Here is a 144179-nt window from a genome sequence, read left to right as displayed (position 1 = left end):
TGTTAATATACTGGCATAGATTGAAAATTGGTTAACAGACAGGAAACAGAGAGTAGGAATAAATGGGTCTTTTTTAGGGTGGCAGGCAGTGACTCGTGGTGTACCGCAGGGATCGGTGCTTGGGCCCCAGCTATTCACAATATATATCAATGATTTGGATGAGGGAACCAAATGTAATATTTCCAAGTTTGCTGATGCACAAAAGTAGGTGGGATCGTGAGTTGTGAGGAGGATGCAAAGTGGCTTCAAGGCGATTTAGACAAGTTGAGCGAGTGGGCAGATACATGGCAGATGCAGTATAAAGTGGATAAATGTGAAGTTATCCACTTCAGAAGGAAAAACAGAAAGGCAGAGTATTATTCAAATGGTGATAGATTGGGAAATGTTGATGTACAAAGGGATCTGGGTGTTCTTGTACACCAGTCACTGAAAACAAACATGCAGGTACAGCAAGCAGTTAGGAAGGCAAATGGTATGTTGGCCTTCATTGCAAGAGGATTTGAGTACAGGAGCAAGGATGTCTTACTGCAGTTATACAGGGCCTTGGTGAGACCACACCTGGAGTATTGTGTGCAGTTTTGGTCTCCTTACCTAAGAAAGGATATACTTACCATAGAGGGAGTGCAGTGAAGGTTCACCAGACTGATTCCTGGGATGGCAGGACTGTTGTATGAAGAGAGATTGGGTCGACTCGGCCTGTATTCACTCGAGTTTAGAAGGATGAGAGGGGATCTCATTGAAATATATAAAATTCTGACAGTGCTAGACAGACTGGATGCAGGGAGGATGTTTCCCCAGGCTGGGGGGTCCAGAACGAGGGGTCACAGTCTCAGGATACAGGTTAGGACATTTGGGAGAAGAAATTTCTTCACTGAGAGGGCGGTGAACCTGTGGAATTCTCTACCACAGGAGGCTGTGGAGGCCAAGTCACTGAATATATTTAAGGAGCTAGATAGACTTCTAGACAAAATAGGCATCAAGGGGTATGGGGAGAGAGCGGGAATATGGTATTGGGATAGAGGATCAGCCATGATCATATTGAATGGCGGAGCAGGCTCGAAGGGCCGAATGGCCTACTTCTGCTCCTATTTTTTATGTTTCTATTTGTGAGCCATGCTTGAAGCGCCATGGAGGCTAGCTTTCCTTCCATCATGGACATTCCCGCACTTACCCGCGACACTATCTCAGAGATGCCCTCACGTCCCTGTGACACTGTCTCAGAGATTCCCTCCCATACCTGTGCCACCATTTCACTCATGCAGGAGTTGGACTCCTCCATCCTCTGCGCGATTGTGGAGAGTGCGCTTGGTACCTGTTCCTGCACCTCGCAAACGTGCTGCTGCCCCTCGATCATTCTCCTTTTAAAGGTTCGCCCCCAGGGTTCTGCATCTGTGTCCAGCTGAGGAGTGCCTGGAGAAGAGTGCTCCCACCGACGCGGACTCTCCACAGCTGTCCCTTGCCACCAGTGCCTGCTCGTGCTCATGTGTGTGGTGACTCACCACGTGCGACCCCAACTAACTGCGGACTAGGACCCACCGAGGTGTGAGTATCTGCGCTTGTGGATGGCTCCCTCAGATGTGACGGTACACCCTCAGAGGCCGGCAGGTCCTCTGAGGAATCGCCGTCTGCCGTCACAGCGGTCGCTGAAGGCCCGGTAAGAGAACAGAAGGCAATATTGAGCATGATCAAAGATGTGTCATGTTGCGATGAGCGTACTGAGGTGCTGAAGATGGCAAGGCATGTTAACATCAATTCATATTTTGTGTGATGAATGTTGAAGTTCTATCACCAGACGTTTGACGGACAGGCACTCCAGGGTACGCTCAGCTCCAGCGCCTCCTGTTTCGCGTCTGTGAGGACAATAATCTGTAGCTGTCCCCCTCTGGTCCTCACCCTCTCCCGTGCATTCTGGGCTCTCTTCTCCTATAAGGGGGGAAAGTACAGACGTGTGAGTGAGTGATGGTGATGTGGATGTGGCCAACCGATGAATGCATTGGTTTGGGTGTGGCTGACCGTGAAAGAGATGCATCAGAGGGTGAGTATGAGACAGAGCCATGATAATGAATGAGGATTGGGTTGAGTGGTAGTGGTGGGTCGAGTAATGGGGAGATGAGGAAGTGCTGAGGAAGTGCAGGTAAGTTGAGGATGAGCCTTAAGTGGGAGTGGGGAGTGATGTGATAGAGTAATGTTGGCAGTGCAGAATGAATTGGGGGGTGGGGGCGGTGATGTGGAAGACGGAATGTAGGAGAATGAGTAAGTGTACTCACTTTGGCTGATCTAGTTAGGTCAGTGAAGCACTTCCTGCACTGGCAAAATGTGCGGGAAATGTTGCTGCTGCTGGTGACCTCCTCTGCCACCTCGAGCCACGCCTTCTTGGTGGCAGAGGCAGGCCACTTCCTCCCGTCCGCCGAGTAGAGGACATCCCTCCTCCTCCTCACCCCATCCAGTAGCACCTAGAGTGAGGCTTCACTAAATCTTGGAGAAGCCTTTCCCCTGTGCTGCTCCATTGTGCTCTGTGGGTGTTTGCTCCAGGAGCAGCCATTGGAGGACTGCCCCTTTAAATAGAGCTCCTCCAGCTGCGCAGCTTTCAGACGGCAAACCCGGAAGCTACGTTAAGTAGCTCCAATTGACTTGTGATCGCGTGGGAAAGGGACAGATTTTATTGGGCGGGTTACCCACTCGCCCAATCGCCCCCGCTGCCATCCCGCCTCCCCGCTAATATCGGGCCAAAGTTTCTGCAAAGGGATATAGATAGGTTAAGCCAGTGGGCAAAAATTTGGCAGATGGAGTACAATGTGGGAAAATGTGAAGTCATCCACTTTGGGAGGAAGAATAAAAAAGCAAAATATTGTATAAATGGAGAAAGACTACAGAATGCTGCGGTACAGAGGGATTTGGGTGTCCTTGTACATAGGAACATAGGAACAGGAGTAGGCCATTCAGCCCCTCGTGCCTGCTCCGCCATTTGATAAGATCATGGCTGATCTGTGATCTAACTCCATATACCTGCCTTTGGCCCATATCCCTTAATACCTTTGGTTGCCAAAAAGCTATCTATCTCAGATTTAAATTTAGCAATTGAGCTAGTATCAATTGCCGTTTGCGGAAGAGAGTTCCAAACTTCTACAACCCTTTGTGTGTAGAAATGTTTTCTAATCTCACTCTTGAAAGGTCTGGCTCTAATTTTTAGACTGTGCCCCCTACTCCTAAAATCCCCAAACAGCGGAAATAGTTTCTCTCTCTCCACCCTATCTGTTCCCCTTAATATCTTATAAACTTCGATCAGATCACCCCTTAACCTTCGAAACTCTCGAGAATACAACCCCAATTTGTGTGATCTCTCCTCGTAACTTAACCCTTGAAGTCCGGGTATCATTCTCGTAAACCTAGGCTGCACTCCCTCCAAGGCCAATATGTCCTTCCGAAGTTGCGGTGCCCAGAACTGCTCACAGTACTCCAGGTGCGGTCTAACCAGGGTTTTGTATAGCTGCAGCATAACTTCTGCCCCCTTGTACTCTGGTCCTCTAGATATAAAGGCCAGCATTCCATTTGCCTTATTGATTATTTTCTGCACCTGTTCATGACACTTCAATGATCTATGTACTTGAACCCCTAAGTCCCTTTGGACATCCACTGTTTTTAACTTTTTACCATTTAGAAAGTACCCTGTTCTATCCTTTTTTGATCCAAAGTGGATGACCTCAGATTTGTCTACATTGAATTCCATTTGCCACAGTTTTGCCCATTCACCTAATCTATCAATATCACTTTGTAATTTTATGTTTTCATCTGCACTGCTTACAATGCCACCAATCTTTGTGTCATCAGCAAACTTAGATATGAGACTTCCAAGCCTTCATCTAAGTCGTTAATAAATATTGTGAATAATTGAGGCACCAAGACAGATCCCTGTGGGACTCCACTAGTCACATCCTGCCAATGTGAGTACCTTCCCATTATCCCTACTCTCTGTCGCCTTTCGCTCAGCCAACTTCCTAACCAAGTCCGTACTTTTCTCTCGATTCCATGGGCTTCTATCTTAGCTAACAGTCTCTTATGTGGGACCTTATCAAATGCCTTCTGGAAGTCCATATAAATAACATCCATTGACATTCCCCTGTCCACTACTTTAGTTACCTCTTCAAAAAATTCAATCAGATTTGTCAGGCACGACCTACCAAACGCAAAAGGTTACCATACAGGTGCAGCAGGTTATCCGGAAGGCACATAAAATATTGGCCTTTATTTCTAGGGGGATGGAGTACAAAAGCGGGGAAGTCTTGCCACAACTGTACAGGGTACTGGTGAGACCACATCTGGAGTACTGCGTGCAGTTCTGGTCCCCTTATTTAAGGAAGGACATACTTGCATTGGAGGCGGTTCAGAGAAGGTTCATGGGGTTGATTCCGGGTATGGAAGTGTTTTCTTATGAGGAAAGATTGAGCAGGTTGGGCCTATACTCACTGGAGTTTAGAAGAATGAGAGGTGATCTTATTGAAACATAGAAGATTCTGAGGGGACTCGATAGGGTAGATGCTGAGAGGATGTTTCCCCCCATAGGGAAATCTAGAACTAGGGGGCATAGTCTCAGAATAAGGGGTCGCCCATTTAGGATGGAGATGAGGAGAAATTTCTTCTCTCAGAGGGTTGAGAACCTTTGGATTCTTTGCCCCAAAGAGCGGTGGAGGCCGAGTCATTGAATACATTCAAGGCTGAGTTAGACAAATTTTTGATCAGCAAAGGAGTCAAAGGATATGGGGAACAGGCGGGAAAGTGGAGTTGAGGCCAGAATCAGATCAGCCATGATCTCATTGAATGATGGAGCAGGCTCGAAGGGCCAAATGGCCTCCTCCTGCTCCTATCTCTTATGTTTGTATGTTCTTATGTTCTTAACGAGGTACGAAGAGCTTTACTAAATTGCCCGAAATACATTGTAAGCTCCACCTTTTCTAATTGACTCCTATGGTGATGGAAAATGGTTATCGTTCATTCCTCCGTATAGACAGTTGCCCAGCATAACCGTATAAGCGGAACAAGTAGTGGGGCCTGTCCTGCTAAATACTAAATGACTATGTCCAACTGGTATATCTTGCATGCTGTCTTGCTGTGTATCCTCAGAACTTGCGTATATAGAGCGCTTTTCATGACCTCAGGACATCCCATAGTGCTTTGTAGACATTTAAGTAGTTTTGAAGTGTAGGAAATGCATCAGCCAATTTGCACACAGCTAGGTCCCACAAACAGCAATGAGATAATGACCAGATAATCTACTTTAGTGATGATGGTTGAGGAATAAATATTCATCACGACACTGGGGTCAACTCCCCTGCAATTCTTCGAATAGTGCCGTGGGATCTTGTACATCCATCTGAGAGGGCAGACGGGGCCTTGGCTTTTAACGTCTCATCCGAAAGACGGCACCTCTGACAGTGCAGCATTCGCTCAGTGCTGCACTGAAGCGACGGCCTAGATTAGGACTTAAATCTCTGTAGTAGGGCTTGAACCTTCTGACTCAGAGACAAGAGTGTTACCACTGAGCTAAGGCTGACACCTAAAGGAAGGAAGTAGCACAGGTAGTGAGTGGCAACTCCTTAACCGTCAGGACACCTCTCCAAAGCAGGACAAGGTTTAATGACCCCACAAAGCCAGCAAATGTGTTCTGGCTACAAGCTGCTGGTAACGTACATTTTGTACATTTCAGGCAGTAAACCTACATTTACCCTAAAAATGCATTCATAATTCTGAGGATATTACCCTGTGTACTAAATGAACTCTAGTGACACCTGCAATGGAAGACTTCAATTGAATGAATGCGGCTTCCTGCAAAATATGCGTGCCCAGTGAAGCCTCACTATTTCTGTGGGAATTCCAGAAGGGATGTAGCTGCCAAAGTCTGTGACTGACAATAAAAAGACTCCTTTAGTCATGCAGGAAAAGACTGCTCACAGTTCCCAGAAAGGACAATGCAGGGGGTGAGGGGCGGAGGTGGGGGTGGAGGGAAATCAAATCCTGGGAACCCGCTGTGGGGAATGGAGATGTGGTAGGTCCTGCAGCCCACAGATGGTTTCTCTGCCCAAGCGCTGATGGTCAAAGAACAGCGGGCCATCTGCCTCAGACTAGCTATGGGGGCCCTGGGTTCTGCAATCATTTGTATTTTATGGCATGCTCTGCCCAGTTTTGGCCAAATTTGGCCTTGGGGTCCTATAACGGATCTTAAGCCCTTGATTAGCATATTCAATGGAAGTGAAAATCAGATGGTTTCTATGACGTGCCCTCATAAGAACATAAGAAACAGGAGCAGGTGTAGGCCATGCGGCCCCTCGAGCCTGCTCCGCCATTCAATAAGTTCATGGCTGATCTTCAACCTCAACTCCATTATCCCACCCTATCCCCATATCCCTCGATTCCCTTGGTGTCCAAAAATCTATCAATCTCAGTTTTAATTATACTCAATGACTGAGCATTGACAGCGCTCTGGGGTAGAGAATTCCAAATGCTAGTTTTATGTTTGGGTGGCAAGTTGAAAATCTACCTGAATCTGTTTGAGTGATTTTGGTTGAGGGATGAATGTTGGCCGGAGGACCTGCTCTTCCTCGAATGCTGCCACGGGATTATTTATCTCACCTGAGAGGGCAGATGGGGCCTCAGTTTAACGTCTCATCCAAAAGACCTCCGACAGTGCAGCACTCCCTCAGTACTGCACTAAAGTGTCAGCCTAGATGATATGCTCAAGTATCTGGAGTGGGGCTTGAACCTTATGACTGAGAGGTGAGAGATAAAACAAACTTCAATCTTACTGTGCTGCTGTTGACATTGGCAAAGATTTTGTCCCATTAGCACCAACTCAGAAATGGACTTAAAGGTACATAAGCACCTTAAAAATGGAGAATAAAAACAGAAAATTCTGGAAATACTCAGCAAGACAGGTAGCATCTGTGGAGAAAGAAACAGAATTAACATTTCAGGTCGATGACCTTTCGTCAGAACTGGAAGAAGTTGAAGATTAAACAGTTTTTAAGCAAGTACAGAGCTAGGGAAAGGGAGGGGGGAAGGAAAGGGGGGAAGGAAAGAACAAAAGGGAAGGTCTCTGATAAGTTGGAGGGCAAGAGTGATTAAATGACAAAAGGGATGATGGTGCAAGGCAAGGAGGGTGGTAAAGGGACAAGAAACAAAAGATGGGTCTAGAGGAGCTGTAAATCATAGAAATCATAGAATCATAGAAAGGTTACAGCGCGGAAGGAGGCCATTCGGCCCATCAAGCGGATTGCTCTATGCAAGAGCAATCCGCTTCCCCACCCTTTCCCCATAGCCCTGCAGATGTTTTCCTTTCAAGTACTTATCCAGTTCCCTTTTGAAAGCCATGATTGAATCTGCCTCCACCACCCCCTCAGGCAGTGCATTCCAGATCCTAACCACTCGCTGTGTAAAAAAGCTTTTCCTCATGTCACCTTTGGTTCTTTTGCCAATCACCTTAAATCTATGTTCTCTGGTTCTTGACCCTTCCGCCAATGGGAACAGTTTCTGTCTAGACCCTTCATGATTTTGAATACCTTTATCAAATCTCCTCGCAACCTTCTCTGTTCCAAGGAGAACAACCCCAGCTTCTCCAGTCTATCCATGTAACTAAAATCCCTCATCCCTGGAATCATTCTAATAAATCTCTTCTGCACCCTCTCTAAGGCCTTCACATCTTTCCTAAAGTGCGGTGCCCAAAACTGGACACAATACTCCAGTTGTGGCTGAACCAGTGTTTTATAAAGGTTCAACATAACTTCCTTACTTTTGTACTCCATACCTCTATTTATAAAGCCCAGGATCCCGTATGCTTTTTTAACCACTTTCTCAACCTGCCCTGCCACCTTCAATGATTTGTGCACATATACTCCCAGATCTCTCTGTTCCTGCACCCCTTTTAGAGTTTATATTGCCTCTCCTCGTTCTTCCTACCGAAATGTGTCACTTCGCATTTTTCTGCATTAAATTTCAACTGCCAGGCGTCCGCCCATGCCACCAGCCTGTCTATATCCTCTTGAAGTCTATCACTATCTTCCTCACTGTTCACTACCCTTCCAAGTTTTGCGTCATCTGCAAATTTTGAAACTGTGCCCTTGCTGTTTGTGGTCTACATTAATGACTTGGATATGAATGTAAAAGGTATGATCAGTAAGTTCGCTGATGATACAAAAATTGGTAGGGTGGTAAATAGCGAGGAGGATAGCCTCAGTCTGCAGGACGATATAGATGGGTTGGTCAGATGGGCGGAACAGTGGCAAATGGAATTTAACCCGGAAAAGTGCGAGGTGATGCACTTTGGAGGGACTAACAAGGCAAGGGAATACACAATGAATGGGAGGACCCTAGGCAAGACAGAGGGTCAGAGGGATCTTGGTGTGCAAGTTCACAGATCCCTGAAGGCGGCGGAACAGGTAGATAAGGTGGTAAAGAAGGCATATGGGATACTTGCCTTTATTAGCCGAGGCATAGAATATAAGAGCAAGGAGGTTATGATGGAGCTGTATAAAACACTGGTTAGGCCACAGCTGGAGTACTGTGTGCAGTTCTGGTCGCCACACTACAGGAAGGATGTGATCGCTTTGGAGAGGGTGCAGAGGAGATTCACCAGGATGTTACCAGGGCTGGAGCGCTTCAGCTATGAAGAGAGACTGGGAAGATTGGGTTTGTTTTCCTTGGAGCAGAGGAGGCTGAGGGGGGACATGATTGAGGTGTACAAAATTATGAGGGGCACAGATAGGATGGATACTAAGGAGCTTTTTCCCTTCGTTGAGGGTTCTATAACAAGGGGACATAGATTCAAGGTAAAAGGTGGGAGGTTTAGAGGGGATTTGAGAAAGAACTTTTTCACCCAGAGGGTGGTTGGAGTCTGGAACTCACTGCCTGAAAGGGTTGTGGAGGCAGGAACCCTCACAACATTCAAGAAGCATTTGGATGAGCACTTGAAATGCCATAGCATACAAGGCTACGGACCAAATGCTGGAATATGGGATTAGAGTAGACAGGGCTGATGGCCGGCGCGGACACGATGGGCCGAAGGGCCTCTATCCGTGCTGTATAACTCTATGACTCTATGTACACCCGAGTCCAAGTCATTAATATATATCAAGCACCGACCCCTGGGGAACACCACTGTACACCTCCCTCCAGTCCGAAAAACAACCGTTCACCACTACTCTCTGTATCCATGTTGCTACTGCCCCCTTTATTCCACGGGCCGCAATCTTGATGATAAGCCTACCATGCGGCACTTTATCAAACCCCTTTTGAAAGTCCATATACACCACATCAACTGCATTGCCCTCATCTATCCTCTCTGCTAACGCATCAAAAAACTCTATCAGGTTACTTAAACACGATTTGCCTTTCACAAATCCACCCTGGCTTTCCCTAATCAATCCACCCAAGTGACTGTTAATTCTGTCCCGGATTATCGTTTCTAAAAGTTTCCCCACCGCTGAGGTTAAACTGACTGGCCTATAGTTGCTGGGTTTATCCTTACACCCTTTTTTGAACAAGGGTGTAACATTTGCAATTCTCCAGTCCTCTGGCACCATTCCCGTATGTACGGACGTTTGGAAGATTATGGCCAGTACCTCTGCAATTTCCACCTTTACTTCCCTGAGCAACCTCAGATGCATCCCATCCGGACTGGGTAACTTATCTACTTTAAGTACAGTTAGCTTTTCAAGTACCTCTTCTTTATCAATTTTTAGCCCATCCAGTTTCTCAACCATATCTTCCTTTACTGAGACTCTGGCAGCATCTTCTTCCTTGGTAAAGGCAGATGCAAAGTACTCATTTAGTACCTCAGCCATCCCCTTTGCCTCTATAAGTAAATCTCCTTTATGGTCCCTAATCGGCCCCACCCTTCCTCTTACTACCCGTTTACATGCCTGTAGAAGACTTTTAGATTCCCTTTTATGTTGGCCGCCAGTCTGTTCTCATACTCTCTCTTTGCCTCTCTTATTTCCTTTCTCACTTCCCCTCTGAACTTTCTATATTCTGTCTGGTTCTCACTTGTGTTATCAACCTGATATCTGTCATATGCCCCTTTTTTCCGTTTCATCTTACTCACCATCTCTTTTGTCATCCGGGAGCTCTGGCTTTTGTTGCCCTACCTTCCTGCCTCGTGGGAATGTGCCTGGACTGTATTGCAAATTTATTTACAATTGGCAACATCAGAACCATTACCAGCACCTGCTGTCTGAAAAAATGGGAGCAGTGGTTATGATCTGAAGTTATTGAAATCAATGTTGAGTCCGGAAGGTTGTAAAGTGCCTAATCGAAAGATGAGGTGCTGCTCCTCAAGCTTCCGTTGAGTTTCTATCCCTGGTTCTGTTTTAAAACTGTTTAATCTTCAACTTCTTCTAGTTTTGACAAAAGATCATCGGCCTGAAACGTTAACTCTGTTTCTTCCTCCACAGATGCTGCCTGATTTGCTGAGTATTTCCAGCATTTTCTGTTTTTATTTCAGATTTCCAGCATCCGCAGTATTTTGCTTTTAAAAATGGAAAAATTACAATCACTTAATGATGTCAAACCCATGCAGTTAATAGGCTTAATTGGCTTTACAACAGATTCGTCAACCCATTTCTGAAGCTGCAAATGGGCCTTGGTAACTTGTAACCTCCACTCCCAACGGGCGAACACGTCGCCATATGGAACTCGCAATTTCCAGGTGTCATTCCACTGTCGGAAAATTTCTCTATGTGTGAAATTTCACTCCCAGAGTGCAGTTACCTTTGAGGCTGAGTTCTTAAATTGAATGAGTCATGTGGAGACATCTGTACTTAATTTTATATTGGCCTGACCCATATTTTACACTTGGCTTGTGCTGGTGATGGAACAAAGCATGGAAAGATTCCTGGTCAATGGAATTGAACTATGATTCTCAACAAGTTAAAGTTTTTTCAGATTTTTCTATTACATTAACAGGGGCCGGGAAATCCCTGTTATAAACTGGATAGCCAGGTGGTGAAGGATAGAATACTAGAGCCTAGTCTTCAGTTGCTTCAAGCCTTTATTCACAGAGATCCACATTACCACCCCCACACCCTAGATCAGATCTCTTATAAACATTCCTTCCAGGTGAAACAGCAGTTTGCTTTCAATTTAGTACACTGTATTCGCTGCACACAATGCAGTCTCCTCTACACTGGGGAGACCAAACGCAAACTGGGTGATTGCTTTGCTGAACACCTCCGCTCTGTCTGCAAGCATGACCCTGACCTGCCGGTCACTTGCCATTTTAATTCTCCGTCCCACTCCCACTCTGACCTCTCCGTCCTCATCCTCTTACACTGTTCCAATGAAGCTCAATGTAAACTTAAATCGCTTTACAACCTTCTGGACTCAATATTGATTTCAATAACTTAAGATCATAACCACTGCTCCCATTTTTTTTTCGGACAGCAAGTGCTGGTAATGGTTCTGCTGCTGCCATTTACAGCTACTTCTGACCAATCTTTTGTTTCTTAACCTGTCCTAGTACCACCTTCCTTGCCTTGCACCATCATCCCTTTTGTCATTTAATCTCTCTTGCCCTCTACCCTATCACAGATTTTCCCTTTTGTTTTGTTCTTTCCTCCCCTCCCCTCCCCTCCCCTCCCCTCCCCTGGCTCTGTACTTGCTTAAAAACTTTAACTCTTTTAACATCTTCCAGTTCTGACGAAAGGTCTTCGACCTGAACCATTGACTCTGTTTCTTTCTCCACAGATACTGCCTGACGTGCTGAGCTTCTCCAGCATTTTATGTTTTTATTTCAGCTCTCTTATAAATGGATACAAGAGAGTTCCCAATTGATACGCACCACCTGAATACAATTAACACTAATTGATATAAATTACATGGATACAATTAACAATCCCTTGGAGCTGCTTCCACTCCACCAGCACTACTTTGTCAGAAGTACGACGGAAACCTCATTTTTCTGCTTAAACGGTATTTCCATCCCACTTCCGACAAAGTAACGCCGGCAGACCGGGAGCAGCAGCTCCGAGGAATTGCCTGGCCTGGGAGTTCTCAGTGGTGGAAGGACATATTGGCCTTGGAGGGAGTGCAGCGTAAGTTTACGAGAATGATACCCGGACTTCAAGGGTTAAGTTACGAGGAGCGATTACACAAATTTTGGTTGTATTCTCTGGAGTTTCGAAGGTTAAGGGGTGATCTGATCGAAGTTTATAAGATATTAAGGGGAACAGATAGGGTGGAGAGAGAGAAACTATTTCCGCTGGTTGGAGAGTCTAGGAGTAGGGAGCACAGTCTAAAAATTAGAGTCAGACCTTTCAGGAGTGAGATTAGAAAACATTTCTACACACAAAGGGTGGTAGAAGTTTGGAACTCTCTTCCGCAAATGGCAACTGATACTAGCTCAATTGCTAAATTTAAATGTGAGATAGATAGCTTTTTGGCAACCAAAGGTATTAAGGGATATGGGCCAAAGGCAGTTATCTGGAGTTTGATCACAGATCAGCCATGATCTTATCAAATGGCGGAGCAGGCACGAGGGGCTGAATGGCCTACTCCTGTTCCTATGTTCCTGTGGTGTGCATCTTCCTTAAGCTTCCTTTTTTTTAGTAAGTAGAGATTATTTTCCATACAATTCAAGCACACACAATAGCACAATCTATAGTTGTAAACAATTTTACAACACCAAGTTATAGTCCAACGATTTTTATTTGAAATCTACAAGCTTTCGGAGGCTTCCTCCTTCCTCAGGTAATCCTCAATTACCTGAGGAAGGAGGAAGCCTCCGAAAGCTTGTAGATTTCAAATAAAAATCGTTGGACTATAACTTGGTGTTGTAAAATTGTTTACAATTGTCAACCCCAGTCCATCACCGGCATCTCCACATCATGGCTACAATCTATAGTGTTATTGGTTTTAGAAAAGTTCACTGCCCAGTGTAGACCTGTGGTGTGCAGTGTCCTAAGTTTGAACTCAGGTAGGAAGTGAGTCAGCTGATATCAGCCAAGGCTCAGCAAAAATCACTCCAGAATCCCAAGCCTAGAGAGGGGGAAAAGTGACAACTGCTGCTGGCTATTCAGCTATCTCTGCAGAAAGTATGTGAATGTTTGTTAAGGGTGGGATTGGAATCACGTTTATTGTGCACCATGGCGAAGTAGACTACTGACACTCATTGTTCATCCTCATGCATGAATAACAATCGATTGGGTACCACGGGAGATTGTAAAATAATGCAGGTTCCATCTGTTGCAACCCTGGACCTTGGGAAAAGCCAACAACCCGATAGAACCTGATGGCCAATAGAACAGGATCTATGCCAAACTGGATGAATTCCCCCAGCTCTGTGGAAAAGTGCATCAGACACATAAATTAATGCATGGCCATGCCCACACTGCACCCTAGTTGATATCACAGATTACTCCCCTTCTGTGGTTGCCTGAAATGAACTGATGTCTTAAAAGTTGTGACAGTTGTCACTTTCATTGTCAGAGATGGAACAGTACATGGAGAGCTCCCCTATTGGCTCTTTGCAGTCTTCCAATACACATCTCCTCACTAGCATGTGATATTGCCTGAGTATTTTTTGGTGGGGATAATATCTTGTGGGGTGCATCCTCCTCACTCTCTTTTCCTTAATCCTCACCTGTTCTTCCTCCTCCTCCATGATAATAGCACACGTAGGGAATGCCGCACCTGCTCCTGAGAAGCTCTCACTGTATGGGGGTAGTGGTGGAGTGGGAGGAAGTGCAGGGTGGACAGAAAATCTCCCTGTGGTCTCACACTCCTACAGGCAGTCAGAAGCAAGCCCAAGACTTCAAAGTGAAAAACAAATCACTCCAAAAAGTTGTTGCCAACTGCATTAATCGCTACTCAAACTTTCTGCAATCTTTAGGTTCAAAACTCCCTCATTTCCACCAGTGTCAGTTAATCCTGGTAACAGCTGCGCCTTATAATTCTCATTCTAATTTACCCCTGGTGCATTGTGAGCACAAAACCGGGAGATTAGGGAATTGGTCCCACTGGCCCTCATTGCAACATATTAAAATGAACAGCATGGGGACTGCTCATTTTTACCAGTCTCATCTGAATCTGGCAATAGTTGCACCTTATATTTGCATGCCTAACTCTTTGTATTTTTTGAAAGTTGAGGCTGGGGATCGGGGCAGACGTGAAAGACACACGTAAGTACCTCTGTACACATCCTTACACTGACATCTATGCACACAGAGCCACAGTCTCTAATCTCGCCCAGTCAGAAGAGACTTGGCAGCACACACTTTAATTTTTGCAGGCAGGAGATTTTGATTCCTGAAGGAAGCAATCACCAAAGTCGGTACATTATTGCAGTCAGACTTGGGAACTCAGTTCCACTACAGGGGTAGCTCTCTCAGTGGCTGTACAGGTCACAGAAGCTTGGGGGTTTTAAGGAGTGCACTCCTTTCATGCAAGTTTGGGAGATTTTGGTCACATTTCCCAATGTTTGGTTCACAATTGAATTAAGCAGATAAAATAAAATTGCATAGAATGACATAGAATTTACAGCACAGAAACAGGCCATTTGGCCCAACTGGTCCATGCCGGTGCTTATGCTCCACACAACCCTCCTCCCACCCCTCTTCATCTAACTCTATCAGCAAAACCTTCTATTCCTTTCTGCCTCATCTGTTCATCTAGCTCTCCCTTGAATGTGCCTATGCTATTCACCTCAACTACTCCTTGTGGTAGCGAGTTCCACATTCTAATCACTCTCTGGGTAAAAAAGATATGACGGTAGATAAGCAATGGCAAACATTTAAAGAAATAATTCATAATTCTCAACAATTATATATTCCCTTGAGGAATAAAAACTCCACGGGAAAAGTGATCCAACCGTGGCTAACTAGAGAAGTCAAGGATAATATTAGATTAAAAGAAGAGACTTACAATGTTGCCAAAAAGAGTCGTAAGCCTGAGGATTGGGAGGGTTTTAGAAATCAGCAAAGGATAACCAAGAAATTGATAAAGAAGGAGAAAATTGAATATGAGAGTAAACTAGCAAGAAATATAAAAACAGATTGTAAGAGCATCTACAAGTACGTAAAAAGGAAGAGATTAGCGAAAGTAAACGTTGGTCTCTTAGAGGCAGAGACAGGAGAAATTATAGTGGGGAATAAGGAAATGGCAGATACGGTAAACAAATATTCTGTATCTGTCTTCACAGTAGAAGACACAAAAAACACACTGGAAGTAGTGGGGAACCAAGGATCTAATGAGAGTGAGGAACTTAAAATAATTAAGATTAGTAAAGAAAAAGTACTGGAGAAAATTAATAGGAATAAAAGCCGACAAATCCCCTGGACCTGATGGCCTACATCCTAGGGTTTTACAAGAGGTGGCTGCAGTGATAGTGGATGCATTGATTTTCATCTGCAGAATTTCCTAGATTCTAGAACAGTCCCCATGGATTGGAAGGTAACAAGTGTAACCCCGCTATTCAAGAAAGGAGGGAGAGAGAAAACTGAACTATAGGCCAGTTAGCCTGACATCAGTAGTAAGGAAAATGCTACAATCTATTATTAAGGAATTTGCCTGAGGAAGGAGAAAATCTCCGAAAGCTTGTGAATTTAAAATAAAATTGCTGGACTATAACTTGGTGTTGTAAAATTGTTTACAATTGTCAACCCCAGTCCATCACCGGCATCTCCACATCATTATTATTAAGGACGCAGTAACAGGGCACTTAGAAAATCATAATATGATTAGGCAGAGTCAACATGGTTTTATGAAAGGGAAATCATGTTTCGCAAATCTATTAGAGTTTTTTGAGGGTGTAACTAGCAGGGTAGATAGGAGGAACCAATGGATGTAGTATATTTGGATTTTCAAAAGGCATTCGATAAGGTACCACACAAGAGTTTGTTACACAAGATTAGGGCTCTTGGGATTGGGAGTAATATATTAGCATGGATTGAGGATTGGTTAACGGACAGAAAATAGAGGGTAGGAATAAACGGGTCATTTTTGGGTTGGTAGGTTGTAACTAGTGGGGTGCTGCAAGGATCAGTGCTTGGATCTCAGCTATTTACAATATGTATCAATGACTTAGATGAGGGGACTGAGTGTAATATATCCAAGTTTGCTGACGATACAGAGCTAGGTGGGAATGTAAACTGTGAGGAGGTCGCAAAGAGGGTGGAAAGGAATACAGATAGGTTAAGTGAGTGGGTGAGAAGGTGGAGTGTAATGTGGCGAAATATGAAATTATCCACTTTGGTAGAACATAAGAACATAAGAACATAAGAAATTGGAGCAGGAGTAGGCCAATCGGCCCCTCGAGCCTGCTCCGCCATTCAATAAGATCATGGCTGATCTGATCCCAACCACAAATCTAAAGAACACAAGAAGTCGGAGCAGGACCCGGCCACATAGCCCCTGGGCCCTCTCCGCCACCCACAGGGCATTGACCGATCCGAACTCAGCTTCATGTCCAATTTCCTGCCCGCTCCCCATAACCCCTAATTCCCTTTACTTCTAGGAAACTGTCTATTTCTGTTTTAAATTTATCTAATGATGTAGCTTCCACAGCTTCCTGGGGCAGCAAATTCCACAGACCTACCACCCTCTGAGTGAAGAAGTTTCTCCTCATCTCAGTTTTGAAAGAGCAGCCCCTTATTCTAAGATTATGCCCCCTAGTTCTAGTTTCACCCATCTTTGGGAACATCCTTACTGCATCCACCCGATCAAGACCCTTCACAATCTTATATGTTTCAATAAGATCGCCTCTCATTCTTCTGAACTCCAATGAGTAGAGTCCCAATCTACTCAACCTCTCCTCATATGTCCGCCCCCTCATCCCCGGGATTAACCGAGTGAACCTTCTTTGTACTGCCTCGAGAGCAAGTATGTCTTTTCTTAAGTATGGAGACCAAAACTGTATGCAGTATTCCAGGTGCGGTCTCACCAATACCTTATATAACTGCAGCAATACCTCCTTGTTTTTATATTCTATCCCCCTAGCAATAAAAGCCAACATTCCGTTGGCTTTCTTGATCACCTGCTGCACCTGCATACCAACTTTTTGATTTTCTTGCACTAGGACCCCCAGATCCCTTTGTACTGCAGTACTTTCCAGTCTCTCGCCATTAAGAAAATAACTTGCTCTCTGATTTTTCCTGCCAAAGTGCATAACCTCACATTTTCCAATATTATATTGCATCTGCCAAATCTCCGCCCACTCACCCAGCCTGTCTATATCCCCTTGCAGGTTTTTTATGTCCTCCTCACTCTCTACTTTCCCTCCCATCTTTGTATCATCTGCAAATTTTGATATGTTGCACTCGGTCCCCTCCTCCAAATCGTTAATATAGATTGTAAAGAGTTGGGGACCCAGCACCGACCCCTGTGGAACACCACTGGTTACTGGTTGCCAGTCCGAAAATGAACCATTTATCCCAACTCTCTGCTTCCTGTTTGATAACCAATCCTCCACCCATGCCAGAATATTACCCCCAATCCCGTGATTTTTTATCTTAAGTAATAATCTTTTATGTGGCACCTTGTCGAATGCCTTCTGGAAGTCTAAATACACTACGTCCACTGGTTCCCCTTTATCCACCCTATACGTTATATCCTCGAAGAACTCAAGCAAATTTGTCAGACATGACTTCCCCTTCATAAAGCCATGCTGACTTTGTCCTATTAAATTATGCTTATCTAAATGTTCCGTTACTGTCTCCTTAATAATAGACTCCAAAATTTTACCCACCACAGATGTTAAGCTAACTGGCCTATAATTTCCAGCCTTCTGCCTACTACCCTTTTTAAATAACGGTGTTACATTAGCAGTTTTCCAATCTGCCGGGACCTCTCCTGAGTCCAGGGAATTTTGGAAAACTATCACCAAAGCATCCACAATCCCTACTGCCACTTCCCTCAAGACCCTAGGATGGAAGCCATCAGGTCCAGGGGATTTATCCGCCTTGAGTCCCATTATTTTACTGAGTACCATCTCTTGAGTGAAGAACAGAAAAGCAGAATATTTTTAAAAGGTGAGAGACCAAGAAATGTTGGTGTTCAGAGGGATTTGGGTGTCCTTGTACATGAATCACAGAAAGTTAACATGCAGGTACAGCAAGCAATTCGGAAGGCAACTGGTATGTTAGCCTTTATTGCAAGGGGGTTGAAGTATAAGAGTAAGGAGGTCTTGCTGCAATTATATAGGGCTTTGATGAGACCACACCTAGAGTACTGTGTACAGATTTGGTCTCCTTACCTCAGGAATGATGTACTTGTCTTAGAAGGGGTGCAATGAAGGTTGACTAGATTGATCCCTGGAATGAGTGGGTTGTCCTTTGAGGAGAGATTGAGTAGAATGGGCTGGAGTTTAGAAGAATGAGAGGTGATCTCATTGAAACATATAAAATTCTTAGAGGCTTGACAGGATTGGTGCTGAGCATCTCAAAATAAGAGGTTGGCCATTTAGGTCCGAGAAGAGGAAAAATTTCTTCATTCAGAGGGTTGTAAATCTTTGGAATTCTCTACCCCAGAGGGCTGTGGATGCTCTGTCATTGAGTATATTCAAGACTGAGATTGATGGATATTTGGACACTAAGGGAATCAAGGGATATGGGGATAGGACGGGAAAGTGGAATTGACGTGGAAGATCAGCCATGATCTTGCTGAATGGCGGAGCAGGCAAGTGGGGCCGGATGGCCTACTCCTGCTCCTATTTCTTATGTTCTTAAAGAGGTTCCTCTTGAATTCCCTATTGGATTGATTTATTAGTGACTATCTTATATTTATGGCCCCTAGTTTTGGACTTTCCCACATTGTTTGCCATGGCCAGGCATTTCATCCCGCTTCCCATCGAAAGCAGACATCAGCAGGAAAGAGCCCTTCACCTCTTCCATTTGCCACAAGGGGAGGCCAGCATGACTGTAGTTGTGCTTGTACATTCCCCTACATTCGTGAATCTTAAGGACACCATATCATCAATGTGCAGGTGGTCTGTGACCACAGCAACTGAATCACGTTGACGAATGCCAGTTCACAAAGGCACTCTCCACATTGGAAATTACCTTGGTATAGTGAATTGTGCAGAGTACCTGCATAAGGGCAGAGATAAAATGCGTTGGCGGAACAATGGAAGATGCAATTTGATGCGTCAAAGTACAAAGTACTACACTTTAGATGAAAGGATGGTATATGGGAATACACTGGGGAAGCATTAGGAAATAAAAATGAAAAAAGTAATTTAGAGCTTAAGGTGCACAAATTATTACATAGAATTACATAGAATGTACAGCACAAAAACAGGCCATTCGGCCCAACATGTCCATGCCGATGTTTATCCCATCCTTCTTCATTTCACCCCACGAACATATCCTTCTATTCCTTTCTCCCTCATGTATTTTTCTAGTTTCCCCTTAAATGCATTTATGCTAGCCGCCTCAACTACTCCTTGTGGTAGCAAATTCCACATTCTTACCACCCTCTGGGTAAAGAGGTTACTCCTGAATTTCCTATTGGATTTATTATCTTATATTTATGGCCCCTAGTTCTGGTCTCCCCTCCAAGTGGGAACATCTTCTCTACGTCTACCCTATCAAATCCTTTCATAATCTTAAAGACCTCTATCAGGTCACCTGTCAGTCTTCTCTTTTCTAGAGAAAAGAACTCCCACCTGTTCAATCTTTCCCGGTTGGGATAACTTCTCAGCTCTGGTATCGTCTCAGTAAATATTTTTTGCACCTTCTCCAGTGTCTCTATATCCTTTTTATAATATAGAGACCAGTACTGTTCACAGTACTCCAAGTGTGGTCTAAACCAAGGTTCTATATAAGTTTAACGTAACATTCCTGCCTTTCAATTCTATCCCTCTAGAAATGAAACCCAATGTTTTGTTTGCTATTTTTATGGCTTTATAAACCTGCATCACTACTTTAAGTGATTTGTGTATCTGTACCCACAGATCCCTTTGCTCCTCTACCCCATTTAGACTCTTATTTTCCAACGAGTATGTAGCCTCCTTATTCTTTCTCCCAAAATATGCCACCTCGCACTTATCTATATTGAAATTCATTTGCCAATTACACATCCATTCTACAAATTTATTAATGTTTTCCTGTATTTTGTTGCAGTTCTCCTCGGAATCAACTATACCCCACAATTTGGTGTTGACCGCAAATGTTGAAATTGTACTTCTGAGTCCAAATCGTTTATGTAAATGGTGAACAACTGTAGTCCCAGCACCAATCCTTGTGCAACACCATTTCCCACTTTTTGCCAATCTGAGTAACTGCCTTTTACCTCGACTCTCTGTTTTCTGTTTTGCAGCCAGCTTGCTTTCCATTCTGCTACTTGTCCCCTGACTCCTCATGTTCTGATCTTAGTCATGAATCCACGATGTTATCAACTACCTTATCAAAGGCCTTTTCAAATAGATCACATCTACTACATTACCCTTGTCCACCCTTTCTGTTACTTTTCAAAGAATTCAATAAGATTGGTCAAACATGACCTTCCCTTTTGAAATCTGTGCTGACTACTCTACTATATTTTCAGTTTCTAGATGTATTTCTATTATATCTTTGAGTAAAGATTCCATTATCTTTTCTACCAATAACGTCAAGCTAATTGGTCTACAATTCCCTGGACTGGTACTATCTCCCTTTTTAAATATAGGAATCATATTAGTTGTCTGCCAGCCACCTTCTCGAGGACAATTAGGGATGGGCAATAAATGCTGGCCTCGCCAGCGACGCCCACATCCCGTGAACGAATAAAAAAAAAGTCCTCCTTTTCTAATGAATTTTTATATATATGTAATAGTGCCTTTGCTATCTCTTCTCTAACTACTTTTAATATGCGCGGATGCAATCCATCTGGACCAGGGGTTTTATCCTCTCTAAGTTTGAATAGTTTATCAATTATCTCCCCGCTTTCTATCTTAAATGTCTTTATATCTTTTTTGATCTCTTCTTCTAATGTCATGCCACCATATTAGTCTCCCTGGTAAATACTGAGGTAAAGTAATTATTTAATATTTCTGCCATTTTGCTGTCATTACCTGTGAGTTTATCGTGTGTATCCCCGAGTGGCCCTATCCCTATCCTGATTTTTTTTTTGTTATTTATGTGCCTGTAGAATACTTCACTATTTCTTGTAATATTCCTTGATAATTTAACTTCATAGTTTCTCTTTGCATTCCTAATTGTTTTTTGACTTCTTTCCTAACCTTTTCGTATTCTCTTTTGTCATCCACTCCTTTGTTGTCTATATACTAAGTGTATGCCTTTTTCTTTAGTTTCAATTATGCCCTTATTTCTTTATTCATCCATGGTGTGTCATTATCGGCTAATTTGTTCTTGCTTTTTAGTGGGATATACTTCGCCTGGACTCTATTGGTCACCGTTTTAAATGTTTCCCACTGCTGTTTTTTTCCTTTGTTTGTCAGTAAATTTTTCCAGTTTATTTTCCTTACTTCCATTTCCTTAAAATGAGCTTTTTCCTCAATTTATTATTTTGGTCTTTGTCTTACTTATGTCCTTCTCAATCTTTATCTTAAACCTTATTGGCCCAGAAATTGCTTAGAAAAGAACAGTGAGCTCAACAGCGCTCACCGCTGTTAGTGGCGAAATCGAGGACCAAGTTCTGGCGTTCGCACTTGCGCAGTAAAACGAGGAAATCCGGAACTTGTTCCTCCTGCTTCGCTGGCGATATGACAACTTCAAATTATAGGGATATCACTGGCTGGAAACAGTGGAAACAATGGACCAGCGCCAACTTGCTCATCTGCCCAGCTGGAAAGTAACTAATATCGCCACAAAGCAGGTACACTTAAAAATAGCAAGTCTAAACTAAGTTTTAAAAGCGTGGTAAGTCTTAATGACTGCCAAATATCTAAAAATTAACTTTTAAAAATGTGGAGTCTCGTTACTCCTTATTTTAATCGTTTTTGGTAGAACATTTTAAAAACTTTTTCCTTCTGTCTCTTTTATTTAGTTTTTTTTTATTCACTCATGGGATATGGTCGTCGCTAGCAAGGCTAGCATTTATTGCTCATCCCTAATTAATTCAATTATTTTTACCCTCTCTTTTTTCGCTGTATATAACTAATTTTACAAATGATTTTAGTGTCGTACCTTTTGCTTCCTGGGTTTAACATTACAGCTTGCAGAAGCCATTTGCAGCATGTCAAAAATGCTGCAATCAGATTCGTTGAGGAGAGAGATTGATCCTCTCTCTTCACCCACGGGTCCTAGCTTCGCTGGAAATAATGCTGGGCTCTTCTCCACTTCCTATTAGGAAGTGCACCCAATAAAGTCCACGGTAATTTAGTGGGTTAGTATATGGAGCTGTGAGCACTGTTGGTTCGCCACTCCGAGCAATTTCAGGGCCATTATGTTGTGATCGCTATTGCCTAGATGTTCCTCTACGCTTAGTTCTCTTATCTGTTCTCATTCATTTCGCATTACTAGATCCAGTAGTGCTTCCTCTCTTGTTGGGCTTTTTTCATACTGGGAAAGAAAGGAGACCTGCACACATTATCCCTCAGATAATGAAGCAGTCCGAGCACGCATGCAGCATTTACCTGGACAACATCCAGGCTTGGGCTGATAAGTGGCAAGTAACATTCGTGCCAGACAATTGCCAGGCAATGACCATCTCCAACAAGAGAGAGTCTAACCACCTCCCCTTGACATTCAATGGCATTACCATCGCTGAATCCCCCACCATCAACATCCTGGGGGTCACCATTGACCAGAAACTTAACTGGACCAGCCATATAAATACTGTGGCTACAAGAGCAGGTCAGAGGCTGGGTATTCTGAGGCGAGTGACTCACCTCCTGACTCCCCAAAGCCTTTCCACCATCTACAAGGCACAAGTCAGGAGTGTGATGGAATACTCTCCACTTGCCTGGATGAGTGCAGCTCCAACAACACTCAAGAAGCTCGACACCATCCAGGACAAAGCAGCCCGCTTGATTGGCACCCCATCCACCACCCTAAACATTCACTCCCTTCACCACCGGCGCACTGTGGCTGCAGTGTGTACCATCCACAGGATGTACTGCAGCAACTCGCCAAGCCTTCTTCGACAGCACCTCCAAAACCCGCGACCTCTACCACCTAGAAGGACAAGAGCAGCAGGCACATGGGAACAACACCACCTGCACGTTCCCCTCCAAGTCACACACCATCCCGACTTGGAAATATATCGCTGTTCCTTCATCGTCGCTGGGTCAAAATCCTGGAACTCCCTTCCTAACAGCACTGTGGGAGAACCTTCACCACACGGACTGCAGTGGTTCAAGAAGGTGGCTCACTACCACCTTCTCAAGGGAAATTAGGGATGGGCAATAAATGCTGGCCTTGCCAGCGACCCCCACATCCCATGGACGAATAAAAAAAAATTATAAAAACTCCATTCCCTGTACCCCTTTACCTACCTCCTCTTGCCAGTTTATTTGGGAATAGTTAAAATCTCCCATGATTATTATTCTATGTCCTTTACTCATTTCACATATTTGCTTACATATTTCTTCCTCCACCTCCTTTCCACTATTAGGTGGTCTGTACTATACCCCTATTAGCATGATCGATACCTTCTTGTCTTTTATTTCAATCCATATGGATTCTGTTTCTATCCTTCTGTTAGTTATGTCCCTTTTTTCTACTGCCATTATATTATCTCTAATTAGTACAGCTACTCCGCGCCCCCTTCCTTCCCTATCCTTTCTATTATGTTATAGCCTGCAACATTTAGTTGCCAGTCCTGCTCTTTATGTAGCCATGTTTCAGTTATTTCTACTATACTTGGTTCCTCGCTACGGATTATGGCCTCCAATTCCCCTGTTTTATTTTGGACGCTGTGTACATTGCTTTATAGGCAATTTAATTCATCTTTAATAGCTATTCCTTTTACTTTATTTTTAACGGTCCTATTATATTTCTGTTTTATAATTGTATTTGTTCCTTGACCATTCATGTTATCTTTATTCCTTTACACTCATCGCCTGTTTCTTTTATCTTTAAGCTTTTGTTATTGTTACCGGATCCCTCCCCCATTTTGCTAGTTCAAAGCCTTATCCACCGCCCTATTTATCCTTTCTGCTAGGACTCTGGTCCCATTCCGGTTCAACTGGAGCCCGTCCCAACGGTACAGCTCCTTCCTGTCCCACTGTTGGTGCCAATGTCCCATGAAATGGAACCCCTCCTTCTCACACCACTCTTTCAGCCACACATTCACCTTTCTGATCTGCCTATCCCTATGCCAATTAGCATGCGGCTCGGGTAGTAATCCTGAGATTCCCACCCGTGTGGTCCTGTTTTTTTAAATTTAGTTGCTAGCTTCTGATATTCTCTTAGCAGGACCTCCTCCTTGTTCTTCCTTATGTCATTGGTGCCAACATGGACCACGACAACTAGATCCTCCACCTCCCTTTCCAAGTTGCTCTCCAGTTGCTCAGAGATGTCCTTTACACTTGCACCAGGTAGGCAACACACCCTCCTGGACTCTCAGTCATGACTGCAGAGGACACTATCTATCTCCCGATTATAGAATCCCCTATGACTAAAACCTTTCTATTCTGATCCTCCCCACCACACCCCCCCACCCTTGGACTGCCTCAGACTCCACAGTTAGCATTCTGGGTATCCTCCTTGCAGCCTTCATCCTTATCCTCATAGGTATCAAGTACCTTGTACCTGTTGGATAGGACTAGTGTCTCTGGTCAAAGACTCTGAGCCAGAGACATTTACTGCAGATGTGGCAATCCAGGACAGTCTCACTGTCCACAAACTCCCACATATTACAGTCCCGACATGCAGCCAGTACTGCTATTTCTAGTTTTTATTCATTTATTTATTATCAGTAGTTTATTTCTAGGACTAATAGAATCACTTGAAATCGAGATTACATATAGTTAATGGATTTCAAAATAATTAGTAATTAATTAATAAAAGACTTAAGTTTTTTTTATTTCATGTGTTTTTTTTATTTAAGATTTAAAAATTGATAGATTTGTTTATATCCCTTGGTTTAAATCACATAGCACCTCTTTTCCCCTCTGCACCTAATTCCCACACTCACCAAATTCCCAGTTGAAAGTCCTCACTGTGTTAGCAATTCACTCTCTGTCCTTGTCAACCTCTGTGCTCAAGCTAAAAAGCTAAAAGGCTTTGGGATGTTGGATTTCCTTGCAAGAGGTGTACGATATAAATGCAACAAAACTGTTGCAGTTATGCAGAATGTTAGTTAGATCTTAATTACACTACTGTGTTTAGTTTTGGGAATGTCATCTTAGGGAGGATATGCTAGCCTTCAAGGAAATCCGGGAAAACTTACCAGGATGATACTGGGATGAAAGGACATAATTATGAAGAGAGACTGGGTAAAATTAAGATATAAGGGATCATATGATTGAGGAGTTTTAAATAATGAAGAAAATCAACAACCTCGGGGAAAACTTTCCCTCTTAAGTGACAGATTGGCTCAGTGGTTGCATTCGCCTTTGAAGGTTGTGGATTCAAGCCCCGTTCCAGGAGTTGAGCACATAATGTAGGCTAGCAATTCAATTGAATACTGAAAAGGTGCTACATTTTTGAAGGTGCTGACTTTTGGATGAGATATTAAACGAATACCTTGTCTGAATGTGCAGCTGGATGTAAAATATCTCATGACAAATTTTGAAAGTGGAGCAAGGAGTTCTCATATTGTCCTGGCCAGCATTAATCCTTCAACCGACACTGAAAACAGACCATATCATTGTTTATGGGACTTTGCTGTGCCAAATTGGCTGCTACATTTGCTTACATAACAGCGACTACACTTCAAAAGTAATCCATCGTCTGGGAAGCACTTTGGAATGTCCTGAGGGCATGAAAGGTGCTATATACAAGTATATTCCTTTTTTGAGAAAGGAAATCTAGATCAATGGGGACATAACCAAAACATTAGAACTAAGCCAGTTAAGTGAGCGCAGGAAGAAGTTCTTCACACAGAGTTATCGAGGATGTGCCGTGCTCCAGAAGGCCATAGATGCAGAATCAATTGAGGTGTTTAAAAGGGAGTTAGGTATTTGGGGAGTTAAGGGTATTGCAGGATATGAAGATGGGGCAAAATAATAGGATTAAAGAGATGAAGCTGCCATGGGTGCAAAATGGCACAGCAGGCTTGATGGCCAAACGTCCTACTTCTATTTTCTTAAGAAGCTTCTTGGGACAGTTGGATGCCATGGGGAATGCAATGGGAGGGGGCAAGGGGGGAGGGGAGAGGGTTGTTGGCAGAAACTGGGGAAAGGAAAATTTTCCTCCTCTGGCTGATGGTTGCCGGAGATGAGGACTCTGCTCGACAATGGAAACCAACCAAGCAACGCAGCTGCACAAAAGTCCTCTGGCTACTGATACTTATTCTATTCTGCATTGGCATGGCTGCCACTTGTGGCTTTGTATTATATTTTTACATGACTTTAGATAGGCAGGAAAATCTGAATTGTAATGGGCTTCAGCCAACTGTAGCTGAAGAGGATTTTCTTTGTTTCTGCGCTGAAGGAGTGACCAATGCACAACATTGTCTCGGTGCGTTCACAGTTTCAATGAGAGGATGAGGGAATTCAGTTATGTGGAGAGACTAGAGAAGCTGGGATTGTTGTCCATAGAGCAAAGAAGGTTAAGGGGAGATTTACGAGAGGTGTTCAAAATAATGAGGGGTTTTGATAGAGCAGATAGGGAGAAACTGTTTCCACTGGCAGGAAGGTCAGTAACCAGAGGAAACACAGAAACATAGGGCTCCACTTTAGCACCCGTTATCGGGTGCGTTCCTGGCGGGGGGGCTCCGAAAATCGGGGAATCCCGGAGCGGGTCGGGAGCCCGGCTCCAACCCGCCCACTTCCGGGTTCCCCACAGACGCACCGACGGCGCGCGCAGCCCCCGCATGTGGGACTCCCGCAGGCAATTAAAGCCGGCGGAGTGCCACTTAGCAATATTTATCTAGCTATTTCAGGACATTCATAGAATCATAGAATCATAGAAGTTACAACATGGAAACAGGCCCATCGGCCCAACATGTCCATGTCGCCCAGTTTATACCACTAAGCTAGTCCCAATTGCCTGCACTTGGCCCATATCCCTCGATACCCATCTTCCCCATGTAACTGTCCAAATGCTTTTTAAAAGACAAAATTGTACCCGCCTCTACTACTGCCTCTGGCAGCTCGTTCCAGACACTCACCACCCTTTGAGTGAAAAAATTGCCCCTCTGGATCCTTTTGTATCTCTCCCCTCTCACCTTAAATCTGTGCCCCCTCGTTATAGACTCCCCTACCTTTGGGAAAAGATTTTGACTATCGACCTTATCTATGCCCCTCATTATTTTATAGACTTCTATAAGATCACCCCTTAACCTCCTACTCTCCAGGGAATAAAGTCCCAGTCTGTCTAACCTCTCCCTGTAAGTCAAACCATCAAGTCCCGGTAGCATCCTAGTAAATCTTTTCTGCACTCTTTCTAGTTTAATAATATCCTTTCTATAATAGGGTGACCAGAACTGTACACAGTACTCCAAGTGTGGCCTCACCAATGCCCTGTACAACTTCAACAAGACATCCCAACTCCTGCATTCAATGTTCTGACCAATGAAACCAAGCATGCTGAATGCCTTCTTCACCACCCTATCCACCTGTGACTCCACTTTCAAGGAGCTATGAATCTGTACTCCTAGATCTCTTTGTTCTATAACTCTCCCCAACGCCCTACCATTAACGGAGTAGGTCCTGGCCCGATTCGATCTACCAAAATGCATCACCTCACATTTATCTAAATTAAACTCCATCTGCCATTCATCGGCCCACTGGCCCAATTTATCAAGATCCCGTTGCAATCCTAGATAACCTTCTTCACTGTCCACAATGCCACCAATCTTGGTGTCATCTGCAGACTTACTAACCATGCCTCCTAAATTCTCATCCAAATCATTAATATAAATAACAAATAACAGCGGACCCAGCACCGATCCCTGAGGCACACTGCTGGACACAGGCATCCAGTTTGAAAAACAACCCTCGACAACCACCCTCTGTCTTCTGTCGTCAAGCCAATTTTGTATCCAATTGGCTACCTCACCTTGGATCCCATGAGATTTAACCTTATGTAACAACCTACCATGCGGTACCTTGTCAAATGCTTTGCTGAAGTCCATTAACAGACCTGATTAAGGGAATATGTCAGGAGGGGTGGGATTTTAGAAACAACTGGGACTGTTTCCCATACTGGGGGAACACTCCCAGTTGATTTGGACCTGTTGCAGCTATCAGCCTGTGGCAGCTGCGAAGGTCCATTTGACAGGTGTGGGGGGGAGACCCTCACTCATCGCAGGAGGCCACTCTGTCACTTGGGACAAAGTTTGGCCTCCACCACCCTCCTCCTGACAACCAAATTCACCAACTTGCACACTTACCCCGGGGTCCAGAGACATGTACCTACCTTGCGGACCCCCTCAGATGTACATCTTCCAGATGGGGGCCGCCATAGCTGCAGTCATGACCTCCTCGGAGAGCGAAGAGCATCACCAGCATCGCCGGCCATGCCGTCCACCTCTGACACGTGGAGCTCCACAACAGAGTGCTGTGACACATCCACCTGCACAGCAGGAGGGAGGGCAACTGCAGAGAGAGCTGCGTCGCAGAGGGCACTACCCTCGCCATAGGGTCCACAGACCGAGGCTCAGCTGCCTGGACCTCTCTGAGCAGCAGTGCACACGGAGGCTCAGAGTCACTCGACATGTAGTCGTGGACATCTGCAGCCTCCTTCATGCCGAGCTGCCTCCGGCTGGCCCGAGCACCACTTCTTACCTGTCGCTGTCAAAGTCACCACTGCCCTCAACAACTTCTCCTCCGCATCCTTCCAGGGTGCCACTGGGGACATCGCCGACGTCTCTCAGTCGTCTGCACAAAAGAGCCCTGCAAATACACCTACATCCACTTTGCAGTGACACAATGGGTGGCATCAGGTGTGGGTCTTCATTGTGATCCTCAGGAAAGGGCATTATTGCACAAACCAGACAAGATTCACAAAGACGTGGCAGTAGTGGTGCCAATATAATATGTGATGTGAGTTGGTCAGAAATCAATAGAAGTAAAAACCATGACAAACCCTCAAACACCCTTGTGCATCCCCTTTATGCTCACAACACGTTTGCTTTACGCTTCCTACTGCACATATGTGATGCATTCCCTGTGGCTGCCGCACAGGTAGTGGCAGGTTGAGTGCGGCTGACCGTGAAAGAGATGCATGAGAGGGTGAGTATGAGATAGAGCCATGAGATTGTATGAGGATTGGGTTTAGTGGTAGTGGTGGGATGAGTACTGGCGAGGTGAGTAAGTTCAGGTAAGATGAGGATGAGGTTTGAGTGGGTATGAGGGGTGATGTGCCAGAGTAGTGTTGGCAGTGCAGAAGGAGATGTGGGGTGGGGGTGGTGATGTGGCAGACGGAGTGCAGGGGAATGAGTAAGTGTACTCACTTTGGCTGACCTACTTAGGTCATTGCAGCGCCTCCTGCATTGTATGCAGGTGGGCGATATGTTGGTGCAGGTGACCTCCTCTGCCACCTCGAGCCAGACCTTCCTGGTGGCAGAGGCAGGCCACTTCCTCCCGCCCGCCGGGGGGAAGATCTCTATCCTCCCCCTCCTCCTCAACCCATCTAATGATACCTGGAGTGAGGCATCATTAAACTGGGAGCAGCCTTCCCCCTAGGCTGCTCCATGCTGTATTTTTTCCTATTTGTTGCAGCATCTGTCAGTGGAGGACTGCCCCTTTAAATAGAGCTCCTCCAGCTGACAGACCTTACTGCGCATGCGCAGTCCGCCCGACGCGCAGATCAGCAGCGGGGAACCCGGAAGACCAGGTAAGTGGATCCAATTAGGCTGCGATCGCGCGCGAGGCAGACTGATTTCGCCGGGCCCCCCCTACACGAACCCGCAGCCCTGGCAATATCGAGCCCATAGAAACACAGAAAATAGGAGCAGAAGTAGGCCATTCGGCCCTTCGAGCCTGCTCCGCCATTCAATATGATCATGGCTGATCCTCCATCACAATACCATATTCCTGCTCTCTCCCCATACAAATGAGATCCCCTCTCATTCTTCTGAACTCTAGTAAATACAGGCATAGTCAACCCAATCTCTCCTCATACCGACAGTCTTGCCATCCCAGGAATCAGTCTGGTGAACCTTCTCTGCACTCCCTCTATGGCAAGTATATCCTTCCTTCGGTAAGGAGACCAAAACTGCACACAATACTTCAGGTGTGGTCTCACCAAGGCCCTGTATAACTGCAGTAAGACATCCCTGCTCCTGTACTCAAATCCTCTTGCAATGAAGGCCAACATACCATTTGCCTTTCTAACTGCTTGCTGAACCTGCACGTTTGCTTTCAGTGACTGGTGTACAAGGACACCCAGGTCCCTTTGTACATCAAAGGGAGAGGTTAGACAGACTGGGACTTTTTTCCCTGGAGAGTAGGAGGTTTAGGGGTGATCTTATAGAAGTCTATAAAATAATGAGGGGCATAGATAAGGTCGATAGTCAAAATCTTTTCCCAAAGGTAGGGGAGTCTATAACGAGGGGGCATAGATTTAAGGTGAGAGGGGAGAGATACAAAAGGGTCCAGAGGGGCAATTTTTTCACTCAAAGGGTGGTGAGTGTCTGGAACGAGCTGCCAGAGGCAGTAGTGGAGGCGGGTACAATTTTGTCTTTTAAAAAGCATTTGGACATTTACATGGGTAAGATGGGTATAGAGGGATATGGGCCAAGTGCAGGCAATTGGGACTAGATTAGTGGTATAAACTGGGCGACATGGACATGTTGGGCCGAAGGGCCTGTTTCCATGTTGTAACTTCTATGATTCTATGATTCTATGATCAACATTTCCCAATCTATCACCATTTAAATAATACTCTGCCTTTCTGTTTTTCCTTCTGAAGTGGAGAACTTCACATTTATCCACGTTATACTGCATTTGCCATGTATTTGCCCACTCACTCAACTTGTCTAAATCGCCTTGAAGCCTCTTTGCATCCTCCTCACAACTCACAATGCCACCTAGTTTTGTGTCGTCAGAAAACTAGGAAATATTATATTTGGTTCCCTCATCCAAATCATTGATATATATTGTGAACAGCTGGGGCCCAAGCACTGATCCCTGCAGTATCCTATTAGTCACCGCCTGCCACCCTAAAAAGACCCATTTATTCCTACTCTCTGTTTCCTGTCTGTTAACCAATTCTCAATCCATCCCAGTATATTCCACCCAATCCCATGTGCTTTAATTTTGCACACTCACCTCTTATATGGGAATTTATCAAAGGCCTTCTGAAAATCCAAATACACCACATCCACTGGTTCTCCCTATTTAAGATAATTGGCAACAAAGCCAGGGGGAGATGAGGAGAAATATTTTTACGCAGCAAGTTGTTATGATCTGGAATGCATTGCCTGAAAAGGAGGTGGAAGCAGATTCAATACTAACTTTAAAAAGGTAACTATACATAAAAAGTAAAGTTTGCAGGGCTATGGGGAAAGAGCAGAGGAGTAGCACTAATTGCATAGCTCTTTCAGAGAGCCAGCACAGGTATGATGTACTGTGTGATTCTATGAATCTATGATTCTATCTAGCCTTTTTATTTTAGGCGCACTGCTTGTACCCAGAAACGAATTAGGTCAAAGTTTGCTTGGTAGATGAGCAATCTTTCTTTGAAATACTGATGTCTGCACAATGAGGGAAATGCCATATCTTTAATGACTAACCCATCAGGTTGAGAGGAAGATAGTTAACATCTCAACATTAACACCTGTGACGGAAAGATTGTTTTGCCATGGACAACATTGCCTTAGCTGCTCCATTTTAGTTCAGTTTCAGTTCCGTCTAATTGACAGCTAGGCTTCAGTAGGCAGGAATTTCAAATAACCCACATACAATCACCACCAGGAAGGACACAAAAGTCTGTTTCACCCAAAAGTCTTGTAGATTATTGGGCTCTTTATGAAATATGTATTAAAGATGATTTTTTAAACATGTTTAGATTGATTTTTTTTTGTTTTTAAGCATTTGTACCTTGCTTCTGTATAAAATCTTACTTGTAAATATTTTTGATTAATTATCTTAGCCTTATGCATTGGTTTGACAATGTAGATTTTGGAGTGAGCAGGAGAATACGGTGGTTTCTGGTGTGTTGTATTGTTATTCAAATGTAACTGTTAGACCTGTAGTAAGCTATGGTGCTTACAGCATGCATAAGGATGCACATTTCAGTTCATAGGATAATTGGCCTGTTTATGGAACCATTCTGTTGCTGTTAACACAAGTTAAACATCTTGGGAGGCAGTCCAAATTATGAGTGGGACCACAGGAACAGGATTAGGCCATTCAGCCCTTCGAGCCTGTTCCACAAATAGGTTTTTCAGGAACTTGCAAAGGGACATAGATAGACTAAGTGAGTGGGCAAAACTATAGTAGATGGAGTTCAATGTGAGGAAGTGTGAGGTTATCCACTTTGGATCTGAGAAAGAAAAATTGGAATATTTTCTTAATGGTGAGAGACTAGGAGCAAAAGGATTTAGGTATCCATGTACATAAAACACTAAAAGCTAATGCACAGGTACAAAAAGTAATCAAAAAAGTTGCTTAAACTTGGCTTGTATTGCCTGGAGTTTAAAAGGTTGAGGAGTGAACTAATCGAGATGTTTAAAATGATAAATGGGATTCGATAGTGTAGATACAGAAAAACTATTTCCACTGGGTGGGAAATCCAGAACAAGAGGGCATAATCTTAAAATTAGAACTAGGCCATTTTGGAGTGAAATCAGGAAGCACTTTTATCACACAAAGGGTAGTGGAAATCTGAAATCATCCCCCCCAAAAGGCTGTTGAGGCTAGGTCAATTGAAATTTTCAAGACTGAGATTGCCAGATTTTTGTTAGGTAATGGTATCAAGGAATATGGAACAAAGGTGGGTAGAGTTGAGGTACAGATCAGCCAATGATTTAATTGAATGGTGGAGCAGGCCCAAGGGGCAGAACGGCTTATTCCTGTTCCTGTGGTAGGACGAGTAGATGGACCGAATGGCTTCCCTCATCTATATCCATTGTGTGATAAAAGTGCTTCCTGATTTCACTCCAAAGTGTCCTAGTTCTAATTATAAGATTATGCCCTCATCTATACTTATCTTTGTGATATGTGATGCTTTCTCTGGTCGGATTTTGAAACTCATTACTTAGGCTGAGTTACATGTCTAATTCTCATAGAAGCAGAAATGAAGTAAACATACTAAATGGCATAGGGAAAGAGCAGGGTAATGGAAGATAGATCCAGTGTGGAGTTAACAGAGGCACAAAGGGCTGATGACCTTCTTCTGTGCTGAAATTGCTGAAGGGGAGATAAATGAAGGGAAATAATAGTGGTCTGAACCAAAGTGCTGTGCTGAAACCTGGTCAGAAGCCAAGCCTGAAACAATGAGTTGCAACATCCAGGAAGAATTTTCACACTACACCAAAGACAGGAAACTCAATTAATCACTTATAATACTTGGTGCACTGTGGTGACACATATATGAAATGTAGATGTGGATGATATTTACATACACTGTGTGTGGCTTAGATTTGTTTCAGTCTCACAGGTTCCACTCTGCTTTGCTGGATAGAAATCCTATCTTTCAATGGATGTATGTACAACTAATTTTTGAATGTTTTTTGCTTTTTGCCAAGATCAAAAAAAAAGGTTGCACTACCAAACAGTCATTTTTGGATGTCTCCACACCCATGGTACTTGAATTTCACTCCCATCAAAAAAAAAAGTGAAAAGAAATTTGTAAGAATTACCACCAGATGCTTGGTGCATGGAAAAGCCATCTATCTGACTGCTAGGGGAAAAAAATGCGTTTCCGATGTTGATGGATATTTGGTTATCTACCGCAGTTATAACTCAATACCTTCAAATCGGGCCAAGAGTAGCGAGCCCGTTCCTACTGAAAACAAAGGGAATTCCTGCCATTCGAAACTCTGTGTACGCCTTCAGGTCCCGCAGAATCTCAACACTCTGTGCCTTCTGCATCAGGCAATTGTTATTTGTCCACCACACAGCACTAGCCTAAAAGCGACCATGATTGAATAACTGGACAAATTCTGGTGCGCTTTACCGATAATTACCAATGTCCCTTCTTTTTGTAGATGAGCTGAATATTTTGATGAATTGGCCATTTCTGTGCAGCAGATGCTGGTTAAGTAATATCAGGCAGCAAGCCACAGAAATGATCAACATCTTCATCACTTATTCATATTGCCAGATCACTGTTCATTGACACTCATTGATTCATTCTGCACCAGTGCCAGATTTTGAGTGGTACCTGGAACGGCACCAGCAACTTCCTGATCCGATGCAGACTAAATACAGCTGACTTGGGTTGTTTCCATGGTTACTGCGACAACTGGCTGTTTTTGTTTGGGAGCCATTATAATGACTTGCCTGATTGATTTTAAGGAAGAAGGATTTATTTGATTTAATATCGATAAAAGTGGCTTCTTTGAGCAAAACCAGTAATCTGATATTTGCAGACCAGGGATCGTCACAGAATCGGTGGTGTTGCCCAGAAGCAGCACTCTTGCCAAAAATTTGGCATTGATAACTAGAAAGTTGATGTGAACCAAAATACTGTTTTGAGTGCAAACTGGAGGATACTGGTTAGTATTGTTCGATGCGTTAGAAAAGTAACCTGCTTGGGATTGTAGTTACTTTGTACGAAGGGTGCCTGTACCAGCTTTGTGTCAGTGGCACATCACTTTGAAGTCCATTGCACTTTGCCATAGAAAAATAATACTTTACAGTGCAAGAGGCCATTCATGCCTTTGTCGGCTCTCTGAAAGAACTATACACTTAGTCCTATTCCCTTACCCTTTCCCCATTCTGTTTCATGATATGACCTAATCCTAAAATTATAACCCTATTTAGAAACTCTGAACCAACTGACAAGCCAATTGACATTTTCAATTTCATAAGGGATTTTACTCAGCAGGTAAAATGGTAAATTTGAATCACTGGCAAGGAACGGATCAACTCTTTGTCTCTTGAGGACTAGCTGATGCAGTGGGTTAGCATACCTCTGACATCTGGGTCTGAATCCAGTCTAGCCTGCTTGGATGGAAGTCTCCTCTCTCTGCCAGCTGTAGGGATTCTATCTGGAGTGAGTTAAGGCTGTCTAAAATCAATTCTTAGGGGCGTCGGCTTACAGTACAAAACTGACAGCAATTTGCAACAAGTTGCCATTAATTGGCAGTCTCACTTGGAGAGATTACAGCTGCTGGAAATGGACAAAAATCATACTGATGCAGTAGTGGTCTGCTCTTGGGGATAATGTGCAGTGTTAAGACACAGTAGAGCGAGCTTTAATCAGCATCTGGCAGTCCTATACCTGACCAGAGAGTACTTGATGCTGAAACTGGGTTCCCAAGATGGAAAAATGCTGCATCCCCACCACTGATATGGATTATCTTGAGTGAAAAAAAATCACAAAACGTGTTGATTTGAAAGCCTCTGTCTCACTGTAAGCACTCTATAATATCCTAGCCATCCTCCTCATGACACATTTAATCCTGAAATTAACCTCTAACTCGCTCTTTTTAGAACATCATTCAATAGCTGGCATGCCTAAAATGTCCTTGCCTTGCTGCATGGAATCATAATTCCCTTGTTGCAATTCTAAATGAAGGATTCTTCCCCTTCATATTTAAGCAAACAATTCCAGAGCTCTTTACTTGATGTATTCCCACCTACCATATTGATCTTATTTAGGTTAACAATTTAAAGCTAAAGCCATCTCCGAAGATGGTGGCAAACTCTTAATATAAACAAAATGGTGCTTGCACGGAACCAGGCAGCATCAGGTCACCAATAAGTGGCTTGGAGGTATCTTCATATTATTTCAATTACTTTGCATGGTTGGAGCTGAGATAGTCAGGGGCTCCATCGCTAAGGCCAGAATAGAATGGGGAGTCCAGATCATGACAGTAGGTAAGTTAGGGTCACTGAGAGCAAATAGGAAGCAGCAAGAGGTCAGGGAAAGTGAAGTCGGTGGCCTTGGACTGGGGTGGCTGGGTCGAGAGTTGTCTTGGGATTGGAGAGGCCACGTCCCTAAACGATCATGGAGTGGAGAGGCTGGATCCAGAATTGGCCTCAAATGGGCTCAAAGTTGGATGTTTTCTTGGTTGGTGTTCTTGCATCACATTGGTCTGTGCTAATCATGTAACTGGTAATACCACATTTGTTTAATTCATCATCGGGGTGTGGACATCGTATGCTACCACATACGTAAAAACAGATCAATCTATATATATATTTTTCAATCTGGAAATAAAAAGGTGGTATCAGTTAAAAAGACCATGAAGTTGTCAGATTATGGTAAAAACGCAGCTGGTTCACTGATGCCCTTTAGGGAAGGAAACCTGCCGTCCTTACCCAATCTGGCCTATACGTGACTCCAGTCCCACACCACTGAAAAGGTGGTGGTGGGCCTTCTAACTGAGTGGCTTGGTAGGCCACTTCAGAAGACAGTTAAAAGTGGTGTGGGACTGGAGTCACGTATAGGCCAGATTGGGTAAGGACGGCAGGTTTCCTTCCCTAAAGGGCATCAGTGAACCAGCTGCGTTTTTACCATAATCTGACAACTTCATGGTCTTTTTAACTGATACCACCTTTTTATTTCCAGATTGAAAAATATATATATAGATTGATCTGTTTTTACGTATGTGGTAGCATACTTAATAGCAATAGATGACAGGCAATCCAAGCAATTGCAGCAACCTGCTACAAAGTCAACAAATTGACTTTACACCAACTTGGCAAACTTGTAATAATATCAGTCTCATGTTTCAGAAACTCTTGATAATCAGCAAAGCTATCGTCATTTCTAAAGCATTCAGTAGGGCGTTGCATATTAAAGCTGGATCCTTTTGGAAATCTGCTGAAGTGTTGATTAGATTTATGATTTTCTCAGTGGACACAAATGTTAGATCAGGAATAATGGATGTTTGTCTTTTTTAGTCTCGGAGTACTTGAGGGAAATGCTTTGGTCCATTCTGTTCTTATCTTCAACAACAATCTGGCTGAGATATTAAAAAAAATCTTTACTTATACCACCACCCTGTGCAGAAGGTCCAAACCCTGTCTGAAGGATGAGCAACAGCTGAATAACTATGGGGAGATATTGGCAGAACTGCACAATGGGCAGGCAAATGCTTTGCTCTGAACAGCATTAAGAAAATCAAATGATAAATTCTTTAATTAGTCATCACTTTTTGTTTATGTCCTAGTTTAGTTTTGCCAAATTTCCTAGTCATTCTGCAGCCCTCGTAACCACCCGGTCAAGTTCACGACCTTCTATGGCGTTGCACATGGTAAGTTGGAGAATATGGCCTCTCTTATCTGTCTCTGTTATCTTTGTGCTGCTGTCTTTCCTCTTCTGCTTGTCTCTCTCTTTCTCCTCTTCGCCTAACTCTTCTTTTTGCCTCGTTCTCTGTCCTCTTCTGCCTCTCTTTATATCATTTTTTCTTTTGGCTCGCAGGTGGTGGGTGGCATGGTGTGGTGGGGAAAAGAGTCGCTGAAGGTTCCTGGCTGCATTTTCTAGTGGGGATTGGTTTGAAAATTTGGCCTTCAGCTCCCAGCAACTCCCTTTCAATACCCTCCCCCATTACCTGCGTATCACCCACCCCCTTACTCCCATCGCATTCCCTTCACCTTCCCACTACCCCTTCCTTTTCTTACTACCCCTCAGTTCTATTGTTCTCCCTACATTACAAAGGTGACTAAACTTCAAAAGTACTTCATTGGCAGTGAAGCACATGAGGCTATGAAAGGTGCTATAAAAATGTAAGTTCTTTCTTTTGTGTATCCCATGGACTCCCTATCGCACCTCCTACCTTTCCCTTTGGACTACCTGCTCAACTCCTATATCCTCAACTCCTTCTCACTCTGCTGTCGCTAACCTCATGCTTAACCCTCCATCCACCCCCACCCCCCTCATTCCCACTTGCTTTCCACAAGGGTGGGTGTGGAGAAGTCAGAAGCCCCTTTACCCTCACCTTCAATCCTTCTTCCCTCTTCCTCATATCAGTTTCTCTCAGAGGCTCCATTTGCTTTTAAAACTGAACTTATTTGTATTATTTAAAAAAAGTCAAATTCGGAGGAGGAATAACAATCTGTCAGTTTGCCTCTATCTGACTCTCTTTCTCCCCCTCTAGAGAATTCTCCTCCTCTACCACCTCGAAGGACAAGGGCAGCAGGCGCATGGGAACAGCACCACCTGCACGTTCACCTCCAAGTCACACACCATCCCGACTTGGACATATATCGCCGTTCCTTCATTGCCGCTGGGTCAAAATCCTGGAACTTCCTACCTAACAGCACTGTGGGAGCACCTTCACCACACAGACTGCAACGGTTCAAGAAGAGGGCTCAATGCCACCCTCTCTAGGGCAACTAGGGAATGGGCAATAAATGCCGGCCTTGCCAGCGACACCCACATCCCGAAGAATGAATTGAAAAAAAATCTCCGAGACAACGTAATGCCACATCCACAGGGCAAGGCCATCTCCATCAGCTGCCTGGAGGCCAGTCAATCGCATTTCTGTCTCCAAGGCAGTAATTATTTACTTGTGAATTTCATCTTTGATGGCTCGTTTATTTTTAGAATGATGTTGAAGAGCCCCTGTGTGATGACAATTGGTCATCCTGATCAGGACCTTTGAAATCCATTCCACTGGAATTGTAATACAAAATCTGTAGATCCACAATGGCTGATGTGCTGCTATATTTGGAACTAGATTTTCCTCCTTTATTAAAACTTGGAAGAAGTGCCCATTTTTCATTGTAATTTGCTGATCCTCTAGCTAAAATCACAGCAACCTGTGATTTTGAAACATGACTCTTATTGAAAATTACATTTCATTAATGGCAATGAAACATTAGACCCCAATCACGACATACCCGCAATAATGAACTCTTACCCCTTCTCAACCCGCTAAGGAGTCACTGAACTGGTTATAGATGTTGGGAAGTTTGTTAATTCCAGCTGTGGTGTGTGCAACTATTGAGGAAAATGTCTCAATGCCAACTGAAAAGAAGCTGGTTTACTGACGAAGCCCCACACATGATAGTGACCTCTGCCATGGAGAAATGGGAACAGATTTTTGGTCGTGTTGGATGGCCTCCAAATATGCAAAGGAGACAAACAGCGTGTTGATATGCGACTGTAAGAGTAAATGGGGTTTCAACTACTCTGAGGACCCGAAAGTAAGGGAGAAGTTGTATGTGTTACAAAGGCCAGGCCTGAATATGAGTGTGTGTGTATCCCCTATCTCCCCCTTCAATGTATGTAGCACCCTCTCCTCCTTTCAGTGTGTATATCTGCTATCTCACCCTTCAGTGTGTGTATCATCCTCGCCTCCTTAGTGTGTGTATCCCCCATCTCACCCTTCAGTGTGTGTATCATCCTCGCCTCCTTAGTGTGGGTATCCCCCATCTCACCCTTCAGTGTGTGTTTCATCCTCGCCTCCTTAGTGTGTGTATCCCCCATCTCACCCTTCAGTGTGTGTATCATCCTCGCCTCCTTAGTGTGTGTATCCCCCATCTCACCCTTCAGTGTGTGTATCATCCTCGCCTCCTTAGTGTGGGTATCCCCCATCTCACCCTTCAGTGTGTGTATCATCCTCGCCTCCTTAGTGTGTGTATCCCCCATCTCACCCTTCAGTGTGTGTATCATCCTCGCCTCCTTAGTGTGGGTATCCCCCATCTCACCTTTCAGTGTGTGTATCATCCTCGCCTCCTTAGTGTGGGTATCCCCCATCTCACCCTTCAGTGTGTGTATCATCCTCGCCTCCTTAGTGTGTGTATCCCCCATCTCACCCTTCAGTGTGTGTATCATCCTCGCCTCCTTAGTGTGTGTATCCCCCATCTCACCCTTCAGTGTGTGTATCATCCTCGCCTCCTTAGTGTGGGTATCCCCCATCTCACCCTTCAGTGTGTGTATCATCCTCGCCTCCTTAGTGTGGGTATCCCCCATCTCACCCTTCAGTGTGTGTATCATCCTCGCCTCCTTAGTGTGGGTATCCCCCATCTCACCCTTCAGTGTGTGTATCATCCTCGCCTCCTTAGTGTGTGTATCCCCCATCTCACCCTTCAGTGTGTGTATCATCCTCGCCTCCTTAGTGTGGGTATCCCCCATCTCACCCTTCAGTGTGTGTATCATCCTCGCCTCCTTAGTGTGGGTATCCCCCATCTCACCCTTCAGTGTGTGTATCATCCTCGCCTCCTTAGTGTGGGTATCCCCCATCTCACCCTTCAGTGTGTGTATCATCCTCGCCTCCTTAGTGTGTGTATCCCCCATCTCACCCTTCAGTGTGTGTATCATCCTCGCCTCCTTAGTGTGGGTATCCCCCATCTCACCCTTCAGTGTGTGTATCATCCTCGCCTCCTTAGTGTGTGTATCCCCCATCTCACCCTTCAGTGTGTGTATCATCCTCGCCTCCTTAGTGTGTGTATCCCCCATCTCACCCTTCAGTGTGTGTATCATCCTCGCCTCCTTAGTGTGGGTATCCCCCATCTCATCCTTCAGTGTGTGTATCATCCTCGCCTCCTTAGTGTGGGTATCCCCCATCTCACCCTTCAGTGTGTGTATCATCCTCGCCTCCTTAGTGTGGGTATCCCCCATCTCACCCTTCAGTGTGTGTATCATCCTCGCCTCCTTAGTGTGTGTATCCCCCATCTCACCCTTCAGTGTGTGTATCATCCTCGCCTCCTTAGTGTGGGTATCCCCCATCTCACCCTTCAGTGTGTGTATCATCCTCGCCTCCTTAGTGTGTGTATCCCCCATCTCACCCTTCAGTGTGTGTATCATCCTCGCCTCCTTAGTGTGGGTATCCCCCATCTCACCCTTCAGTGTGTGTATCATCCTCGCCTCCTTAGTGTGTGTATCCCCCATCTCACCCTTCAGTGTGTGTATCATCCTCGCCTCCTTAGTGTGTGTATCCCCCATCTCACCCTTCAGTGTGTGTATCATCCTCGCCTCCTTAGTGTGGGTATCCCCCATCTCACCCTTCAGTGTGTGTATCATCCTCGCCTCCTTAGTGTGGGTATCCCCCATCTCACCCTTCAGTGTGTGTATCATCCTCGCCTCCTTAGTGTGGGTATCCCCCATCTCACCCTTCAGTGTGTGTATCATCCTCGCCTCCTTAGTGTGGGTATCCCCCATCTCACCCTTCAGTGTGTGTTTCATCCTCGCTTCCTTAGTGTGGGTATCCCCCATCTCACCCTTCAGTGTGTGTATCATCCTCGCCTCCTTAGTGTGTGTATCCCCCATCTCACCCTTCAGTGTGTGTATCATCCTCGCCTCCTTAGTGTGGGTATCCCCCATCTCACCCTTCAGTGTGTGTATCATCCTCGCCTCCTTAGTGTGGGTATCCCCCATCTCACCCTTCAGTGTGTGTATCATCCTCGCCTCCTTAGTGTGGGTTTCCCCCATCTCACCCTTCAGTGTGTGTATCATCCTCGCCTCCTTAGTGTGGGTATCCCCCATCTCACCCTTCAGTGTGTGTATCATCCTCGCCTCCTTAGTGTGGGTATCCCCCATCTCACCCTTCAGTGTGTGTATCATCCTCGCCTCCTTAGTGTGTGTATCCCCCATCTCACCCTTCAGTGTGTGTATCATCCTCGCCTCCTTAGTGTGTGTATCCCCCATCTCACCCTTCAGTGTGTGTATCATCCTCGCCTCCTTAGTGTGGGTATCCCCCATCTCACCCTTCAGTGTGTGTATCATCCTCGCCTCCTTAGTGTGGGTATCCCCCATCTCACCCTTCAGTGTGTGTATCATCCTCGCCTCCTTAGTGTGGGTATCCCCCATCTCACCCTTCAGTGTGTGTATCATCCTCGCCTCCTTAGTGTGGGTATCCCCCATCTCACCCTTCAGTGTGTGTATCATCCTCGCCTCCTTAGTGTGGGTATCCCCCATCTCACCCTTCAGTGTGTGTATCATCCTCGCCTCCTTAGTGTGTGTATCCCCCATCTCACCCTTCAGTGTGTGTATCATCCTCGCCTCCTTAGTGTGGGTATCCCCCATCTCACCCTTCAGTGTGTGTATCATCCTCGCCTCCTTAGTGTGGGTATCCCCCATCTCACCCTTCAGTGTGTGTATCATCCTCGCCTCCTTAGTGTGTGTATCCCCCATCTCACCCTTCAGTGTGTGTATCATCCTCGCCTCCTTAGTGTGGGTATCCCCCATCTCACCCTTCAGTGTGTGTATCATCCTCGCCTCCTTAGTGTGTGTATCCCCCATCTCACCCTTCAGTGTGTGTATCATCCTCGCCTCCTTAGTGTGTGTTTCCCCCATCTCACCCTTCAGTGTGTGTATCATCCTCGCCTCCTTAGTGTGTGTATCCCCCATCTCACCCTTCAGTGTGTGTATCATCCTCGCCTCCTTAGTGTGTGTTTCCCCCATCTCACCCTTCAGTGTGTGTATCATCCTCGCCTCCTTAGTGTGGGTATCCCCCATCTCACCCTTCAGTGTGTGTATCATCCTCGCCTCCTTAGTGTGGGTATCCCCCATCTCACCCTTCAGTGTGTGTATCATCCTCGCCTCCTTAGTGTGTGTATCCCCCATCTCACCCTTCAGTGTGTGTATCATCCTCGCCTCCTTAGTGTGGGTATCCCCCATCTCACCCTTCAGTGTGTGTATCATCCTCGCCTCCTTAGTGTGGGTATCCCCCATCTCACCCTTCAGTGTGTGTATCATCCTCGCCTCCTTAGTGTGGGTATCCCCCATCTCACCCTTCAGTGTGTGTATCATCCTCGCCTCCTTAGTGTGGGTATCCCCCATCTCACCCTTCAGTGTGTGTATCATCCTCGCCTCCTTAGTGTGGGTATCCCCCATCTCACCCTTCAGTGTGTGTATCATCCTCGCCTCCTTAGTGTGTGTTTCCCCCATCTCACCCTTCAGTGTGTGTATCATCCTCGCCTCCTTAGTGTGGGTATCCCCCATCTCACCCTTCAGTGTGTGTATCATCCTCGCCTCCTTAGTGTGGGTATCCCCCATCTCACCCTTCAGTGTGTGTATCATCCTCGCCTCCTTAGTGTGGGTATCCCCCATCTCACCCTTCAGTGTGTGTATCATCCTCGCCTCCTTAGTGTGGGTATCCCCCATCTCACCCTTCAGTGTGTGTATCATCCTCGCCTCCTTAGTGTGTGTTTCCCCCATCTCACCCTTCAGTGTGTGTATCATCCTCGCCTCCTTAGTGTGGGTATCCCCCATCTCACCCTTCAGTGTGTGTATCATCCTCGCCTCCTTAGTGTGGGTATCCCCCATCTCACCCTTCAGTGTGTGTATCATCCTCGCCTCCTTAGTGTGGGTATCCCCCATCTCACCCTTCAGTGTGTGTATCATCCTCGCCTCCTTAGTGTGGGTATCCCCCATCTCACCCTTCAGTGTGTGTATCATCCTCGCCTCCTTAGTGTGGGTATCCCCCATCTCACCCTTCAGTGTGTGTATCATCCTCGCCTCCTTAGTGTTGGTATCCCCCATCTCACCCTTCAGTGTGTGTATCATCCTCGCCTCCTTAGTGTGTGTATCCCCCATCTCACCCTTCAGTGTGTGTATCATCCTCGCCTCCTTAGTGTGTGTTTCCCCCATCTCACCCTTCAGTGTGTGTATCATCCTCGCCTCCTTAGTGTGGGTATCCCCCATCTCACCCTTCAGTGTGTGTATCATCCTCGCCTCCTTAGTGTGGGTATCCCCCATCTCACCCTTCAGTGTGTGTATCATCCTCGCCTCCTTAGTGTGGGTATCCCCCATCTCACCCTTCAGTGTGTGTATCATCCTCGCCTCCTTAGTGTGGGTATCCCCCATCTCACCCTTCAGTGTGTGTATCATCCTCGCCTCCTTAGTGTGTGTATCCCCCATCTCACCCTTCAGTGTGTGTATCATCCTCGCCTCCTTAGTGTGGGTATCCCCCATCTCACCCTTCAGTGTGTGTGTCACTGTCTCCTTCTTTCACTGTGTATCCCATTGCTCCCTTCATGGTGTGTATTCCCCATTTCATCCTTCCAGTGTATGTATCTTTCATGCTCTTAGGCATAAACTACAATCTGATCATCATTTGAAGTCATTTTCTGTGCTAAAAAAATTTGAATGATCTAATAATTTAAATTAAGGAAAGTGGGAATTTGGTACTAAGAAAGTTTGAGTGATTAGATTTGAATTAAGCAACTTTAAATCAAGAACAGACTGTATTCTATTCTATCACTGCATTGGCTGATACTTCAAAATCTGCCCATTCGTTCATAGAATCATAGAAAATTATGGTATAGAAGGAGGCCATTCGGCCCATCGTGTCTGTGTTGGCCGAAAAACATCCGGCCTAATCCCACTTTCCAGCTCTTGGTCTGTAGCCTTGTAGGTTACGGCACTTCAAGTGCATATCCAAGTACTTTTTAAATGAGTTGAGGGTTTCTGCCTCTACCACCCTTTCCGACAGTGAGTTCCAGACCCCCACCACCCTCTGGGTGAAAAAAATTCTCCTCAACTCCCCTCTAATCCTTCTACCACTTACTTTAAATCTATGCCCCCTGGTTATTGACTTCTCTGCTAAGGGAAATAGGTCCTTCCTATCCGCTGTATCTAGGCCCCAAATTATTTTATACACCTTAGTTAAATCATTACAGTCACTGGGCCTAAGATTCTCGTAGGTCCGCTCCACCGGCAGAACAGTGGTGCAGCTGAGCGGACATGCCCAGACCTGTCCCAAAGGGGACGAGCCATTTGATTACGCAGGGCAGGGACATTGTGCTGGTAAGGGTACCGCGGCAGTGCCCACCCGAGCTGCTAGCCAGAATGTGGGTGTGGATGGACAGGAAATTCAGGCAGGGCCCAATGGAAATCTTTTTCAAGTCTTGTGTTCTCAATCGATTAAATGGGCCTCTCATGGAAGTTGATCGATCTCCTTTCCCTAGTAAAGGTTTAGGGCCTTTGTAAAGCAGTATTCATGGTAGCTGTCAGCTGGCAAGAGGACCTTGAAGCCTTATAAGGGCGGAATGGGTATAGTTCCTGGGGTGGCGGGGGAACGTCCCCCGGCATGCCCAGTTGACTCAGGGCAGGCAGGTGGTAAATCTGCCGCTACCCCCCCCACTGGAAAATGGAAAATGGCTCGGCAGAAGAAACCGGGCACTATATTGGTGGAGCCAGTTGCACCCCAAATTCCAACCACACGTCTGCTTCAAACAGTCGAAATTTCGGGGCCGCTGATATTAGGCCTGATCTGGCACAAAATACTTTCCAATCTGGTTTGCAGCTACGGAGCGGTACACGAGTTCATTATTAATGACCTTAACAAGGACTTAACAAGCAAAAATCAGCTTTTCAGCTGTGTCAAGCTCATTGATTTTAGGAAAACAGATCTGCAATTGCTGGAAATTGCTTCTGAAATTACACAGCACTTAATGAGCAACCCCATGTCACGATATATTAAGCATTAACTTTTCTCCAAGTGAGGCTGCAGACCATTCTTTTTTTCTAGGTTAATTCCTCATGTTTCTCTCTGGTCTTATCAAGCCATGCACCAATTGTAGTGGAAAGGGCGATGACTTTTCACAGACCTCGAGTATAGCAGATTAAGGGGTGATCGAATTGAGGTATTTAAGATGATTCAAGGATTTGATAGGCTAGATAGAGAGAGACTATTTATTTCCCTTGGTGGGGGAAGTTCAGGACAAGGGGGTATAACCTTAAAATTAGAGCTAGGCCACTCCGAGGTGATGTCAGGAAGCACTTCTTCACACAAAGGGTAGTGGAAATCTGGAACTCTCTCCTCCAGAAAAGCTGTTGAGGCTGGGGGTCAATTGAAAATTTCAAAACTGAGATTGCTAGATTTTTGTTAGGCAAGGGTATGAAGGGTTACGGAACCAAGGTGGGTAGGTGGAGTTACGCTACAGATCAGCCATGATCTAACTGAATGGTGGAACAGGCTTGAGGGGCTGAATGCTTACTCCTGTTCCTACCACTGCCAATTCATATTTGACTTTCCCAGTGGAAAGTTATCTTTTACACATCTTCTTACAACAATGTGGTGCAGTTAAGTTCAGGAGGCCAGTGGGTGGGTGATTGCACCAATGTCCTGCCACCTTGTGGTGCCACACTACATCACCCCATTGCATTGCCCAGTTATTTTTCTTAGCCAAAACAAGTTGCTGAATTAACGCGTCCCATTACAGAACCACGTTACACCTCCACCGCTCTGAATTTGCGTCACCAAGTGTCAGCTTTTGAACCTGTTTTTGCTGGTTTTGGGACATCCACCAAAGTCTGTCCTCCTTTTGAAATGGAACCAACAATTTAACATTTAGAATTAATTTTGATTGGAAGCAAAGCAAACACTAGAACTCAAACCATAGGAACAAAGGGATGTTCAGGACTGGAAAAAATACATTTTGGCCCAACTGGTTGGCCCTCGAGCCGACACACAAAACAACAACAACACCAACAACTCACATTTATACAGCGCCTTTAACGTAGTAAAATGTCCCCGGGCACTTCGCAGGAGCGTTATCAAACAAAATTTGACACCGAGCCACATAAAAGAGGTGTTAGGACAGGTGTCCAAAAGCTTGGTCAAAGAGGTAGATTTTAAGGAGCATCTTAGAGGAGGAGAGAGAAGTGGCAAGGTTTAGGGAGGGAATTCCAGAGCTTAGGGTCTAGGCAGCTGAAGGCACGGCTGCCAATGGTGGAGCGATTAAAATCAGGGATGCGCAAGAGGCAAGAATTGGAGGAGCACAGAGATCTCGGAGGGTTGTAGGGCTGGAGGAGGTTACAGAGATAGGGAGGGGCAAAGCCATGAATATTTTTTAAATGGTGAGAAACTATTAAATGTTGGTGTTCAGAAAGATTTTGGTGTCCTCGTACAAGAAACACAGAAAGTTAACATGCAGGTAAAGCAAGCAATTAGGAAGACAAATGGCATTATTTCAAGGGGGCTGGAGTACAAGAGTAAGGAAGTCTTGCTACAATTGTACAGGGCTTTGGCGAGGCTACACCTGGAGTACTGTGTACAGTTTTGGTCACCTTATCTAAGGAAGGATATACTTGCCTTAGAGGCGGTGCAATGAAGGTTCACTGGATTGATTCCTGGGAATGAGAGGGTTGTCCTATGAGGAGAGGTTGAGTAGAATGGGCCTATACTCTCTGGAGTTTAGAAGAATGAGTGGTGATCTCATTCAAACAGATAAGATTCTGAGGGGGCTTGACAGGATAAATGGTGAGAGGTTGGTTCCCTTGGCTGGAGAGTCTAGAACTAGGGGTCATAGTCTCAAGATAAGGGGCTGGTCATTTAAGACTGAGATGAGGATAAATTTCTTCACTCATTGGGTTGTGAATCTTTGGAATTCTCTACCCAGAGGGCTGTGGATGCTCAGTCGTTGAGTATATTCAAGGCTGAGATAGATAGATTTTTGGACTGTAAGGGAATCAAAGGATAGGAGGATTGGGAGGGAAAGTGGAGTTGAGGTCAAAGAACAGCCATGATCTTATTGAATGGCGGAGCAGGCTCGAGGGGCCGTATGGCCTACTCCTGCTCCTATTTCTTATGTTTTTATGGAGGGATTTGGAAACAAGGATGAGAATTTTAAAATCGAGGCGTTCCCGGACCGGGAGCCAATGTAGGTCAGCGAGCACAGGGGTGATGGGAGAACGGGACTTGGTGCAAGTTCGGGTACAGGCAGCAGAGTTTGGGATGAGCTCAAGTTTACGGAGGGAGAAAGACGGGAGGCCAGCCAGGAGAGCATTGGAATAGTCGAGTCTAGAGGTAACACTATATATTCCTCAATTGATGCCAAATGCCCTTCCTACTCGGTCATCGAATTATTTATGTCACCAGCTTGCATGGTTTGTGGGCAGTCCATCCACCACCTGCTCAGTGACAGGTAGCTGCAATAAATTTGAACTGTCTCTTGACCTTTCCTCTTTTGATGATCCCAGTTTTGGGTCAGGGGGTGATGGTGGTGATGATTAGGGTGGTGGGGGTGGTAACACATGGACACCAATATCAGGATGGGCCCAAAACCCATTGTTGGCTAAATTTGTGTGTGTGGGGGTGGGGGTGGGGGTTGGTTTGCAAGATCCGGGTAGGCAGTGCCCTCTGGCGGCAGTGACCCCGGAAGTGCTCGGCGCATGGTTACTGCAGAGACGCGGCGGTTGGCGGGGTGGCGGTTGACGGCGGCTCCTCCATGGTTTTAAAAGAGAGATTTTTACATCGCAGTTCATCACTCATTAAAGTTTCATATTGATTTAACAAACTTGACAGTATGGCCGGCCACTTACCTCCTTGTGTCATTGACTGCGGGACGGGGTGAGTCAGTCTCTCTCTCTCTGTGTGTGTGTGTATATATTCTCCATGCGTTTGCACGAAGGCCCCGCTGTCTGTCTGTCTGTCTGTCTGTCACAGCGGCTCCCTTGGTTACGGCCGCCGCCAGCTGTTTGTTGGGGGCGGGGAGTGTCGCGCGCGCTCGCCCGCCCGCCCGCCCGCCCGCCTGCCCGCCTCTGTGCAGAACAGGAACAGCTGTAGCTCCTGCTGCAAGAGTGTGTGTGTGTTTTTTTTTGCTCCCCCAAAAAAAAAACCCTCCAGTGAAACTAAAGCAACTCAGCTGGCTTGCATTTGTGATTCTTAGCCATAAATCACCGTGATATTTTATTGCGGGTTTAATTATAATTTTAAATAATATCTTTTAAATTTGAGTTTATTTTGGGTTATCAAAGTTTTAATGTTAATTTTGACCTTTTATTACATTTAATGTTTTTATTTATATTACGCATTATGGTATTTAACATTGATATTATTGAAATCTTTAAGATTATAAAAGCTGCTATGATATTTTTTTTTTTTTTGCTGCCTTGGTTGTTGTGGTAATGTCCACAAACTAGCCCCAAAGTCCTTATTAACTTGATTTGACATTTTTCAGCAGGTTGTTGGAACTGGATGGTATTTGCAGCTGTTCTATGCAAATTGAACCGCTAGGGTCTACTCCTGTTAACTCAAATGTAGTTTTTTGTGCTAAAATATTTTAATTATCTGGTAATTCAAATTGAATAACTTTGAATTAGCTGTATATGTTTTTTTTTAAAAATGCTAATTGTGAAAATTTGAATATTTACATCAGCAGAAGCTATGACTGAGATCTGATGTCACTTGTAGAAAGATAAATAATTTGCCACTCATGATTTCCTTTTATGTCTTTTATTGAGGGACATTTACATTTTAGCTGTCCTCACCTTTTTATTGTGTACTAGCAATCAAATCTGCCACTTCATCTGAAACAGCATCTGCTTATTTTCTGTCTTCAAGAAAGTGTTATGGTCTTGCAATTACATGTGAATCTGGTATATTTAAAGCTTTGTAGCTGCTAAAATGTATCAACTGTCCTTGATGTATAAGCAAGAAGTAAAGAAGCTTATCTTTTTAAAAAATATTTTCATTGTAATTACCGTTTAGAAGATAGTTGTCAGTGGTGGTTCATTTTAGAAAGCTGCAGTATTTTGTGCGTACTTTATGTTCTGAGAGTAAATTTGTCTCTTATTTTGCTCTCTGGACCATGCACTAGCTGTAGCTGAGAAGGCATGTGGGGGACCTTTGGGTCAATGACCTTGCGTCAGAACCGGCAAAAGGTCTTTGACCTGAAACGTTAACTCTGTTTCTCTCTCCACAGATGCTGCCTGACCCTGCTGAGTGCTTTCAGCATGTTCTGATTTTATTTCTGATTTCCAGCATCTGCAGTATTTTGCTTTCTGCCTGGGTGATCTATGCCCTGGCCTCCGCTGAGGCTAGTCTGAATTGATCCGGGCAGTAGGGTACATGTGAGTGGTCTGGGGTCGATCTTCCTTTTGACCTTTCTCTGCTCAGTGTTGACAGAACAGTGTAATGAAATCAATTACTCAGAAGGCTGGGGTTTCAAACTTGCATCCCAAATTTGGTGTGGTATCTTGCATTGATGCTGATTCACTGTGCTACCTCCTGGTTCTTGGGGCAAAAGGCTAAATCTATACTGAAGAGCAAGAAACAGCATTGTAAGTACACAGATGCCAGATGAAAATATGAATATCTTTATAATGGATAGTATTAGGATAATTTCTTTTTAATATGGACTGATATTTTTTAAAATATAGATCTGGAGTGCACCGCTGAAAGGGTGGTGGAAGCAGAGTCAATAGTAACTTTCAAAAGGGAATGTTATATATACTTGAAAAGGACATATTTGCAGGGCTATGGGAAAAGAGCAGGAGAATGGGAATAATTGGATAGCTCTTTCAAAGAGCAGGCACGATGGCCCGAATGGCCTACTTCTGTGCTCTATGATTCTAAAGTTCAAATTTCTTGTATTTTTATCTTGGGTATTGCAACTTTTATGGGAAAATTTGGATAAGTATTTGAAACAGAGGAAATGATAGGCCTATGGGGAGAGATTGGGGCAGAGGTCTAAGTTTTGGATTGCCCAAGCAAAGTGATGGCAGGCATGATGGGCTGAATGGCCTCTTTCTGTGCTGTAAACATCTATGGCTCTGTGCATTGAAGGAGATTGAGAAAGCAACTTTTTTTAATACTACTGATGGCTAATAATCACTTATTTGATATGGAATTGAGCAAAGTGTTATTAAGAACAGATCTAGCAGCTCAAAACTGGGCATCCAAGAGGTGCTGTGGGCCATCAGCAGTAGCAGAATTGTATTCCACCACAATCTGTAACCTCATGGTGTAGCACATGTGTCTCCCTTCCATCACATCAAGCAACATGACCAATCCAGGTTCAATGAGGAATGTAGAAGAGCATGCCAGGAGCAGCACCAGGTGTATCTGAAAATGAGGTGCCAACCTGGTGAAGCTATAACAGGATGACATGTCTGCTAAACAGCGAAAGCAACATGCTATACAAAGAGCTAAGTGATCCCTCAACCAACGTTCAAGGCTCTGCAGTCCTGCCACATCCAGTCACGGTGGACAATTAAGTAACTATTGGGAGGAGAAGGCTCCATGAACATCCCCATTCTCAAGGATGGTGGAACCCAGCCCATAAGTGCAAAAGACAAGGGTGATTGTTTTGAGCCAGACAAAACAATCTGGCTCAAGACAATCTGTTTTGAGCCAGATTGTTTTGTCTGGCTCAAAACAATCTTCAGCCAGAAGTGCTGAGTGGATGATTCTTTGCAGCCTCCTCCTGAGGTCCCCACCATCAAAGATACCAGTCTTTAGCCAATTTGATTCACTCCACATGATATCAAGAAACAGCTGAGTGAATTGGACACAGCAACGGCTACAAGTCCCGATAACATCCAGGCTGTAGTGCTGAAAAACGGTGTTCCAGAACCAGCCACACCTCAAACCAAGCTGTGTCAGTGCAGCTACAACACTGGCATGTATCTGATAATGTGCAAAATTGCTCAGATATGGCCTGTCCACAAAAAGCAGGACAAATCCAACCTGGCAATGAATGCCCTATTAGCCTACTCTCAATCATCAGCAGTGATGGACAGAGATCTCAATAGTGCTGTCAAGCAGCATTTACTCACCAATAACCTTCTCAACAATGTTCCGTCTAAGTTCTGTCAGGACCACTCAACTGCAGACCTCATTACAGCTTGGTCCAAACATGGACGTGAGTTGAGGTGAGAGTGACTGTCCTTGACATCCAAGGTGCCATGTGACTGAGTGTGGCACCAAGGAGCCATCATAAAACAGAAGTCGATGTGGATCAGGAGGAAAACTCTCCAGTGGTTGGAGTTGCATCTGGCACAAAGGAAGATGGTAGGGGTTGTTGGAGGCCAATCATCTCAGCCCCAGGACATCACTGTAGGGTCCTTAGGGCAGCGTCCAAGGCTCAACTATCTTCAACTGCTTCATCAATGACCTTCCCTCCATTGTAAAGCCAGAAATGGGGCTGTTCGCTGATGATTGCATAACATTCAGTTCCATTTGCAATTTGTCAGATAATGAAGCAAGCCCATGCCCACATGCAGGAAGACTTGGGCAACATCCAGGCCTGGGCTGATGTGTGGCACGAATGTTATTTGCCACTTAAGTGCCAGGCAATGACTATTTTCAATAAGAGCGAGGCTAACCACCTCCCCATGACATTCAATGGCATTACCATCGCCTAATCCCCCACCATCAACATTGATCAGAAACTCAACTGGACCAGCCATGTAAATGCTGTGGCTACTACAGTTCAATGGTTGGTATTCTGCGGCGGGTTGCCCATCTCCTGATTCCTCGAAGCCTCTCTACCACCTACAAGTCAGGATTGTGATGGAATACTCTCCACTTGCCTGGATGGGCGCAGTTGCAACAACACTCAAGAAACTCAACACCATCCAGGGAAAAGCAGACCACATGATGGGCATTCCATCCACCAGCTTAAACATTCACTTCCTCCACCACCAGCGCACTGGTTGCAGTGTGTACTATCTACAGAATGCACTGCAGCAAGTCACCAAGGCTTCTTGGACAGCACCTCCCAAACATGCACCCTCCACCAGGGGCACCATGTGTATGGGAATACCATCACCTCTAAGTTGCTCGCCATCTAGACTTTGACATATATTGCCATTCCTTCATTGTTGCTAGGTCCAAATGTTGGAACTCCCTAACAAACAGCACTGTGGGAATTCCTTATCCACACGGACTGCAGCAGTTCAAGAAGAAGGCCCACCACCACCTTCTCAAGGGCAACTAAGGGATAGGCAATAAATGCCTTGCCAGTGATGCCCATGTCCCGAGAATGAATAATTTAAAAGAAAAATCTTCACCGCAATAATTTGTTCTGTTGCTATTGACCAAAATTGGGGCAAGTAGTAATTTTTCTCAGCTGGTTTCCTCACTGCATGAACAAACTGCAGTGAACTTCAAGGATGCCTGAATGTGGAATAAATGCCCTTGTGGCATTGCTTATCCTCCTGCTGCTATGTATGCATGTAGTGTCATTTTTCATTGGCATGCAAGAAATGAACAATAATAACCCCTGCAGTCACTGAATAATTTAATACCCTGATGTATTTAACTGTGATGTATAGCTGATACATCTTTGTATTTCTCTAATTATGATTTCAATAAAGATTTGCTCAGAAATCAAATTACTTATGATGCCATTCAGGGTCAATGAAATAAAAACTGGTGGTGAAATAATATTGATACAGACTGGATAGCATTTATAGAATCATTGGTTAGTAATACAGAAGGAGGCCATTTGGCCCATCGAGCCCATGCCGGCTCTTTGTAAGTGAAATCCGGTTAGGCCTATTTCACCACCCCCCCCCCCCCACAACCCTGCTCTTTCCCCGTAGCCCTGCAAATTTTTTCCCTTCAACTACTTATCCAATTCCTTTTTGAAAGCCATGATTGAATCTGTTTTCAGGCAGCGCATTCCAGATTGTAAGTACTCGCTGCATTTTAAATTAAAAGTTTTTCCTTATGTCGCCTTTGGTTCTTTTGTCAATCACCTTCAATCTGTGTCCTCTGGTTCTCGACCCTTCTGCCAATGGGAACAGATTTTCTCTTTATTTACTTTATCTAAACTCTTCATGATTTTGAACATGTCTATCAAATCTCCTCTCAATCTTCTCTGCTCTAAGGAGAACAATCCCAGCTTCTCCAGCCTATCCACGTAACTGAAGTCTCTCATCCCTGCAACCATTCTAGGAAATCTCTTCTGCACCCTCTCTAAGGGCTTCACATCTGTCCTAAAGTGCAGTGCCCAGAATTGGACACATTACTCCAGTTGTAGCTGAACCAGTGTTTTTGTAAAGATTCGACATAACTTTCTTGCTTTTGTACTCTATGCCTCTATTTATGAAGCCAAGGATCCTGTATGCTTTTTTTTTTAAACTGCTATCTCAACCTATCCGGTCACCTTCAATGATTTGTGCACATATACCCCCAGGTGTCTCTGTTCCTGCACCCCCTTTTAGAATTGTACCATTTTGTTTATATTGCCTCTCCTTGTTCTTCCTACCAAAATGTATCACTTCGTACTTCTCTGCATTCATCTGCCATATGTCTGCCCATTCCACCGACCTGTCTATGTTCTCTTGAAGTCTATTACTATCCTCCTCACTGTTTACTACACTTCCAAGTTTTGTATCATCTGCAAAGTCATTACTAAATATCAAAAAGTCCTTTTAAGTGAGGGCAAAAAGTAAAAGCTTCCATTTAAAAAAAAAACTGATTTCAATGCAGAATTGGAATCATAGGAATTTTGCTACAGCCACTTGGCCCATTGTGCCTTTGCTTGCTCTCCACCAGCTAACTATTCGAATCCCATTTACATTATTTGGAATTTACAGCACAGAAATAGGCCATTCGGTCCAACAGGCCTACGCCAGTGTTTATGCTCCTCTCGAGCCTCCAACCTATCAACATATCCTTCTATTCCTTTCTCCCTCATGTACCTATCTAGCTTCCCCTTAAATGCATCTATGCTATTCGCCTCGATCACTCCATTTGGTAGCAAGTTCCATATTTTTACCACTCTCTCGGTAAAGAAGTTTCTCCTGAATTCCTTATTGGGTTACATAGTCACTATCTTCTATTTATGGCCCCTAGTTTTGGACTCCCTTCAAATGGAAATATCTTCTCTATGTCTACCTTACTGAACCCCTTCATAATTTTAATGACCTCTATCTGGCCACCTTTTAGTCTTCTTGTTTCTAGAGAAACGAGCCCCAGCCTGTTCAGTCTTTCCTGATAGTTGTACTCTCTCAGTTCTGGTATCATCCTTGAAAATCTTTTTTGCACTTTCTCCAATGCTTCTATATCATTTTTGTTTTATGGAGACCAGAACTGTGCACAGTACTCCAAGTGTGGTCTAACCAAGGTTCTATACGTTTAACATAACTTCTCTGCTTTTGAATTCTATTCCAATAGAAATGAACCCCAGTGCTTTGTTTACATTTTAATGGCATTGTTAACCTGCATTGCTACTTTTATGACTTGTGAATCTGTACCCCATTTAGACTCTTATTTTCCAAGGAATAGGTGGCCTCCTTATTCCTCCTGCCAGTCTGAATAACCACCTTTAACCCCTACACATTTCTCTCCTCTCTTTCCTCTCTCTTGCGCGCGCTCTCGCTCTCTCCTCTGTTTTGTAGCCAGTTTGCTATCCATTCTGCTGCTTGTCCCCTGACTCCACATGCTCTGATGTTAGTAATGAATCTACATTATCGAAGGCCTTTTGAAAGTTAATATATGTTACATCCACTGCATTACCCTTGTCTACTCTTTCTGTTACTTTAAAGAATTCAATAAGGTTGGTCAAGCATGACCATCCGGTTGTAAAATCCATCCTGACTATTTTTATTATGTTTTTCTTTTGCATCTTTGAGTAAAGATTCCAATTCCTTTCCTACCATCTACATTAAGTTGACTGGTCTACGGTTCCCTGGATTTGTTCTATCTCCCCTTTTTAAATATAGGAATAACATTAGCTATCTGCCAGTCCTCTGACACTATTCCCTTTCTATTGATTTTTTATATATAATTAGTGCCTTTGCTATCTCTTAGCTTTTTAGTATGCACGAATGCAATCCATCCAGACCCGGGATTTTGTCCGTAGTTTATCAATTATCTCCTTCCTTTCTATCTTAAATGTTGATATCCTTGATATAATTTCTCTGCTCTTTCCACATACTGCTTAATATGTTTACTTTTCATGTGTTTATCAAATTCCCACTTAAACCGAGTCAATCACAATATTTTGGAGGATTGGTTATCTAACAGGAAGCAGAGAGTTGGGATAAACGGTTCATTCTTGGACTGGCAACCAGTAGCCAGTGGTGTTCCGCAGGGGTCGGTGCTGGGTCCCCAACTCTTTACAATCTATATTAACGATTTGGAGGAGGGGACTGAGTGTAACATATCAAAGTTTGCAGATGATACAAAGATGGGAGGGAAAGTGGAGAGTGAGGAGGACATAAAAAACCTACAGGGGGATATAGACAGGCTGGGTGAGTGGGCGGAGATTTGGCAGATGCAATACAATATTGGAAAATGTGAGGTTATGCACTTTGGCAGGAAAAATCAGAGAGCAAGTTATTATCTTAAAGGCGAGAAACTGGAAAGTACTGCAGTACAAAGGGATCTGGGGGTCCTAGTGCAAGAAGATCAAAAAGTTAGTATGCAGGTGCAGCAGGTGATCAAGAAGGCCAACGGAATGTTGGCTTTTATTGCTCGGGGGATAGAATATAAAAACAAGGAGGTATTGCTGCAGTTATATAAGGTATTGGTGAGACCGCACCTGGAATACTGCATACAGTTTTGGTGTCCATACTTAAGAAAAGACATACTTGCTCTCGAGGCAGTACAAAGAAGGTTCACTCGGTTAATCCCGGGGATGAGGGGGCGGACATATGAGGAGAGGTTGAGTAGATGGGGACTCTACTCATTGGAGTTCAGAAGAATGAGAGGCGATCTTATTGAAACATATAAGATTGTGAAGGGGCTTGATCGGGTGGATGCGGTAAGGATGTTCCCAAGGATGGGTGAAACTAGAATTAGGGGGCATAATCTTAGAATAAGGGGCTGCTCTTTCAAAACTGAGATGAGGAGAAACTTCTTCACTCAGAGGGTAGTAGGTCTGTGCAATTTGCTGCCCCAGGAAGCTGTGGAAGCTACATCATTAAATAAATTTAAAACAGAAATCGACAGTTTCCTAGAAGTAAAGGGAATTAGGGGTTACGGGGAGCGGGCAGGAAATTGGACATGAATTTAGATTTGAGGTTAGGATCAGATCAGCCATGATCTTATTGAATGGCGGAGCAGGCTCGAGGGGCCGATTGGCCTGCTCCTGCTCCTATTTCTTATTTCAGTAGCCACTTTTAACAATGTATACCATATTCTCTAATAACTTTGTAAAAAGAAAGAAAATGTTGAACCTCTCCTTTAATGCTTCTAGTACTGTTCTGCCATTCAATTAGATCATGACTGATCTGTCCCTCAACTATATTTACCCGCTTTTGTTCCCTATCCCTTGATATCCTTGCTTAACAAAAATCTATTGATTTCAACTCTTAAAAAAAATTTCAATTAACCCAGCATCCACAGCCATTTGGGGGAGTGAGTTCCAGATTTCCATTACCCTTTGTGTGAAAAAGTGCTTCCTGATTTCACTCCTGAAAGTCCTGGCTCTAATTTTAAGATTATGCCCCCTTGCTCTGGCTTCCTCCAGCAGAGGAAATAGTTTCTCTTTTATCTATTCTATCGAATTTTTTTGTTATTTTAAACACCTTGATTAGATCACCGCTCAATCTTCTAAACTCAAGGGGATACAAGACAAGTTTATGCAACCTGTCCTCATAATTTAACCATTTAAGCCACGGTATCATTCTGGCGAATGCATGCTGTACCCCTTCCAATATAGTATCGCCTGCAACTATCTTTAATGGGCCCACATTCCCCTCTACCACTTTTTTTCTCTATGAAAACTTTTGCTGTTGGCTTTGATATCCCTTGCAGTTTTTTTTTCACATTTTCTTTTTGCACCTCATCACTTGCTTTGTATCCTTTTATTGCTTTTCATGGCTCTCCCAGTCTACTGGATTTCTACTTTTCCTTGCATTTGTGCAAGTGTTTCTTTTGGCTTTATTGTCTTTTACCTTATTTGTTGACCATGGTTGCTTTACCACATAAGTGAAGCCTTTGCCTTTTAGGGTATGTACTGGTTTTGTATCATACCAACTAATTCTTTGAATTCTCCCCACTGTTTGATTGTAGATTTACATATTAACAGATTAGCTCAGTTTACTGTGGTCAATTGATTTCTTATCCTTTCGAAGTTTGCCTTGGTTTGTGACTCTCCCTCTCAAACCTAATATCAAATTCAGTCATATTATGGTTACTATTTGTAAGATGTTCCCTTACCGTCAGATTGTTAACTAGTTCTGGTTCATTATGCATCACTAAATCTAGTATGGCATGTTCCCTTGTCGGTTGTAATGTTCTAGAAAACTGTCCCAAGTACATTCTAGAAATTGATTGCCATTAATACTTGAGCTGTTCTGCACTCCGGTCTTTGTGTGTTTTTAATTCACTCTGCTTTAATTCAGAACAATATAGCAGCTGAATCAGTGTCATTTCAGAAATAAGATTATGATAGCATGTGGATTGGGCTTTTGAGTCCATCACATAGTAAGTTCCTGATCTGTGTTGAATTCGTTACGTTCTCAAAATGAGGGGCTTTCTAGGATGCTGCTAACAGAACCCCCCCCCCCCCCCCCCCCCGACCCACCGAGAACTGTTCGGTGATGGAGCTATATTTGCAGAAGTCTTGGAGCTGGTCCGGGCTATAGAGGCACTGGGGAAGGTGCAAAAAAGATTTACCAGGATGATACCAGAACTGAGAGGTTATACCTATCAGGAAAGATTGAGCAGGTTGGGGCTGTTTTCTCCAGAAAAGAGAAGACTGAGGGATGACCTGATAGAGGCCTTTAAGATCTTATGAAAGGATTTGATAGGGTAGATGTAGAGAAGATGGGAGACCAGAACTAGGGGCTATAAATATAAGATAAATCCAATAGGGAATTCAGGAGAAACTTCTTTACCCAGAGTGGTTAGAATGTGGAACTTGCTACCACAAGGAGTAGTTGAGATGACTAGCATAGATGTATTTAAGAGGAAGCTAGATAAACACGTGAAGGAGGAAGGAATAGAAGAATAAGCTGGTAGGGTTAGATGAAGGAGGCTTGTGTGGAGCATAAATACCGGCGTGGACCTGTTGGGCTGAATTTTACGTAACTCTATGTAAGTCATGTGTCTGCCCTCTGCTGGGGTGGTGTGTGCTTAGAGGAGACCAGAGAGAAAAGAAAACACATACCTTTTGAACAAAAAAAAAGAAACCATTCCATTCAGTTGGAGAGCTGATACCTTGCCTTAGTTCTGTGACTCAGTGCTGCAGAACATTAATTTATGGCAAAGCTGGCCCTCTGAATTTAATGCATTGATGATTCAAGATGATAACCACTCGATTCTGCAGAGAGATAGTTATCCTTTGCACTAGTAGTAGTTCATACTAAAAAGTAAATCAGAAATGTTAACTTCAATTAATCAATACACACTGTCTCTCCCAGAACTGTGGAATGGAAAATTTGTTCTGGTTGTGAAGAATCAGGTCCTATATGTTTGTGGAATCAATCTTGTTCCTCAATTTATTTGAGAACATTTGCACTGGTTTGCATTCTTGTTACTGCTGCTGGCTGAGAGTCCTATTTTTTTCAAAAAAAAAAGCATTTTTTTTTTGGTTAGCTGATATCTAACATACATAGACACCCGTCACCACGTTTGAGTCTTTTTGTTTCCCTGGTGTGTATTGCACATTGTCTCCCTCGCTAAGCCCAGAGAAAATGTAGATGGAGGTTAGCAAGAGCCTAAGGAGCCCCATTTGTATGTTGGGGTACTGTTAGAATTGAACCAACTTCCTGCTGCTTGTGTGGTTGTACCACTCTACCCAATATCACTGGTGTTCAGAATCCCCAAGCACTAATAATTGCAACACCCCCCCCCCCCACCCCCAAACCACTCCCTGCAAGTCCCTTCAATGTGCCAGATAAACGGGCCATCAGCAGCACCCTGGAGCACTATAAACCTATCTACCTCCAGTAAAGAGATATATTAAAATATGTCCTTTTATCACTGTAGTTTTGAAGTATTTTGCTTTTGTTCTGTATGATTGTGATCGCAGCTCACTGTCCTTTTTCATCCTCCCTGACTTCTGTGCTGCCTTTGGCCCTGTTGACAGTTGCAACCTCTTCGAGCAACTTATCTCCACTGTCCACCTCTGTGATACAGCTTTCATGGTATCACTCCCATCCATCTCATTGTAGTTGTTATGTCCTTTTTCTCTTCCTGGTCACCTCAGGGGGCTCCCTTTTGACTCCCACCTCTTCATCATCATTAATGTGCTTCCACTCGTTGGCACCATCAAGAAGCATGGGGTCAGCTTCCACACAACACTGGGTTCTACCTCTATGCTTTCTCCATTGACCCCCAAGGCCACCTTCAGTTGCCTCTCGACATTAAGATGTAGATGAGTTGTAACTTATTCCAGCTAAATGTTGGCAAAACCAAAGGTATCATCTTTGGCTTCTGTAAATATCTGTGCCTTCTGCCTAAACTTAATTACCTCCGTGACTGTCACCCCAGGCTAAGCCCAGTGGTGCAGAAACTTGGTACACTGTGTAAACCAGAGATCAAATTCCTCCCTTGCATCCGATCCTTTACCAAACCTCAGAGCTTCTCCTTCTGAAATACCACCTACCTCTATCTCTCACTTTCCCCTTCTATCAAAACACTAATCTATGCCGCCTTCATTTTGAGACTCAATTCTTCCAACGCCCTCCACAAGCCACAACTCATCCAGGATGCTTCAGCCACACAAATGTCTGCACGTCATCGCCCTCATTATCGCCATGCTTCCCAGGCTTTTTGTGCCCCAGGATGTTGGCTTTTAAGATCCTTGCCCTTTAAATCCCTCTATGAACTTGTTACACCCTACAGGAGCAATCTCCTTCAGCTGTACAGCCCTTTGAGCACCTTCTGCTTTTCGGATACCAATTTACTCCTCGTTCCCTAATCTGCGCCACAATTGGCAGCCACTTCTACAACCTCTATGCTACTACCTCAATGTCTGCATCTTGTCACCTTCTTCCCTGTTTTCAAAAGCCTCATAAAGACCCCGCCCAATCCTCTTCCCGCTTTCTGTTGCATGTCCAATCTTTTTGTCAACCACCCTGTAAGGCACTGTGAGATGTCTCTCCTTTGCATGAAGAACAGCATAGAAATGTAATTTGAGATAGTTTGCATTCTTTGCAAGATTCTACAACCTTATTTTTAAAGTGGTACTATTTCTGCTATCTGAGACAAAAGCCAGGACCGCAAGATCCTCAAGTTAGTCCAAGTGTAAAATTAACTGTGAGCACTAAAAATTTAATATTTTTTTAATAAATAGCAAACTTGTTATGGTGCAAGGAAATGTTTTTTTAAACTATAAAACCATTTATAGTACTCTTCTGTTGTAATAAAAAAAGACTTGTCCTAACTTACTGTACAAAATCCCAAAGAATTAAGGATCAAGGCAAGGTTTTCAGTTTACAATGACAATTTGCTGAGATGAGTGTTCTGTTAAGTTTTGAACTTCTATCTGCTTTTTGAACACTGTTTCAAAGCCTCGTCTATGACCACTTTTTTCATTTTCACTTTAAAGTAACAATAAATTTGTTTCTTAACTATTTGTGAGTACAAGAAAAAAAAAGATCTAAGTGCAGTTTTCTTTCCCCCCTCAGATATACAAAGCTTGGCTATGCAGGCAACACCGAACCGCAGTTTATCATTCCTTCGTGTAAGTACTATAAATTTCAGTTATTATTTCCAATGCTACCTTTTTAAGACCTGTTTTGCACAATTTTATTCTACTGTTATGAGATGGTATTAGAGTAGTTTTTAATACAGTGGGGAAATGCTAAAATTTATACATTTCACCTGAAATAATATTTGTAGAGCCATTTCAGAGGAGCAGATCCATTATGGGATACCTGATTTGGACTGTTACTGCCAATAGGATTGGTTTCTCTTTGAGGTCTGTTTATAGGTAGTCTGACCCACTATGATCTCTGTTATTTATCTAGCGCCTGCTCAGCTCTCTGTATAATTTCCAGGAACTATCTTCTTTAAACCTAAAAGTAACTTTGCACCAGTTTAAAAAAAAAAGTTTTGGGGGAACTTCTTTACTATGAAATGACAGTACAATGTAAGGTGTCTGTGGCATGTTTCCTCATACGTTGGAATAATAGCGTGCTGTTCCATGGCAATTGGGCCACAAATTTGCTTCCCCTCTTCACCCCCCACCACCCCATGTCCCATAGCGTTGAGTTCGCAATCTCAGCTCCACTAATATGGGAATGGACTGAGAAAATGGTTGGCACTCTTCTCCCAGAAAGGCAGGGAAGTAAAAATCAGACTGCGAGCTATTCCAGTGCGCGCCTCAAGGCCAGCACCTCAGAGCAGTATTGGGCATTGGTAGAGGCAAGGGAGAAAATAGGCTGCCCACTGTTTGCTGTGAAGGGTATGTGCAACCTGGGCAGGAATATATCAGTCATTACCTAGCCATTTTGTGGCATTTTAAAAAAAAATAAGCTAAAACCATATTTTCCATTGCTGCAATGCAACTTCCTGGGGCAGTAGAAAAGAATATCGGGCAGAGTTGAAACGGGCTGCCAATTTGCTATCGCCAGGCTGTCACTACCACCCAAGATGGATTTCACCCCATAGAATTGTACTTCAGGAAGGTTCTGTTTTTTGCCCTTGTGTTCCACATCGAGTTCCTCCTCCCTTTGCCCGCCCCCCCCCCCCCCCCCCCACCAACAGTGGTATATGATTGCCTTCTATTCTCAGTACGTATTGAAATTTGGCCAAATGAAATTCCTCTTCTTTCAATCCCTCCCTCCTAAGTACAGGTTCCTGTTTAAAGGGAGTGTCATGCCTTCACCAATATTCTTCAGTTAAGTGCTGGGAAGGGTGCAACAGTTGTCTGGTGACAACTCTCCCTGGAATAGCCATAATAAATACTATACAATGTACAGTTTGTGATTTAGTCGACGATTTGGACTATATTGGTTTAAAAGGACCATAGTGAAGGTTTTCTATGTCGGGCAGGAAGTTTATCTTTCCAGGAAAAAATTTAGTTATATAAAAGTAATGTGTAATTTCCTGATTTGTAAATATATTAGACTAACTTTCATAGGGAGTTCTTCGCTTTGTTTTATTTTAGTCAGTCCTGCTGTGAAGCTGCTTTTAAAATAAGGTCCACTGATTTATTTATATCTTGGTTTTTAAGACAATTTCTTTAGGCAAAATAGAAGCTTTGACCATTCCAGGGCATCACTGTTGTTACTTACCTGTGAAATAACTAAGCTAATAGAGGTCTTCAAAATTATGAAGGGGTTTGATAGGGTAGACGTAGAGAAGATATTTCTACTCATGGGGGGAATCCAAAACTAGGGGCTATAAATATAAGAAAGTCGCTAATAAATCCAAGAGGGAATTCAGGAGAAACTTCTTTACCCAGAGAGTGGTTAGAATGTGGAACTTACTATCACAAGGAGTAGTTGAGATGAACAGCATAGATGCATTAAACAGGAAGCTAGATAAGTACATGAGGAAGAAAGGAATAGAAGGATTTGCAGATAAGGTTAGATTAAGTAGGGTGGCAGGGGGCTTGTGTGATCTGTGCATAAACACTGGCACAAACCAGTTGGGCCGAATAGCCTGTTTCTGTGCTGTAAATTCTATGTAAAAATGATGAATGCTTTACACAACAGAATTGTACCAAATGATTGCAGTTTTTAAAATTCAATTATTTACTGAGAAAGTAAAATACAGGTAGTGGCTACTTCTTTCAATCTCTGTGGGTTTACTTGCTGCGATATCAAAAAAGTACAAGCTGTGAGTGAATTGACTTGCTTTTGATATGATCACCAAGAGTAAAGGATTGATCACGTAGCTTCTGGTGTTGCCGTAAAAGAACTGTTTCTTTGGCAGCACAGTGGCACGGCATGTTGCAGCAACACCTGAAGAAGTCAAGTCAAGGCACATGAACTTCTGGCAAAGGAGTTTGGAATATGTACTGTCAGCATGCACGATATTCCCCTGGCCAGAGTAAATACACATGATGTCACAATCAAGTGCTGTGTGCTGGAAGAGGTTATTTGAGTGGAGGCTGCCAAGGCAGTGAAGGAGAATAAATTTGGTCCCTGTCAAGTTTGTCAGTTCGAATAAAGGTTAAAAAGACAGTATGATGAAAAAGCAGAATGTGTGACCTACTGGAAATTTTTAGCTCTTAATGACAGGCAAGCAAGGGTGCCTGTGGAAATAATAAAATCTCAATGGAAGCCAAGCATTGTTCTCTGGTCACAAAAACAGAGACAAAGACAAGCTTGGTGAAATTGACTATTATATAAGTCTAGAAAAGAGGAGGTATATAAAACTGAGCTGCTGAAATTAGGGTTTGAGCACTCAAGTGCCAGGATCAAGGGTGGAAATATGAGCTGCGAGAATGAGGACAGCTGCAGAGATTCTGTGGCAAGTTTAGTGTTTAGGTTGTTTGGAGAGGCTTGGAATTGCCAGATGACAAAATGGTGGAAGAGGTGACAGAGCTGGTTTCACAGTGAATAGCAGTGAAGCCAGTGCAGAAGGTGAGATTGGAAATAGCAGTGAAGCCAGTGCAGAAGGTGAGATTGGAAATAGCAGTGAAGCCAGTGCAGAAGGTGAGATTGGAAATAGCAGTGAAGCCAGTGCAGAAGGTGAGATTGGAAATAGCAGTGAAGCCAGTGCAGAAGGTGAGATTGGAAATAGCAGTGAAGCCAGTGCAGAAGGTGAGATTGGAAATAGCAGTGAAGCCAGTGCAGAAGGTGAGATTGGAAATAGCAGTGAAGCCAGTGCAGAAGGTGAGATTGGAAATAGCAGTGAAGCCAGTGCAGAAGGTGAGATTGGAAATAGCAGTGAAGCCAGTGCAGAAGGTGAGATCGGAAATAGCAGTGAAGCCAGTGCAGAAGGTGTGATCGGAAATAGCAGTGAAGCCAGTGCAGAAGGTGAGATTGGAAATAGCAGTGAAGCCAGTGCAGAAGGTGAGATCGGAAATAGCAGTGAAGCTAGTGCAGAAGGTGAGATCGGAAATAGCAGTGAAGCCAGTGCAGAAGGTGAGATTGGAAATAGCAGTGAAGCCAGTGCAGAAGGTGAGATGGGAAATAGCAGTGAAGCCAGTGCAGAAGGTGAGATCGGAAATAGCAGTGAAGCCAGTGCAGAAGGTGAGATTGGAAATAGCAGTGAAGCCAGTGCAGAAGGTGTGATCGGTCCATTGATCTACAGTGCGCTCAGGTACTGTTGATACTATCATACAATGGTACCTACCTGTATCTGATGATTTGTGCTGGGGTTACAGAGAAGCAGCAATGGTTCTAATTCAAAAAGCAAACTATTGCAGATGCTGGAAATCTAAAATAAAAACAGAAAATGCTGGGAACAGTCAGCAGGTCAGGCAGCGTCTGTGGAGAGAGAAACAGAGTTAACATTTCCAGTCGAAGATCTTTTATCAGAACTGAACGTGATTCTAATTAGTTCCGTTTGTAAATGTGACACAATGTTAATGCAAATAAGAAATAGCAGTATTTTTTGACGGTATCGAATAATTTAAATGTGGTTGAGTGGCCACTCCTACCTAGAGGTTTAAACTGCTTTTGCCCATATTTAAAATTTGCCAGCATGTTTAATCTTCCTTCGGAAGGTACACTTTTTTAAGGTGTTGGTGCAGAAGCAAGGGTAAGTTTGTAAAAAATTTGCTCAAGGTGATGTATATTTGAGTTTAAACCTTGTGAAATACTTTGGGCTGATGTGTGTGGCATTTTGTAGTAGACATCATACCTCTGAATGTCTGCAGCCTACAAAACTTGGAAGATAAATGACCACAATCAAGGACACCTATTTTTGACTACAAGAATGACCTTCGTTTTATCTTTGAGCCCTATTTATTTATACTTTCTCTGAAATGTCTTATTTATTTCCAAGTCATTTACATTGCTTTGTGCAATTTAATTTTTCAGGAGATTGTATTTTCTGATTCCTTTTTTTTTTACATAGAATGTACAGTACGGAAATGGACCATTTGACCCAACTGGTCCGTGCTGGTGTTTATGCACCGCACGAGCCTCCTCCCAACCCCTCATCATCTAACCCTATCAGCATAACCTTCTATTCCTTTCTCCCTCGTATGTTTATCTAGCTTCGCCTTAAACAACAATGTCCTTTAGGGAAGGAAACCTGCCGAGTGGATGATCCATCTTGGGCTCCTCCCGACACCCTCACCATCATAGAAGCCAGTCTTCAGCCAATTCGATTCACTCCACGTGATATCAAGAAACGGCTAAGTGCACTGGATACAACAAAGGCTATGGGGCCCGACAACATCCCAGCTGTAGCGCTGAAGATTTGTGCTCCAGAACTAGCTACCCGACAATGTGGAAAATTGCCCAGGAATGTCCTGTCCACAAAAAGCAGGACAAATCCAATCCGGCCAATTACTGCCCCGTCAGTCGACTGTCAATCATCAGCAAAGTGATGGAAGGTGTAGTCAACAGAGCTATCAAGCGGCACTTACTCACTAATAACCTGCTCACTGATGCTCAGTTTGGGTTCCGCCAGGACCACTCGGCTCCAGATCTCATTACAGCCTTGGTCCAAACATGGACAAAAGAGCTGAATTCCAGAGGTGAGAGTGACTGCCCTTGACATCAAGGCAGCATTTGACGGAGTGTGTCATCAAGAAGCCCTAGTAAAATTGAAGTCAATGGGAGTCAGGGAGAAAACTCTCCAGTGGCTGGAGTCATACCTAGCACAAAGGAATATGGTAGTGGTTTTTGGAGGCCAATTATTGCAGCCCCAGGACATTGCTGCAGGAGTTCCTCAGGGCAGTGTCCTAGGCCCAACCATCTTCAGCTTCTTCATCAATGACCTTCCCTCCATCAGGTCGTCAGAAATGGGGATGTTCACTGATGATTGCACAGTGTTCAGTTCCATTCGCAACCCCTCAGATAATGAAGCAGTCCGTGCCCACATGCAGCAAGATCTGGACAACATCCAGGCTTGGGCTGATAAGTGGCAAGTAATATTCATGCCAGACAAGTGCCAGGCAATGACCATCTCCAACAAGAGTCTAATCACCTCCCCTTGACATTCAACGGCAGTACCATTGCCGACCCCCCCCACCATCAACATCCTGGGGGTCACCATTGACTAGAAACTTAACTGGATCGGCCACATAAATACCGTGGCTACAAGAGGAGGTCAGGGGCTGGGTATTCTGCGGCGAGTGACTCACCTCCTGACTCCCCAAAGCCTTTCCACCATCTACAAGGCACAAGCCAGGAGTATGATGGAATACTCTCCACTTGCCTGGATGAGTGCAGCTCCAACAACACTCAAGAAGCTCGACACCATCCAGGGCAAAGCAGCCCGCTTGATTGGCACCCCATCCACCACCCTAAACATTTACTCCCTTCACCACCGGTGCACCCCTGGCTGCAGTGTGTACTATCCACAGGATGCATGGCAGCAACTCACCAAGGCTTCTTAGACAGCACCTCCCAAATCCGCGACCTCTACCACCCAGAAGGACAAGGGCAGCAGGCACATGGGAACAACACCACCTGCACGTTCCCCTCCAAGTCACACACCATCCTGACTTGGAAATATATCGCCGTTCCTTCATCGTCGCTGGGTCAAAATCCTGGAACTCCCTACCTAACAGCACTGTGGGAGAACCTTCACCACACGGACTGAAGCGGTTCAAGTAGGCGGCTCACCACCACCTTCTCCAGAGCAATTAGGGATGGGCAATAAATGCTGGCCTTGTCAGCGACCCCCACATCCCATGAACGAATTTTAAAAAAAAATCTATGGTAATCACCTCAACTGCTCCATGTGGTAGTGAGTTCCACATTCTAGCCACTCTCTGGGTAAAGAAATTTCTCCTGAATTGCCTATTGGATTTATTAGTGACTATCTTATATTTATGGCCCCTAGTTTTGGTTTCCTCCCACAAATTTGCCTGAATTGGAAATTTTCTTAATTGACGGAGCAGTTTTGATTTTTCTCTGGGTGTGTGCCTAAAACATGTTTGAGATATCCTGAGTGAAAATATAGTCCAGGTCATTTCTTAAAGAAATAAATTGTTGCTGTGTGGGTGGTTCTCACAGTAATAGCGTCTCAGTGCTTTGTTTTCAACTCTGCTTTTCAATTTACATCCCTCAGTCACATCATCCAGAGGAATGGGAGCAGCTTTCACGTGTACACTGATGACACTTAGCTCTGCCTCTCTACTTCCCCCATCGACCGCAGGTCTATTACCATTCTTTAAAACTGCCGAGCCAACGTTTAGACTGAGATGAGCCTGTACCTCCTCCAGCATAATTTTGACATTCATCTCCCACAAACACTTTTGCACCTCTTTCCTCCATTCCATCAACCTCCCTGGCTGCCATCTCCAGTTAAGCTAGAGGTGCAGAAACTTGTCATACTGCTTGCCTTAAAGCTCAGCTTTCTCCCCCCATCTGATTCATCGCCAAGATTGCATTCACCTCTAATACGTCAATTGTCTGCATCCTAACCTCTCCAGCTCTGCTGGTGAATCCCTAATTTGTGCCTTTATCACTTTGCAGTGTTCTCCTTGCAACCCACCCCACTTCTACCTTCCATTTAAAAATAAAAGTAATTCACAACGTGGCTTGATTCCCACCCACACTGAGGCCTGCAAACCCATCACCCCAGACCTCAATGAGGTTTACTGGCTTTCCACGCCTCAGAGAATCACTTAAGATTCTCATCCTCATCTTTAGCCCTACCTCTGAATTCTCCTCCAGCTCTATATCCCTATATGAATCCTTTATTCCTCTGATACTGCCTTGCTTCTCTTTCCCCACTCACATTGCTCCATCAGTTGTTGCTCCTTCAGCCGTTATGGTCCTAGCCTCGGGAACTCCCGGCCTCAGCATCTCAGCCTTGAGGTCCTTCTTTTCAACCATGCTGACCCTCTTTTCTTGCTTCCACCAAATCTACTTTCCTTGCTTCCTCCTTTCCCACTACATTGCCCACTGCCCTTCAAAATACCCTGAAACATCTCTCTCTACATAATAATAAATGCCATAGAAAAGAACTTTTAAAATTTACTTTATCTCCTTTTTCTTTGATTTTCTATTCTGTTTCAGTCATTTTATTTCTTTGTTAAATCCTTATGCATTCTTGATTTTTTAAAAAAAAATTTACTCCATTTTACCTTCCGTTTATATGTTTTTCTCCATTACTCTCGTCTCTTCCCTTTTTATTTCTGGTCACATTTGCATTAATTGACGATCGGGTCTCTACTCCATTCCAGTTTACTGTGCTGGTGACTCATGCTGTGTGATGAGTGTTATGTCAGGAAGGTGGCTTTGGTCAGTAGCATTATACCAGGTATCCAAATACTTAAATCAGCCATGTGTGGCTGGAGTTCATGTAAAATTCTATTTTGCTGCAGTGCATATTTTAGTAGGTTAATCTTCTGGTGAAATTCTGGATTTTTTCCCCAATGCTGCAAGTCAAACTGGATCATTTGGTTTTCCATCCATGATATAGGGATGTCCACCAAAATCTAAGTGAGTTGAAAGCGCTTCTGGGACAACTTGCCTTTGTGCTGTCGAGGTGATCACTGCATAAATATAAATACTTATTTATTACTGGCAAAAATACATAAATGCAGGAATCTTAGGACTTTGTGTATTAACAGTTGTGCAGAAACATTTCAAAATGTGTTGTAAATACTTATGTACATGGGGTGTGTAATTAACAGAGTTTTTAATGAGAATTAGATTTGGACAATACACACTAGTTGACAAAATGATTATTACAACTTCTTTAACAACAACTCAGACAAATAGTCATCTGATGTTCAGTGTGTATATGTGTGTGTGTGTGTGTGTGTGTGTGTGTGAATACAATATAGAGCAAGTCTGTCAGCATTTGTAAAGAGGAAATAAAAAAACAGGTTAACATTTCTGGTGTATAGCATTCTTCACTTCTATCTTAATAGGGTCCTTTTTGACTTGCTGTAGGGAAGCTGGGGTAATACAGCCTCTGAATAGTACTCCCTGCCTTCCTTTTGCTAAAGAGCAACAAAAGGAATGAGAGAACCGAGCTGAATCCCAATTTAATAATGCACAGCTGAGCAAGCTGTCAATAGAGGTCCAGAGCACATGGAGTAGAACATTTTTCCGGTGGCCACAGGCAAAGGGGAAGTGGTGACACGAGAGTCATCAAATCACGGAGATGACACAGAGTAGAGTCACTCTGCATTCGAGGACTGACTAATGAGAAAGAACTGGAGAAACTTAGACTTTTCAGCAGACAGGGCAATATAGAGTTACATTAAATCGGCCTCCTCCTGATATCCCCACCGTCTCAGATGCCAGTTTTCAGCCAATTCGATTCACTCCACGTGTTATCAAGAAACGGCTGAGTGCACTGGATACAACAAAGGCTAAGGGCCCCGACAACATCCCGGCTGTAGTGCTGAAGACTTGTGCTCCAGAACTAGCCCCGCCTCTAGCCAAACTGTTTCAGTACAGTTACAACACTGGCACCTACCCGACAATGTGGAAAATTGCCTAGGTATGTCCTGTCCACAAAAAGCAGGACAAATCCAATCCGACCAATTAACGCCCCATTAGTCTACTCTCAATCATCAGCAAAGTGATGGAAAGTGTCGCAACAGTGCTATCAAGCGGCATTTACTCACTAATAACCTGCTCACCGATGCTCAGTTTGAGTTCCGCCAGGACCACTCTGCTCCAGACCTCATTACAGCCTTGGTCCAAACATAGATAAAAGAGCTGAATTCCAGAGGTGAGGTGAGAGTGACTGCCCTTGACATCAAGGCAGCATTTGACGGAGTGTGGCACCAAGGAGCCCTAGTAAAATTGAAATCAATGGGAATGAGGGGGAAAACTCTCCAGTGGCTGGAGTCATACCTAGCACAAAGGAATATGGTAGTGGTTGTTGGAGACCAATCATCTCAGCCCCAGGGCATTGCTGCAGGAGTTCCTCAGCTCAGTGTCCTAGGCCCAACCATCTTCAGCTACTTCATCAATGACCTTCCCTCCATCATAAGGTCAGAAATGGGGATGTTCGCTGATGATTGCAGTGTTCAGTTCTATTCGCAACCCCTCAGATAATGAAGCAGTCCGTGCCCACATGCAGCAAGACCTGAACAACATCCAGGCTTGGGCTCATAAGTGGCAAGTAACATTCGTGCCAGGCAATGACCACCTCCCTTTGACATTCAATGGTATTATCATCACCGAATCTCCCATCAACATCCTGGGGGTCACATTGACCAGAAACTTAACTAGTCCAGCCGCATAAATACTGTGGCTACAAGAACAGTTCAGAGGCTGGGTATTCTGCAGTGAGTGACTCACCTCCTGACTCCCCAAAGCCTTTCCACCATCTACAAGGCACAAGTCAGGAGTGTGATGGAATACTCTCCACTTGCCTGGATGAGTGCAGCTCCAACAACACTCAAGAAGCTCGACACCATGCAGCACAAAGCAGCCCGCTTGATTGGCACCCCATCCACCACCCTAAACATTCACCCCCTTCACCACTGTGGCTGCAGTGTGTACCATCCACAGGATGCATTGCAGCATCTCGCCAAGGCTTCTTCGACAGCACCTCCCAAACCCGCGACCTCTACCACCTAGAAGGAGAAGGTGAGCGGTCACATGGGAACAACACCACCTGCACGTTCCCCTCCAAGTCATGCACCATCCTGACTTGGAAATTTATCGCCATTCCTTCATCGTCGCTGGGTCAAAATCCTGGAACTCCCTACCTAACAGCACTGTGGGAGAACCTTCACCACACGGACTGCAGCGGTTCAAGAAGGCTCACCACCACCTTCTCCAGAGCAATTAGGGATGGGCAATAAATGCTGGCATTGCTAGCGACGCCCACATCCCATGAATGAATAAAAAAAATTGGTTCAGCAAAGATAAATCCTGAACAATAATTCAAATTAAACTGTAGCTGTTGGGAAAAGGGAGCTCAGGATGAAACCAGTGAAAGGTGAATTTATGGCTAATATCAGAAAGTTCTTTGGTGATCAGTGCATGAAATAGACATTTTCGGTGCAACTGCTTATTTGGAGATTTTTTAAACTATATTCTACACATTTAATTATTAAGACATTTGTGCTTGAGTGTTTTACATTACATGACATGACTAATTGAACTTTTAAAATACCTTGCTGTTGATGACATCAAAGTACTGGCATTAAGAGCTCCCTTCATAGTTTAGTGAGTTTATTCAGCGCTGAACCACTTGGAATGTGTTCAATTCCTGGGGATCAGTGCTGATTTAGTTGTTTCAGCTGGGTGGTACAAAGTGCCACAATTAACGGTGCTTCTGTCTTAGGGAGGGAGGAATAAGCCAACGCTCCTGCTACTAATCACTAAATTCTGGGCACCCACTGGCTGTTGGGTGAGGATATGATTGGGTTGACCTCTGGTGGAATAGTCTGCTGACACTCGCCATCAAAGTTCACACATGAACAATAACACTTAAATGCTGGTTGCCCTCTGGTACTTCGTTTGTGGAACAGTACCCCAGCAAGGACTAGATGCTTGCAAGAGCAGAGAGGAATAGAAGGGAGAAAATGAGTCAAGGAAAAATGATACTGGTATCATTTCAGCCATAGATTTTGTTCTTTTTCTGTGGAACCACTGTGTCTTAAATTACAGTATAGTTTTTGATTTGTTTTCTTAGATTATTCAGTTTGACAATTTTGTGAAATTTATAAGGGCATCTACAGTAACAGTTTAAATTTATTGTACAGATTTTCATACGAAGGGCTGAGAAAATTTTCATTTTACTTGAAGGAGGTCCATCTCTTGAATACGTTTTTGGCAAATCTCACTTGCACACACAAAGCCCCATGACCGATCATTTTGACGCACATTATATTGTTACTGATAAGTTTCATTAGGTGTGGTCACGTGGCTTTTATCCTCCCCAGTTATTTTTTTGTTGAAAACCGTGCCCCTTTTAATGAAATCTAATTTTGTTCTTCCTAAACTGAACAAACAAGATATCAAGTAGTTACTGCTGGCTTCCAGCAGTCATGTACATTAGTTGCCATGGTTACCTCGAACCGTTAGCTTTTTAAGAGGCTGCCAATTTGTAATAACGGTAATACATGAACTGTATTTAAGTGGATGTAATTGATTGCATGCAGGGTTTAATTGACCTCCTGCATGTTGTATCTCACCAGGTATAGCTATCAAAGAGTCAGCCAAGGTAGGTGACCACGCACAACGAAGATTGGTGCGGGGAGTGGATGACCTAGACTTTTATATAGGAGACGAGGCTGTAGATAAACCTACGTATGCAACAAAGGTAATTTTAAAATGTTACTGTCATTACATGGCGGGAAACAAATTTAATAATCCTGTTATTAAGTTGTGAGACAAAAAGCTACCAAAGACCAATACAAATCTGATACAATGTCAGAAAATCCTTGGTGTGCCGATGCCCTTTCTCTATGGTTTGTATCCATGATTCCCCATGATTGCGGCTGGGCTGTGAGGGAGATGTGGCAAGCAGTGATGAGCTATTTTCTCCAGAGGAAAAGAAAAAAAAATCCACAGGGTTGGCCACCTAAGCCTCTTTCACTTAAATCCTGAGGATGATTACAGAACATCATTTTAGAAACCTGGGCGCATGAGTGCTGCCACATGTGTGACAAGATAATATAGAGTGAGAAAGGTTACAAACGAATCCTGCAGAAGGAGTTCAATAAGTGGATATGTTGTAATGAAACAAAAATGCACTTAAATAACTGTCTGTCTAGCTACTTCTAGTTTTAGGCTACTGAATCTCCTAATGTTTTCACTGTGCCGACATGTCGCTCTCACAGGAGGAAAGCTGAAGGGGAGGGAAGCATATAATGTCTGGAGAAAACTTTTTTTATGCAAGTATTACATAAAATTTACAGCACAGAAACAGGCCATTTGGCCCAACAAGTCTATGTCGGTGTTTATGCGCCACACAAGCCTTCTCCTCCCTCCCTCCTTCATCTTACTCCCTCATGTACTTATCCAGCTTCTCCTTAAATGCATCTTTGCAATTTGCCTCAACTACTCCATATAGTAGCAAGTTCCAAATTCTAACCGCACTCTGGGTAAATAAGTTTCTCATGAATTCTTTACTGGATTTATTAGTGACTATCTTATATTTCGGACCCCGAGTTTTGGTCTCCCAACAATTGGAAACCTCTTCTCTACGTCGACCTTATCAAACCCCATCATAATTTTAAAGACCTCGATTAGGTCACCTCTCAATCTTTTTTCTAGGGAAAAGAGCCCCAGCCTGTTCAATCTTTCCTGATAGTTATAACCTCTCCGTTCTGGTATCATACTTGTAAATCGTTTTTGCACCATCTCCAGTGCCTCTATATCCTTTTTGTAATATGGAGACCAGTACTATACACAGTACTCCAAGTGTGGTCTAACCAAGGTTCTATATAACTTTGACATAACTTCTCTGCTTTTCAATTCTATTCCTCTAGAAATGAACCCCAGTGCTTTGTTTGCATTTTATTATGACCTTATTAACCTGCTTCACTACTTTTAATGATTTGTGAATCTGTACCCCTAGATCCCTTTGCTCCTTTACCCCATTTAGACTCTTATTTTCCAAGGAGTATGTGGCCTCCTTATTTCTCTTACCAAAATGCACCACCTCACAAATTTATATTGAAATTAATTTGCCATTTACACACTCATTCTGCAAGTTTATTAAAGTTGTCTTGTATTTTGTTGCAGTCTTCCTCAGTATTAACTATACCCTCCAATTTGGCGTATTTAAAAAGTACGCTCTTCGTTTGTCATTTTTCACATACTACGAGTAAGGCAGCCTCCTCAGTTCAGAGGTCTACTCTCCCAGCCCCATACTAAGTCTTAAATCCAACACTGTGTAGAACCCTTTACTCCCTCGAGCGAACAAAAAGTGTCATTTTCCACTGAAAGCATCTTCCTTGTCCCCTTCCAGACATTGTGGTAGAGGCCTAGGTTCCCATCCGTTGTCCTCTGCTGTCGATGTGTTCCCCAGGGGTTGGTACCAGGACCACTGCTTTTTTTTTTACCTATATTAATGACTTGGACTTGGGTGTACAGGGCTCAATTTCAAATTTGCAAATTACATAAAACTGGGAAGGGTAGTGAACAGTAAGGAGGATAGTGATAGACTTCAAGAGGACATAGACAGGTTGGTGGAATGGGTGGACACATGGCAAATGAAATTTAACGTAGAGAAGTGATACGTTTTGGTAGGAAGAATGAGGAGTGGCAATATAAACTAAAGGATACAATTCTAAAGTGGGTGCAGGAACAGAGAGATCTGGGGGTATCAAATCTTTGAAGGTGGCAGGACAGGTTGAGAAAGCGATTTAAAAAAAAGTATACGGGATCCTGGGCTTTATAAATAGAGGCATAGGGTACAAAAGCAAGGAAGTTATGATGAACCTTTATAAAACACTGGTTCGGCCACAACGGGAGTTTGTGTCCAATTCTGGGCACTGCACTTTAGGGAGAATGTGAAGGCCTTAAATAGGGTGCAGAAAAGATTTCCTGGAATGGTTCCAGGGATGAAGGACTTTAGTTACGTGAATAGACTGGAGAAGCTGGGGCTGTTCTCCTTAGAGCAGAGACGGTCGCGAGGTGATTTGATTGAGGTATTCAAAATCATGAAGGGTCTAGACAGAGTAGATAGAGAGAAACTGTTCCCATTGGCAGAAGGGTCAAGAACCAGAGGACATAGACTTAAGGTGATTGGCAAAAGAACCAAAGGCGACATGAGGAAAAACTTCTTTGCACAGCGAGTGGTTAAGATCTGGAATGCACTCCCTGAGGGGGTGGTGGAGGCAGATGCAATCATGGCTTTCAAAAGGGAATTGGATAAGTACTTAAAGGGAAAAAATTTGCAGAGCTACAGGGAAAGGGCGGGGGAGTGGGATTAGCTGGATTGCTCTGGCAGAGAGCCGGCACGGACTTGACAGGCTGAACGGCCTCCATCCTTGCTGTAACCTTTCTATGATTCTAATGCTGGTAAATATAAAATGGTTACAGCACAGAAGGAGGCCATTTGGCCCATCGAGCCTATGCTGGCTCTTTGTAAGCGCAATGTAGTTAGTCCAATTCCCCCACTCTTTCCCCGTAGCCCTGCAGATTTTTTCCCTTCAAGTATTTATCCAATTCCTTTCTGAAAGCCACGATTGAATCTGCTTCCACCACCCTTTCAGGCAGCACAATGCAGATCATAACTATTCGCTGTGTTTAAAAAAAAAGTTTTTCCTCCTGTCACCTTTGGATCTTTTGCCAATCACATTAAATCTGTGTCCTCTGGTTCTTGACCCTTCTGTCAATGGGAACAGTTTCTCTTTATTTACTTTATCTAAACCCTTCATGATTTTGAACACTTCTATCAAATCTCTTGTACCCATGCCTCTATTTATAAAGCTCAGGATCCCGTATGCTTTTTAACCGCTATCTCAACCTGTCCTGCCATCTTCAAAGATTTGTGCACATATATCCCCAGGTCTCTCTGTTCCTGCACCCCCTTTAGAATTGTACCATTTAGTTTAAACTGCCACTCCTCATCCTTCTTGCCAAAATGCATCACTTCGCGCTTCTCTGCGTTAAATTTCATCTGCCATATGTCCGCCCATTCCACCAGCATGTCTATGTCTTCTTGAAGTCTATTATTATCCTCCTTACTGTTTACTACACTTCCAAGTTTTGTGTCATCTGCAAATTATCTTCAGCAGAAGACTTGATTAACCAGGACAATGTCCTAATGGGTTGCTGTTCTTTACAATGTGCCTCTGGTTTCACCTGTGGAATCTACCCATTGGGATCCTGGAATCTACCCATTGGGATCCTGAAATCTAGAAGCAGATTAAATGCTGAAAGAATTATGGTGGTTCTAAAACTTGTAAACTTAGTTTTAAATACTGGGTGCTTATAGTTGGAAGGCGCAAGTCCTGGAACAGTGACAAAACAAATTCAGCCCTGATCAGAAGGTGTGTGTGTGTGTGTGTGAGAAATATTCCTGAAGGTTTTTCAAGACTTTCCTTGTGCCTTTGGAAGATGTAAACACGATGACCTGAGGACTTGGTTGTATGCACAAACGAAAGGAGGAAGTAAAGGCCACACGGGTCCTCCTTGAAATATAATGGAATAACCATTTCAGCTATTTTTTTTGTGTGTTGTCCCCTTGGTTTGTGAAGTATACCATTATTTGGACAGAGCCATTACACATACTGAAGTGAATAATCTACCTCTGTAGTGTAGTTGTGCCCTCAATATCATACATTTATTATTTTCATGACCAAAGTTCCTATTCAAATAAGTAATTAACTGAAGCAATGCAGACCATTTGTAAGAAAGCAGCAAGGCAAATAATGCATTAGGTGCATACGCTCCCTTGTTTGATTTGTATCACTTGTGTTCCTATCATGCGTCAAAGCGAATTAATTTTGTTTATGTTCAGCATACATTGCAAAGCCATATGATCTAGAAATGATATGGAAAATTGATGAACAGATAAACTATTTAGATACAAAAGGCAACATATCTATTTCTGACATTTGGATTTTTGTTTTTATTTCTAGTGGCCAATTCGACATGGCATAGTTGAAGACTGGGATCTAATGGAGAGATTTATGGAGCATGTGATATTCAAGTATCTACGAGCAGAGCCTGAAGATCATCACTTTTTAATGGTAGTGACACAGTTAAAAGCATTAATAACCGATCATCATCATTCTCTGTTTATTTGGCGTTGCCTGTGCCCTATGCATATTCTACACAATTTTTATCAAACAAATATTCAAGGCAGTGCCTAAGTTGCAAATGCTGATGCCTGATCAAATCTATGTTGGTGCAATCTAAATTGCAGCAGTTCTGAGACAAGCAGCCCATTGAAAATGTCAGATATTTCTATAATATATTAAAAATCTTACATCTGCATACACTTCCTGTCTATAAAACTTTACTTCCAGTTATATTTTTGCCACACTTTTGTGCACATTTTATTTAAATATAAAATCCAGTGTCCACATTTGTAATGAAAATTGCCTACATAAACTTGTCACACTGTCATTACGCCCCCAACCGGAAATATCATGCCTCAATTTATCATGTCCCAGCTCATCAGCCTGTGCTGCAGAGAAATCACTATGCTCTAAACTGCTTGTTATAGGAACATGGGAACAGGAGTAGGCCATTCAGTGCCTCAAGTCTATTCTGTCATTCATTTCGGTCATGGCTGATCTGTACCTCAACTCCATTTATCCGCCTTTTACCCATATTCCAAAATACCCTTACCTAACAAAACTGTATCGATCTCAGTCTTGAGATCTTCAATTGACCCAGCACCAACAGCCTTTTGGGGGAAGAGAGTTCAAATTTCTACTACAGTGTGTGTGAAGAAGTGCTTCCTGATTGCACTTCTGAAAGGCCTGGCTCTAATTTTAAGGTTCCCTCTTGTTCTGGATTCCCCCACCAGAGGAAATAGATTCTCTTTATCTACTTTATTTAAGTACCCAAATTAGATCACCCCTCAATCTTCTATACTCAAGAGAATACAAGCCAGGTTTATGCAATATGTCCTCGTAATTTAGCCCTGGTATTATTTTGATGAATCTACGCTGCACCCCATCAAAGTCATATATCCTTACTGATGTGCAGTGCCCGGAACTGAACTCTGTACTTAATTACACAAATTGGGGTTGTATTCTCCAGAGTTTCGAAGGTTAAGGGGTGACCTGATCGAAGTTTATAAGATATTAAGGGGAACAGATAGGGTGGATAGAGAGAAACTATTTCCGCTGGTTGGGGATTCTAGGAGTAGGGGGCACAGTCTAAAAATTAGAGCCAGACCTTTCAGGAGCGAGATTAGAAAACATTTCTACACAAAAAGGGTGGTAGAAGTTTGGAACTCTCTTCCGCAAACGGTAGCTCAATTGCTAAATTTAAATGTGAGATAGATAGCTTTTTGGCAACCAAAGGTATTAAGGGATATGGGCCAAAGGCAGGTATATGGAGTTAGATCACAAATCATCCATGATCTTATCAAATGGCAGAGCAGGCACGAGGGGCTGAATGGCCTACTCCTGTTCCTATGTTCCTAGATATGGTCTGTCCAAGGCTCTATACAACTGGAGCATAAGTGTACAAAATTATGAGGGGCACAGATAGGATGGATACTAAGGAGCTTTTTCCCTTCGTTGAGGGTTCTATAACAAGGGGACATAGATTCAAGGTAAAAGGCGGGAGGTTTAGAGGGGATTTGAGAAAGAACTTTTTCACCCAGAGGGTGGTTGGAGTCTGGAACTCACTGCCTGAAAGGGTTGTGGAGGCAGGAACCCTCACAACATTCAAGAAGCATTTGGATGAGCACTTGAAATGCCATAGCATACAAGGCTACGGACCAAATGCTGGAATATGGGATTAGAGTAGACAGGGCTGATGGCCGGCGCGGACACGATGGGCCGAAGGGCCTCTATCCTTGCTGTATGACTCTATGACTCTAAGTTCCTCCCCTTTTTATTCCAGTCCCCTTGAGCTAAAAGGCCAACATTCCATTAGCCTTTTTGATTGCTTTTCGTACCTGTCCATTATTTCTCTACTTTCCAAATTGTCGTAAGTTTTGATATTTGACAAACTAGTTGATCTTCTGTTGCGTTGCACACGGGGAGTCAAGACCAACTATAGTATTCGGGTCAAGCAGGGTTAGAGGGTGGAGGAATAACTGGACCGAGAAGGAGAGAAGAGGTATGAATGAAGGACAAGGATGGTGTGGATGGGGGGGTGGTGAGAGGGTGGAAAGGCCCGAGTTGCTTCTCGTCGATTCTTGTTGGGCCAAACTGGGAGCCTGCGTAGCGTCATTTGGCTCTTTTGCCACAGAAGTTTGCATTGGGTACGTTCAATCGTGCTTGCGGTTCTGAAAGCTGCTTGCACATACTATTACTGCTTTTCCCGAATGTTTGGCAATGGGTTTTTCCCGCAGCATTGTTCCTTTCTCGAGTGCTTTGGCACTTACACGGGTTGGAATTTCATGGAACATACTTTTCATCTTGATTACGGACGAAGGGAAAGGGCCTGACATGATTTTCATTTTTTCTTTTCAAATCTTTTTTTTTTGTCTCTGAACCCTCAAGTCTATTTGTGTGACGGCCCTAGTAGTAAAGGCGCTTCACGCACCTGCAATGGGATGAAATTTCTGCAGGTTTAACAACCATGTGTACGATAAATTTTGTGTCTTGTTTTGTGAACTGAGTGAGGTAAATGGATGCTTGAAGCTGTGACAGAGCATTGGCATTTGATGTAGGATAGAATTCAGTAGTCTGGTTATCTGGCAGTACAATTGTTGGGTTGTGTGAAAATAATTTTGTAGTGGATGACCTGGAAATGCCTTACACGGTATATATTGTACAATGTGCAGTTGCTTCTGTTGGAGTATTGCTCTAGAAACTAACCTTCATGTAAAAAAGAATAACTTTCAAATTTGTTCCTTTTTGATTAGAAATTTTCCCTACTTGATTAGCTAGTCCTAATTGGATGGAGTTTTATATGTGTGTCTCAATATACTTCCACTATAGTATAATGGGCCAGAAATTGCTTGTAAAATAACAGTGAGCCAAACAGCGCTCACCATTATCAGTGGCCAAATGGAAGGGCAAGTTCTAGCGCAGTCAAACATGGCTTGCTTCAAGCTGATTGGTGGAGGGGACAGAGAGATCCTTTCCTCCTCCCACTGCTCAGAGAAGGACCCTGCACTTCTTGCAGGTCTCAATTAAAGCAAGTTGGCGCACAGAGCCCGCAAAAAGTTTGTGGGTGAATTAGTTACTTACCAGCGGCGGGCAATGTGTGTTCGCTGCTCAGTGCAATTTCCGGCCCAATAAATTAGCTTCCCTGATGGTCTAGTGTGTAAAGGCACTACCCACCTATGCCATACAGACCAGAAGGTCCCAGATTTAATTGACAGTCTGTGCTGAATTAGTTGATTTTGGCAGGGACCTACAGTTGGCTCTGCTCTGGGCTGAGGGAGGGGGGGAAATCGGTCAGGGTTCCTACTTAATGCTTTTTAGCAGCTCTTGCTGCAAATTGCATCGACTTCAGGCGAGGGTAGGAATGGGCTGAATTGCAATACCTTTCCATGATTGAATAGTATGCCGATGGGTGCTGCCTGGACTCGGCACATGAAGAATGGGCACTTGGATGCCCATGGAACTGTATGTCAGCAGGAGTTGGCTTAAAGAAAGGGAGGGGAAAAATTGGCAAAAAATAAACAGATTGTACTCGCTGGAACAGTGTTCAGGAATCCTTTATGTATGCTTAAAGCTTGGAGCATTTTTTCTTGGGAGTTTTGCTACAGTAAGTGTAGTAGCTAAACTTTGAATACATTTTGAAGACCGTAAAATAAACATTTTAATTTACCTTGATTTCTGGACGAGTTGGTAGAAATCTATTTAACTTCAATTTCCAACGCGTGATTTTATTTGATAATGAGAACAGAATAATTTACAACTAAAATTTGTACAGGAAGCAATTTTTTCATTAAATAGCATAAATGGTGTGAAATGTCTTGTCAGATTTGAAATTGGTTGTGGTAAAAATGCATAGAGGATGAGGATGATGCAAATTGATAAATATAATCAATCATTATTTCCTCACTTCCTGGTAATGTGGGAATTGAGTGTATGGGATGGAGAATTTGACAGGGTCGGAGGTCAGGGAATTGATTTGTTGGTGTAGCATGGAAGAGAAGAGGAATTAATGAAAAATAAAAAGATAGTGGAAAATAATGGAACTAAGGGAAAGGCAAGGAAAAAATGCAAAGGAAATAACAGAAAGTGGTAATTGTGCGCGCTAGTAATGAAAAATGTATATGCTTTTGGTAGTAAAATATGTGATATTATAGGTGGTAGCTACTTAATAACTGTTGCTATAGTGTTTACACTTGTATGATATGTACTCATCTTTGTTGCCTATAAATTGTGTTGTGGCATGAATGAGGATTTATAAATCCAATCTCAGCATTCTCTGTTTATGCAACAAAATGTAAAAAAAATTGTGTACCAGGAAAAGTTTCCAGATCTTTGTTTTTGTGACATGGTAGGTTGTATACATACTGGTATACCTTGTATTTCTAAGTCTACTGAAATTATTGTGACTGTCAAAAGCCTGTAGTTGCACTTTAATTATTACTAAGCAATTATCTTATTCTACATCATCCTTTCCTAATACCTTCCTAATGAATTGGCTTAAGCATCACACCGTAAAATATGTCTGTTTAAAAGCTGCTCACCATGAAATCAATTTTCTGTAGACGTTTGTGCATGTAGAACTGAAAATGCTTCACTTAAAATACATTTCAGGAAAACCCTCTTTATTCCTTATGCCAAACTGGCTTTACTTGTCCAGGTGCAGGCAAATTGCACTCAACGCTTATAAAACGTACGAGTCGTTGTCACCATACATGTCAGAAATAAAGTTCAAGAGTGTTAGTTAGTGTATTTTAAATAATTGTGGGATCAAGACATTTAAATGAACAAAACTAAACCATAATCACCTTGGCTGTAACATTGAAACTTGCCCATTAAAACAATGGATAGCCAAAAGTAAAAAGAAAAAAAAGCCTGCAAATGCTGGAAATACACAGCAGGCCAGTAAGTATCTTTTTAGAGAAAAGGCAGTTCTGATGGAAGAGTTGGACCTGAAATGTTGAACTGTCCTTTGTCTTTACAGATGTTTACTGATCCACATTATATTTCTAGCATTTTCTGCTTTAGTCCCAATGATAGTAAATATGTGATTTTTTTTTTTAAAGTTGAGAAACCAAGGAAAAGGCCAAGGCCCGTTCAGAGGTTGAAGGGGAAAGACCAGATAAATTGGGAGTTAGTGATCAAATGACACCAAACTTGAGTTTTAACAGCTGTGAGATTTTAGAAGGCAAGACAGATAAGGGTAAGGAGTTCCAGTTTTGAAGCTGTGGGAAATAATGAGTTGGGCTTTGATTCAACTAAGTGAGTATTGATTCAACACAGTGAAGATGTAAGCAGGGACAAGAGTGTGTACAATGTGTCAGTGGGGCTTAGAAGGAACGAAAGAGGAAAATTCCGAGGGGCTTTTTTTCCCTCCATAAGTGCAAGGAAGGTGCTAGAAGAGCCTTCCCAAACATGGGAGCAGTGTTCGAATGTTGGAGGGACTTGGGATTTATAGAAGTCAGTTGTAAAAAAGAAAACTGTTTGGCACAAGAAAGGAAAGAGGCTTTTGGAGGCAGCATTAGCAATGGAGGAGATGTGGGACTTCCATCTGAGGTCAGAGGAGATAATGAGGTTAAAAATATTAATAGATGAAGGAGTAATAGTGGAATCATCAAAAACAGGAGGTGGTAGCTGCTGCAGACTTTAGAGACAAGAATGAATTGCATCTTTGAACAGATGAAAGGAAGAACATTTTCCTTCATTGAAGGCATTTAGTCTTGTGTGTAAAATTCTGTTACTCTCTTGTTGCAGACAGAGCCACCTCTCAACACACCGGAGAACCGAGAGTACCTCGCAGAAATCATGTTTGAGTCCTTTAATGTCCCAGGACTTTACATTGCAGTCCAGGTAAAAAGCTCGCAAATGGCATAAGTTACTTCACATTTGAGAGAGATGCAGTGGCAGAGTGTGTTACTGTAACAATATTGGCTCCAGCTTACAGTTCTCCCACCCAGCGAATTCTAGATCTTGGCAGGAGGAGGAGAGAATTGGAGTGTGATCCTTCTACTAATTTCTCGCATCTCTCAATGTTTGGAAACCGTGCAGCATTGGCAGAAGCTTGGGAGCAGCTTGCCTGCCAGCTCTCTTGGCTGGGTATAGTGGCATTCGTATGTGTGTGCATGGGGTGACTTAGAGTGGGTGGGGGGTGTAAGAAAGTAATTTTTAAAATGAGGCCAGAATGGTTATTTTACAGGGTACTTTTACTTGACAAAGTGTCTTCTGTGAACATCTTTGATTTTATTTTTACCTAAGCAATTAGGTAATGGAAAAAAAATTAAAACTGTTAGAGATTGTGAGGTACATTGTATTAGAATATGTTCTTGCACTTTTTAGACCTGGGTCAGATCAGGCTTGTGCAGATGGGGGTGACAGGCTTCCTTCTCCAATGGCTGTTATGGGTCAGAAGTTAAGGTTAATAAACTTTGGCGGGCTGAATTGAATTCTTAAAGCACACACATTCTCAACATCAAGCTGTCCTTAAATTTAGTGCTATGGCACTCATTCATCAATGGCATTGAAGCAAGCTTACAAAAATGTGTAGTGAGATGGTACAGTAAAGGATTGCTGTTTAGTAATTAGGCACATCATACAAATAATGGACAGATCTAAATAGTATCTGGTTCATGAAAGATGTAGTTTAAAGAATAAATATCTTGAGAAAACTACTAAATCTCATACACATAATTAGGCCCATGGCTGTGGTTTTCTTTGAACTGTAACTGATCCACTTGCAGCTGAAAGTTTTAGATCTGATGTGGGAGCATGCTGTGGCAACCTCTGTCCGCTTGAGATAGAGGCCCTCCGAGGTTGAAGCTCTGCACGAAACCAACATCGGTGTCACCAGGATACTTTGAGAGAGCAATCTGAGTACCTTCACAAAGCATTTTCAATTTTTCTTGGCTGTTCTTATCTTGGTGGCTTTGTACACCTTTTAATCATCAAAGTAAGAAAAGTGCAAAGTATTTTTGTTATTATGAGCCAGATTCATTTCAGTATAACAGAAGGGACAGTTTTCATACATTACAATTTGTGAGCTTTCTGCTGAACGGGAATATTAGACAGAGTAAGGAAAGGACCACTTGGATTGTCGCCGAAAAGACTCATCCCTCTGGATTTTATTTTGTGCATGACTTGCCTTACTCCTAATACTTGGATATTCTGATTTGAAGAATAATGACCACTGTACCCCAAACTGACTAAAATAGAAGTAAATTTGTTGAAATGACTGAAAAGGTGATTTTTGTTTTCTTCATTTAAACTAGAAATTAACGTGAGGAACATGGAAACTGGATTGGTTCAAAACAGAGCTCGCCAGATTTCTTTTGCAGGATTGTGTGTGAAAGATTAAACTTGCACCTAGGTTAATTTAATTGTTGAGGTAGGGACTTTGAGGATTACAGTAGATGTGATCCAGATGCTGTTGAGTTTGTTGGTTTGAAGGCTCTTTGCCTTTACCATAGACTCCCAATTTTTTATTCTTGACTTGAGTGTTTAATGGAACAGGGAGAGCAGAATGAAGAAATGTTTCTTTACCCAATTTAGTGATTTCTCCTGTAACCATGGAAACTGAAATGCAGTATTCTGGTGCAGTGACAACATAAAATGCATTCCCACATCTTTCTAATTAGTAGATTTTCCTTGAAACATCTCTTTTCTAGAATATTATTTATTTTTAAAAAATGATTTTGTTGGATAGGGCTTTGAAGTGACATTTGGCAGTGTCGTAAAATGATTTCACAAGATTTTAAAATTCAGACTAATGCTTACCCAGAGGGTGGTCAGAGTGTGGAACTTGCTACCACGTGGCGTAGTTGAGGCAAATAGCAAAGATGCATTTTAAGGGGAAGCTAGGTAAGTACATGAGGGGGAAAGGAATAGAAGGACATGCTGATAGGGTTAGATGAATTGGAGTGGAAGGAGACTTTTGTGTGGAGCATAAACACCAGCATGGACCTGTTGGGCTGAATGACCTGTCAGTGCTATAAATTCCAAGTAAGCCATAATTACTGAATTTAATATTTACAATAATAGTGAAAATTGCTGAAAAAAGGAGAACCCATGCAAAATGTAAGAATACTTCTTGTAAGTGCATTATTGCTTTGTCAGTGACCCATTTTATACATTGTTCATGTGCTATTTGATATTGATTGTAATAAATTGGATAGCCAGGTGGTAGAATACTAGAGCCTGGTCTTTGGTTGCTTCCAAGCCTTTATTCGCACATCCATATTATCCACTGTGTACACCCTAGATAAGGTCTCATAAATGGATGCAAGAGCGATCCCAATTGATATGCACCACCTGAATACAATTAACACTAATTGATATAAATCAAATGCATACAATTAACATTGATCACTTAAATTATAAAAAGTTTTACCCTGAAAATAGGTCAGTTTTTGAATTGGTAAACAAAAGATACTGAGAAAAAGTAAGAACAGGGGAGGAGGTGACAGTAGTTATTTCAGAGTCACTAAAGACGTTCAAGGAATATGTTCTTGATAGATATTCAAATGAAAAGTTTATAATAGCCCAATCATATTTTCTACTCTAAAACAGTAGCATCTATTATTTAAACTGAAAATATTAGTCACAACCAACATGAAAAAAAATAATTATACAGATTCAGTTGAAATACCCAAAATAAAAATATTTTCTTTGGTCAGGTGTTGCAACAATTCTGGAGAGAAATCTGCAACATGTCCAGGACAGATTTATATACTTCAGTTGATTTCATGGAGTCATTATAGCAAAGTACATTCTACTGAGGTCCCATAATAATTATAATAAAGATTGACGTAGGTCTGTTTGGTGCCTCTGTTTCATGCTTTAGAGCTGCTGGTAAGCTTACAGCTTGTAAGCGGGCATTTTGTGTATAAATTCTCCTCCTCTGACAAGTGGAGAAAATCTATTCATAATCACCATGTAGTGGAATAGTGGGCAAAACTTCATGATGTTACAGGAGGAAAAGTTATATTCAAAATGTCTCCTCACAGGCTGCCTCTGATGAGCACTTCTGAAACATAAAACAGGTCAACAGGATGCGATGGATCAGCCATGATCTAATTGAATGGCGGAACAGCCTTGAGGGGCTGAATGGTCCACTCCCCTTCATATATTCCTATTCCTATGACTGATATGTTAAGTGTTACAGAAATTTCCCTGTTACGTTTGTCTTTTGGATGAAATGTTAAACCGAGGTCCCATCTGCCTGTTCAGGTGGATCAAATGATCCCTTGGCACTCTTTGAAAGTTGAGCAGGAAGTTCTCCTGTTGACTTGGCAAACATTCATTCCTCAACCAATACTACCAAAAACAGAATTAGCTGGCCATTCGTTTCATTGCTGTTTGTGGGACTTTGCTGTGTTCAAATTGGCTGTTGTGTTTGCCTATAAAACAATGGCTGTATTTCAAAAAAATAATTTGTTGGCTGCGAAATGCCTTGGGACTTGCTGAGGATGTAAAAGGGCTGTATAAATGCAAGTTTTTCTTTTGGGATTGTTGGAAAATTCAGTACAAGGTACTTTCTCTTTAATGTAACACTTTTAGAATTACAAAATAGAATGTGGCATAGTTATAATTTCTAGAATGTTCCTAAAATACTACATCTCAAAGAAATGGCGGGGGTGGGGGGAGAAATTGTATTGCATATATTATAACAATGTATAATTTTTTAGGATTTGTTTTAAATTGCAGGCTGTGCTAGCATTAGCTGCTTCCTGGACCTCACGGCAGGTGGGAGAACGCACACTAACGGGCATAGTGATAGACAGTGGTGATGGCGTGACCCATTGTATTCCAGTGGTGAGTATAACACTTGAACACACAAAAGTATTTTACATACATGCCGTAAAAGGAAAAAAGCTTGGATCAGTTTGAGGTTTAGGCTGTATCCGACACACATTACAACTGGTAATTAAAGAATTATGAAGTGTATAAGGACTAAAGATCAGTATTACAATTTGCTGTATTTTTACAGGGTTTTATTATTTAGATGATACTAGGGATTCAAGGCTTTAGTTATAAGGAAAGACCAGAGAAATGGGAACTCTTGTGATTAGAAAGAAATTTTGTTTGTCTGTCTGTCCGTCCGTCTTCCACGCAGTTTGATTTTTAAAGTAATATTTCCGGTTAACTTTCCAGACCTTTTAACAATCTTGAATACCTCTGAGATCATCTCTCACACACCTGCTTTCCAGGCTGAGAAGCCCAAGTTTCTTCAGTCTTTTCTCATAACTGATATCCATAACATTGGGAATTAGCCCCATGGCACTACTATGCACTGCTTCCAGTGCTTGAATGTCTCTCTTGTTTCTTGGCAACCAGAATTGGATGCAGTAGTCAAGACTACTGCCTCTATAAAGTTTGATCATTTTCTCATTTGACTTTTATTCTGCTATTTTAGCTAGGTAGTTCAGTACTCTATTGACTTTGTTCATTGCTATTCTGCATTGGTTGGACATGTTTAGCATTGAGTGTACTAAGACTCCAAAGCCTCTTTCAGCTTCATCTGTAGCTATTTCATGGAGTCATCCATTTTTTTTTCATGCTATGTGTACCACTTCACATTTTTCTGCATTGAATTTTATCTGCCATCGTTTTGCCCACTTACATATCTATCTTGACAACTCATTCTGTAGTTTCTGAGCTGCTTCTTTCAAATTTGATTTCATCTGCAAATTTGGCCACTTTTCATTGAGTTTCAGAATCCAGGTTGCTTACATAAATTGGAAAATGGAGTGGTTCCAGTTCTGAGCCCTGAGGCGTCCCATCTCTGACATAACTGCTCTAATAAGTACTCGTTTTCTAACCGTCAACCATTTTCTTACCCATTTCCACGGTGTCCTCTTAATCATCATCATCATCAACAACATCAACAACAACAACAACAACAACTTGCATTTATATAGCATCTTTAACATAGTAAAACATCCCAAGGTACTTCACAGGAGCGTTATCACACAAGATTTGACACTGAGCCACATAAGGAGATATTAGGACAGGTTGGTCAAAGAGGTAGGTTCTAAGGAGCACCTTAAAGGAGGAGAGAGAGGCGGAGAGGTTTAAGGAGGGAGTTCCAAAGCTTGGGGCAGCTGAAGGCATCGCCGCCAATGGTGGAACAATGAAAATTGGGGATGCGCAAGAGGCCAGAAATGGAGGAGCGTAGCGATCTCGGAGGGTTGTAGGACTGGAGTAGGTTACAGAGATGGGGAGGAACGAGTACATGGAGGGATTTGAAAACAAGGATGAGAATTTTAAAATTGAGGTGTTGCCGGAGGGGTTTTGAGTTTAATTAATAGCCTTTCATGTCGAACTTGACCAAGGTACACTGTCATAGGGCTTACTATAGTCCACTTGGGTATTCATATCCTTAAAGAAGTTGAGGAAGTTAGTCCGGCAGGATCTTGCTCTCCTGAATCCATGTTGACTGCTGTTTGTTAGATGTACAGATGGTCCTCAAGTTTACTCCTGATAATCAATTCAATTATTTTATCATAGAATCATAGAAGTTTACAACATGGAAACAGGCCCTTCGGCCCAACATGTCCATGTCGCCCAGTTTATACCACTAAGCTAGTCCCAGTTGCCTGCACTTGGCCCATATCCCTCTATACCCATCTTACCCATGTAACTGTCCAAATGCTTTTTAAAAGACAAAATTGTACCCGCCTCTACTACTGCCTCTGGCAGCTCGTTCCAGACACTCACCACCCTTTGAGTGAAAAAATTGCCCCTCTGGACCCTTTTGTATCTCTCCCCTCTCACCTTAAATCTATGTCCCCTCGTTATAGACTCCTCTACCTTTGGGAAAAGATTTTGACTACCTTATCTATGCCCCTCATTATTTTATAGACTTCTATAAGATCACCCCTAAACCTCCTACTCTCCAGGGAAAAAAGTCTCCGTCTATCCAACCTCTCCCTATAAGTCAAACAATTTTACTTGGAATGGAACTAAGCCAGGTAGTTGCCTGTGTCTGTTTAGTTACCTTTTTGAATATGAGCAACATATTAGCCTGTTTCCAATCTTCTGGTACTTCCCCAGTGTCCAATGTCTTCCTCAACGATGGTCAGTGCTTTGCAAATCTTTTCCCTTGTCTCTTTTAGCACTGTGGGATAAGTACTATCTATCTAGAAAGAATCGCAAATAGGTTTATAGCACGGAAGGAGGCCATTCGGCCCATCGAGTCCGCGCTGGCTCTATGGAAGAGCAATCCAGCTAGTCCCACTCCCCCGCCCTTTCTCCGTAGCCCTGCAAATTTTTTCCTTTCAAGTACTTATCCAGTTCCCTTTTGAAGGCCATGATTGAATCTGCCTCCACCACCCCCTCGGGCAGTGCGTTCTAGATCCGGGTGTGTTTATAAAAAAAAGTATTTCCTCATGTCACCTTTTCGTTCTTTTGCCAATTATCTTAAATCTATGCCCTCTGGTTCTTGACCCTTCTGCCAATGGGAACAGTTTCTCTCTATCTACTCTGTCTAGACCCTTCATGATTTTGAATACCTTTATCAAATCTCCTCGCAACCATCTCTGTTCCAAGGTGAACAACCCACGTTACTAACGTCCCTCATCCCTGGAATCATTCTAGTAAATCTCTTCTGCACCCTCTCTAAGGCCTTCACATCTTTCCTGAAGTGCGGTGCCCAGAATTGGACACAATACTCCAGTTGTGGCCAAACCAGTGTTTTATAAAGGTTCATCATGACTTCCATACTCTGTGCCTCTATTTATAAAGCCCAGGATCCTGTATGCTTTTTTTAACCATTTTCTCAACCTGCCCTGCCACCTTCAACGATTTGTGCGCATACACCCCCAGATCTCTCTGTTCCTGTACCCCTTTTAGAGTTGTGCCCTCTAGTTTATATTGCCTCTCCTCATTCTTCCTACCGAAATGTATCACTTCGCATTTTTTTGAGTTAAATTTCATCTGCCACGTGTCCGCCCATGCCATCAGCCTGTCTATATCCTCTTGAAGTCTATCACTATTACTAATCTCTGGGGATTTATTCAGTCACAACCCGTTTCTTTGTGGTTATGAGTCTACAGCACAGACTTCCTAAATTTAACTCTGAAGTTGTTGTTTTTGGACAGGTTTGATGTGGGAAGTATAGTGCTGGTGCAGTAGCAGAGTGAGGCTGAAGTTAAGATGTACCCTTTGACCAGTCTAGGGAAAGAATGCACCTAATCTGCTCTAGGTAATACTGGTTGCAAAATCTGAGAAATATTCTGTTCCCCTTCCATCTAAATCCCTCCACTTTGAAGACAAATGAAAAAATAAATTAAATTGAGAGCTAGGCTTGGAAGATGCCTTGGATGAAATAATAAATCATTTCTTGTCCTTTAATGTAGCAGGGCGATCAAAATGATGTAATCGGATGCTAGTACCTGCATTCATACGTATCAGTTCCTTTTCTGCATGTGGCAAACCGAAGTGGATTTTTTCCCAGAGTACAAATTAGAATCTCAATTTATTCCATCACAGTGCAATATGATGGTGAAGCATGAGAGACATAGATCTTCAGTGAATGTTTACACCTTGGGAAATCAGCTTGTGGATGTGTTTTAATCTAGTTTTGGTAAAGTGGAGCTCTTTTGTTGTATCCTATTTGCTGGCTATAATTATTTCCTTCTGGGTGTATAAGATAATAGTAAAAGGTAATTTTAGGACTGATATCAAGAAGTTCTTCTTTACAGAGAATAATTTACACTTGGATTGAATTTCCAGGCAGAGGAATGGAGGCAAAAACCCTGGAATCATTTAAGAAACAGCTAGATGCAGCAATGGGAGAAGTTTAGCATCATTCTGGATGGATGAGTTAAGAAGGGCTGAATTGGCATCTTCATTCCTAAGTATCTTGTCTCCATGGATACTTTTTTTGCAAAAAAAATAAAAATAGCACAAAGGAAATTAGAGAAACGAAACTGTAAAAGGAAAATGTACAGTAAGGAGTTAAAGTGATGTGTTGAAACTTCAAGGTTTGTAGACGTGTTGTGTAACTGGTAAGTGATTGCGAATGATGGGAGGAGGTGCTAGATGAGAACTAATGATGTGTAAATGGAATCTAAATGTGTACAGGTCAGTAAAGATAAAAGAGCTCATTCATAGGCCACAGAGTGCTGGAAAGATGTTTTAAATTATTCGCTGGTGAGTAGGACAATTTTGCTTACCTATTCATTCTTCACTTGAGAAAGCACTTAGTTTAATTGCAGGAAATAAATTGCTAAAAGGAATGAAATGTCCTTTATAGCCATTAGACAAACTAGTTGTTGGGTTAGGGAAAAGCTCCAGTGGGCCAGAACAAATTCAATGCAGCAAGGAAAAAGACAAATCACTGAAAGGCCAGAGATATTGGGAGGGGGACTTCTGGTAATGTCATTAGATGTGGAGCAGATTGAGAGGAGAGCTCCTTCCAGCTTCTCCAAAATCTGTACCAGAAATAGAAAACAGCAAAATGTTGGGTTGTAACAAACACACGCTGCAAAAAAAACCAAAAGAAAATAACATTATGGGGCCCAAAAAAGAGATCGGGACCTGAGAGTCGGCATTCCCTGCCCCCACTCATCTCCCGCTCTGAGACATTTGATGGAAACCCAGGCTTGGATTGGTAGCCATGCCCTAAAAATTGTTGCTCCTGACTCCAGCTTGGAATTTTTGAGTCAGAAAACACTTAAAAATTAATGAGCCCCTAGCAGGAAGGATCAGCTGATCCACCGACAAAAGGTTTAAAAGTGCAATTAAGTGTAAAAATGGGAGCCACACGACAGCAGGAGATGAAGTGGAAGAGCAAAAGGCACTATTGCCAAAGTCCCCTTCCCCAACTCTACTTACCTCCAGGGGGAAGGGGGAGTTGAACAATTCCTCCCTCTCCCTCCCCCCCCCCCCCCCCCCCATCCTGGCCAAACAGATCCTCCAGTAGATCTCAGTAGATCTCTGTCCATTGAAGTTGCTGCAGCATCAAGCTGTTCCTCTCACCTCCCATCTGCAGTGGCAATTTACAAGCCACTCACTCCCTTCTCAGCTTCTTCAGGTTAAAGAGACAGCGCTTTCAACAAAATGTACCCATAGACACCAGGAAAAATCTAGGTAGGGCCCAACCAGCTTTATAGATCTATTCACTGGACAAAATCTTCACAAATCCTCTCAACGCAATACATATGGAATTCCACAAATTCAACACTGTAAACACCCTAGCAGAACATGTCTTGGAGGTGCTAGGGAAGGAGATAGACATTTTCAGAAATCAACACCCAAGTGACCTACCTATGGAACAGACACCAAGCTAACTGCAAAAATAGATGATCTTGATAACCAAGGACATTGAAACAACATCTGCATCTTCGATCCCTTAGAAAAAGAGATCTACTCCTTCATCCAGCAAACCCTATTATTTGTACTGGCCCTTGTCAACTGACATGACCTAGAGTTCACAGGCCACTTGCCCTCATGTCATTGAATCCAAAACACACCAAACCAGTTTGAAATCTGCAACGTTCAAGCGAAAGCAATTATCACTGTCTGTACAAGAGCCAACTGCAATTCCACAGTCACTGGATTTCAATTTTTACCAACCTTTCCCATGGAGGTGCAAGACCTTTGGCATTAAAATAACCCTCTGAAGCAAGAATATCTAATAACTGTACCCTGCCACACTCCAAATCCAGACTGAAGATTCGCCTTCCCTTTTGAGAACCCCAAGGCCTGCAGCTCCTTCTCTACCGCCCTAGTTATTCGAACCGAATAATTAGGGCGGTAGAGAAGGCTTTAAACTAAATAGGGGGTGGGGGGAGGGTTCAGGTGGGATGAAGTTTAGATTGATAAAGAGAAAAGACAAGGAAGTAGTACAGGAAAGTTTTGGGGGTAATGATAAAAAGAGTACGTCAGGAAGGGATAGAGCGTACAAACATAAGAGTGCACTAGCAAATGGGGCCGGAGTAGGAAAGAATGGAAAAAAGACAAAATTAAAGGTTATTTATCTGAATGCGCGCAGCATTCGTAATAAGATGGATGAATTGACGGCACAAATAGAAACAAATGGGTATGATCTCATGGCCATTACAGAGACGTGGTTGCAAAGTGACCAAGATTGGGAGCTAAATATTCAAGGTTATTTAACATTTTGGAAGGATAGGAAAAAAGGTAAAGGTGGTGGGGTAGCTCTGTTAATAAAGGATGAAATTGGTATAATAGTGAGAAATGATCTTGGCTCAGAAGATCGAGATGTCGAATCAATTTGGGTGGAGGTAAGAAATAGCAAGGGAAAGAAATCACTGGTGGGTGTAGTATATAGGCCCCCTAACAGTAGTTACACTGTAGGGCAAAATATAAATCAGGTAAAAAAGGTAATACAATAATCATGGGCGATTTTAATTTTCACACAGATTGGACAAATCAAATTGGCAAAAATAGCCCTGAGGAGTTCAGAGTGTATTTGGGACTGTTCTTAGACCAATACGTTGGGGAACCAATCGGGGAACAGGCCATTTTGGATCTGGTAATGGGTAACGAAACAGGATTAGTTAATGATCTCAAAGTAAAGGATCCTTTGGGAAGCAGTGATCATAACATGATAGAATTTCACATCCAGTTTGAGAGCGAGGATCTTGAGTCTGAATCTACTGTATTAAACTTAAATGAGGGCGGAATTGGCTAAAGTGACTGGGTAAACAGATTAGATGGTATGATGGTGGATAAGCAGTGGCAACATTTAAAAAGATATTTTATAACTCACAACAAAAATGTATCCCTGTGAGGAGGAAAGACTCCACAAAAAGGGTGAACCAACCATGGCTAACTAAGGAAGTCAAGGATGGTATCAGGTTAAAAGAAAAAGCATACAAAATGGCAAAGATTATTGGTAAGCCTGAAGATTGGGAAAACTTTAAAAACCAACAAAGGATGACTAAAACAATAATAGAGGGAGAAAATAAATTGCGAGTAAACTTGCAAGAAATATAAAAATTGACAGTAAAAGCTTCTACAAGTATATAAAAAGGAAGAGGGTAGCTAAAGTAAACATTATTCCCTTAGAGGATGAGACTGGGGAAATAATAATGGAAAACAAGGAAATGGCAGAGGAAATGAACAGATATTTTGCATCTGTCTTCACAGTAGAAGACACTAATAACATGCCAATAACATTAGATAATCAAGGGGCAAAGGGGAGGGAGGAACTAAAAATGTTAACTATCACTAGAGGATAAAGTACTAGGTAAACTAATGGATCTAAAGGCTGACAAGTCCCCTTGAAACACAAAAAGTCAACATACAGGTGCAACAGGTAATCTGGAAGGCAAACGGAATATTGGCCTTTCTTTCTAGGGGGATGGAGTATAAAAGCAGGGTGAGCCCACACCTGGACTACTGTGTACAGTTCTGGTGCCCTTATTTAAGGAAGGATATTCTTGCATTGGAGGCAGTTCAGAGAAGGTTCACTGGGTTGATTCCGGGTATAGAAGGGTTGTCCTATGAGGAAAGATTGAGCAGGTTGGGTCTATATTCATTGGAGTTTAGAAGAATGAGAGGAGATCTTATTGAAACATACAAGATTCTGAGGGGACTCGATAGGATAGATGCTGAGAGGATGTTACCCCTCATGGGGGAATCTAAAACTAGGGGGCATAGTTTCAGAATATGGGGTTGCCCATTTAAGACAGAAATGAGGAGGAATTTCTTCTCCCAGAGGGTCGTGAATCTTTGGAATTCTTTACTGCAAAAAGCTGTGAAGGCTGAGTCATTGAATACATTCAAGGCTGAGTTAGACAAATTTTTGATCAGCAAGGAAGTCAAAGGATATGGGGAAAAGGCGGGAAAGTGGAGATGAGGTAAAATCAGATCAGCTGTGATCTCATTAAATGGGCTGAGCAGGCTCGAAGGGCCAAATGGCCCTCTCCTGCTCCTATTTCTTATGGTAAGAGCTGGGAGACTGTAATGCCCGGAGGAATGTCGTTCCAAGCTGGCAACAACCAATAGATGAAAGTGGAGGTACAGTCAGGACATTCCTGCTCAAGATCCAAGGAGATCCCCTGCACAAGCCATTCAGATGCATTGCAGCACTTCTGGCTTAGCAAATCCAATACAGCAGCGCTCAACACCCCAACACACATGTCAGAGACTCATTAGCCACCTCGAGTCCCCCTGCATGTTGCTGTATGTCAGCTGCATCAGAATGGGCAAAGGGGAGCAAGAGGAATGGATTACAGTAGCTTCATCTTGCCCAGCGTCGAGGAAGAGATTTCTTACTCAAACTGTAGCCACGTGACAATGTGAGGCATGGGTAGGGAGGGGCTGGGAATCAACTGTGCACATGCTATCTTGGAATTGATGAACGCTTGCCAGCAATCGCTGAGCTACCCTGGCAAACCAGTATGGGGTTAAGCAGTCAGAACAGAGGGAATACGGGGCTTGGACAAGAAAGGGAATTTCCAGGCCAAGGGACCACAGCCACAGACAATATCCTGCTCCAACCTTGGGGAGTTCCCAGGTATGGCACCCAGGACACATGCGTGCCCCAACGCGCCCCACCCCCCCATCCTCTGTAAAATCCAGCTTGACTTGACCACATTATTACGAAACAATGTGCAGCCCTCAGCCTCCCCACTCAGTACTATCAACCTCTGCACCAGATGGCATCAAAAACCAATGTGGCTCCTGAGTGTGATCTAGACTGGAAGAAGTTTGGCGACTGACCTTCAAATCCTCTAGTTGTAACAGAATGAGAGAAGGTCAACTCGCATCTTTTGCCGAACACACATTTTGAAACATGATCCTGGCAGATGAGTGCTGGCATATGAACATAAGAATTAGGGGCAGGAGTAGGCCATTTGATAAGATCATGGCTGATCTGATTGTGACCTTAACTCCACTTTCCCGTCTACCTACTATAACCTTTGACTCCCTTGTTAATCAGGAATCTATCTAACTCAGCCTTAAAAATATTCAACAACCCTGCCTCCACCCTCTCTAGGGAAGGGAGTTCCACAGACTCACGACCCTCTGAGAGAAAAAATTTCTCCTCATCTCTGTCTTAAATGGGAGACCCCTTATTTTTAAACTGTGTCCTGTCGTTCTAGTCTCTACCACAAGGGGAAACATCCTCTCAGCATCTACCCCTTCAAGTCCCCTCAGGATCTTATGTTTCAATAAGATCACCTCTCATTCTTCTAAACTCCAGTGTATACAGGCCCAACTTGTGCAACCTTTCCTCGTAAGATAACCCCTTCATCCCAGGAATCAGTCGAGTGAACCTTCTCTGAACTGCCTCTAAAGCAATTATGTCCTTTCTTAAATAAGGAGACTAAAACTGCACACAGTATTCTAGATGTGGTCTCACCAATGCCCTGCACAACTGTAGCAAAATATCTCTTTTTAAATTCCATTCCCCTTGCAATAAATGACAACATTCCATTTGCCTTCCTAATTACTTGCTATACTTGTATACTAACTTTTTGTGATTCATGTACTAGGACACCCAGATCCCTCTACCTCAGAGTTCTGCAATCTCTCTCCATTTAAATAACATACTGCTTTTCTATTGTAGAATTGTAGCTACAAGAATACGTTCCTGCACACTATTTTGTCTTGCTCAACCACCACCCCTTCTGGACAGAGGTCCTGGAGGCCACTGAAAACAATCGGTGACCTAGTTATGCCCAAAACCCAGTCCACTCGAGATCTTGCTTCTGGTAGCAAGAAACCAATGTGTCCCCACAACAAACATGGGAACACCATGTGTGCGATAATTGCCAATCAATGCAATAATGTACAGGCTCCGCACAGAGTTGGGAAAACAAGATCAGGCATGGGCCCTTACTGTGGACTAGTCCCTCTCCCACCACAAGTCTCCCCAGTCCTACTAGCCTCACTGCTACTAGCATTCTACTAAACTCCAACGGGAACCTGCTTCCTGGAATTCAATCCGAAGAAGTGTGAGCTAATGCATTTGGGGAGGGCAAACAAGGCAAGGGAATACACAATAAATGGGAGGATAATGAGAGGTGTAGACCAACAGAGGGACCTTGGAGTGCAAGTCCACAGATCCCTGAAGGTAGCAGGGCAGGTAGATAAGGTGGTTTAAAAAGGTATATGGGATACTTTCCTTTATTAGCCGTGATATAAGAGTAGGGTGCTTATGCTTGAACTGTATAAAACGCTAGTTAGGCCACAGCTTGAGTACTGTGTACAGTTCTGGTCACCACATTACAGGAAAGATGTGATTGCACTAGAGAGGGTACAGAGGAGATTACAAGGATGTTGACAGGACTGGAGAATTTTAGGTATGAGGAAAGATTGGTTAGGCTGGGGTTGTTTTCTTTGGAACAGAGGAGGCTGGGGGGAGATTTAATTGAGGTGTATAAAATTATGAGGGGCCGAGATTGAGTGGATAGGAAAGACCTGTTTCCCCTAGCAGAGGGGTCAATAACCAGGTGGCATAGATTTAAAGTAATTGGTAGAAGGATTAGAGGGGAGCTGAGAAAAATCTTTTTCACCCAGAGGGTGGTGGGGGTCTGGAACTCACTGCCTGAAAGGGTGGTAGAGGCAGAAACCCTCATCGCATTTAAAAGGTGCTTGGATGTGCACTTGAAGTGCCGTAACCTACAAGGCTGCGGACCAAGAGCTGGAAAGTGGGATTAGGCTGGATAGCTCTTCTTTGGCTGGCACAGACACGATGGGCCGAATGGCCTCCTGTTGTGCTATAAATTTCTATGATTCCTGCCTCATCCAAGTATGACTCCTCATTTCTCCCTGCTTTTTCTCTTCTCTCAAACCCCTCTCGCCCTGAGTAGGATTGACCCCAGCTCTGTAACTGAGCACCCCTCACAGTGATGCACAGAACTGCATAACTATATATGACCCACATTCCATGTACCTGTAAGCATTGTGAAACTTGTATTATAGCAAGTACTGTGCATCAAGCCACGTCATGAGAAAGCATGAGAATTAGTACAAAATAAGGTTTAAAAAATAACTAGGAAATGAGGGTTTTAAAAAATGATGTTGGGAGAAAGGCACCAAGATGGTGATTTTCTCAGGCAAGTGAAGGCTCTTTTACATTAGAGGAGTGGTGGACACACTGTTCTCCCTCCTTGGCTGCACTCCTTAGTGTAAATCACCTGACCTGCAGGGAACCAGTGGCATTGTATACCAACAAAAGTAATGGTCTCGGTAACTGCCGTTCTTCCAGCACAGTAAATACAGGAAGTTGGTCCTGAGCATTTGCATTTCTGAGCCCTAACAAATGACATAATTTACTCAGTGAGCAATTGTGTTTTTTGTTGAATGCATGATTTCCTTTAGTGCTACCTACAATCATGTTTCATAGAATCTTACAGCATGGAAAGAGGCCATTTGGCCCATCGTGCCTGTGCTGGTTCTTTGAAAGAGCTATTCAATTCATCACACTCCCCCGGTCTTATCCCATAGCCTTGCAAATGTTTATAATATAAACACAAATTTCTACCTTTTAAAAATAACAATGAATTATACTTTATTGCCATTCCACCTCTAAATTGTAATTGGGTTTCGGGAAACCGGTTTCCGTGGTGGCTATCGCCAAGCATAAAAGGGGAAAATGGCACATGGAGGTTGCTCCTCTGACATGGGAATAAAGTGATAATGTAAAAGACCTTTAGAAAGCAACTTGTAACTAACTAGTTTTTATGTGGCCACCTGAATCTGAGACATACAGAAACCTGTGACCATGTTTGAGTCTCCAAACCAAGCTACAGAGATAGCCACACAGCTAGTTTCTGTTTTCTTGATATGAAGTGTACACTTTCTTCTTGGGGAGAGGGACCCTACTTACTAAGTCGAAGGAACTTGGGCATCAATTGGCTCAGCCAAGGCTTCGGGACCCCAACATGTGTGCAGGGCTTTTGCTGGAGTTCAACCAGTGCAGAGCACTGGTAAGCTTCCTGCTCCTTGTTCAACCACGACCACCTAACTATTAGGCTATTGGCTTGCAGTGTTATCTGGAGCAAGGGGAAGAATGCTAATGATGGTCCCATCCGTCCAGGTACAGTTTGTGAACTGGACTGGCTGGTTAACAGTGCTTTGAAGTACTGAGGATCTGCCGACCTCGGGTATCCAATTGCCGAATATGCCACAGCGCGTTAATTTGGTTCTGAACTACCATCACCAGGTGTGCTACCTTGCAGCCATTTACTTCCCAACAGAATATAATGGCCCTGGGTTAGGGAACTCCCAGATCTAAACAAGGTGAGGCCATTATTTAGTGTTGGTATTGTTGGCAAAACAGTTATTGACATTATGTGAATTCTGTTATAATCCCACTTCGTGTTTTTGTATGATATTTAAATTTTACGATAAAAGTACGACAGCACTGAGAAGGATAATGGCAAGTAGGCTTCACATTTTGAATGCTTGATTTAATATATGAAATAATTTAGGTGAGATAGAATTACTTGGAGGTAAAAAGATGGAATGCTGGAATTCAGAAATAAAAATAGGAAGTTATAGAAAAGCATAACAGGTTACACAGCACCTGAAAGAGAAAGATAGCCTACGGTTTTATTCATAACCCTTCCGATAGTGACAAGTATATTTCCAGAACTCTCTAAGACCAAACACGGTGCTAGTTTCAGAGTAGGCAAAATGGTAGCTGATGAGGTTACAGCACCTACTGTCATGTACATCCCAACCATTATAAAATGTTTGTTCCTTTCTGCAATTGTTTATTGTTCAAAATTGCACCAACTTTGTTGTTCCCTTTTAGTGCACTATATCTCTGCTTTTAAAAAATCCTGAGGTAGGCGTTCCATTAATTTCAGCGAAGCTGTCAACATTTGCATTCAGTTAATACTGATTAACAGTTGAGTTGCTCTGTGTTTGTACATCTCTAATGGACACCTTTTAGAATTAATTAGGTGATAGTTTAAAAGGAAAATTTAACTCAAGCGCACAAACAAGAATAGAGTGGTTTGATTTGAAAAATGAACGCTTTGCCCATGTACAATTTAACAATCATTTCCGAATCCTAGCAGTGGGAAGCTTACCTGTGCACCGTGCTGGTAAGCTGTGCGGTTTTAGCTGGTTACTCTCCAGCAGTATCCCTGCAATACACATGGTGAATCCTATCTCTTCGCTCTTGTTAACCTCCATTTGGGTAGGTGAGGTGTCACTCTGCGGAAGGGGTGGGGGTGGCGGATTTGGATTTAAGGAGTGGGAAGAGAGTGCCCTGCATAGCGCGCAAATAGAAACTACCTGTGTTCTCAGTCGTTTGGTTTGGGGAGTCTTCAACATGGAGATGGGTTTCTGTGCTCACCGGACATCTGGCTGACCAGAATCCAATTCTTGGGGTAAGTAATGAGGTTTTGTTGAGCATGGCACTCTTGAAATCTTATATACAAATCATTTCTGTTTCCAAAACAATTATATAAGTAGTCAATCTAGTAAAATACTAAACTGAAGTCCCCATTTAACAATACATCATCATAAGAATGAGAGTATTCCCTTTTTGTACTGATAACTGTGATTCCACCCTGCTACATCAATATTAATTGAAGAAAACTAATTCAAAAAGGAATAAAGTATACCTTTTGTATAGGTGGGCAGCTAACCAGTAGAGTAGTCAAAGCAGTAACTAAGTAACTGGATCACTAAAACTGTGAAGCAAACTATGATGGATTGGCAATGGAGTCATAAACACATCAATTTATTTAGAAGCTGGTGACTGGCGTTGATTTTTCAGTTTACCAAACTGGTGCTTTGCAAGTGTAATTTTCCAGCCCTGATTCCAATGTTGTTTGGCAATGTAAAAAGATTGGCACTTTGATTTTCAGAGGGACTTCATTAATCTTATTGATAGTGGGAGCAAATCAGGAGAAATTTGTGGAAAATTCTACACAACAAGTACTTTTGTAGGTACTTTTTTTGTACTTTCAGCAGTCTGATTAAGGTCAAATATGTTAGTGTACTCATGTAATATCTACCATTGTATGTGTGGGACAGTATAATTTAAAGAACATTCCATTAAATTGGGCCATCTGTGTGTGTGTAAATAAATACATGTATAAAATGTTGCATCAGTCACACAGATTATTACAGATGCAAAACAACCTTTTAAGAAAAAACAAAGCAATCCGCTTAATGCTCTTGACCTAAAGCCTGAAGTTTACAAGCACTTTCCAATTAAACTCTGATTGATCTGAGGCTCTGTTTACTTAACACCAATTAGACTTTGTGGTTTTAAGGGGACACAGTTTCATCTTAGAATAATACACTGCACTATTTCTCCTGCAATGGCGCTGCCTTCTGTACATTGCTCCTCAAATTCTGGCCTCATTCGCATCCCCGATTTTCATCGCTCCCCCACTGGCGGCCATACCTTCAGCTGCCTAGGCCCTAAGCTCTAGAATTCCCTCCCTAAACCTCTCCACCTCTCTACCCCTCGCTCCTCCTTTAAGACGCTCCTTAAAACCTACCTCTTTGACCAAGCTCGTCGTAATATCTCCCTTTGTGGCTCAGTGACAAATTTTGTTTGATAATGCTCCTGTGAAGCGCCTCGGGACGGTTTACTTCATTTAAGGCGCTATATAAATACAAGTTGTTTTTGCGTGGTTACCTCTGGTGTGCTCCCAAGATTTCACACTTGGCCCCCTCTTATTCCTCAACTATATGTTGCCCAGTGGTGACATTATCCCTAAGCATGGGCTCGGATTTCATATGTATGCTAATATCCAGTTTCATCTCTGCACTGTCATGCTTGATTCCACGAATATGCCTGTCTGACATCAAGTTGTGAATGAATCAGAACTACTTGCAGCTGAACCTGGGCAAGACTGAAGCCATCCTCTTCTACCCCAACAAGAACACTGTGCTCCTTGTCCTTGATCTTATCATTCTTCCTGCTCAAGCTCAGTCTGATGTGCAACTTTGCTGTAATGCTCAACACTGATCTGAGCTACAAACTCTATTTCCAGTCCAACACTAAGACTGTCTACTTCCAAGTTTGAAATATCTCCTGTTTCTGACCCCAGCTTACCTCCACTGCCACAGAAACTCTCATAAATGCCTCCATCACTTCCAGACTTGATGAATCCAATACGTTCCTCGTTGGCCCCTCAGGATTCACCCTACGTGAACTCTGCTGTCTGCATCCTATACTGCACAAAACCTTGCTCAACTGTCACCTTAGAAACTTGCTCACCTATTGATTTACAAAATTATCATCCTTGTCTTCAAATCGCTCTAATGCCTTGCGTCTCCCCACCTCTTAAACTCCTCCAGCTTTATGTCCCTGCCTCATATTCTCCTTTCTTCCAATTCCGGTCTACTGCATGTACTTCCCCCTCTCCCCCATTCCTCTGTCATCCAAGGCGGAGACTTCAGTCCTCTTGGGTCTGACCCCCAATTGTAAAGAATTTTAGGTCATTTTGCTACGTTAAAGGTGCTATATAAACATAAATTGTTGTGTAACACTTCTGTTATAAAACAGCATATCATCTGACTTACTGTGAGCAATGGCACAATATGTAAAGAAAACCAGTCGTTGACCTAGTGCCTCAGATTTACAAACAATTACAAATGTCCCTTGAGTGGGATTCTAGTGAGGAGTAAGTGAAAGAATCAGCATTTGTTTGTTCCATGAGGGTGCAGGTTTTACAGTAAGAATAGTGCGGGAGGAGAGTTGTTTTGTGTCATATCAACGTACAAAGCTTGCAAAATTGCTGCTTTTTTCAGGAAAATTTAAGTGATGCAGTGCTGAATTATTCACGGATGAATGTTCAGTTCATTTTAAAAAAAAAAATTGTTCTCTGGATGTGGGCAATGTTGGCAAGGTCACCTTTATTGTCCATCCCTAGCCTTGAGAAGGTGATGGTGGGCTTTCTTCTTGAACTGCTGCAATCCTTGTGATAATGGTGATAGATGCGTAATTCCAGGATTTTGATTAATTGGCAATGAAGAAATGACAATATATTTGTCCAAGTCAGGTTCTTGTGTGACTTGGAGGAGAAAAAGAAATAAAGACTTGCACTTATATAGTGCCTATCACTGCCTCAGGATGCCCCAAAGCGTTTTACAGCCAATTGAGTACTTTTGAAGTGTAGTCACTGTTGTAATGTAGGAAACACGGCAGCCAATTTACATACAGCAAGATCCCACAAACAGCAATGTGATAACATATAACAACCATGGCCATGGGACCTTTAACATCCACCTGAGAGGGCAGATGGGGCCTCGGTTTAACACCTCATCCGAAAGACAGCACCTCCAACAGTGCAGCACTCCCTCAGTATTGCACTTGGAAATGATATTGTTCCCATGATATTGCTCATCATGTCTTTCTCTGTGGTAGATGTTGTGATGCTGGGAGGTGCTGTCGAAGTAAGCTTGACAAGTTGCTACCTGTAGATTGTACATATAGTAGCCACAGTGGTGGAGGGGGTGGATATTGATTCCAGTGCAGGAATATCAATCAAGTGAACTGTTCTGTCCTGGATGTTGTTGAGCTTCTTGACTGTTGTGGTCTCACCCAGAACAAGGAGGCATAACCTTGACATTAGAGCCAGGCCATTTAGGAGGGAAACCAGGAAGCATTTTTTCACACAAAGGATAGTAGAAATCTGGAGTTCTCTTCCCCCAAAAAGCTGTGGATGCTGGGACAATTTAGGTTGCCAACCCTAAAGATTAAAGGGTTAATCTTCAAGGCACTGCTGGGAACAACCCAGGAGAAAAATCATCGGGGTCTTAAGAAAATGAAAAAACAATTTTTTTTTATAACTATTAAATGAAAGTGTTCAAACAATAGTGAAGATAGGGAAAAAAGGCCATTTAACTGACAGTCCAGAATAACCGAATGGGGTGACGAAGAGCCTATTCACTTCCAAATTGCCGTGGGAAGGCAGTGGGTCATGAGGATGACAGGATTGTGGGAGTGGGGTGGCTGAAGGTCATGTGATGAAACCTCCTGGAATACAGTCCAACTAGAGTTGGCAACCCTAGGACGATTCGAGTTTTCAAGACTGAGATCGATAGATTTTTGTTGGGTAAGGGTATTCAGGGATATGGAGCTACAGCAGGTAAATTAGAATTGAGGTATAGATCACCCATGATCTGATCGAATGGCGGAGCAGGCTTGAGGGGCTGAATGGCCTACTCTTGTTCCTATGTCAAGTTCAGCTTTTGGTCAGTGGTGACCCTCAGGATGTTGGTGGCGGGCGACTGTGGTGTAAATAATGCAATAATTGTAAATAATTTGGCAAAATTCAGGGCACATACATAATATCCTGGATGGAAAACTAATTTCTGAACGAGTAAAGTATAGAAAAGCTCAAATTGCAGGGGTTTGCACCAGGGGGCGCTGCTCTTCTCTAATTGTCAGTATTTCTTGCTGAAGTATTGAATCATGCAGCTTGTCCTAAGCCAATGTTATTATGTACGTTTTGGTTTTTGATTATGGTGTAAAGTGTTTTAGTCCCTGGTTTATTGTTAAATACCTGAGGTTCCAAATGAAATTTATCCAGCTTGGATATCCTATTTTTAATGTACTTTATTTAAAAACATGGCTGTGGCCTTTGTGCCTCGTGAAATGTTTAACAGTTGCACTCAGATTGTGCAGGAAGTCTCTTTTCTCTAAATTGATTTAAGTTAGGTTATCCCACAAGTGAGGTTTTATTTAATGGAAAGTAAAACACTGGAAGCGGTCTCTCTGCTTTCTTTGTGGATCCGGATTAAAAAGTGTGGTAACCTTGTAATTAAATCATCTGACACTGGCTATTACAAATAATAGAGAAATACTGGCTAGTTACTGCTGCTGAATTCTGCCTAATCGAGGTTCTGCCAATCTGGGAAGTGGTCCTTCTTATCTCTAACCTTCAATCTTCAGCCTCTATCTTGGTCGGTCGGTCTTGTAACCACATCCATTGTATATATTGTAGTCTGGTCATTAGTCTCCTCTCTTCCTCATCAATTCCAAATATTTTCCCATGCATTCCCCCATGTTTTAAAATCATGAAAGGTTTCGACAAATTGGATCCAAATAAGCTTTTCTGCCATGTACAGAATTTAAGCAGCAGGAGTCATATATACAAATTAAGGATAATAAAGAAAACAGGAATTGCATTGTTTACTAAAAAGAACTAGGCAGGTTCTTGTCAACAAATGGGATTCAGGGTTATCAGAAATGTATCAGGGAATACTGTGGACTAGATGGACTGGAGGTCTTCTGCTTGAAACTGTTAACTTTGTTACTGATTCATTGCTCTGTTTCAATCTTTCCCAAGACTCTTGAACTAAGTGTTGGGTATTTGTACCCTTTCCCAATGTTCAGCGTGACTCCAATAAGGTACAATGGTGTTTTATTAAGCTTCACACAAGGATCAGCACTATGCACGCTTAAGCAGTAGTTATCAGTGCAGAATAAGAGCTATATCTCCCGTTCTTTCTTGGGTAGAGATCATGCCCACTTCCCACAGGAGTTTTGACAGTCACCCCGCCTGGGGTCTCTACCATTGCTCTTCGTGGGCCCCTGGCCTTACCCCGCCCTGGGGTTTCCTCTCTCTGTGGGCCCCTGGCCTTACCCCGCCCTGGGGTTTCCTCTCTCTGTGGGCCCCTGGCCTTACCCCGCCCTGGGGTTTCCTCTCTTCATAGGCCCCTGGCCTGTTCAGATCCGGATCCTCTCCTCAAGGCTGCCTGGTTTTGCTCCAGGGTCAACCCTCACTCTTGTCCTGGTTCTCTACAATTTGACTCTTTCACTGGGTCCCTTTTTATGCTATTTTTGAGGATGGGTACAGGGGTTATTATTGACACATATGCTTGACCCTATTGAGGTCTTTCCAAAAGGCATGGTGGCCAATTGGGCGTCGAGTATCTTCCAGATAAAGGCAGAAGAGTCGGCCTTTTCCTTATCTCTTTGATGGGCAGGGGGTGATGGAGCCTCTCTGACCAATCACCAGTTCACACCACTCAAGTGCCTGGACTCTCACCTTATCCTGTTATGTTTCTCTCAAGGCCAATGTTAGCAACTTTGCGTCTGTTATCTCTTACACCCTGTCTCGTCCCAGGTTGTTAGCTCTAAGACGTCGTTGTCTCATGTGGACAGCTAGCTCCTTATCTCATGGGTATGACTGAGTAACTTGTTAATGTAGCTATGTTACTGCTTGTGTGCTGTGCTAGCAATTTCATATTCTGTTTAATTGTATTAAGGGATTTTAAGGGTTTTTATAAAGCTTGACAGATTCTAGGTTATACGGTTAATTACTGTATACTTGTTGGATTAGTACAAAAGGGAAAAAGTTGCTCATGTAAGGCTAGCATAAGTTACATATCAAAAATATATGTGGTACAATGAGTCAAGTTACATGTGTGGTTACAGCAATACATTTGTTAACAATCATTAGATATATGTTTGATTAATACAAAGGTGAATTACACAAAATACATATTCGATACAGATTCAACATGTGATGGTATAATCTTACACAAGGAATTGTATATTTTCTGTTTTTCCTCCTCTTACAAGTATCAGTCTTAAAACCCAAGCATGGCATCGCTCTCTTTTATTTCTCTTTTTTTAAAGTTGGTGCTGGGCTTTTTATCTGCCTTTAGGAACTATAGATCTTGGTCCTCCACTTCGGTTTCTCAGTGTAAAACATAGAAACAAAGAAAATAGGAGCAGGAGTAGGCCATTCGGCCCTTCGAGCCTGCTCCGCCATTCAATATGATCATGGCTGATCCTCTATCTCAATACCATATTCCTGCTCTCTCCCCATACCCCTTGATGCCTTTTGTGTCTAGAAATCTATCTAGCTCCTTCTTAAATATATTCAGTGACTTGGCCTCCACAGACTTCTGTGGTAGAGAATTCCACAGGTTCACCACCCTCTGAGTGAAGAAATTTCTCCTCATCTTAGTAGAAATTTCTCCTTATCTCATAAGGAACGTTTCTGTGGCAAAGTCAATAATGCCAGTATTTCATTAACATGTGTTCAGAACCTGTTTCTGCCCCTTTTTATTATTTCCTGGCCTGCTGTTGCTAGTATATAAACCCTCTGACAGCAGAAATGCTGCACATTGTTCCCTGAACAAGGGGCACAATCCAGGAATGGGCAAACTGGACAGTGTCTTGTTATAAAACTCCCCCCTCTATAGTTTTCTTCTCTGAAATTATGTTTTGCCATTGCATGGTACTTCATCAGCAAACTAACTAAAATCGAACCTAAAGATTCTCTGTGTTGGTGGAAGAAAAGATGGGGTTGAAGTGGAGGAGGTGTCAATGGAAAGTGAGGAAAGATGAATGTCTTAGCGTTTTACTTGATTACTTGTGAAGATAGGAGAGTCTATATGAAGAACTTTCCCTCAGGATATTAAACGGGTGGGATAGAGTCCATGTCAGGGTAGTTTATACGCAGCCTGCAAAAGGAAACCCATTAATGGGCATTTCTTGCCACTGGGTGCTTTATGTTCAGAAACTCCTAACAATCAACCATTAATATCGACCTCATAGCCAGTGACTATCACATTTAAAATCAAGTCCTTGATCCACTAGAATGATCTAATTTGTCTCAGGTTTTTCTAAAACTTACCAGGAGGATTTATTTATCTACTGATCAGACCAAATGAACTACCCAGCGGTTTCATATTGTGATGTGCGCCATTGAGATTTAACTGTAACATTATCTTTTTCACTTCAAAACAAATTTCTCTCATAGTTTTTTTTATATTTCTTTTCCCTTTTTTTTTACAAAAACACCGCAGGCTGAAGGTTATGTCATTGGAAGTTGTATTAAACACATCCCTGTTGCAGGTAGAGATATTACCTATTTCATTCAACAGCTCTTGAGGGAAAGGGAAGTAGGAATACCACCTGAACAATCCCTGGAGACTGCCAAGGCCATCAAGGTAGGAGTCCAGAACAAACCTCTCTCTTTATTTTCTAACTTTCTGATATTTACGGAACCAGAAACACTGGCAGTATGATAGAAGATAGAAAATTGATTTTATTTTCAAATTTAAAATGTCGTACCTGTTTTATTGTAATTACGGGGCCTGAAAAGTAGGCAGTTTATTTCTTTCAATATCACCACTGAAGTGGTTTTGATTATATTGGGAGATTTTCAGCTTCAGCTTTCTGGCACATGCTGGGGAGCCCCAATTAGGAAATTACGAACCACAAGCTCGTGATTTTCTGTCCGCTTAAATTAATGGGCAGAAATTCGCTGGTTTGGTGTGCGCAATTTCCTGATATGCATTTCCAATATGTACCAGGATTGCCAAAGTGGAAAACCTCTCTTATTGTTATAGTTTTATTTTTCAGGTGTGCCTGATTTTACATTTTTATTGTTTCAGTAATGCACTATTACGAGTCTGTATACAAACAAAACCTTTTATTGAAATCTCCAAACATTTGGTCAGTTAGCTAGAACCAAGATAAATTGTGTTCTTTGTCATAAGGCACTTTTACCTATGTCACGTCTGTCATGGAATATAGTCAGAATATCTTGTGATCAGCATTTTGTGTCTTTTCTTTCTTTTGCTCACACTTTCTGATGTCAACTTTTGTATTTTTTTTGTAGGAGAGATATTGTTATATCTGCCCAGATATAGTTAAGGAATTCACTAAATACGATACTGATCCTGGGAAATGGATCAAGCCATACATCGGTATCAATGCTATCAGCAAACGACAATTCGCTGTAGATGTGGGCTATGAGAGGTTCCTGGGGCCTGAAATTTTCTTCCACCCTGAGGTGATTGAAAAATATCTACTTTTTTTTTGATTTTGTAAGTTGTTAATGATTCTACTACAGCTTTGTCAGAAACGTAGAAGTCAAATTTTAGGCCATGATCTTGATGTGTGCTTGAGTTGTGGATGAAATTACTGATTTAATTATTTTCCTGATGTACAGTCACAGTAAATACAATGATCCATCTAGATGTAGCCCACTTTCCTCATTCCCCATCTTTCACTTATCACTGGAGTAAAACAAGTTGATGCAATGGGTTCCTAAAGAGACGTACTCCCAGTAAGAGAAAGTTGTTGTTTGGTCTTAAATTGGAGTGCTGGGAAGGTACCCATTTGACTCTGCTGCACTGCACAGAGAAGCCTCCCCATGGGCTGATCTATTGGTTCTTTTCCCACTACAGTTCCTGCATTTTTTTTTTTCAGATAGCATTTTGTATTCGATGCTTACATTTATCATTTCATGATTTTACAAAATTTTGGGACTGGAACGCTGCATTACATGCAGCCAGATCTTCACGGTGCTAATGGTTACTCATGGTGCCTGGATAGCTACAGTTGCAGCCCAACATGGCAATGTGTAGGAACTGTCCTTCTGCCCCAGAGTAATCCCCTTGCAATGCTGGGAGGCAAATCTTTGCTAGGAGGTATGAACCTGGAGAAAGAAAGAACTTGCATTTATATAATGCACCATCACCTATACTAAGGCTTCCAAAAGCATTTTACATGCCGTGAATTACTTTAAAGCGCATTCGCTGTTGCTATAGAATCATAGAAGTTTACAACATGGAAACAGGCCCTTCGGCCCAACATGTCCATGTCGCCCAGTTTATACCACTAAGCTAGTCCCAATTGCCTGCACTTGGCCCATATCCCTCTATACCCATCTTACCCATGTAACTGTCCAAATGCATTTTAAAAGACAAAATTGTACACGCCCCTCTACGACTGCCTCTGGCAGCTCGTTCCAGACACTCACCACCCTTTGAGTGAAAAAATTGCCCCTCTGGACCCTTTTGTATCTCTCCCCTCTCACCTTAAATCTATGCTCCCTTGTTATAGACTCCTCTACCTTTGGGAAAAGATTTTGACTATCTACCTTATCTATGCCCCTCATTATTTTATAGACTTCTATAAGATCACCCCTAAACCTCCTACTCTCCAGGGAAAAAAGTCTCAGTCTATCCAACCTCTCCCTATAAGTCAAACCATCAAGTCCTGGTAGCATCCTAGTAAATCTTTTCTGCACTCTTTCTAGTTTAATAATATCCTTTCTATAATCGGGTGACCAGAACTGTGCACAGTATTCCAAGTGTGGCCTTACTAATGTCTTGTACAACTTCAACAAGACATCCCAACTCCTGTATTCAATGTTCTGACCAATGAAACCAAGCATGCTGAATGCCTTCTTCACCACCCTATCCACCTGTGACTCCACTTTTAAGGAGCTATGAACCTGTACTCCTAGATCTCTTTGTTCTATAACTCTCCCCAACGCCCTACCATTAACGGAGTAGGTCCTGGCCCGATTCGATCTACCAAAATGCATCACCTCACATTTATCTAAATTAAACTCCATCTGCCATTCATCGGCCCACTGGCCCAATTTATCAAGATCCCGTTGCAATCCTAGATAGCCTTCTTCACTGTCCACAATGCCACCAATCTTGGTGTCATCTGCAAACTTACTAACGATGCCTCCTAAATTCTCATCCAAATCATTAATATAAATAACAAATAACAGCGGACCCAGCACCGATCCCTGAGGCACACCGCTGGTCACAGGCCTCCAGTTTGAAAAACAACCCTCTACAACCACCCTCTGTCTTCTGTCGTCAATCCAATTTTGTATCCAATTGGCTACCTCACCTTGGATCCCGTGAGATTTAACCTTATGTAACAACCTACCATGCGGTACCTTGTCAAAGGCTTTGCTAAAGTCCATGTAGACCACGTCTACTGCACAGCCCTCATCTATCTTCTTGGTTACCCCTTCAAAAAACTCAATCAAATTCGTGAGACATGATTTTCCACTCACAAAACCATGCTGACTGTTCCTAATCAGTCCCTGCCTCTCCAAAAGCATGTAGATCCTGTCTCTCAGAATACCCTCTAACAACTTACCCACTACAGATGTCAGGCTCACCGGTCTGTAGTTCCTAGGCTTTTCCCTGCCGCCCTTCTTAAACAAAGGCACAACATTTGCTACCCTCCAATCTTCAGACACCTCACCTGTAGCTGTCGATGATTCAAATATCTCTGCTAGGGGACCCGCAATTTCCTCCCTAACCTCCCATAACGTCCTAGGATACATTTCATCAGGTCCCGGAGATTTATCGACCTTGATGCGCGTTAAGACTTCCAGCACCTCCCTCTCTGTAATATGTACACTCCTCAAGACATCACTATTTATTTCCCCAAGTTCCCTAACATCCATGCCTTTTCTCAACCGTAAATATCGATGTGAAATATTCATTCAGGATCTCACCCATCTCTTGTGGTTCTGCACATAGATGACCTTGTTGATCCTTAAGAGGCCCTACTCTCTCCCTAGTTACTCTTTTGCCCTTTATGTATTTGTAGAAGCTCTTTGGATTCTCCTTTGCCTTATCTGCCAAAGCAATCTCATGTCCCCTTTTTGCCCTCCTGATTTCTCTCTTAACTCTACTCTCTTAACTCTACTCCTGCAATCTCTATACTCTTCAGGGAAACAGTTAGCCATTTTGTGCATAGTGAGATCCCACAAACAGTGATGAGACAAATGACCAGTAAATCTATTTTTGATGTTTTTGTTTTATCCTTGGGATGTGGGCATCACTGGCAAGGCCAGCATTTATTATCCGTCCTGAGCTGCGCTGCAAAGGTGGTGGTGAGCCACCGCCTTCTTGAACTGCTGCAGTAACGGTTTGGTACAACTGTGTGGCTTGCTAGGCCAATTCAGAGGGCTGTTAAAGAGTTAACCACGTTGGTGTGGGTCTGGAGTCACCTATAGGTGAGACCGGATAAGGACGGCATGATGAGGGAAGAATTTTGGTCAGGACGCTGGGAGAGCTCCCTGCTTCTCTTCGAATAGTGCCATAGGTTCTTTTAACGTCCACCTCAATGTGTAAATTGGGCCTTGATTTAAAATTTCAATTGAGAATGTACCTCCTGACAACACAGCACTCCCACAGTACTGCACTGAAGCGTCAGCCTAGATTACGTGCTGAAGATCTGACTCAGAGGCAAGAGTGCTACCAACTGAAATTAAGTCCCTGCACGACTGGTGTTTATAAACCTTGGGATGCTATTGCCTCAGTGTTGCTCTATCTTGTGAAGTCTTCTGATTCTGGTGTACTTTAATACATTCTGAACTGAAGCCCCGATTTTAAACCCCCCTCGTACCCGAGAAGAACGAAGCATGTGGGGTAGGGAACTTGCCTCCCCCATTGCTCCATACTCCCAGCTGCCACTTTAGCTCCTGGGTTTCGGGAGGCATATGAGGTGCTCGCTGCAGGCAGGCTCAAATATTCAAAAGTCTGGCTACAATGACTTAATTCGGATGTCGTACTCACACCCTGAGTTTAAATTGGGGCTTTTGGGGTTGAAACCTGTCTCTGAAGGGATATATATTTCAGTTTTTCACATATCTCTGAACAACAGTTTATTTAACCAATATTCCTTCTGCTCCCCAATAGCATTTTGAATGTGGTTCTTACTGAACTCTTATAGCCATGGTTTCAATCAGCAAATTCCTATGAAATTTTCTGCGTGGAAAATTAAGACATTGCATTCTTGTGAAATGAAATTTCTTGCTTGGAAAACTGAGATCTTGCTAGTCATGGTTTCACCTGAGGAAGTTAATGAATGCCAGTCACCTCCAGTCGATGAGGCACATTTGATCTGTCATCAGGAACATCTGCTTTTAGGCCTCACCTTAAATTCTTGTCCAAATTCAATTTTGAATTTAATCTGCAACAAAATTCCTATTCCACATTTTGACAAAATGGAAGTGAAGTGCAAATTCCATTATGTGAATGTGAAAAGAACTTTTATCTTAATTACAATGACAACCAGGCCAAATTTCACATGGGACACAAACACTCGGGTGTTTCCAAATGGCAATTGGAAGAATGCTCACTCTGCTTCCACAGTGACTTTTTGCGTTAGCTCGGTGTCCACCTGGGTCATGATGAAATGGCAAAAAACACAGCAGTAAATCAGCAACATTTAAGAATGTAAGAACGTAAGAAATAGGAGCAGGAGTATGCCATAAGACCCCTCGAGCCTGCTCTGCCATTCAGTAAGATCATGGTTGACTTCCACTTTCCTGCCCTAACCCAATATCCCTTGATTCCCAAAAATCTATCGATCTCAATCTTGAATATACTCGGTGACTGAGTATCCACAGCCACTGGGAAAGGGTGACATTACACTGGTAGCAAAGTGCAACAAGTGCAGTGTAAAAGTAGTTGATGTGAGTCCCACCAGAAAAAGGGTACGTTTTTAAAAGTGAAAATAAACTCTTGACAGCTTAATTGTACCATGATTCGCATTTCAATGATTGGGAGTAGCTGAGTAGTCTGTTGGCACCTTACAGTCATTAAGAATATCACTGGCACTTGGAGGCCAATAAGTAGCGGTGTGCACATGCCTTTGAGTATACTTGTGTCAAACTCTTCCTTCCCCAATTTTTCTCCGATGAAAGTGGAGAGGGAAAATAGATAAATATAAAGTGACAGATAAATGCATTCATCACACTGAAGGTAGGAAACCTTTGGGTAATGTTAAATTTAATTCCAATGAGGCTGTGGATACATCTTGATCTACTTATAAAAGGCATCTGTAGATGACCTCTGTGTGGATTCTTCATATTTTTACCAAATATTATTGTGTGGATGCCAGACAGGGGTGGCTTGCAGTTTGACAGTTCCATTCTAAATGAAAGTCTAAACCAAGAGAAGACTCTCCTCCTGAGTAGTGATGTGTCAGACCTCTGTAGTATGTGAAAAGTGCTTTTAATTTGAAGAATGAGGAAGACCTAGTGAGGGAGGTTACTTTTCTTGCTTTGGGAGAGAGTTAGAGGGCAGGAGTGCAATGACTGAATAAACACCCTGCAGTGGTGGAGAGGATGGCATTGGGAATAAGCAGAAATCAAAGGCAAAGGTGTGGTGGGGACGTACAGTTGGAGAACATTACTAAGGATGAAGCCAGGCCATGGAAAGATTTGAGGACAGAGGGTGATGGTCGAAGGTTGTTTTTGTGACTGGAAGCCTGTGGCCAGTGGGGTACCACAGGGATCGGTGCTGGGTCCCTTGCTGTTTGTGGTCTACATTAATGACTTGGATATGAATGTAAAAGGTATGATCAGTAAGTTCGCTGATGATACAAAGATTGGTAGGGTGGTAAATAGCGAGGAGGATAGCCTCAGTCTGCAGGACGATATAGATGGGTTGGTCAGATGGGCGGAACAGTGGCAAATGGAATTTAACCCGGAAAAGTGCGAGGGACTTTGGAGGGACTAACAAGGCAAGGGAATACACAATGAATGGGAGGACCCGAGGCAAGACAGAGGGTCAGAGGGATCTTGGTGTGCAAGTTCACAGATCCCTGAAGGCGGCAGAACAGGTAGATAAGGTGGTAAAGAAGGCATATGGGATACTTGCCTTTATTAGCCGAGGCATAGAATATAAGAGCAAGGAGGTTATGATGGAGCTGTATAAAACACTGGTTAGGCCACAGCTGGAGTACTGTGTGCAGTTCTGGTCGCCACACTACAGGAAGGATGTGATCGCTTTGGAGAGGGTGCAGAGGAGATTCACCAGGATGTTACCAGGGCTGGAGCGCTTCAGCTATGAAGAGAGACTGGGAAGATTGGGTTTGTTTTCCTTGGAGCAGAGGAGGCTGAGGGGGGACATGATTGAGGTGTACAAAATTATGAGGGGCACAGATAGGATGGATACTAAGGAGCTTTTTCCCTTCGTTGAGGGTTCTATAACAAGGGGACATAGATTCAAGGTAAAAGGCGGGAGGTTTAGAGGGGATTTGAGAAAGAACTTTTTCACCCAGAGGGTGGTTGGAGTCTGGAACTTAATGCCTGAAAGGGTTGTGGAGGCAGGAACCCTCACAACATTCAAGAAGCATTTGGATGAGCACTTGAAATGCCATAGCATACAAGGCTACGGACCAAATGCTGGAATATGGGATTAGAGTAGACCGGGCTGATGGCCGGCGCGGACACGATGGGCCGAAGGGCCTCTATCCGTGCTGTATAACTCTATGACTCTATGACAATGATCTGGAAGTCAACTTGCTGGGGCACAGGGTGCCAGTGGAGTTTGCCAAGGATGGAGATGGGTGCGTGGGGTTTAGTGTGGGAGAGGGCATGGGTGGCAGAGCCGTGCATCAGATGAAGTTTGTGGAGGTGGGCTGGTGAGATTATTAGAGAAGTCAATGGTCAAGATAATGAAAGCATAGCTTAGTATCCAGCAGCAGTAGGGGAGGGTTGGGGTAGGACTTGGGCAGTGTTCTGGCAGTGGAATAATGTGGTGTTGGTGATGCGCTGGAGGTGAGGTAGAAAGTTCAACTCAGATGGAAATAGATGCAAAGGTTGTGTATCACTGGATTTAGTCTGGGGAGGTTGTTAGAGTTTGGGCCAAAAGCAAGTAGGAGCAAACGGGAGCTGAAAAAGTTGGCTTCAATTTTGCAGACCTTAAACTAAAGGAAATTTTGATTCATCAATCGCTTCATGTTTTGATTGGTAGTTGGAAAGTATAGCAGCAGCCTTGGAGTTAATTGCTCAAGATTAACATGTGAATGAATCGGAGAGCAATAATACTAGAGGAGAAATCGTGAGGAGAAATCTTTTGGGGGATGATGTAATGGCTGTGTTGTGACCTATCAGAGTGGAGCCACAAGAGGTCAGTCCCTGGAGATGGACTGGAGGAGAGATATTTAATGGTGTTGGGGCAGCAGAAATTTAGAGGAGGAGGAGGAGGAGGAGCAGCAAGTCAAGTTTAGTCCCACAGGATCTCGTTAGTTACTTTCACTGGGACAGTCTCCATTTTGGAGATTTGGAGACTGGAGGGTCTTGGAGAGAGAAGTGAGAGTATAGTTGGGTTGGAACCTTGGAGAGAAAGGTTGGATTGGCGATAAGATAGTAGAAGGGCAGCTTTTGAAAAGTGGGGTGATTGCATTATGAAAGAGGTTGAGACAGTTTGAGGATAAGGAGAAGTTGATTATGTCAATGAGCATGGGTCATGAAGTGGAAGTTGGGTATTCAGGAGCTTGGTTTGGGGAGGGTCTGGGGAACAGTTGGTGGGTTTCAAGGAGAAGATGGTTTTGATGAGAGCTGGGGATGAGGATGAAATGTACAGGAGATCTACCTGGAGCAGAAAAAGACAACTGTGTGGATGAACTTAATGTTGGAAACCAAGTCCAGGAGTTTCTCACGTTTAGTATTCAAGATGAAGATGTAAGATACAGAGGGGGAAGATTTAATGAAGTGGTTTCTGATGAAGGGGGTGGTTGTTGGTCTACAGGATGACCCCAGCGTAATAGGTTTTAGCTGCAGAGAGGGATTGATGGTACTAACCTAAGGGTGAAGCCACATTAGAGGAGAACCGCTAATGTAGTACCATTATTCAAGAAGGGGAGTAGGGAAAAACCGGGGAACTACAGGCCAGTGAGCCTAACATCAGTGGTAGGAAAATTATTGGAAAAAATTCTGAAGGACAAAATTAGTCTCCACTTGGAGAAGCAAGGATTAATCAGGGATAGTCAACATGGCTTTGTCAAGGGAAGATCATGTCTGACTAATTTGATTGAATTTTTTGAGGGGGTGACTAGGCGTGTGGATGAGGGTAACGCAGTGGATGTGGTATACATGGATTTCAGTAAGGCCTTCGATAAAGTCCCCCACAGGAGACTGGTCAAGAAGGTACGAGCCCATGGAATCCAGGGTGCCTTGGCACTTTGGATACAAAACTGGCTTAGTGGCAGAAGGCAGAGGGTGATGGTCGAAGGTTGTTTTTGTGACTGGAAGCCTGTGGCCAGTGGGGTACCACAGGGATCGGTGCTGGGTCCCTTGCTGTTTGTGGTCTACATTAATGACTTGGATATGAATGTAAAAGGTATGATCAGTAAGTTCGCTGATGATACAAAAATTGGTAGGGTGGTAAATAGCGAGGAGGATAGCCTCAGTCTGCAGGACGATATAGATGGGTTGGTCAGATGGGCGGAACAGTGGCAAATGGAATTTAACCCGGAAAAGTGCGAGGTGATGCACTTTGGAGGGACTAACAAGGCAAGGGAATACACAATGAATGGGAGGACCCGAGGCAAGACAGAGGGTCAGAGGGATCTTGGTGTGCAAGTTCACAGATCCCTGAAGGCGGCGGAACAGGTAGATAAGGTGGTCAAGAAGGCATATGGGGTACTTGCCTTTATTAGCCGAGGCATAGAATATAAGAGCAAGGAGGTTATGATGGAGCTGTATAAAACACTGGTTAGGCCACAGCTGGAGTACTGTGTGCAGTTCTGGTTGCCACACTACAGGAAGGATGTGATCGCTTTGGAGAGGGTGCAGAGGAGATTCACCAGGATGTTACCAGGGCTGGAGCGCTTCAGCTATGAAGAGAGACTGGGAAGATTGGGTTTGTTTTCCTTGGGGAGCAGAGGAGGCTGAGGGGGAACATGATTGAGGTGTACAAAATTATGAGGGGCACAGATAGGATGGATACTAAGGAGCTTTTTCCCTTTGTTGAGGGTTCTATAACAAGGGGACATAGATTCAAGGTAAAAGGTGGGAGGTTTAGAGGGGATTTGAGAAAGAACTTTTTCACCCAGAGGGTGTTTGGAGTCTGGAACTCACTGCCTGAAAGGGTTGTGGAGGCAGGAACCCTCACAACATTCAAGAAGCATTTGGATGAGCACTTGAAATGCCATAGCATACAAGGCTACGGACCAAATGCTGGAATATGGGATTAGAGTAGACCGGGCTGATGGCCGGCGCGGACATGATGGGCCGAAGGGCCTCTATCCGTGCTGTATAACTCTATGACTCTATTAGGCAGTGGAGTGCCAGACCACGGTATACCACATACACTAGTTGTGTTTGGTGGACTTGTTTCCACGACGGTGGACAGGGTAACTTTGAAAGTGAGAGGCTGTTTGAGATCTGGTGAGGATAAACGTGTTGAGTGAATGCAAGACAAGAATGGAGCATTGACGATGGCCTTGGTGGAAAGGAGAGTGAGTTGGGGTAGTTTTTTCCAAGGGAGAAAAGGTCAGGGATGCCTTTGAGAATGTCAGAGGAAGGAGATGAGATGAAGAAGTGATCAGAAATGGTGCTGTTGGCGTTGAGACCTAAATGTGATGACAAGGTTGAGGTGGTTTGTTTGTAGGTAGTGAGTTTGAGGGATGTGATGCAGATGGAGAAATTGGAGGTGACCGATGGCAAGTTCAGGTGGTTGAATTCATTGAGGAAGAATTGATCCGTGAAAAGACTGTGCACAGTAGGGAACGTGTTTTAGTTCCAAAAGGTTTGGAGGGGAGAGGAAGCAAGCAATGAACATCTTGGAGAGTGGAAGGGTCGTAGGGAGTGATGTGTTTGAACTTGGAGAAAGTACCAGAGGTGTATGGAGTGTCAAGATGAGAACTGGAGCAGTGTGGATTAAAACGTGGTGATATGGTCTATGACAAAAACTTTCCTGAAGTACATTTGCTTTGATATCATAGCATATACAATGTAACTTGCATTAACCTACTATTTTTACTTGTGATAGTTTCCTTGCTACATCTGTCCAGTGCTGCTATTTTACAGTAATATTACTGGCTTCCTTTGGCGCTCTTAAGTTGTGCAACTCCTTTCAGACTTCCCTCCAAGTTCTTCCAGTAGTTGACGCTGAGTTTTCATTCTCTGACAGGTTCGTAATATCATAGTAGGTACAGCACAGGGGGAGGTCATTTGGTCCATCGTGCCTATGTCTGCTTTGAAAGAGCTATCCAATTAGTCCCATTCCCCTGCTCTTTCCCCGTAGCCCTGTAAATTTTTTCCCTTCAAGTATTTATCCAATTCCATTTTGTAAGTTACTATTGAATCTGCTTCCACCACCCTTTCAGGCAGTGCATTCCAGATCATTACAACTCGCAGCGTAAAAAAATGTTTCCTTATGTAGCCTCTGGCTCTTTTGCTGATCCCCTTAAATCAATGTCCTCTGGTTACCAACTCTTCTGCTACTGGAAACAATTTCTCCTTATTTACTCTTATCAAAACCATTCATGATTTTGAACACCCATCAAAGCTCCCCTTAACCTTCTCTGTTCCAAGGAGAACAGCTTCTCCATTCTCTCCACATAACTGAAGTCCCTCATCCCTGGCACCATTCTAGTAAATCACTTCTGCACCCTCTTTAAGGCCTTGACATCTTTCCTAAAAGGTGGTGCCCAGAATTGAACACAATACTCCAGCTGCCGCCTAACCGGTGTTTTAAAAAGGTTTTGTATAACTTCCTTGCTTTTTTACTCTATGCCTCTATTAATAAAGCCTAGGAGCTCAAATGCTTTTTTAACAACCTTCTCAAGTTGTTCTGCCACCTTCAAAGATTTGTGTACATACACCTCCAGGTCTCTCTGTTCCTACACCTCCTTTAAAATTGTACCATTTAGTTTATATTGCCTCTCCTCATTCTTCCTACCAAAATGCATCACTTCACACTTCTCTGTGTTAAATTTCATTTGCCATGTATCTGCCCATTTCACCAGTCTGTCTGTCTTCCTGAAGTCTGTTACTATCCTCCACATTGTTTACAACATTTGAGAGTTTCGTGTCATCTACAAACTTTGAAATTATACCCTCTATAGTCATCTATACGTGTTGCTTCCAGAACATGCTGGTGGCAACTGTCCTGGGCTGGGTTTATCCAGTATGCATTTGCAGGGCCTGATCAGTGAAATAGGACTTATGAATTTGCTTTTCAGGCCTTGCACACAAACACTCTGCATTTCACTGCTTGATAAACAAAAGTTTTGTTGTGTGACTGACGAAGTGGCTTGTTAACTGCTTGAGAAGTGTGAAAGGATCAAAATTACAGGTGTATTTCGGTGAAAACGCCTCATACAAAATCATGTGCATCCACTATTTGGTTTGAAGGTTGTAACATACTTGGAGAAGGAGGCCTTTAACTATCTTTTTTGAAAATATGGCCTATATTGAGTATTTAGTGGGAGATTCCCAAAACTTAAGGGTGACTCACATCACAACATTCCAAGTTAATTGAGCAGCTAGCAAGTTATAGATTATCTCCTAAATTTCTCTCAGGATTGAATACCTTGTGTACTGAAAGGTCATGATGCAGAGTTAAAGCTCCAGCGTTTACTTTTCTTGATTGAGGGGGGAGAATAGATAGTAGAACTGATTGTACTTTCTCTATCTCTGGTATAACAATGTCAATTCTGGTCTTGTGTTACCTGAAAGAAAATTGAAAGATCTTGTACTTGCGAATATCAGTAATGCATTAACTGTTCCTCCTACGAAACATGGCAGCTGATCTATTTCCATCGACTATACTGGAAGTTCTGGGCACTCCATAGGAGTAAAATTATTAAAATAAATTTGTTTATGGCCAAAATGTGTCCTTAGTTATTTCACATTCAAAGGTTAAAGTGTTGCGTTTATTTAATCAGCATATAAATCTGTCACTTGCTGCAACTTATTTTGTTCTTTATATTAACCACTTAGTTGTATATGAGTTTATCAGAGAATTTTAAAGTGCGCTTGTCTACATAAGAGACTGTACTTCAACAAGTTATCATTGGGCTTAAATCAGTTTGGGCCATCCTAAGGATGTGATAAGGTGACGGTTCCTTGAAGGAGCTATTCACTGAGTTTCATTCTCCTGCCCTTTCTTCATACCCTTTAAAAAATTTTATTTTTCAAATCTTTATCCACTTTTAAAAGCTACAATGGATTTTGCTTCTACTGGTGTTTCTGGTAGGATATTCCTTGTTCTAACAGCCCTGTGAATTCAAAAAAATCTCCTTAACTCTCCCTTCATTCTTTTGGTGATGATCTTAAATTTATGCCCTTTAGTCACTGATCAGTGGAAATATTTTTTCCTGATTTACTTTATTGAAACCTCTCATAATTTTCTAACCTTCCTTGCTCTAAAGAGCCCCAGTTTCTCTAGTCTCTTACAACAAGCATCTTATCTAAATTCTTATCCCTAATATTTTCTGCAGCCTCTCCATAGCCTTGACGTCCTTCTTAAAGTAAGGTGCTTAAGCTGTACACAATATTCTAACTGTTGCCTAACTGATTATTTGTATAAGGTTAGCATTATCACTTTGCTTTTTAATGCTGTACCAATATTTATAAAACCTAGTATCCCATATACTTTTTTTTAATCAAAGAGAGCGATGCTACATTTTGGTATGGAATTTAATTGTGAATGTAGTTGGTGTTTCACAGACTACTTTTTAAAAAAAAAAATTAAAACTAAAATTGTGTTTTGCTTTTGCAGTTTGCAAATCCAGACTTTTTGCAACCAATTTCAGATGTAGTTGATGAAGTAATACAAAACTGTCCCATAGATGTTAGACGTCCATTGTATAAGGTAATAAAATTACTGTTTCCTAAAAAAAAAAGTTCTTTTCTGCAGTGCCTCTGCTAAGCACTTCATAGGTGAGATGCAAAGCCTGGATCTTCATGTATTGCCCGACAATGTGTACAAACTGCAATCTTGGAATATCTTCAAACAAGCCTTTTCTAATGAGTCCCACATGAAATTCATCCTTTTCTTTTAAGATGCAAATAAAATACTCAATGCACATCGGGTTACTGTTTTTGTTTTTCTTGATAATTTTCTCCCCTGTTCATCTTTCCTGAAGGGGTTGACAACTTGCTGGGGTACAGTTCCATGGGAGCTGGGAGCCAGTCTCCATCGAGTACCTCTTCCATGTGGCCATTAATAATGTGTGAGCTTTGATGTGTGTCGTAGACTATTTGACTGGGGGAGGGGGCCACCACAGCTGTGGCTGATGTTGCACTCAGCTGATCGCGCATATACACTTCCAGCTTGGGTCACAAGTTAACACCAAGGAGCAAGAACACTGGCAGATTTTCCACTTCCTTCGCTCGGGGCACTGAGATCAGCATACTCAGTACAGACTGGTCACATCTGGTATATGTGACCGGTCATTGGGGGAGACAGCATTTTGTCGAGGTTTACATCACAGAAGGAGGCCAATGTACCCATTGTGTCTGTGCTGGCTCTTTGTTAGAGCATTCCAAAATGAATTCTGCTACCCTGCACTCTCTCCATAGCCCTGTATCTTCCTCTGCTTCAAATATTTATCCAATTGTCCCTTAAAAGATGCAGTAGTCTTTGCCTCAGCCATTCCATACTCCCGACAACTCGTTGCGTAAAGAAGTTTCTCTTAACCTGTCTCCCCATTCTCTGTAACCATCTTAATTGATGACGCCTCATCGCTGACTCCCCGGCCAGAGGCAATAATCTTTCCCTATTCACTTGATCAAAATCCTTTTATAATTTTAAAAGCCTCCATTAAGTCTCCTTTGATCCAAACAAAATTGTCTCAATACCTCAAGTCCCTTCTTATAAACTAGTTTCCCATTCCTGGCATCATCCTGGTGATCTCTATGCTGTACTTGGCTATAATGTCCTTTCTATAAGAAGTACCCAAAACAGTGCATAGTACTGTGGCTTAACCATTGCTCTGAAACAATTTATAATGACTTCTTTACTGTTGTACTCTATGCCCTTATTTATAAAACGCAAAGTGCTGTTTGCCTTCTTCATGGCTTTATCTACCTCAACTCACGCTTTCAGGGGATTATGTATTTGAACCACTAGGTGTCTGGCCATTCAACATCCAGTAATTTTACACTGGCCTGTTTCTGTGCTGTAAATTCAATCAGCTCAACTGGTCTATGCCGGTGTTTATGCTCCACACGAGCCTCCTCCCACTCTACTTCATCTAACCCTATCAGCATATCCTTCTATTCCTTTGTCTCTCATGTACTTATCCAGCTTTTCCTTAAATGCATCTATGCTATTCGCCTCAACTACTCCATGTGGTAGCAAGTGGTTACATTCTAACCACTCTCTGGGTAAAGAAATTTCTCCTGAATTCCCTATTGGATTTATTAGTGACTAACTTATATTTATGATTCCTGGTTTTGGACTTTTTTTTTCCCCATTTCACCACCCCCGCCACCCCCCCCCCTAAAAAAAAAAGAGAAAACATCTTCTCTACGTCTACCCTATCAAACCCCTTCATAACTTGAAAGACCTCTATTAGGTCACCCCTTAGCCCTCTCTTCTAGAGAAAAGAGCTTCTGCAAGGCTTCTTTTATTGACTTAAGAACAGCAGCAGCACAAAAAGTGAAGGACACTGCCTATTACGCACTTAACTCTTCAGAAAAGGTTTTTATGTGGATTGTTTTCCCTACCTACTGTTTCGGGTTTATGCTCCAAGAGCTAGGTGGCACTGCTGCACAACTGGTAAATTGCTTAATTGAACCAAGCAAAAAATGTTTTTAACATGTACAGTTTTGTTTTTTTCTTTTCGCTGATGCTGTTTAAATATAAACATTTCAGTTTTATGCTGTCTGTGTTCTCTTTATATGCATGGGTATCTCACGGGGTGGGGTGGGAGAGCTCGTGTTGAGCGATATGACATGCAGCACATGAAAGTAAAAATTCTTTAATTTTTTTAATTAATTCTATCTTGTAGAATATAGTTCTTTCTGGAGGATCGACGATGTTTAGGGATTTTGGACGTCGTCTGCAACGAGATCTAAAAAGAGTAGTGGATGCAAGATTAAAAATTAGTGAAGAACTTAGTGCTGGTCGAATTAAGGTGAGTTGACATCTAATCCTATTATTTTCCTATATCAAGCTTAGATAATTTAGAAGATCCAACTATAAATATAATTCTCCTTTAGATATATTTTTAACACCAACCTTTTTAAAGGCCTGATTTATAAGCTATCTGTTAGTAGACAAACACAGAATACAGGTACTAAAATGGACATGTCTTGTAGATGCTGTGAGAGAGAACTACTTGCCAAGGAAAATGTATTAAACAACTCCTGTCTTTTGATGTCGGTATAAGCAATACTTTTATCTTTGAGAAGGTTGACCTGTTTAATGTGTACTTTTGTCTGATTTATTTTAAAATCCACATTATGGATTTGTAAAGGAGTATTTGGGTTGGCTTAAGGAACAGAGCAAGTTTAATCTAATTGAGTAATTTGCTCCGAGATTAATTTTTATTCTTTGAATGTATATTTCATTTTAAGAAACGGCATTCAAATATGTTGAGGCAAACGGGCTGTGATGAAAATGTGACCAATTTGAATTCTGGCATCTGTATTTTCAGTTTCCTTTCTCTAAATACATAGAATACCTAGACGCTACAACACAGAAACAGGCCATTGGGCCCAACCAATCCATGTGAACATTTACCTTCTACGTGAGAAAATAGTTCTAATCACATTTATCCACCCTGTTCTCTTATCTCTTTGACCCCTTTTCTTTCATCTGTCAATCCAATCTAATCTAGAATGTTTTTACAGTTTCTGCCTCAGCCATTAACTCTGGAAGTGAATTCCACAGCCTCACAACTATGTAGAGAGGTTTATCCTTTTTGTTCTAAATCTCTTAACATTCAATCTTGTATCTATGGCCCCTCGTTCATAACCCTTCGACTACTGGAAACAGTCTGCTTCTATCTATCCTGTCATAACCATTCATAATTTTAAATACTTCGATCATATCGTCCAGAAATCTGTTATAATGGTGGGGGGGGGGGGAGAGGCGGAGAACACAATTTTGCAAATAAAACGCCCCAATTTTTCAAATGTTCAAAATTTAATTACATTGATTAAACTGGATGAAACAAAAGTTAAATGGGGAAAATTTCAAAAAGTACGACCAAAGGAATTAATTTATTTTTCCCCGTTACCGAACAGTAATGATGGTGAAACCTTGTAACTGATTCAGAATGCTTTTAAAGACTGATTTTTAATTTTAATCTTTATTCAATAAGCCTAAGCCAATTGAGGTTCAGGCGATAACCCACCACATGCAGCGGTATGCAGTTTGGTTCGGCGGCTCCATGCTTGCATCAACGGTAAGTGGACAAAATAATTCTTACAGAAGACTTATTTACTAAGCTTGTAAGAAAGTTCTGTGGTTCGGATAGGAAAGTCTGTGTGTTTTGTATAGTTTTTAATGCAACTTAATTTTAGCAAGTCGTATTAATTTTCTTTAAATGCTGCTGTGCCGACGGGATGCTTAACTCTCTCTAAGCCATTGCACTGGACAAGTACCACCCTTTGGCCATATAAGATTGTGACATATAAAATGTGTTAATATGCAACTGAACATTTTAGGCTTCAGTTACAGTGCCACTTTCAATTTGATGCAAAACAGTTTCAGTATAATATAACTCCAACAACTCCTGCTTGGTACAAAGCAGCATTTGATTCTCTTTAATGTTATAAAGGCAGATGTTCTCTTTACATTAATAATGAACTGTCCGGTACTGATGGTATCACAATACTCCTCTGAGCTGGATAGCTGAGGTATCACCGCAGCCTTAGAAATGCATGGTTCCGTAGCATGCGATTTAAAAAAAAATTGAAGAACTGCATTTCTTTGAGATGGAAATTCTATTGGGACTTTTTTCTTAGTGCCTGTTCAACAAAATTAATTGGGGGGGGGGGGGGGGGGAAGAGAGAGGAAAAAACTGATATAGTTGATTGTCCTTAATGGAGGCTGATTACAGAGAAATGAGTGGACCAGACTTGGGACTACAGTAAAGCCTGTATAAATGGACATTCCCAAAAAACAGACACCTGCAAAAAATGAACACTTATTGAGAGACCCGAATAACTTGCAGGGTAAAATATACAAGAGGCACTCTGAAACCACGGACACTCGCAAAATACAAACTACGGACAGCCTTCGATGCACCAAGCCCTTTTACAACTTAAAACACGGCACACAGCCTGTTGCAAAGCTGCTGTATCCGGAACTTTCACTGAGCCAGGATCACAGCTGCTTCCCCTTGCAGCTTGCTTCCTTTCTGCCTCCAAATTCTCGTGAGGTCAGTGCGAGGCAGCAACTGATTTTTTGAAAGAAATGGCTTTTGTGGAATGGGGAGCTCTTTACCCAGCGCGCATAGCGGCAGAGAAACCGCTCTATCTCTGGGATTGAATGCTTGCACGGCTCTGTCCCAGGGATAGAGCAGTTTCTCTGCCGTTATGGATGCTGGGTAAAGGACTCCCCATCCTACTGAGAATTTTTACAGTACATACAATGACCATTTTGAAAATAAGGACACCTGTTTTTTTTTAAAAAAAGACAGCTGATGCTAGTCCCTAAAGTATCCATAATTTCCAGATTTCGCTGTATATGAATTGTGAGTGTGAAGTTCCTGGTTGGGGGGGGGAGGGGGGTGAAGAAAACATTGGGGATAGAAATTAAAAATAAAAATTGATATTGTAAAACATCTAATTTATCTGCAATATCATGCTTGCATTTTTTTTCTTTCTTTTCTCCTCAACAGCCTGAGTTTTACCAAGTGTGTCATACAAAAAAAGATTATGAAGAATTTGGGCCTAGTATCTGTCGGCACAACCCAGTTTTTGGCGTGATGTCGTAACTGCAGCATAGGAAACAAAGGGCCTGCTACAGGACAGGATGGGTGTAACAACTGATGGGTTTGTACCACTGCTGAATTGGAATCTGGACATTTGTACCTGGGATGCTTATACTATAGGGTTTGACACTGTCTGGAATCATTTCTACTAAACTCACCACGTGCCAGCTATTTATATTCTTGCAACGTCCCTTTGTTCTCCTATATAAGCTTACTAGACAAAGTGTTTTGGATTAAAGGTATAGTACGCACATTAATCTAAAGTAGTTTTTGAAAAGCAATGCTGGCAGCATTAATCCTCCCTTTCTAGTGAAGGAATGAAAAGGTTCAATTAAAGGGATTTGTTTCCCTTTTGTAAATATGGAGAGATATATTGCAGATCATGTGACAGAGTTCTGTTTATATTTCATAATTTTTTTTGTATTCTGGGATTGAAACTGTTTCTCAGCACAATACTGACAAGTGTGATGTGTATTAATATATACAATTGAACATTTTGGACTTGGAAATATGGAGCTCCTTAGCATGTACAGTTTGTTTAAAAAAAAAATGAAAATTTTCTCTTGGGACAATTTTTTTTTTGAAAAAAATTGACCCTCAAGTTCATTCTGTTTTCAGTTGACAGTATTGGTTATAATATCATGTCTTATGAACGTTGGTGCTTCTTATATAGTTATTTATTACCAGTATTTCAGGGTTGTTTTTTTTTTGTTGAGCCAGGATATAGAGAGAAATGTTAAATATTTTGAGATTATAATAGACAGATGAAATGCTACCATGCACCATTCTAATAAAGGCACTTCACAATCCATATGTTCAAGGACTTTGTTTTTTCATCTTTCATAAGGACTTGTCTTTACTGGATGTTTACCGTCTACTACTGTTAATCTAGTCATTTTTTGCACTAAAAAAATTTGAAGTGATTCTAATTAAGGAACTTGAAATAAAACAGCAAAAGAGGATTTCTTAGTGCTAAAAAAAATTAATTATCCAGTAATTTGAATTAAATGACTTTGAATTCACAGGAGTAAACTGTAAATAATTTCAATATCCTACTACTTGTTACTTAAATATCTTAAAATAATGTACTTCAGTATTTACAGACAAATTTTTGATCAGCAAGGCAGTCAAAGGATATGGGGAAAGAGCGGGAAAGTGGAGTTGAGGTAAAAATCAGATCAGCCATAGGAACAGGAGTAGGCCATTCAGCCACTTGTGCCTGCTCCACCATTTGATAAGATCATGGCTGATCTGTGATCTAACTCCATATACCTGCCTTTGGCCCATATCCCTTAATACCTTTGGTTGCCAAAAAGCTATCTATCTCCGATTTAAATTTAGCAATTGAGCTAGTATCAATTGCCGTTTGCGGAAGAGAGTTCCAAACTTCTACCACCCTTTGTGTGTAGAAATGTTTTCTAATCTCACTCCTGAAAGGTCTGGCTCTAATTTTTCGACTGTGCCCTCTACTCCTAGAATCCCCAACCAGCGGAAATAGTTTCTCTCGATCCACCCTATCTGTTCCCCTTAATATCTCATAAACTTCGATCAGATCACCCCATAACCTTCGAAACACCAGAGAATACAACCCCAATTTGTGTAATCTCTCCTCGTAACTTAACCCTTGAAGTCCGGGTATCATTCTAGTAAACCTACGCTGCGCTCCTTCCAAGGCCAATATGTCCTTCCGAAGGTGCGGTGCCCAGAACTGCTCACAGTATTCCAGGTGTTTGTATAGCTGCAGCATAACTTCTGCCCCCTTGTACTCTCATCCTCTAGATATAAAGGCCAGCATTCCATTAGCCTTATTGATTATTTTCTGCACCTGTTCATTACACTTCAGTGATCCTTTGGACAACCACTGTTTTTAACTTTTTACCATTTAGAAAGTACCCTGTTCTATCCTTTTTTGATCCAAAGTGGATGACTTCACATTTGTCCACATTGAATTCCATTTGCCACAGTTTTGCCCATTCACCTAATCTATCAATATCGCTTTGTAATTTTATGTCTTCATCTACACTGCTTACAATGCCACCAATCTTTGTGTCATCGGCAAACTTAGATATGAGACTTTCTATGCCTTCATCTAAGTCGTTAATAAATATTGTGAATAATTGAGGCCCGAAGACAGATCCCTGCGGGACTCCACTAATCACATCCTGCCAATGTGAGTACCTACCCATTATCCCTACTCTCTGTCGCCTTTCGCTCAGCCAACTTCCTAACCAAGTCCGTACTTTTCCCTCGATTCCATGGGCTTCTATCTTAGCTAACAGTCTCTTATGTGGGACTTTATCAAATGCTTTCTGGAAGTCCATATAAATAACATCCATTGACATTCCCCTGTCCACTACTTTAGTCACCTCCTTCAAAAATTTAAATCAGGTTTGTCAGGCACGACCTACCTTTCACAAATCCATGCTGGCTCTCTCTGATTAACTGAAAATTCTCGAGGTGTTCAGTCACACTATCCTTAATTATAGACTCCAGCATTTTCCCCGCAACAGATGTTAGGCTAACTGGTCTATAATTCCCTGGTTTCCCTCTCTCCTTTCTTAAAAAGCGGTGTGACATGTGCAATTTTCCAATCTAGAGGCACAGTTCCTGAATCTAGAGAACTTTGCAGATGCCCTAACTATAATCTTCCAATGTGCTCACCTATTTCCTTTAAAACCCTGGGATGGAAACCATCTGGTCCTGGGGATTTGTCACTCTTTAGTGCTATTATTTTGTTCATTACTGTTGCTTTACTTATGTTAATTTTATTGAGTCCCTGTCCCCATTTCAATATTAGTTGATCTCATTAAATGGCAGAGCAGCCTCGAGAGGCCATTGGCTTACTCCTGCTCCTATCTCTTATGGTCTTATTTATTTGGCTTCCAACTGCCTGCAAAACATTGTTCTATTTTCTGGGGACAAGCAGGACTCGAGAAATTGATTTTTCTTTTGCAACTTTTTTTTGAAGTTCCCGGTACTCTTTTCTGGCTTGACTACTAGGATTTGTGGTCGTTGCCAGACATTTGGATTTTACATATGTATGGAAGCTCTTTAAAGAAATTAGCCATACTTTGACAGTCTAGAAGAGTTGATGTACTTCCTGATCCTGATGGAGACTAGTAGTCCAACTCTCACATCAATATGCAGGTCATCTACTTGGAATTACATAGAAATTACAGCACAGAAACAGGCAATTTGACCCAACTGGTCTATGCTGGTGTTTATGCTCCACATGAGCCTCCTCCTACTCTACTTCATCTCACCCTATCAGCTATTCTTACAAAGGAGTGACAATAGGAGGGTGTGAATTGACGTTTTGCCTGGTCTAGTAGGAATATACTTGCTGCTTGCTTTACTTCCTTAAAATATGACAATAAGTTATGGAAGAGTTTAGAAAGAGTCTAATCACCTCCCCTTGACATTCAATGGCATTACATCGCTGAATCCCCCATCATCATCCTGGGGGTCACCATTGACCAGAAACTTAACTGGACCAGCCACATAAATACTGTGGCTACAAGAGCAGGCCAGGGGCTGGGTATTCTGAGGCGAGTGACTCACCTCCTGATTTCCCAAAGCCTTTCCATCATTTACAAGGCACAAGTCAGGAGTGTGATTGAATACTCTCCACTTGCCTGGATGAGTGCAGCTCCAACAACACTCAAGAAGCTCGACACCATCCAGGACAAAGCAGCCCGCTTGATTGGCACCCCATCCACCACCCTAAATGTTCACTCCCTTCGCCACCAGTGCGCTGTGGCTGCAGTGTTTACCATCCATAGCATGCACTGCAGCAACTCGCCAAGGCTTCTTCAACAGCACCTCCCAAACCCGCGAACTCTACCACTTGGAAGGACAAGGACAAGGGCAGCGGGCACATGGGAACAGCACCACCTGCACGTTCCCCTCCAAGTCACACACCATCCCGACTTGGAAATATATCGCCGTTCCTTCAGCGTCGCTGGGTCAAAATCCTGGAACTCCTTTCCTAGCAGCACTGTGGGAGAACTTTCACCACATGGACTGCAGAGGTTCAAGAAGGCAGCTCACCACCACTTTCTCAAGGGCAATTAGACATGGGCAATAAATGCTGGTCTTGCCTATGACGCCCACGTCCCATGAACGAATAAAAAAAACTCAGAATGGTGTAAAGGAGATGTAAAAGAGGCAGGGAGTAAAAGTGGGCAACTTAAAATACAATTAGTAAAAACAAAAATTTGTGAAACGTAATGAAGTATTCAAAACTGGGGCTGATTTTGTATTACGAAACCAAGCTATCTACCAAGGATTAGTATCATAGTATGTTACAGCACAGGATGAGACTATTTGGCCCATCGTGCCTGTGTGGCGCTTTGAAAGAGCTATCCAATTAGTCCCACTCCCCCGTTCTTTCCCCATAGCCCTGCAAATTTTTTCCCTTCAAGTGTTTATCCAATTCCCTTTTGACAGTTATTATTGAATCTGCTTCCATCACCCTTTCAGGCAGTGCGTTCCAGATCACAACAACTTGTTGCGTTTAAAAAAAAAATGCTTCCTCGTGTCGGCTCTTTTTTTTGCCAATCACCTTAAATCTGTGTCCTCTGGTTATTGACCCTTCTGCCACTGGAAATAATTTCTCCTCATTTACTCTATCAAAACAGTTGATGATGTTGAACACCTCTATTAAATCTGCTCTAAGGAGAACAACCCCAGCTTCTTCAGTGTCTCCACATAACTGAAGTTGCTCATCCCTGGTACCATTCCAGTAAATCTCTTCTGCACCCTCTCCAAGGACTTGACATCCTTCCTAAAATGTGGTGCCCAGAATTGAACACAGTGCTCCAGCTGAGGCCTATCCAGTGTTTTATAAAGCTTTAGCATAACTTCCTTGCTTTTGCACTCTATGCCTCTATTAACAAAGCCCAGGATCCCATATGCTTTTTTAACAGCCTTCTCAACTTTTCCTGCCACCTTAAAAGATTTGTGTACATACACCTCCAGATCTCTCTGTTCCTACACCTCCTTTAAAATTGTACCATTTAGTTTGTATTGCCTCTCCTCATTCTTCCTACCAAAATGTATCACTTCACACTTCTCTGCATTAAGTTTCATCTGTCATGTATCTGCCCATTTCACCAGACTGTCTGTCCCCCTGAAGCCTGTTACTATCATCCACATTGTTTACTACATTTGAGTTTTGTGTCATCTGCAAACTTTGAAACTATTCCCTGTATACTGAAACAAAAACGGAAAATGCTGGAAATACTCAGCAAGTCAGGCAGCATCTGTGGAGAAAGAAACAGACCATAAGCGATAGGAGCAGGAGTAGGCCATTCGGCCCCTCGAGCCTGCTCCGCCATTTAATGAGATCATGGCTCATCTGATTTTTTTTACCTCAACTCCATTTTCTCGCCCTTTCCCCATATCCTTTGACTCCCTTGCTGATATAAAATGTGTCTAACTCAGCCTTGAATGTATTCAATGACTCAGCCTCCACAGCTTTTTGGAATTCCAAAGATTTACGACCCTCTGGGAGAAGAAATTCTTCCTCATTTCCGTCTTAAACGGGCGACCCCTTATTCTGAGACTATGCCCTCTAGTTTTAGATTTCCCCATGAGGGGTAACATGCTCTTAGCATCTACCCTATCGAGTCCCCTCCCAATCTTGTATGTTTCAATAAGATCTCCTCTCATTCTTCTAAACTCCAATGAGTATAGACCCAACTTGTTCAATCTTTCCTCTTAAGATAACCCTTCCATGCCCGGAATCAACCGAGTGAACCTTCTTTGAACTACCTCCAATGCAAGTATGTCCTTCCTTAAACAAGGGCACCAAAATTGTACGCAGTACTCCAAGTGTGGTCTCACCAGCACCCTGTACAGTTGTAGCATAACTTCCCTGCTTTTATACTCCATCCCCCTAGAAATAAAGGCCAATATTCCATTTGCCTTCCAAATGTTGACTTTTTGTGTTTCATGTATGAGGACACCCAGATCCCTCTGTACTGCAGCATTTTGTAGTATTTCTCCATTCGAATAATTTACCTCTTTATTTTTCCTCCCAAAGTGGATGATTTCACATTTTCCCACATTATATTCCATCTGCCAAATTTTTGCCCATTCGCTTAACCTGTCAATATCACTTTGCTAAACGGTGGAAGCAACATGCCATAGACAGAGCTAAGCGATTCCACAACCAATGGATCAGATCAAAGCTCTGCAGTCCTGCCACATCCAGTCGTGAATGGTGGTGGACAATTAAACAACTAACAGGAGGCGGAGGCTCTGTAAACATCACCATCCTCAATGATGGCGGAGTCCAGCATGTGAGTGCAAAAGACAAGGCTGAAGTGTTTGCAACCATCTTCAGCCAGAAGTGCCGAATGGACAATCCATCTCGGCTTCCTCCCGATATCCCCAACATCACAGAAGCCAGTCTTCAGCCAATTTGATTCACTCCCCGTGATATCAAGAAACGGCTGAGTGCACTGGATGCAGCAAAGGCTATGGGCCCCGACAACATCCCGGCTGTAGTGCTGAAGACTTGTGCTCCAGAATTAGCTGAGCCTCTAGCCAAGCTGTTACAGTACAACTACAACACTGGCATCTACCCGACAATGTGGAAAATTGCCCAGGTACGTCCTGTCCACAAAAAGCAGGACAAATCCAATCCGGCCAATTACTGCCCCATCAGTCTATTCTCAATCATCAGCAAAGTGATGGAAGGTGTCGTCGGCAGTGCTATCAAGCGGCACTTACCAATCACCTGCTTACTGATGCTCAGTTTGGCTTCCGCCAGGACCACTCGGCTCCAGACCTCATTACAGCCTTGGTCCAAATGTGAACAAAAGAGCTGAATACCAGAGGTGAGGTGAGAGTGACTGCCCTTGACATCAAGGCAGCATTTGACCGAGTGTGGCACCAAGGAGCCCTAGTAAAATTGAAGTCAATGGGAATTGGGGGGAAAACTCTCCAGTGGCTAGAGTCATACCTAGCACAAAGGAAGATGGTAGTGGTTGTTGAAGACCAATCATTTCAGCCCCAGGACATTGCTGCAGGAGTTCCTCAGGGCAGTGTCCTAGGCCCAACTATCTTTAGCTGCTTCATCAATGACCTTCCCTCCATCATAAGGTCAGACATAGGGATGTTCGCTGATGATTGCACAGTGTTCAGTTCCATTCGCAAACCCTCAAATAACGAAGCAGTCCGAGCCCGCATGCAGCAAGACCTGAACAACATCCAGGCTTGGGCTCATAAGTGCCAAGTAACATTCGCGCCAGACAAGTGCCAGGCAATGACCATCTCCAACAAGAGAGAATCTAACCACCTCCTCTTGACATTCAACGGCATTACCATCGCCGAATCCCCCACCATCAACATCCTGGGGGTCACCATTGACCAGAAACTTAACTGGACCAGCCATATAAATAGTGTGGCTACAAGAGCAGGTCAGAGGCTGGGTATTCTGCGGCAAGTGACTCACCTCCTGACTCCCCAATGCCTTTCCACCATCTACAAGGCACAAGTCAGGAGTGTGATGGAATACTCTCCACTTGCCTGGATGAGTGCAGCTCCAACAACACTCAAGAAGCTCGACACCATCCAGGACAAAGCAGCCCGCTTGATTGGCACCCCATCAACCACCCTAAACATTCACTCCCTTCATCACCGGCGCACTGTTAAAAAGACACTTTGTGTCCTCATTGCAACTTGCTTTTCCACCTATCTTTGTTTCGTCAGCAAATTCATCCAAGTTCCTTGATCCAAGTCATTGATATATATTGTAAATAGTTGAGGCCCCAGCACTGATCCCTGTGGCGCCCCACTAGTTACAGATTGCCATTTTGAAAATGACCCTTTTATCCCGACTCTTTATAGAATCATAGAATCATAGAAGTTACAACATGGAAACAGGCCCTTCGGCCCAACATGTCCATGTCGCCCAGTTTATACCACTAAGCTAGTCCCAATTGCCTGCACTTGGCCCATATCCCTCGATACCCATCTTCCCCATGTAACTGTCCAAATGCTTTTTAAAAGACAAAATTGTACCCGCCTCTACTACTGCCTCTGGCAGCTCGTTCCAGACACTCACCACCCTTTGAGTGAAAAAATTGCCCCTCTGGATCCTTTTGTATCTCTCCCCTCTCACCTTAAATCTGTGCCCCCTCGTTATAGACTCCCCTACCTTTGGGAAAAGATTTTGACTATCGACCTTATCTATGCCCCTCATTATTTTATAGACTTCTATAAGATCACCCCTTAACCTCCTACTCTCCAGGGAATAAAGTCCCAGTCTGTCTAACCTCTCCCTGTAAGTCAAACCATCAAGTCCCGGTAGCATCCTAGTAAATCTTTTCTGCACTCTTTCTAGTTTAATAATATCCTTTCTATAATAGGGTGACCAGAACTGTACACAGTACTCCAAGTGTGGCCTCACCAATGCCCTGTACAACTTCAACAAGACATCCCAACTCCTGCATTCAATGTTCTGACCAATGAAACCAAGCATGCTGAATGCCTTCTTCACCACCCTATCCACCTGTGACTCCACTTTCAAGGAGCTATGAATCTGTACTCCTAGATCTCTTTGTTCTATAACTCTCCCCAACGCCCTACCATTAACGGAGTAGGTCCTGGCCCGATTCGATCTACCAAAATGCATCACCTCACATTTATCTAAATTAAACTCCATCTGCCATTCATCGGCCCACTGGCCCAATTTATCAAGATCCCGTTGCAATCCTAGATAACCTTCTTCACTGTCCACAATGCCACCAATCTTGGTGTCATCTGCAAACTTACTAACCATGCCTCCTAAATTCTCATCCAAATCATTAATATAAATAACAAATAACAGCGGACCCAGCACCGATCCCTGAGGCACACCGCTGGACACAGGCATCCAGTTTGAAAAACAACCCTCGACAACCACCCTCTGTCTTCTGTCGTCAAGCCAATTTTGTATCCAATTGGCTACCTCACCTTGGATCCCATGAGATTTAACCTTATGTAACAACCTACCATGCGGTACCTTGTCAAATGCTTTGCTGAAGTCCATGTAGACCACGTCTACTGCACAGCCCTCATCTATCTTCTTGGTTACCCCTTCAAAAAACTCAATCAAATTCGTGAGACATGATTTTCCTCTCACAAAACCATGCTGACTGTTCCTAATTAGTCCCTGCCTCTCCAAATGCCTGTAGATTCTGTCCCTCAGAATACCCTCTAACAACTTACCCACTACAGATGTCAGGCTCACTGGTCTGTAGTTCCCAGGCTTTTCCCTGCCGCCCTTCTTAAACAAAGGCACAACATTTGCTACCCTCCAATCTTCAGGCACCTCACCTGTAGCGGTGGATGATTCAAATATCTCTGCTAGGGGACCCGCAATTTCCTCCCTAACCTCCCATAACGTCCTGGGATACATTTCATCAGGTCCCGGAGATTTATCTACCTTGATGCGCGTTAAGACTTCCAGCACCTCCCTCTCTGTAATATGTACACTCCTCAAGACATCACTATTTATTTCCCCAAGTTCCCTAACATCCATGCCTTTCTCAACCGTAAATACCGATGTGAAATATTCATTCAGGATCTCACCCATCTCTTCTGTTTTCTGTTAGTTAGCCAATCCTCTATCCATGCCAGTATATTACCCCCAACACCATGAGCTCTTATCTTGTGCAGTAATCTTTTATATGGCACCTTATCGAATGCCTTTTGGAAATCCAAAAATACTGCATCCATTGGTTCCCCTTTATCCACCTGCCCGTTACCTCCTCAAAGAACTCTAATAAATTTGTCAGACATGACTTCCCCTTCATAAAACCATGTTGACTCTCCTTGATTGTATTATGAGTCTCCAAATGTCCTGCTACTTCTTCCTTAATACTGGATTCTAGCATTTTCCCAACGACAGATGTTAGGCTAACTGGTCTGTAGTAACCTGCTTTCTCTATCACTCCCTTCTTGAATAGGGATGTTACATTTGTGGTTTTCCAATCCACTGGGACCTTTCCAGAATCTAGTGAATTCTGGAAGATCACAACCAATGCATCCACTATCTCTGTAGCCACTTCCTTTAAGACCCTCGGATGCAAGTCCAGAGGACCTGTCAGCCTTTAGACCCAATAGTTTACCTAGTGATAGTGATTGTTTTTAGTTCCTCCCTCCACTTTGCCCCTTGATTTTCTACTATTATTGGTATGTTATTAGTGTCTTCTACTGTGAAGACAGATACAAAATATCTGTTCATTTCCTAGGAACATAGGAACAGGAGTAGGCCATTCAGCCCCTCGTGCCTCGTGCCATTTGATAAGATCATGGCTGATCTGTGATCTAACTCCATATACCCCCCTTTGGCCCATATCCCTTAATGCCTTGATTCCAAAAAGCTATCTATCTCCGATTTAAATTTAGCAATTGAGCTAGTATCAATTGCCGTTTGCGGAAGAGTTCCAAACTTCTACCAACCTTTTTGTGTAGAAATGTTTTCTAATCTCACTCCTGAAAGGTCTGGCTCTAATTTTTAGACTGTGCCCCCTACTCCTAGAATCCCCAACCAGCAGAAATAGTTTCTCTCTATCCACCCTATCTGTTCCCCTTAATATCTTATAAACTTCGATCAGATCACCCCTTAACCTTCGAAACTCCAGAGAATACAACCCCAATTTGTGTAATCTCTCCTCATAGCAACCCTTGAAGTCCGGGTATCATTGTAGTAAACCCAGGCTGCACTCCCTCCAAGGCCAATATGTCCTTCCAAAGGTGCGGCGCCCAGAACTGCTCTCAGTACTCCAGGTGCGGTCTAACCAGGGTTTTGTATAGCTGCAGCATAACTTCTGCCCCCTTGTACTCTGGTCCTCCAGATATAAAGGCCAGCATTCCATTAGCCTTATTGATTATTTTCTGCACCTGTTCATGACACTTCAATGATCTATGTACCTGAACCCCTAGATCCCTTTGGACATCCACTGTTTTTAACTTTTTACCATTTAGAAATTACCATGTTCTATCCTTTTTTGATCCAAAGTGGATGACCTCACATTTGTCTACATTGAATTCCATTTGTCACAGTTTTGCCGATTCACCTAATCTATCAATATCGCTTTGTAATTTTATGTTTTCATCTACACTGCTTACAATGCCACCAATCTTTGTGTCATCGGCAAACTTAGATATGAGACTTTCTATGCCTTCATCTAAGTCGTTAATAAAAATTGCGAATAACTGAGGGCCCAAGACAGATCCCTGCGGGACTCCACTAATCACATCCTGCCAATGTGAGTACCTACCCATTAACCCTCTCTGTCGCCTTTCGCTCAGCCAACTTCCTAACCAAGTCCGTACTATTCCCTTGATTCCATGGGCTTCTATCTTAGCTAACAGTTTCTTATGTGGGACTTTATCAAATGCCTTCTGGAAGTCCATATAAATAACATCCATTGACATTCCCCTGTCTACTACTTTAGTCACCTCTTCAAAAAATTCAATCAGGTTTGTCAGCCACGACCTACCTTTCACAAATCTATGCTGGCTCTCTCTGATTAACTGAAAATTCGCGAGGTGTTCAGTCACCCTATCCTTAATTATAGACTCCAGCAATTTCCCAACAACAGATGTTAGGCTAACTGGTCTATAATTCCCTGGCTTCCCTCTCTCTTCATTCTTAAAAAGCAGAGTGACGTGCAATTTTCCAATCTAGAAGGACAGTTCCTGAATCTAGAGAACTTTGAAAGATTCTAGTTAGGGCATCTGCAATGTGCTCACCTACTTCCTTTAAAACCCTGGGATGGAAACCATCTGGTCCTGGGGATTTGTCACTCTTTAGTGCTATTATTTTCTTCATTACTGTTGCTTTATTTATATTAATTTTATTGAGTCCCTGTCCCCGATTCAATATTAGTTTTCTTGGGATTTCCGGCATGCTATTCTCTTTTTCTACTGTAAATACTGACGCAAAGAAATCGTTCAACATGTCTGCCATTTCCCCATTGTCAATGACAATATCCCCACTTTCAGTTTTTAAGGGGCCAACACTGCTCCTAACCACCCTCTTTATCCTAATGTAATTATAAAATTTCTTCGTATTGGTTTTGATATCCCTTGCAAGTTTCTTTTCATACTCTCTTTTTGTAGCTCTTACTATCTGTTTTGTGACCCTTTGTTGAACTTTGTATCTTTCCCATTCACCAGGATCTGTGCCATTTTTTGCCTTTTTGCCCTTTCCTTATGTCTTATACTGTCCCTTACCTCTATAGTTGTCCATGGCTGTTTTTTTCCTCTGCCATTTCCTTGTTTTCCATTATTATTTCCCCAGTCTCAACCTCGAAGGGACCAATGTTTACTTTAGCTACCTTCTTCCTTTTTATATACTTGTAGAAGCTTTTACTGTCAGTTTTTATATTTCTTGCTAGTTTACTCTCAATTTATTTTCTCCCTCTTTATTATTCTTTTAGTCATCCTTTGCTGGTTTTTAAAGCTTTCCCAATCTTCGGGCTTACCAGTAACCTTTGCCATATTGTATGCTTTTTCTTTTAACCTGATACCAACCTTGACTTCCTTAATTAGCCATGGTTGGTTCATCCTTTTTTGTGGAGTCTTTCCTCCTCACAGGGATATATTTTTGTTGCGAGTCATAAAATATCTTTTTAATTGTTTGCCACTGCTCATCCACCATCATACCATCTAATCTGTTCACCCAGTCCACTTTAGCCAATTCCTCCCTCATTGCTTCATAATCGCCCTTATTTAAGTTTAATACAGTAGTTTCAGACTCAAGATCCTCGCTCTCAAACTAGATGTGAAATTCTATCATGTTATGATCACTGCTTCCCAAGGGATCCTTTACTTTGAGATCATTAATTAATTCTGTTTCGTTACCCATTACCAGATCCAAAATGGCCCGTTCTCTGGTTGGTTCCCCGCCATATTGGTCTAAGAAACAGTCCCTAATACACTCTATGAGCTCCTCCTCAGGGCTATTTTTGCCAATTTGATTTGTCCAATCTATGTGAAAGTTAAAATAGCCCATGATTATTGCATTACCTTTTTTACAAGCCCCCCTTATTTCCTGATTTATATTTTGCCCTACAGTGTAGCTACTGTTAGGGGGCCTATATACTACACCCACCAGTGATTTCTTTCCCTTGCTATTTCTTACCTCCACCCAAATTGATTCGACATCTCGATCTTCTGAGCCAAGATCATTTCTCACTATTATACCAATTTCATCCTTTATTAACAGAGCTACCCCACCACCTTTACCTTTTCTCCTATCCTTCCGAAATGTTAAATAACCCTGAATATTTAGCTCCCAACCTTGGTCACCTTGCAACCACGTCTCTGTAATGGCCATGAGATCATACCCATTTGTTTCTATTTGTGCCATCAATTCATCTATCTTATTACAAATGCTGCGCGCATTCAGATAAATAACCTTTAATTTTGTCTTTTTCCATTCTTTCCTACCCCGGCCCCATTTGCTAGTGCACTCTTATATTTGTACGCTCTGTCCCTTCCTGACACATTCTGTTTATCATTACCCCCATCACTTTCCTGTACTACTTCCTTGTCTTTTCTCTTTATCAATCTAAACTTCGCCCCACCTGAGCCCTTCCCCCTCTATTTAGTTTAAAGCCTTCTCTACCGCTCTGGTTATTCGGTTTGCCAGAACACTGGTCCCACCATGGTTCAGGTGAAGCCCGTCCCAACGGAACAGCTCCCTCTTTCCCCAGTACTGGTGCCAGTGCCCCATGAATCGAAACCCACTTCTCCCACACCAATCTTTGAGCCACACATTCATCTCTCTGATCTGATTTACCCTGTGCCAATTTGCACGTGGCTCAGGTAATAATTTGGAGATTATTACCTTTGTGGTTCTGCTTTTTAATTTAGTCCCTAGCTGCTCAAACTCCCTCAGCAGAACCTCTTAGTCTTACCTATGTCGTTGGTACCTACGTGGACCACGACAACTGGATCCTCCCCAGTTAACCTTTTGTCAGAACTGACTTGCTGACTATTTCCAGCATTTTCTGTTTTTATTTCAGATTTCCAGCAGCAGTTCTGACGAAGGGTCATCGACCTGAAACATTACCTCTGTTTCTTTCTCCACAAATGCTGCCTGACTTGCTGAGTATTTCCAGCATTTCCTGTTTTTATTTCAGATTTCCAGCATCCGCAGTATTTTGCTATTGACCCTGTATACCAAAGTCCAGTTCATTAAAATATATCAAAAAGAGCAGTGGCTCTAATACTGATCCCGAGGGAACACCACTGTATACTTCCCTCCAGTCTGAAAAACAACCATTCACGCCTACTCTCTGCTTTCTGTCCCTTAGACAGTTTTGTATCCACGCTGCCACTGTCCCTTTAATCCCATGGGTTTTAATTTTGCTAACAAATCTACCATGTGGTACTTTATCAAATGCCATTTAAAAGTCCATATACACAACATCAACCACACTACCTATATCAATCCTCTCTGTCACTTCATCAAAGAACTCAATCAAGTTAGTCAAACACAATTTTCCTTTAACAAATCCGTGATAACTTTAATTTATTAGCTCATACTTTTCTAAGTGATGATTAATTTTGTCCCAGATTATTGTCTCTAAAAGTTTCCCCACCACTGATGTTCGGCTGACTGGCCTGTAACTGTTGGGTTTATCCATCTCACCTTTTTTTTGAACAAGTGTTTAACATTTGCAATCCTCCAATCCTCTGGCACCGCCCCCATATCTAAGGAGGATTGGAAGATTGTGACCAGAGCCTCCGCAATGTCTACCCGTATTTCCCTCAGTAACCTAGGATGCAGCCCATTTGGACCGGGTGACTTTTCTACATTGAGTACTGCCAATCTTTTAAGTACCTCTTTATTTTTATCCTATTCAATATCACTAATATTTCCTCTTTTTACTGCTACATTGGCAGCATCCTCTTCTCTAGTGAAGATGGATGCAAAATATTCATTTAGTGCCTCAGCAATACCCTCTGCCTCCAGAAGATCTCCTTTTTTGTCGCTAATCGGCCCCACCCTTTGACTATCTTTTTACTATTGATGTGTTTATAAAAAAACTTTTGGGTTCCAATTTATGTTAGCTGCTAATCTATTTTCATACTTTCTCTTTGCCCCTCATTCCCTTTTTTAGATCTCCTCTGTACTTTCTGTATTTAGCTTAGTTCTCTACTCTATTATGAACCTTACATTTGTCATAAGCCTCCTTTTTCTGTTTCATTTTAATCTCTATATCTTTAGTCATCCAGGGAGCTCTAGCTTTGGACTTTCTTCCATTTCCCCCTCATGGGAATACGTCTTCTCTGTACACGAACCATCTCCTCCCTGAAGGCCTCCCATTGTTCAACTACTGTTATGCCGACCAATTTTTGATTCCAATCCACCCAAGCAGGATCCTTTTTAATTCACTTAAATTAGCCCCCTTCCAGTTAAGTACTTTTATGCTTGATTGTTCTTTGTCCTTTGCCATAACTATTCTAAACCAAATGATATTATCATCAGTTCCCCAAATGCTCCACTTGCCCCACTTCATTCCCAAGAACTAGATCCAGCACTGCTTCCTACCTCTTCAGGCTGGAAACACACTGATCAAGAAAGTGCTCTTGCATATGTTTCAGGAATTCCTCCCCCTCTTTGCTCTTTACACTGTTACTGTCCCATCTATATTTGGATAATTGAGGTCCCCCATTATCACTACTCCTATTGTTCTTGCATCTTTCTTTGATTTGCCTGCAAATGTGCTCCTCCATCTCCCTCCCACTATTTGGTGGCCTATAGTATACACCCAGTAGCGTAATAGGTCCTCTATTGTTCCTTAATTCTAACCAAGTAGATTCTCTCTTTGACCCTTCAACTAAATCGTCCCTATCCAATGCTGTAATAGTTTCTTTGATCGACACTGCCACATCTCTCCTTTCTTTCCTGTCCTATCTTTCCTGAATACCTTGTAGCCAGGAATATTAAGTACCCAATTCTCACGTCCTTTAAGCCAGGTCTCTGATATTGCCATTATATCATAGTCCCATATGGCGACTTGAGCCTGCAGCTCCCCAACCTTATTTACCACATTACATTAATTTACGCAAATGCACCCCAAACTCATCATAGACTGCCTTGCATTTGCCCCCTGTTTGATCCCTCCTATTTCTGAACTATTCTTTACTCCAGTGCTATTTGTCTCTCCCAGTCCTCTCTGCACCTTATTTCTCCCCTCTAATGTTTCATCCTGGTGCTCATCTCCCTTCCAAATTAGTTTAAACCCTCCCCTGCAGCACTAGTTGCCAGGTTTCTGTTTTCTATCCTAATACAGAAAGATGTGGGTAAATTTTAACCCAGAGCCGGGGAGGGGGCAGGGGCAGGAGGGGAGGAATTCCTGACGGGAAACCCGAAACGGTATGTATGATTTTGATGTAAGGATGTTGTTTATTTTTTTTTGTTGGTTTCCCGCGACAAGCCAGCCTGATTAACAGGCCGGCCATCAGTCGGACAGGAGAAGAGCCAGGAAGCGGATGCAAGGAGGTAAATCTTAGATGGGATCGGGAGTCTTGTGGGGGGGGAGCGGGGAAGCGGGAGTCACCGGGGTGGGGGTGGGGGCGAGGCGGGAATCATCGGGGGGTGGTGGTGGTCAGTCTCGGCGGGGTTTGGGAAGCATCGGCAGGGTCAGAGGTCGCGGTAGGGTCGGAGATCGTGGGAGTGGGGGTGGGGGGGTTGCTGCAGGTAGGCTTGTTGGGCCTGGGGAAAGCGCTCCTCCTCTTCCGGGCCCACGAGCAGTGGGATAAAGGCGCTGCTGATCCGGGCCTTCTCTCCTTTTCTCACATGGCGTCAAGCAGAAGGCCCGGACATCCTGGCCCCCAGGAGTTAAAAATTTAAAAAAACTGTAACAATAGAGGCCCAAAGCCTCCCTGAAACCTTTCAGCGACCGCCCCGCCCCCTAAGAGCGGGTTGATCACCTGCCTCTGATAAAATCAGAAGTGGGCAGGTTGCGGTTGGGTTTTAGTTTTTTTTTTACAATTTTTACCTTCTCACCCACCCCCAACCCACCCGCTCGTGGGGTTAAAATTTAGGCCATGGTGTCGGAATTTAGTGAAAATATTCATCCTCTGATATGCAGTCAGCTCCAGTTAATCTTCAGCTATGCAGATGCCTGCGGGGCAGCGAGAGACTGTCTCAGAAAAGAATGTTACAGAATGTCGAATGTCAGAATTGCCCAGGGAATAAAATTGCAAATAAAAACATAAAATGCTGGAGAAGCTCAGCAAGTCAGGCAGCACCTGTGGAGAAAGAAACAGAGTTAAAAGAGTTAAAGTTTTTGAGCAAATGCAGAGCCGGGGAGGGTG

At 42.9% G+C, this 144179-nt stretch overlaps 1 protein-coding gene across 2 annotated transcripts; it reads left to right on the top strand.

Annotated features, from left to right (window-relative positions):
* Positions 1 to 48217: 48217 nt before the first annotated feature.
* Positions 48218 to 127654, top strand: LOC137344994 (actin-related protein 3B). Of its 2 annotated transcripts, XM_068008322.1 has the most exons (12): positions 48218 to 48387; positions 61353 to 61408; positions 72920 to 73044; positions 77318 to 77428; positions 83228 to 83323; positions 87173 to 87280; positions 108191 to 108334; positions 109009 to 109182; positions 121676 to 121768; positions 123912 to 124037; positions 125229 to 125312; positions 126753 to 127654. In XM_068008322.1, exons 1-12 carry the CDS (start codon positions 48344 to 48346, stop codon positions 126846 to 126848), a joined length of 1257 nt encoding a protein of 418 aa, XP_067864423.1. In that variant the 5' UTR covers positions 48218 to 48343; the 3' UTR covers positions 126849 to 127654. The 2 variants fall into 2 exon arrangements, with proteins under 2 accessions (XP_067864423.1, XP_067864431.1); XM_068008330.1 differs by lacking the exon at positions 72920 to 73044.
* The last annotated feature ends 16525 nt before the right edge of the window (positions 127655 to 144179 follow it).

The sequence above is a fragment of the Heptranchias perlo genome, chromosome 2 (genome assembly GCF_035084215.1).
Source record: "Heptranchias perlo isolate sHepPer1 chromosome 2, sHepPer1.hap1, whole genome shotgun sequence".
Classification (NCBI taxonomy): domain Eukaryota; kingdom Metazoa; phylum Chordata; class Chondrichthyes; order Hexanchiformes; family Hexanchidae; genus Heptranchias; species Heptranchias perlo.
Note: the sequence above shows the minus strand (reverse complement) of the source record. Positions and strands in the feature narration are given on the sequence as shown.

Excerpts from the sequence above, each read along its gene's own strand:
- LOC137344994 (XM_068008322.1), top strand. The coding sequence starts at position 48,344 with ATGGCCGGCCACTTACCTCCTTGTGTCATTGACTGCGGGACGGG. Across the intron at positions 48,388-61,352 it reads GTCATTGACTGCGGGACGGG|ATATACAAAGCTTGGCTATG; the intron begins GTGAGTCAGTCT and ends TTCCCCCCTCAG. Across the intron at positions 121,769-123,911 it reads TTAGACGTCCATTGTATAAG|AATATAGTTCTTTCTGGAGG; the intron begins GTAATAAAATTA and ends TCTATCTTGTAG.